At 38.6% G+C, this 144,179-nt stretch overlaps 2 protein-coding genes across 5 annotated transcripts; both read left to right on the top strand.

The window, feature by feature from the left end:
* The first annotated feature begins 23,906 nt into the window (after nucleotides 1-23,906).
* Nucleotides 23,907-42,658, top strand: PRRG4 (proline rich and Gla domain 4). 2 transcript variants are annotated; one of them, XM_046016235.1, is made up of 6 exons: nucleotides 23,907-23,969; nucleotides 24,598-24,722; nucleotides 30,453-30,616; nucleotides 32,329-32,377; nucleotides 33,550-33,682; nucleotides 40,583-42,658. In XM_046016235.1, exons 2-6 carry the CDS (start codon nucleotides 24,620-24,622, stop codon nucleotides 40,815-40,817), a joined length of 684 nt encoding a protein of 227 aa, XP_045872191.1. In that variant the 5' UTR covers nucleotides 23,907-23,969; nucleotides 24,598-24,619; the 3' UTR covers nucleotides 40,818-42,658. The 2 variants fall into 2 exon arrangements, with proteins under 2 accessions (XP_045872191.1, XP_045872190.1); XM_046016234.1 differs by lacking the exon at nucleotides 23,907-23,969 and adding an exon at nucleotides 24,065-24,268.
* A 22,753-nt stretch (nucleotides 42,659-65,411) lies between these two features.
* QSER1 (glutamine and serine rich 1) lies at nucleotides 65,412-142,431 on the top strand. Of its 3 annotated transcripts, XM_046016105.1 has the most exons (14): nucleotides 65,842-65,932; nucleotides 67,669-67,767; nucleotides 97,745-97,857; nucleotides 98,232-98,393; nucleotides 101,964-105,644; nucleotides 117,515-117,843; nucleotides 118,808-118,924; nucleotides 119,465-119,598; nucleotides 120,815-121,032; nucleotides 128,414-128,551; nucleotides 130,994-131,091; nucleotides 135,316-135,468; nucleotides 137,700-137,795; nucleotides 138,802-142,431. In XM_046016105.1, exons 4-14 carry the CDS (start codon nucleotides 98,297-98,299, stop codon nucleotides 138,940-138,942), a joined length of 5,202 nt encoding a protein of 1,733 aa, XP_045872061.1. In that variant the 5' UTR covers nucleotides 65,842-65,932; nucleotides 67,669-67,767; nucleotides 97,745-97,857; nucleotides 98,232-98,296; the 3' UTR covers nucleotides 138,943-142,431. The 3 variants fall into 3 exon arrangements, with proteins under 3 accessions (XP_045872059.1, XP_045872060.1, XP_045872061.1); XM_046016103.1 differs by lacking the exon at nucleotides 67,669-67,767 and having other exon boundaries at nucleotides 65,412-65,932; XM_046016104.1 differs by lacking the exons at nucleotides 67,669-67,767; nucleotides 128,414-128,551 and having other exon boundaries at nucleotides 65,412-65,932.
* Nucleotides 142,432-144,179: the final 1,748 nt, after the last annotated feature.

Genomic DNA, 144,179 nt, shown 5'->3' with positions numbered 1-144,179 from the left:
AAAGCATAGATGATAATATTACCTACCTTTTTGGATGACTGTGAGAGTCAATTGAGATAATAAGCTTAAAGCAGTAGATGCATAGCAAATACCTAGTATCTCTAATCATATGTTAACCAGCATCTCTAATGACCCATTTGAACCACAGTAATACACAATAGTAAGATATTTTCCATTAGGCAGGCCTCCCAAATATCGCGGTTCACGGATGATTGCCTACTCTACCAACATTATTGCTCTCTCTTTCTCTGGTATGCTATGTGGAATATCTACCTGTTTCAATATTCTGCTTACAAAGAGTTACTAATATCATAAATGCACAACCAGTTTTCAAGCACAGTAAAACGTGTTTAATATCAGGACCATAATTTAATCTTGTTTAATGGCTCAAAACGTTTGTCATCCTCTTGATATCTCTTAGAGTCTTCATTAATATAACCTGTGATATTATTGGTATAACTGTGATGATATTGGTTAGTGTGACATGACATCATTATCACTACAAGGGGTGATAGAAGATCCAGGAGAAAGTTTCATACCAAAATATAAAAGCAAGTGACAAACATCAATAAGTACTTAACAGACTTACACATATACAGAATTCTTCCTAACAGCAGAAACTCACTCTACTTTAAAAAGTTTTCCTAGGGGCGCCTGGGTGGCTCAGTGGGTTAAAGCCTCTGCCTTTGGCTCAGGTCATGATCCCAGGGTCCTGGGATCGAGCCCCGCATCGGGCTCTCTGCTCAGCAGGGAGCCTACTTCCTCCTCTCTCTCTACCTGCCTCTCTGCCTAGCTGTGATTTCTGTCAAATAAATAAAATAAAATAAAAAATTTTAAAAAAGTTTTTCTAACAAACCATTCCTAGTGATTAGTATGCTAAAATTTGTGAACCACCTTGTAATAATTACTGCTGTAATAACTACTTTTATGCCTATCCCAGCTTCAGGTCATCCCTTTTTTCTGAAACTTTATTTATCATAACAATTTTTTTAAAGATTTTATTTATTTATTTGACAGATAGAGATCACAGTATGCAGAGAGGCAGGCAGAGACAGAGAGGAGGAAGCAGGCTCCCTGCCGAGCAGAGAGCCCGATGTGGGGCTCGATCCCAGGACCCTGAGATCATGACCTGAGCCAAAGGCAGAGGCTTAATCAACTGAGCCACCCAGACGCCCCTATCATAACAATTTTTGATTCTACTTTGTCTTCACCAGTTGCCTAATACACCAAACCACATGAATCTTTTATTGAATATTAATGATTAGTTATTAATTTGGCTCATATGATTCAATTCTTTAGTCAAATCAATTTCATGAGAGAACAGATAAAACTGAATTTTTACACCTTTACCTTAAGAACTAGACATTGAACTTTGTATGTTATCATTAGATGACAGCTATTCTGTGTTGCCTTGACCCAATAGTGACCATTAATTAATTCTACTACTGTTATGATGTGTCATAATGCTATAGATTTATCTTTATATTTGTAGATTAGCTTCTAGTTATGACTGACTCTCTTTAATTCAAGTATGACCTGAAAGTCCATTATGTGAGAATTTTTTTAAGTTTTTTTTAAATTTTTATTTATTTATTTGACAGACAGAGATCACAGATAGGCAGAGAGGCAGCCAGAGAGAGAGGAAGGGAAGCAGGCTCCCGGCTGAGCAGAGAGCCCGATGCGGGGCTCGATCCCAGGACCCTGAGATCATGACCTGAGCTGAAGGCAGAGGCTTTAACCCACTGAGCCACCCAGGTGCGCCTATGTGAGCATTTTTTAGGTAATTCACTAGATATGGTATTCTTTTCAAATTGAAGATGTCATTTCTAGTATCTCCCCTCTTCATGGTCATAAATTCACTTAACTAGAGCTGCTTAAACCACCAGAGAGAGCAAGGGGCTTGAATCAGCTTCATGTTCACATTGACAGTCAACTGACCCAGAATGGAGTTACCTTTTGCCTAGGGCTTCAATACTAAACTATTCCTCTCTTCTGTAAGCCAAGTATTTTCCCAGAAATGGTGTATATGAGTTTCTCTGAAACTTCCACACTTTTCTTCCCTCTTCTTTCATACTGTGGTTAAAGATTTAATCCATAACTCCGAAACAAAGGTTTACTTAAGCCCTATCTGTGTTGAATTTCTTTGATGAATGAAGTAGGGATATTTTTTTTTAAAGATTTTTTATTTTATATATTTGACAGAGAGAGATCACAAGTAGACAGAGAGGCAGGCAGAGAGAGAGAGAGAGAGGGAAGCAGGCTCCCTGCTGAGCAGAGAACCCGATGCGGGACTCGATCCCAGGACCCTGAGATCATGACCTGAGCCGAAGGCAGCGGCTTAACCCACTGAGCCACCCAGGCGCCCCGAAGTAGGGATATTCTTCACTGAGTTTTTACATTGAGATAAAAAAAAAAAAAAAGCTCCCCACTTTTGCTAAATAACGCTGGGGAATGTTAATCTCTGCCCACTGCCCTTCTTCCTCCAGAACTAATTGCAGAATATAGATAAGAGATTTACCTGTTTTTCCCTGACTCATACTGTGAGATAATGAAGTAGATGCAGAAACAAACTATCTTAAGAGGACAGGAAAAAAATTCTAAACAGGAACAAGTAGTTCTGTTTTTGCAACTCTGGATATACCAACTCAAACGTAAAGAAACTTTTTTCTGTAAGAAGGCATTTCCATCACCCAACCTGAATAGCAAGTTTCTCCTAATACTCTGTCCCAAACTTAAAGTGAAAAAATGAATGAGGTGGTTACCCAGATAATTAATCCAATTTTCCCTCCAGTTCTCTTCAGTTGCTAATGTAGACATACTTTCGACATCTTATTTTATTCTGTTCATGTTAATGCTGTTTAAAATTTTATATGATGGGGGTGCCTGGGTGGCTCAGTGGGTTAAGCCTCTGCCTGTGGCTCAGGTCATGATCCCAGGGTCATGGGATCATGCCCAGGGTCATGGCATCAGGCTCTCTGCTCAACCGGGAGCCTGCTTCCCCCTCTCTCTCTGCCTGCCTTTCTACCTACTTATGATCTCTGTCTGTCGAATAAATAAATAAAATCTTTTAAAAAAATTTATATGATGTTCATCATAGGTTAATACCATTTATACACCCATACACTGCTTATAGACTTTTCAAGGACACAGACTTCCTTCATTTCAATCACAGAAAATCTTCATGACATTATAGTAATTCCAGATAAGTAGGAAAAGGATGGAAGAGTTCCTAAAACACACACTACTAAAAAATATACTCAAATTCTTGTTGTGGCCCTTTATTCATAGAGTTCAGCAAATCAAATCAAGTGTATGAAACTGCACCCAAAACATGGATCTGAGTTAAATAAAAAAATAAAGCACAAGGCCAACTTGAAGTAATTTTCTGAAAAAAAAAATTTGCATAAAATTTATCTAACATAGAAATTCGTGTTCTGGCCAAGTGTGGTTTGAAACGTCCTTCTTAAGTCAGGTAGGAAAAATTTCACAAAACCTAGCAAGAGAGACCTGAACCAGTCCTGGTGGGAAAAAATTGTACTATTTTTCAGTTAATTTCTGCATCTTTATGCCTTTACCCCTCTACCTACCAATCCCCCTCCCCACTCATGAGTAGCCCCATGAGCCAGGGCAGGCTGCTCTGTGGAGACTCACGGAACTGACCACTATTACAGTCTCTAAGACTGCTCAAGAGTACCATGAAAGAATTTTAGGGCCAGAAGGAAAGAAAATCCCCAATTTCAGCTATAATTCTTTCTTTGTAAAGATTTTATTTGTTTATTTGACAGAGAGAGAGGCAGTGAGAGAGGAGACACAAGCAGGGGGAGTGGGAGAGGGAGAAGCAGTCTTCCCACTGAGCAGGGAGCCCGATGCGGGGCTTGAATCCAGGACCCTGAGAATCAAGACCCAAGTGGAAGGCAGACATTTGACAACTGAGCCACCCAGGCATCCCATTCTAATTCTGATGGTAAGGGCAGAAAATTCAAATACTTTTCCCAAAACCACATAATCTAATACTAATTCCAAATCTGTGGTTCATTCTGTGGCCTACTCAGAGTATAAGACTCATTTTTGAAAGTCTTCTTTTCTTGCTATGAAATAGTAAACTAATTTGACCCAAGATAATAATAATGTTTAACTCATATTGCCCTATGTGAACTTCCCATTATGTATATACTTGATGTTGGGAACAGAAAACCATTTAAAGGTCAAAACTTTTGTTTATTTCAGTTACCGATTGTAGCTATTTCTGTCAAGCCAGAAGAACTTCAGATAGCATTCTAATTCCTATCGGTTTATATTAACATAGAGGAGAAATCAGCAAAAGCACGGAAGAAAAAAGCTAGTCTTTCAAGTAGACTTTTTCTGGGTAGAAGCTATTGCCCACCCCCACTCCCCAGGTTCAAATCACAGAACTGGACATACAGGCCGAATGGTCAGGACATCTTCAGGACGATATGAACTGTAGAGCCAGAGCAGCATGAGGAAGAAAGGAGGCACAACAGAGAACTCTGGTTTGATTTGGTAGGTCTAACGTGGGGCTGAAAGCTGGTGAAATTTGAAAAGCCCCCACCCATCCCCGCCATTTGATTCTGGGACTAACCCTTTGTTCACCATACTTACGGATATGCAAATAAAGAAAAATCTTCGGACCTATGAAAATATTCTGAAATTCAGAAGTAAGAAACCACCTAGAAAAGGGTGTCACCTTTTTCCGTCAAGGGCCAAATAATAAATATCTTGGGTTTTTCAAGCCATGCAGTCTGTGGCAACAAGAGAGTGTTACACTGTAACAGGAAAGCAGGTACTATGACCTACATACTCCAAAAGCCCCCAGACTTGCTATGTAAATGAAAGAGTGTGGCTGTGTCACAGTAACATTTTATTTAGGAATACAGGCCTCTGAGAGCCTAGTTTGCCCACCTAGAGTAGTCAGAAAAACGGCTCCCTCTAAAATAAATTTGCATCAAAAACAGGGGAAAAGATTAGCAATTTTCTGATCCTCATTCCCAGTAAGGCCCAAGAATAAATTTCATTTATGAGATCAAAATAGGCATTCTTAAAAATAAAAGAATTTGAGAATAGAAAAGATCGAATTTAAAACATGATCACCAAGTTTAAAATTGCACTGAAAGCAGGACACAACAGAAGTTGGAAGTAGAATTCAGAAAGTAAGAAGCAAACTCAGAAATTTAACCAAAATAAAGAGATAAAGGATAAAGGAAAGATAAATATGAGAATAAGGAATACATACATGGAAGAAAGGGATATTGAATAAAAATTCCTAAAAGGAAAGGTAACATATGGCAGAGGAGGAATAATCAATGAAATGAAAAACATCTTTCTAACACATATCAGGTGAAACCAGATACGGGCTGATAAATTGTTGAAGTCGAGTAATGACTTTATTTCCTTCTTTTTCTTTTTCTTTTTTTAAAGATGGGTGGGGGGTGGGGGGCTGAGCAGGGAGCCAAATGGGGGGCAGTCCCAGGACCCTGAGATCATGACCACAGCCAAGGCAGACACCCAACCGACAGAGCCACCCAGACACCCAGACTACTGTTCTTTCTGTTTGTAAGATAAGAACCAATTTTTCCATTTTTGTAAATTTTGTAAATATCCATAAAAACAGAATTTTAAGTTATTATGAGCTTCTCATAATTATGAAAAATACAAGTTAATAAAAATACATGTTAATTGTCAAAATAAAGCACAGAGAAGAAATCTCACCATAATCCCACAACCCAGATGTTACCCTATTAATATTTTCATTGTCTATCCTTTTAGTGCTTTTTTTCTACCTAGATATATGTTTATAAAATTAAGATTATTTTATATATACTGCTTTGTATCTTGCCTTTCCTTGCTTGCTAGAATGGAAATATGTTCAATCTATGATCCCATTTTAATTTTATTGATTTGGTCCAGTAAAAATTAAATATGAGTTTGGCTTTATTCTTAAGGCCCTACACACAGAATTTTTATGATTTTGCAGCTAGGTTACAAGTAATATGGCAGAAAAAAATTTAAACTTAATGCAAAACTTAAGTATATAGGACTACTCGATGATTAAAATACAATGTCTTGGGCACCTGGGTGGCTCAGTTGGTTAAGCGACCGCTGTCAGGTCAGGTCATGATCCTGGAGTCCCGAGATCAAGTCCCACATCAGGCTCCCAGCTCCATGGGGAGTCTGCATCTCCCTCTGACCTTCTCCTTGCTCATGCTGTCTCTCCCTGTCTCTCTCTCAAACAAATAAATAAAATCTTAAAAAAAAATAAAATACAATGTCTTGGGGTGCCTGGGTGGCTCAGTGAGTTAAGCCTCTGCCTTTGGCTCAGGTCATGATCTCAGGGTCATGGGATTGAGCCCCACATCAGGCTCTCTGATCAGGGAGACTGCTTCTCCTTCTCTCTCTCTGCCTGCTGCTCTGCCTACTTGTGATCTCTCTCTCTCTGTCAAATAAATAAATAAAATCTTTTTTAAAAATAAAATTAATTAAATTATATTAAAAAAATAAAATTCCATGTCTTGAATAGAAGGAAGATTAAGGAAACCTATGTTCTTGTGTGCAAGCAATTGATATCAACTCTGGCTAACATAAGCAGGAAAAGAATTTGTTGGAAGGGAATTGAGCAGCTCACAAAATCGATAAGAAGCCTGGAGGAGATTCAAAAAAGGGGCAGATGCCAAGGAGGCCCAAACAGCAGGAGCCACAACCCAGACAAAACCAGAAGGGCAGTTTACTTAGGACAGATGCTGAGAAGAGTCACACCACAGACACAACTGACATCAGACGCTTGACACCATTACACTCTTGCTGCCTTTGCTATTACAAGTAATTCCTAAATTGTTTCTGCATCTACGTGTTACTCCCTCAGGATACAAACCCCTGAGCTGGAGTGCCAAATTCTGGATCCTAAATAAAGTGTCCTATGCTGGCTTCCCCAAGCTTAGGAAAGAGAGGATCATCCCTCTTTTTGGTTTTAGTAGTGGAAGACAGGCCCTTGCATCCCATTAGTGTTACACACAATAAGGAATTGCCCCTCAGTAGGAAGTGGATGGGGAGGAATATATAGGAGGAAGAGAATATAATATGCATGCATAATATATGAAATATTGTATATATATGTGTGTATATATATAGAGAGAGATCTAGCCTTAAAATTCATGACCAAAAAAATGGCTATATGATCATAACATACTCTTTGACTTTTAATATTCTCCTCTAAATTATGAAAGTAATATTTGTTCCTACTAGGTTCATTAATATGTTGTAAAGATAAATGATTTAATATATGCTAACTATCCTGAACACCTTAGGAAAAGATTGCATTATAGATACAAGTGATTTTAATTAGCAAAACTATAATTAGTAGAGTTCATAATATCTGCTGCACCTCTGACATAGGTAACACGTAATAAATGGTACAAAGTCAAAGACACTGGAAACTGCAGGCATTTCCCTCTAACTATACTACTATACATAAACTAAGTTTTAAAACTGCACTAATTTTTAGTTAACTTTTTAAACTTTGTTTATATAAAATACAGTTCTAGGGCTTGGACTTGGAGAAGGGAAGAAAGATGCATAGACTGTTCAGTTGGTTGGATCTGTTACATTAATTTCACAATCTGTGAAGGAGTGGATTGTCCCTTGAATGCTAATGGAAAATTAGTTTCTTTATTTCTTCATTAAGACTGTGGGAGGAAAATTAATACTCACTTCGGCTTTTCCAAATTAATAGAATATATCTTTATTAAAATGATGAATGTACATGCCCACTTTCTCTTTGGTTGAGAGGCTCTCTAACTCATAAAATGACTGAACTTCAAGCTAAGCCTTAGAAATCATCTTGTTAAGGAAACAGAGATCCAGTAAGACTGAATTAGTAACCCAAGGTCACACAAGTAATTGAGGACAGAGCAAAACTAGAAACTGGGGTCCCTGACTCTTAATCCAGTGCTCTTCCAAATTCATCAACCCACTTGAAGCAGGAGAAAAGAAAATTCCTTCATTATGCTTTTTCGCATTTTCCAATTTTCTTTTTGTAAGGTTCAGATGTAAGAAATACAACCCCTATCTTGGAAAAAGCCAACCTTGAGCAAAACTCTGAAGTGGGCTTTCTTTAATCCCTCCCTTCCCCGTTTGATACCCCTCTACACACCAGGTTCTCAATTTAACTCATTCCCATCCCCACTGTCTTTCTTCATGAAACCTCCTCCTAGATTTTATTTCACCATTTCATACATAAACAGTGTGTTTGATACACACACACATGCATCCAGCTGGGTGCACCCACTACTTCTTTTAGGAAATAAAACATACCATTGGTATATCACCTCTTCTTTTTTTTTTTTTTTAAGATTTTATTTATTTATTTGACAGACAGATATCACAGGTACACAGGCAGGCAGAGAGAGAGAGAGAAGCAGGCTCCCCGCTGAGCAGATGCGGGCCTCGATCCCAGGACCCTGAGATCATGACCTGAGCTGAAGGCAGAGGCTTTAACCCACTGAGCCACCCAGGTGCCCGGTATATCACCTCTTCTTTATCCTTCCTTAAATTCATCTTCTCACCCATGCACAGAAGTAACCAACCAGTCTCCCATCATTTCCTTCTTTTCTAGCATTTCTTTGATTTTCTTTACAGTTTTCCTACATGTGAATGTACCTCTATTCAATACATTGTCTAGTTTGTCTAGCTTTTAAACTTTATGTAATTTGCATAAACATAAATATGTTCCTAAGTTCCATAATATGTTTTTTTCATTCAACATTTCATTTGTTAAACATTGTTTTATGTTAGCTTAATGGACTATTGACCTTTGAAAAATAAGTGTTTGAACTGTGTAGGTCCTCTTACATGCAGATTTTTTCAATAAATATAGTACAGTACTATAAATGTATTTTCTTTTGTGATTTTTCTAAATAACACTTTTCCTTTCTCTAGCTTACTGTAGGTATGCAATACACACAACATACAAAATATGTATTAACTGACTATTTATGTATTGGTAAGGCTTCTGGTCAATAGTAGGCTATTAGTTACATTTTGGAGAGTCCATAGCTACATGCAGATTTTCAACAACAGGGGAGGGGGGTGTCACCCCAACTTTTGTGTTGTTCAAGGGTCAACTGTATTTGCTTTCGGTACTATACTCTATGGCCTTAGAAGAATATACCAAAATGTATTTATCCATTCTTTTATTGATGACCAACTCAACTTTTTCTACTATGACAAACAAAACTGCCAAGAATATTCTTGGACCTCTATCCTGTTGTCTGGGGACAAAAGTGCTCCAGTAGTGGAACCACTGAGTGGTAAGGTTATAGGCATCTTCAAATTTGAGATAATGCCAAATTGTCTTCTGGAGTTATTTTTACCAATTTTACTCTTCCTAACAGTGATCATAAGTTCCCATACATCTTGCATGGAACCTGGAAGTATATGATTTTTTTCATGTCTTTCAATCAGATGGTAGTTTTATTTTGTATTTCTCTGATTAATAATGATAATTGAGCATGTTTTCATATATTTGTTGGCCATTGTGACATTGGGTTGCCTGTCTTTGTCTTATTGATTTGAAAAAATTATTAGAGGGGCGCCTGGGTGGCTCAGTGGGTTAAAGTCTCTGCCTTCAGCTCAGGTCATGATCTCAGGATCCTGGGATGGAGCCCCGTGCCGGGCTCTCTGTTCAGCAGGGAGCCTGCTTCTTCCTCTCTCTCTCTCTGCCTGCCTCTCTGCCTATTTGTGATCTTTGTCTGTCAAATAAATAAATAAATCTTTAAAAAAAGTGAGAGAGAGAGAGACAGAGAGAGAGGAATGTAAATATATATTGGGCCTTCCTCCAAAGTTATAATCTGCCAACATAAAGCTGGTTCTGACTTGGAGATTAAATAAATTCATCCGTAACTAAACGTGAACATTTGTGTGTCTATTATTTCCCCTTTTCCAATCACTGTTTTTAATAGCAACATTTTTGATATTGTACCTTTAGCCAGACCTAGTCTTCCAGATGGGATGGAAAAGTTTTATAACATCTCCATATTTATTAAAAGTCTGTGACTTGTGCTGTTATGTTACCCTGTGTTGGTATGATTCTTTTGATCTTTACTAGTATTTCTAAAAAGAGCTGGCCCGGGGCACCTGAGTGGCTCCCTTGGTTAAGCAGTTAAGCGTCTGCCTTAGACTCAGGGCATGAATTCCAGATCCTGGGACTGACATATCTGGCTCTCTGCTCAGCCGGGAGCCTGCTTGTCCCTCTTCCTCTGCCACTCCTCTGCTTGTAATCACTCTCTCAAACAACTAAAATCTTTTACATTAATTAATTCATTTTTTAAGAGATGGTCTTTGTGTTTCCCTCAGGTCCCTGGTTAGGCTCCTAACAGAGCTTACTGCCTTTGCTCTGAACCCCATCATCTCCCACTTCCCCAACACCTCATCTTCTTAAAACACGTGGACCTACACATCCCCCACACACATCTGTAGTTTCCTTGGACAATCCAGCCCTCTACACCTCTACACTACAACTTCTACACATCAGGTGCTCTCTGTGTGGTAACCCTTCCAGAGTGGAGGTAGCAATGGATATGAAAAGGGATTGATGACCACATCTTGAAGGCAGTTCTAAACAGACTTGTTAATGAATTTGATAAGAGGTAGCAAAGAAGAAAAGAATCAAGGATGCCTACTGTCTGATTTTAATAACTTATCAGCTAGCACTATCATTTTTCAAGTGTGGGAAGATCGGGGTGGGGGAAAACCAAATTTAACATGGTAAACCTGAGCTATGCATGAGACATCAAGTGGAGATATCAAGTCTAGATATTAGTCTGGAATGAGATAATATGTATCTGGAGCACAAAGGAAAGATTTGTGTCAGACGTATAAATCTGAGGGTTGTCAACACATAAACAATATTTAAAACCATGGAAATGAACACAATCACTTAGGGAGGAACTATTTCCAAAGAGATAAGTATTAGTAACAGGTTGTACTACAATTTGTTTAACAAATCCCCTTTCTTTTTTTTAAAAACATTTGTTCCCAATGTTTTGTGTAACTTGTGAGTAATTTTTATATCCTCCACAAATATTTACAACAATTTTTTTCTAATAGAAACCAGCTTTCCAAAAAAGAGCCTAACTCAGAATGGGCTTTGAGACCCAAAATCAAAGCAGAAGAAATAAGTCTGAACAGTAAAAGAAGAAAGTGGGTGTCAAGGCTATGTGCTGTGTGGACAAGAGTTGGAGAGATGAGAATTCTTCCCCAGCACTGCAGAGAAAGTAGAAATGTCTAAAAGTAATCTACCAAGTTCACTGAGCACTTTTCAATTAAAAAAAAAACAAAACCCAAAACGAAAACAACACTCTCTTCCATCTTGCCTATATAATCTTCAGTAAATTCATCATTTCGCTAACTAAATGCGGTGAGTTCTGTACAATGAATTAAATGCTCAGTCCTGATGCGGGTGGGATGGTTTCAAGAGGAGAAACTGTACAGATAGTATCTGGGCTACATTTTTTTTTTTTAATAGCATTGCAATGAACCCCTTTAGAACCACATCTTTGACATGGTGAGTGCTGTGAAATGTGTAAGCCTGATGATTCACAGACCTGTACCCCTGGGGAAAATAATATATTATACGTTAATAAAAATAATAAATTAAAATAAAAATAAAAAAAGAACTACATCTTCGCATACACTCAGGATTACTTTTTTGGCATGAATTTCTAGATACTGGATTAAAAAGAATGGACCGTTGTAAGGTTTTTTTTTTAGGCTTTTTTTTTTTTAAGATTTTTATTTATTTATTTATTTGACAGACAGAGACCACAAGTAGACAGAGACACAAGCAAAGAGAGAGGAGGAAGCAGGCTCCCCGCTGAGTAGAGAGCCCGGCATGGGGCTCTATCCCAGGACGCTGAGATCATGGCATGAGCTGAAGGCAAAGACTTTAACTCACTGAGCCACTCAGGCGCCCCCTTTTTTTAAGGCTTTTTTATACATGTTCCCTGGCTGTCCTCCAGAAAAGTTGAACTAATGTATCACCAACATCTTAGAGTGTTCATTTCCTCTCTTCTATTTTAATCTTTCTCAAATTAATCAGAAAACACAGTAGCTCCTTGTTTTAATATAGCATCACCCATTACATTTTTTAATATGATTCTAAGTGGTCTCCTTTTTTTAAATTTTTTTCCACTTCAGTTCATTCTCTATGTCACTGCCAGATTATTCTTCTTCTAGGGCTCCTATGACTCTAGTCCCTGTTCAAAAATCTTCAATGACTCCTTACTATCTACTGAAGTAAATACAAACTCTTCAGTCTGTCATTTGAGACACCCTGCAATATGGCCTCATCACATATTTCCAACCTTATTTTATCCTCCATTCTCCTGCACATACCCTACAATCCAGTTAAAATCATATAGTAGTCATTGTTCTCCAGAACATGACCCATAATTTCTCATCTCCATGTCGTAATAGTCCAGTGATGAAAACTCATATCATGAGTGCTTCAAATCTCCCCTCCCCTGCCTTTAGCAGATCCTGCTAATTAATCATCATACTCTTTCCCACTGAGCGGGGACACAACATCTCAATACAGTGCTGCAGACAACCGGATTGGCATGTGAGGTACAGCTAAACTGCCATCCCTCTAATGGTCCTTTCACCCAGTTGGCCTTCACCACAGGTCTTCTTGAATTCGTTGCCATATATTAAAGTTCACTTCAAAGGTTTCCTCTCCTACAAAGCCTTTCTTTATTCTACTCTCCGCCTCCAATTCTCTAGGCACATTACATGGCTCTTGTATGTCTTCATTTCGTCTTATTTTGTTACTCGTGTGCTGTTTTCTACCTATTTTGAACCATCTGTGTCTTAAGACAAAAAGTAAAGTTCAGGTTCTGGAGTCAGACTGTCTTAGTTCAAATCCTGGGTCTGTCCCAACAAGCTTGAACACTTGAGCAAGTTGTTTAACATCTCCAAGTTGCCGTGCCCTCATCTGAAAAATGGACATAATATTTGGACCTACTGAAGAAAGCCGTGAGAATTCAAGGAAACAGTGTAAGTCACATGCTTAGCTGAGTGGCACACCATATGAAGATTTCAGAAATGTTACATACTTCTCAAAAAGTTAAACATAGAGTTAACATATGACTTAGTAATTCTACTCCTAGATGTAGACCCAAGAGAACTGGAAACGTGTTCACACATGAACACAGGTACATGAAAGTTCATAGCAGCATTATTCTTTGCAGTCAAAAAATAGAAGGCACCCAAATATCCATCAACTGATGAAAAAACAAAATGTGGTATATCCGTATAATGGGATATTGCTCAGCCATAAGTAAGAGTGAAGTGCAGATACATGAAAACACAATGCTAAGTGAAAAGTCAGTCACAAAAGACCATATATTGGGGCATTTGAGTGTTGGTTTCAGGTCAGGTTGTGATCTCGGGTCATTAGACGGAGCCCCAGGTTGGGCTTCGCACTCAGCATGGAGTCTGCTTGAGATTCTCTCTCCCTCCCCCACTGCCTCAGCCCTCTCTCCAGCTCACATGCACGTATGCACTCTCTCTCTCTCTCAAATAAATTATTTTTTTAAACCATATATTGTATGGTTCCATTTATATTAAAAGTCCAGAAGAAACAAATCTATAAAGAAAGAAGTAGATTAGTGGTTGCCATGGGTGAGGGAAGGGGAAATAGGGAATAACAGCTAGTGGGTACCGGGCTGCTTTTTGGAATGATGGAAACGGTCTACAATCAGATAATGGTGATGGTTTGTTTGCACAATATTGTAAATATACTCAAACTCATTGAATTGTAAATGTGTAAAAATAACTCATTTTGTATAATTTTTTAAATTTTACATTTATATAAATTTTCTCATTAAAAACTCTTATTTATAGGGGGCGCCTGGGTGGCTCGGTGGTTTGGGCCGCTGCCTTCGGCTCGGGTCGTGATCTCGGGGTCCTAGGATCGAGTCCCGCGTCGGGCTCTCTGCTCGGCGGGGAGCCTGCTTCCCTCTCACTCTCTCTGCTTGCCTCTCTGCCTACTTGTGATCTCTCTCTGTCAAATAAATAAATAAAATCTTAAAAAAAAAAAACAACTCTTATTTATATAACTACTCAACTTTGTATCCCGTAGAATGCCTAAGAAGATATCATTAAGAAAATTATTTTCTTAGGGGCGCCTGGGTGGCTCAGTGGATTAAGTCGCTGCCTTCGGCTCAGGTCATGATCTCAGGGTCCTGGGATCGAGCCCCGCATCAGGCTCTCTGTTCCGCAGGGAGCCTGCTTCCTCCTCTCTCTCTGCCTGCCTCTCTGCCTACTTGTGATCTCTCTCTGTCAAATAAATAAATAAAATCTTTAAAAAAAAAAAAGAAAATTATTTTCTTAAAAAAAATCATTTTCTTTTAAAGGAGAAGATATTTAATATGGCCTTAAATGCAAAGGTGAAATGATACAAGAAACTTCTATAAATTATAGTGACTATAATTTGCATGCAGAACAAGCTGTAGGTAAATAGTAATTTATTGCTCTGTAGAAATTCCAGTAGACTAGGTCAAACTAAAGTAAAACAGTTCTAACAATCTTGGGATTACACTTGGCTAAAACACAATCTAGTAAAACAGTATTAATAGGGAACTCAAAAAAAGAAGAACTGTCAAAAACCATTAAGTATGTTTAAAAAAAAGTTAATTAAAACAAGAGGCTATTTTAAGCCATTTTTTAAATGTTAATATCCACTATCCACAATGGGAAATTAAGACTTGGCTTGTCATTTCCCATTATATGTGGATGAGCATATACATTTAAAACCCTTTCTAGAAGTTAATTTGACAGCATGTATAATACAGACTTATATTTACAGCTAGTAAAAGGCCTGGAATGATGTATTCCAAGTACTATACTTGGAAGTAAAATTAGGGATTTTTTCCCCTTGCCCTTATCCCCTACATTCTTTTACAATAAACATTAAGTATTGCTTTTGTAAAAGAAAATAACAAAAGCATTTCTTAGCTGGTTTATTTTGTTGAAGTCAGCTTAATTTTTTTTAAACTTTCCTGAGTAAACTCGAACTTTAATGAACTTGTTAGTGATATATCTAGAAAAAGATAAATAAGTAAAATATAGAAATCACTGAGGAGACATTAGATCTGCAATTAGAGAATGATTCATGGGGTATCATCTTTACAAATCAGTAACGCAAAAGTGCAATAGTTTAGTCGATGAAAATGGATGAGTCAATAATCTCTTATAATGTTTAAGGACAGAATCTCTATGTTTATTGAAATGAATTGCTAAATTGCCTTCTAAAATGGTTATTCCAGGGGCGCCTGGGTGGCTCAGTGGATTAAGCCGCTGCCTTCGGGTCAGGTCATGATCTCAGGGTCCTGGGATCGAGCCCCGCATCGGGCTCTCTGCTCTGCAGGGAGCCTGCTTCCTCCTCTCTCTCTGCCTGCCTCTCTGCCTACTTGTGATCTCTCTCTGTCAAATAAATAAATAAATAAATAAATAAATAAATCTTTAAAAAAATAATAAAAATAAAAATAAAAAATAAAATGGTTATTCCACTAGTGAGCAGAGAATGCCCTGTTTACCACACCCTTCTCTGTACTGATGTAACCAGCAAAAGAAATGAGTCTCGTTTTAGTTCTCATCTCATTACTAGTGAAACTGAATGTTTTCTAAGGCCTATTTATTGGCTTTTCATATTTTTTCTTAGGAATATTGTCTGTTCATGCGCTGCATGTTTTTTAAGTAATCTTTTCCCTTGCTGATTTGTTACAGTATTTTAAAAACTAAAGATCTTAACTCTTTATCTGACATGTATGTTTTAAGTAATTTTCCCAGTTTGTCATTTCTTTTCAACTTTAATAATGTCTTATAATGTGTAAAAATACTTGATTTTATGGGGTCAGCTATATTATTATTTTTTCTTTCTTATTTTTGCTTTGCTTTTATTCTTAAAGGGTCCTTCTCAGGGGCAGCGGGGTGGCTCAGCTGGTTAAGGGTCTGGCTTCAGCTCAGGTCATGATCTCAGGGTCCTGGGATTGAGTTCCAAATCAGGGCTCCCTGCTTAGCAGGGAGTCTGCATCTCCCTCTCTTTCTGTCCCTTCCCCCCAACTCATACTCTTTCTCTCTCTCAAATAAGTAAATAAAATCTTTAAAAAAGAGAGAGAGTCCTTCTCAACTCTAGAAGTAGATGTTATCCACCTACATGTTCTTCTAATTCTTTTATGGGGCATTTTTTTTTTCCATTTTAGTATTAAAGCCATCTGGAGTTTATTTCGGAGTAAGTCAGAAACTCTTAAACACATATTTTTAATACAACAAAATTTCCTCTGACATAGCCATTTAAACAGTTTTTCAGAGTTCATTTAAAAAGGACCAGGTTCTGTGGAAACTTATTTATTTTTAAGATTTTATTTACTTATTTGAGAGAGAGAGAGCACAAAGAGAGAGGGAAAGAGAGAAGCAGACTCTCCGCTGAGCAGGGAGCCAGATGCTGGCTGAGATCAGGGCCTGAGCAAAAGGCAGACACTCAACCAACTGAGCCACCCAGGCGTACCTGTGGAAACTTCTTTTAACAGTGTTCTTTGGAAAAGGTCTTTTTGCTAATTAACTCTATATTACTTGGATGTCTTACAAAGGGCATGCATTGCTTTACTGTTAAATATATGAAAATTTATTTTTTGAAAAAGAAACAAAAAGTATGCTCTTCATTGCATGAGAGGTTGATGTCATATGTCAGAGTCAGATCTTCACCTTTTTGTGACTAAAAGAACAAAAGAAACTCCCATGATTCACAGGGCGTGAATCATAAGTGCTAGATGATTAAGTGAAATTCTAATACCAGTGGGGTGAAGTGGAAATCCTACTGGGTAGAAACCAGAAATCCTAGTTTCAATGTTCCGCCGGATTCACTTACTGAATTCCTTTAAACAAATTTCTTAAAATTTCTGAACCTGTTTTTCAGCTTATTAAACAAAGATCTTAGTTGTTGGGAAAGATGAGCTTACGTGTTAACATAGTAAAGTACTAAAGGCAACTTGAAGTAAAAATCTTCGTGGACAGTGTTAACAATTCTAGTCATCCAGGAACTCAGGAAGCCTAAAATGTTTCCTCAATTAATAAGTCTCCTCTCAAGGGCTCAGCTATTATTTCAGAGGCCCTGTGAAGGGGATGGATTATCAGAGCTGAGCATTTGGGGAATAACAGACATTTCATGTTACTGCTGATAAGATTGAAATAATATTGTATTTTAAGAAACGTAACCTTCCTTTTAATTTCTGCTACTGCTCTGCTCTTTCAACATATTTCAGCTTTTTGAGATGCCAATCTTATATATATATATATGCTCATAAATAGAGGCATACTCCAAAAATTTATGTTTACTAACATTCATGCAATTTGTGTATAATAATAGAGACATAGGTAACCACATGCTTGCTCACAAGCATATCTTCAAGTTTATCTTCAGCATGTTGATTAAAAGAACTAATAAAATCAGACAATAAGCAAATCTGGTAAGATGATTAAAGACTTCGGAGTCCACAATTTGTAAAGAGATCTCTGTCTAATGTTATCTAGGCCCCCAGAGAAACCGATGAAATGGAGGATTTATTTATTACTTCATTCAAAAATATTAATTGAACATCTGCCAGGCACTGTACTAGGCACTGAGGAAAACTATCAGGTCGAACGCATATTTTTTATTTACAACAATAGCAATTTCATATAGTTCAACCTAAGAAAGTTACAGAAATTCCTTAGAGAGGGGAAAAAAGTAAGAAGGAAAGTTGAAAATGAGAAAAACAATTTTTTCCCCACAATAACAACTTAGAAGAAAGAAGAGAGAATGAAAGGAAAAACACCACTGGGGAATGGGAAAGAGAACATATAGACAAAAATAGAAGAGAATGGTAAAAAAAGTACAACAATAAAAACTAATATAAATTCTTTTTTATTTTTTTACCAAGGTAAAATTGACATACAACATTATATTGTTTCAGACTACAAATAACGATTCAGTATTTGTATACATTGTAAAATAACTACCACAATAAGTCTAGTTAACATCCATCATGATACATAGGTACAAAAAAATTCTTTGTCTTCTGATGAGGACTCCTAAAAACCTACTCTCTTAGCAAGTTTCAAATAGGCAATACAGTATTCACTATAGTCACTGTCCTGTACGGAACATCGCCATGATATAATGCGGATGTCTGTACTTTCTGACTCCCTTTACCCACTCAACCCACCTCTCACCCCTTGCCTCTAGCCACCACCAATCTCTTCTGTCTATGAGCCTGGGGAGGGGGAGTTGTTTGTTTGAAAAATGAGTACATTCTTAATAATTAATTTAATTCATCCAGTATGTATTGAGCATCCAACACTATAAAGATAACTTCATGAAAGGCACAGTATGTGCCAAAAAAAAGAGAGAGAGAGAGAGAAAATATGGTTCTCCTTTAAAAGGAATTATAGAGGGTGCCCGGGTGGCTCAGTGGGTTAAGCCTCTGCCTTCAGCTCAGATCACGATATCATGATCTCAGGGTCCTGGGATCAAGTCCCGCATCAGGCTCTCTGCTCAGCAGGGAGCCTGCTTTCCCCCTCTCTCTGCCTGCCTCTCTGCCTACTTGTGATCTCTCTCTGCCAAATAAATAAATAAAATCTTAAAAAGAAAAAAGGAAAGGAAAGGTAAACCAGTGTTCCATGTTTTTTAAATCCTAAATTCTGAGGAGGAAAAAAAACATTGAGGTGGTAAGAGAGCTGTAAGAGTGGAAACCATAGTAGAAATATAAAACCATATACAAATTCAGTACAAATTGGAGGAAAAGATAGTAAAGTTGGAAAGAAAGAAAACAGGAGTTCTGATACTAGAAAAAAGGCTTAGCAGCAATGTCACCTGATAACACAAAATAAAAAGCATAAATCAAGTTATCAGAGCAGAGAGGCCAATAAAAGTAAATCTAAAAATGGGGTAGTATCTCTTTTGCCACATAGAAAATCATATTAATTTCGCATTTTGTAAAAGTATGGGTGAACAAATTATAAAAGACATAATTTGGGTATACAGCCAAATTCTAAAATTTATAGTTTAATGTGATTACTTTTCTTTTAAGTATCATAGGTTATATAAGAGCAAGTCATGCATGACTATTTAGAATGGGAAAGAATCATTAGAAAATTATTTAAATAAAGACGCATAGCTGACTCAGTCAGGGCAGCATGCCACTCTTGGTCTCTGCATTATGGATTTGAGCCCCATGTTGGGTGTAGAGATTACTTAAAAATAAAATCTTTTGGGGGCGCCTAGGTGGCTCAGTGGGTTAAAGCCTCTGCCTTCAGCTCAGGTCATGATCCCAGGGTCCTGGGATCGAGCCCCGCGTCGGGCTCTCTGCTCTGCGGGGAGCCTGTTTCCTCTTCTCTCTCTGCCTGCCTCTCTGCCTGCTTGTGGATCTCTGTCTGTCAAATAAATAAATAAAATCTTAAAAAAAATAAAAATAAATAAAATCTTTTTTAAAAATTGCCTAAAGGCCCCTTTACCCTTCTATTGTTAAAGATGTTCAAAGAACCATAGGACTTCAGCCTAGGAAGAAATCCTAAGAGTTCACTCAGCCCAAACTTTCAATGTCTCAGAAGAGGCAGAGAGAGTTTCAGAGAAGTGATTTGTCCATAGTGATCAAGCGAGAAAAGAACGACTTATTCATTCTTGCATTCACTCAGCAGTCAAGAAAGCCTGCTTTGTGTCAGGTGAGATAGAGAGATCAGTGAATTTTGTTCCTGGCTCTAAAAGACCTGTCAAAGTGGCAGTGGTCAGGGTGGATAAAGGAAAGCCATAAGCTTTACGAAAGCCATTAGTGTGCATCAGTAAATGAAAAAATACTTTAAAATCCACATTTTGTATGTCAAAACCCGGTTATTGAGAAATCTCATTTGAAAGCTTCAAGCCGGGGTGGTACATAAAATAACAAAGGAGAATCCTTCACCAAAGAAGGATAAATGGGATCCTGGTTTCTAGATTTCCGAAGAGCTCCTCCATATGATGCGTGTCTTTCATCTGTACCAGCAACATCAACACTGTGTTACTATCTTCTTTGGGACAGAATAAATGAAAGATACTTAAACATTACCAACTGTATAGCTAAAAATGCAGGATTTGTTTGAACTCCCTTTGCACATATGTGCATAGAACGTGTGATTCTCCCACCGATGTCACATAATCTTGTGTGTTTAGTGAGATCATGATTATTTTAACAGGGGTTTACAAAAAAGGATACAGAAAAAAAAAATTGTCTCTCAGTCAGAAAGCAAGATTAGGATGATGAACTGAATCCAATGAAGGAAAGAATTATAATTGTAAAAATGCTGAAGTCTGAACAAAGAGTGAGAGTTTTGTGACCAACTGTGACCCAGGTCCCTGTCACAGGCCCCTGAGGGCAGCTTGGAAGCATGCCGATTCAAGTTTGGATGTGCCCTGTTGGGACTGTAAGGATTACTAGTTCTTTAAAGCATGACATAGAGCTCTTATTACTACCCACAGCATGACGCAGAGCCAGGTGACCATGAAATTGGATTACCTTTCACATTGCTCTAGATTTTTATTTGGTTTTGCTATTAATCATTGTTCTTAAATGATAGAGTTAAATATGAGCTGTAGTCAAAAGTTCTTTTAGAGGGTTTTAAGCAAATGTTTAAAATTAAATCTTTAGTCCCTTTGCCTATTTGTTGAATCTGAACATACCTGCACTTGGACATATAATCAACTTTGAACAGGAGGAGTCTTTCATTTTCCACCTACTGGAACGAATTAAAAGAGCAAACAACTGCTGTTGAAATGTCAAGACTAAAATGTCACAGAAACATCAAGTTCAGTAAAGTTGCAGCTCCTGCTCCGAGTAGGCTAATGACACAGTCATCAGTGTGTCTTTAAGGATGGAGGTAACCTTACATTGCAAAGCTTCATGGCTGCGACCTTCACATTTCCTGTCACAGTCCTTGAGTCAATCCTCATGCCCACACAGTAAAGTGAGTTTCCATTTCATTCTTGAGTTCACACAGGTAAATGGGTGGGTATACGCTTAAATTCAGAGATGCATTATCACATTAATCCAAGTCCACTGGGTGTTATACTTAACTAATGAATCCTTGAACACTGCATCAATGATGTACTATAGAGTGGCTAACTGAACATAATATAAATAAATAGATAGATAAATAAATCAGAGTCCATTCAACTCATTGCTCTTTTTTTCTCATTTCTTTTGAAATCAAAATCATTGCTTGTTAATACTTCAAAAAAAGCACTGGGAAGAGTCAAGAGCCAGGCTACTATTTGGCCAATGACTGTTCAAGACCCTTTACTTCTTCACGCCTCAGTATCCCTCTTTGCAAAATGAGAATGATAATACCCGGCCTAATTCCACAGATGGCCAGAACAAAAGCACTTAAAATTCTTTGGAACAAAAGCATAAGAATATGGTGACTTTAAAAAGCAAATGGTACAAAATAAGAAAATGAACATAGCAAGTAAATAACAGAAGAAATTGTCAGTTGTGGACAATGTTGCTACTAGTATTCTCTTTTCTTTGTTATCTAATCTCAAAATATCTTGTAATTCTGTAATGGCTGAAGTTTGTAGGCATACTGCCAAGTACTATAATATTGTTTAGGACCCAATATTACAGGGAAACATGCAGGGATGTAATTCACCACTGAGAAACACTTTCATTTCTGTATCTGACTCCCCTCTCAGACTATAAACTCTGATATTTGATGAGAGCACAAAGCCTCATTTGTTTTGGTCCAAATATCCAGATATGTGGGTGGATGCATTCTACCAAGGAATGTCACCAAAGTTCACATCTGCTTATTCCCCAGCATGAGGCATCTGACCATTTGCCTCTCTCAATATAGTGTGAAGCACTTTTCCTACATGAAAATTAATTGCTTCCATCCAAAAAAAGAAAAAAATATATTGAGCATGAACAACATAAAAGGTGCTCTGCTGGGTACCATGGAGGGTATAAAGATGAATAAATCAGTCCTTGCCCTTATGAGAACTTTATAGGCCCACATTCTTAGATATAGATTTAAACTCTCCTCCAAAACAGAGACCGTGATGTTTATCTTTGTATCCATAGGGCTTAGTGATGTAGTTTGGCTAAATCAATGAAAATAAGCAGGAGAATGAGTGCTCTAATCAAGCTGTTTCCTGTTCTAGGATGTCAAACACAAGAAATCATTTCTGGTCTCTTCTTCTGATCCCATCGCTTAAAAACAACAGAAGGGTTGAAGAGGAGATTGCTTCTCCCTAACCTTCTGTCCCCTGTCTCGTGCACTCTCTATCTCAAATAAATAAATAAGCCCTAAAAAAAAAAGAAAGAAAGAAAGAAAACAAGTTAGAGACAAGGTGGACACATGGAAACCAAGAATGAAGAGATTGGGAGAAGGGAAAAGAAAGAGCACTATCTTGGAATCAATGAAGACAAAATTTCTGCAGAAAATTAGGAAGAATGAACTCAATTCTAAATAATTAGGATAAAATAGGCAATAGTCTTTACAGGGAGAAAAAAGGATTGGGTGGAAACTGAAGTAAAAACTAGAGGGGGGGGCACCTCAGTGACTCAGTTGTTATGCAACTGCCTTCAGCTCAAGTCATGATCCCAGGGTCCTGGGTTTGAGCCCCCCATGGGGCTCCTTGCTCAGTGTGAAGCCTGCTTCTTCCTCTCCCACTCCCCCTGTTTGTGTTCCCTCTCTCGTTGTGTCTCTGTCAAATAAATAAATAATAGCTTAAAAAAAAAAAAAAACTAGAAAGGGGGAAAAATGTTTCCTCTGATTTCCGGTAAGTTCCAAGCCACTTTGGTCAAAGCATGAAATCTCAAAGAATGTTTCAAAGAATGTTAACTTGTTATTTGGACAAGGAAGTATGTAAATGTTACCTGGCACAGGTCCTCTGTCTACCTGCTGCCTTTATTACTTGAGGCAGCAATTCCCGAACTCTTACCTTGGGACCTCCTTACACTCTTAAAGGCTATCAAGGGCCCTCAAGATACTTTACTTATTTGAATTCTACCTAATGGTATTTATCATATCACATATTGATACTGAGATATATTCAAAATATTATGTCAAATCAAGACAAAAGGTGTACTTTTTGGTTATATTTCCACGTAAACTCGAAGAAAAGTTCAAGATGTCAAGATAAATTTATTTGAAAATAGTGAGGTTATCACTATCCTGACAGGTGTGACCAAAGAGCTAATTACAGAAGTACCGAGAACATAAAAATTTTATTAATCTCTATAAAAATGTACATATTGATACTCAAGCCTACAACCATAGAACATACTAGAAAACACAGAATACCCATTCTGTTAGCAGAGTGATGACATCATTCACGTCGAATGGCCTCTGGAAATTTCCACTGTACAGTCATGACACACTGAAAGCAAAATAGGCAAATCATGTCTTATTACCGTCATGGAACTAGTTTTGACCTAGGAGACCTCTTCACAGGATCTTGGAGACATCCCAAGGCCTGGGGTCCACAATTTAAGAACCAATGTAATCGATTAATTTTAAAGTCACTTCCCATTTCTTCTTACTAATAAAGTGTATTTTCTCTGATGAATATTTTGTTCCCATTCCCGAACCACCCTTTGAGAACCGCTGACCTGAGGTAACCACAAGACAGACCTTCCACCCCCAGCCCAGTGAGAAACCCAAAGCGAAAAGCCCGCGGGATGGGCGGCGGGCGCTCTGCTTAACACAGAGAACTGAAAATGCCCCCTGAATTCTCCAGCAGCGCCGGGTCGGGAGACCAGTCCGAAACCCGCCACCCGCGCACAGGGCGGGGCCAGAACTGGCTGCAGGCGGCCGGACTCGCTCCAGGCTCAGGGCAGAAGCCGCGGCTGCTCTGGAAGCACCTGCCGACTGCCCGCCCGCCGCAGGTAGGCCGGCCCCCGGGGGGAGGAGCGCGGGCAGGTGCTCCCCAGGTAGCGGCCTCCGCCCTCTCCCACCGCTGTGGGCCGCCGCCTCCCCGGAGCCCCGCAGGAACTTACGGCCGCGGCCTCGCGTGGACCCGGCGCCCCTGCGCGGACCCCAGGCGCCTCCTCCGCCCCAACGCGGGAGGCCGGGACTGTCCCTGAGATTTGGGGGGCGCCGAGACGGAGGGTCTGGCGGCCGCAGGGACTAGCCAAGGACGGGGCTCCGGCCCGGGAGCTGCTGGAACATGCGCCCAGAGCCGCAGGTGCGGGGCCTGGCCGCTTGGCTCGGGCGGGGAATGGGTCTCTCGGAGGGGCCACCTCGGCGCACCCGGCCCGATTGGAACGGAAGGCAGAGGGTCCGCCCGCGGCCACAGGTGCCCGCTCAGCCGTCGGCAGAGTCCCGGGGCGCGGCATTTGTCCCTTAGGCACTCTCGGGTTTTCCGGGCGCGGGTCGGGCCGGGCGACCGAAACCCGCGGGCCGGGCGCAGTCGCGCGGTTTTTTGGAGCGCAGCAAGTCGGTGACTCAACCCTCGAGGAGCTCAAAGTGCTGAGCCAGGGACTTTTTTGACTTTTTCTTGTTATTTTGTTTCAGTTTGTTTGACAGTTACCAGACTATGTTTACACTTCTGGTTCTACTCAGCCAACTGCCCGTAGTTACCCTCGCGTTTCCTCATTGCACAAGGAGTCCGAAGGAGTCCGGGCATGCTGGAGAAGAAGGTAAGCACGGCTCGCGTCTCCGAGCAACCCCCTGGAATGTCGAGCCAGGTATTAGAGATCGCAAAGGAGAAAGTGTAGTCTTTGAAATGACATGCCCACATCAATCACAGAAACCCTTAAAATCTCCTCTAGTTTAATTTGCGGTCTGTTTGGCAATGTTGTGGTTATGTTAGGTACAATTTATACAAATTTATTTCTATGAGTTACTTTTGATAAATATATATTTAAGACCTGGTTTGTGGTTCGCTGAATGGAAATTTCTGAAAAGCAGTGAGTGCCGTTTTTCTAGATGAGGCTATGTGGTAATTATAATGAGCGTAATTACTTGTGTTACCTGGAAAAATGGACAGGGAATCCAGGATCTAGTCTGGACTCGTTATGAGACCCCGGGGTAAGTTGCTTAACCCCTTTCTGCTTGAATTTCTTCCTCTGTAAAATGATGGGGGTGAGGAGTGGAATGATCACTGATTTTGACATCAACTTGTCTGGTTATCTGGGTAAAGTCAGATGCTCGTGGAAGATTAGGTTTGGGTCTTGCTAACCTAGAATTTCATACCTTGTGGGTTTCAGGTCATAAACACACTGGCTCCTGTCCACATTTTAAAAGTCTAACCTAGAAACCAGAACCAAAAAAAGGGGGGGGGGGATGGCTTTGGCTTCAGCATCCTTCCCTTGCCTGGTCATTGTGCTTCCCTAACCCCACACATTCCTGTCCCTTAATCCTTTTCATCAGATCTACTCTCAGCTCATTTCCATTTGGGGAGGATCTGTTACACTAATACTCCTGGATAACTCATTAATGACTAATACAGCTTGGTGTATTAAACCTTCCAGGAGGGTGTGTGTGTGTGCATATGTGTGTGTTTTAAGATAGGACATCTTAACCCAAAGGAACCAAACCCTGATGGCAGAATTCTAGGGAATTGGATAAGCTAGTTATGAAACAAGGGAGAGATTTTGGAAGGAGATCCTTCTTGTTACCTCCCAAGTTCCACCACATATGGAAGTCCACTCATACATAAGACTGAAGGTCCATACTCAGTGGGAGCAGATGCTGATCCCCAGTATACTGGTGAGTATATTCATCAATACACATAATGCAGACGTAAAAGACATTCTCTGGGACATCACAAACTATGGAAGGAATTCAGAGATCATATTTGAGAGCAGATGGCTGGAAATATGTAAATGAGAAATCCTATCTATTTTAAAAGTTAATTTGTTCAGTTAGTAATCACTTTATTAATGCATACTACGTGCTAGGCCCTAATGTAAGTACTGGAGATAGAGCAATGAAAGACTATAATCCCTGCCCTAGAGAACCTCTTCATCTGATAAGGGGGCGAGAGGCAAAGAGATCATCTCTGTAAGCTCTGTGACAGAGGTAGGAACAGAGAGCTCAGGAGCAAAGAGTAAGTGCAGTCACTCTGTCTCCAGAAAGTTGTATGGCACAGAAGCCGATAGTAAGTGGTGATATGAAAAGTAACCAGGAAAATAAGGGACCTCCAGCTAAACTCTGATAAAGCCCAAGGATGGAGTTCAAATGACTCAAAAGGAATTTATGTAGAAAACATGGAGGGTCAAGAGAGAAGAAGAGAATGGAATATCTGGGTTGGTGGGCTTGAAAGAGTGGAATGCACAGACAGCATCTTAGGATGGCCTAAAATGGCAGAAATAGAAATGGGAAGAGAAGGGGCGCCTGGGTGGCTCAGTGGGTTAAAGCCTCTGCCTTCAGCTCAGGTCATGATCTCAGGGTCCTGAGATCAAACCCCACATCGGGCTCTCTGCTCAGCAGGGAGCCTGCTTCCTCCTCTCTCTCTGCCTGCTTCTCTGCCTGCTTCTCTGCCTACTTGAGATCTCGGTCTGTCAAATAAATAAATAAAATCTTAAAAAAAAAAAAAAGAAAGAAAGAAAGAAATGGGAAGAGAACCTGAGGAGGCAAATACAAAAGGATTGAGGACTGTGTCTTCTCCATCAGGGGCCAAAGGGAAAATAGGCTTCTCACTGGAAGTTCTGGGTGCTCCCAGGACAAGGAGGTTTGCTTCTTTGGAAAACAAACAAATTCAGAGTTACTTGGGATCCCAGTAACAAAGAAAGGACAATAGTCCTCCTAGGATCAAAAGAGAGACAGGGAAAAATTTAATAAAGCATTGAAGGTCTAAAAGTTAATCCCTGACTGAGTCAGAACTTTCACACTCAGGGAAATGACACACAGCAGCCCCTGGAGGGCACATTTAATTTAGGGGTGAAGACTTTAACTGGCGTAGGTATCATTGCAGGAATAATAAAAATGTTTATGATTCTCTCCTTCTTTCTAGTTGAAAATAGTTCTATTGAGTCCCATCTGGAGGACAATGAGTATTTTTATTATTTTTTTTTAAAGATTTTATTTATTTACTTGACAGACAGAGATCACAAGTAGGCAGAGAGGCAGGCAGAGAGAGAGGAGGAAGCAGGCTCACTGCTGAGCAGAGAGCCCGATGTGGGGTTTGATCTCAGGACCCTGAGACCATGACCTGAGCCGAAGGCAGAGGCTTTAACCCACTGAGCCACCTAGGTGCCCCTGAGTATTTTTTTAATTCAGATAACTTACTTGAAGGGAAGACCGATCATGAGAAATTTGGCACTACTTTCTTAGCCAATAAAATGTAAAGATCTGGCCATATCTGAGATATACCTTTACAGAAGCAGCTTTCTAATTCTCCATTCTGAAATTAGATTCCATGTAGTAAGTTCAGCTAACTTAGGCAGGCCATGAGTTACTGCCATCACTGGTTTAGTATTTTAAGCCTTCTACAAGCTGAGTAGTCCCAGACTATATCTAGGAATTGCTTTCACTGGTAGAATTTAGGTCTGAGAATTTCTTCCCAATGTAGAAAAGTTGAGTTCATTCATTCATTTAGTAAATCTTTTTTTTTTTTTTTGAGTACTTCATAAATGTCAGGTACCACGTGCATGCATACTTTAGTGGAATTTTTCTTCTAGTAAGGGGAACAGTGGTAACAAGCCAGTGGTAACACACGCAGAACACACCAGAGGCTGGTGCATGCTGTGGAGAGAAGCCGAGTGTAATAGGGACAGGGAGCGCCAGAGGTGGGTGGGTGGGGATGAGGTTTCAAGCTAACATTGAACAAAATCCAAAAGGAGGTGGAAGAAGAAAGTTCTGTTCAGGGAAAACAGCCAGTACAAAGGCAGGAGAGAACCAGGCGCACTGGAAGCCAGGTAGCTACAGCACAATGTTAGAAACAGACTGGAGGGGAGTAAGGTGACCCCTTAGAGGGCCATGATGAGACCCCCAAGGAGAGGTGATGGTGACTTGGAAAATTCTTCATTTTGTCTCCATCAAATCTATAAGAAGACAAGGGAGAAGAAAGAATAGAAAGAGTTTACCACACTGGTTAATCACACTGTTCTTAAAACAGCTAACACCAATGATCGCATTCTAGCTTCGCCTTTGGCTCAGATAGCCCATATATGTTATTTATAACTCAGAAATGTATATGCTGGAATAGTGCAGGCCAATAGAAATATAATGTAAACCCCATAACAAGTTTAAAATTTTCTAATAGCCACATTAAAAATGCAAAAAGAGGGATCCCTGGGTGGTACAGTTCATTGAACATCCAACTCTTGGTTTCAGCTCAGGTCCTGATCTCAGGGTCATGGGATCAAAACCCACACGAGGCTTGCGCTCAGCACAGAGTCTGTTTGAGACTATCTCTCCATCTCCCTCTGTTCTGCACCCTGTGCGCACGCTCTCTCTTTCTCCCTCTCTCGAAAAATAAATAAATAAATCCTTTAATAAAAGGTAAAAAGAATTGGTAATATTATATATATATATACACATATGTATATCTTTGATCTAACACATTATATCCAAAATACCCTTTCCAAATATAAGCAATATGAAACATTGTGATATTTTAGTTTTTAATTAAGTCTTCCAAATCCAGTGTATATCTTACATACATATACATAGTATATGTATGAATTCATACTAGAGACATATGCCTCAATTCATACTAGCCATAGTTCAAGTGCTCAATAACCATATGTGCCTAGTAGCTACTGTACTGAGCAAAACAGCTCTATAAGATTCAGACCTGTTTGGAAAAATGATTGACTAGTGGAAAAAAAAAATATCTTGGACAACGTGTGACTGTTCTCACAAGGCTAAGAATAAATGGCGAAGCAGAGGTCATTCACAAATCAGAATTAGTCTTTCAGCCCCTGCTCTGTCATCAGTCCTGAGCTGTCTCTCGGTTGCCCACTTTAATATATTCTTCTTCCATAGCAATGGTTAGCAGTGCAAAACACCAAGTTCTTTTAAGCACTTGATGCAGTTTTCAGCGAGTTTCTGAATTCCAGTCTTGGTAATGTGATCTGCGGCAAGATTTCTTTTTTTTTTTTTTTTTTTAAAGATTTCATTTATTTATTTGACAGACAGAGATCACAAGTAGGCAGAGAGGCAGGCAGAGAGAGGAGGGGAAGCAGGCTCCCTGCTGAGCAGAGAGCCCCATGTGGGGCTCGATCCCAGGACCCTGGGATCATGACCTGAGCTGAAGGCAGAGGCTTTAACCCACTGAGCCACCCAGGCGCCCCATAAGTGTTGTATTCCTTTCAGATGAGTGATCAGATGGCTTTTTTTTTTTTAAGATTTTATTTATTTATTTGACAGACAGAGATCACAGTAGGCAGAGAGGCAGAGAGGAGGAAGCAGGCTCCCCGCAGAGCAGAAAACCCGATGCGGGGCTCGATCCCAGGACCCTGGGCTCATGACCTGAGCCGAAGGCAGAGGCTTCAACCCACTGAGCCACCCAGGCGCCCCCACTGAGCCACCCAGGCGCCCTGCGGCAAGATTTCTTAAGTGTTCTTTGTGCGATACCAGAATGAGTTTAAAGTTTGTGGGTTTTGAAAATGCTGCCATGGCAGGATATTTTGGTTTTGTGTTACCCTGTGCTTAATGCTGTCATGTTTACCATTTACCTTCCCAGAAAAGGTAGAGGGAATCTTATGAAACATTGTGGGCCCATCTCTGGGGGATGGGGAGAGAGAGCCAGCTACTTGTTTAGGAATGTCTGAATGTCTGCTAATTAACCTTATAATTGCCTTATAATTTTATTAACTTAGAAGTTTAAAATTTTGTAAGTTTCTGGTACAATACTCTGTCCATCTTTTTCTCAGTCAAGATAATAGAGAGCCATCCCTTTAGAAGTAGAAGAGTCTGACCTGTCATTTCTTGAAAATGTAATTGTCTAGAGGGAAGAGTGATATTTAGATAATTTTCATTTATGCAAATAATTTTGGACATAACCAACTCAGGTGTTTTCTGGGCTTATGCTAATATTTAACAGACATTATTTTTACTGCTGCCATTTCTTTTTTGTCAGAATTTAAAATCATACAGGGACACCTGGGTGGCTCAGTCCATTAAGCAGCTACCGGCTCAAGTCATGATCTCAGGGATCCTGGGACTGAGCCCCGTAGCCTGCTCACTGCTCAGCCAGGAGACAGCTTCTCCCTCTGCTTGTGTTCCCCCAACTTGTGCTCTGTCTCTCTCTCTGTCTCTCAAGTAAATAAATAAAATCTTAAAAAAAAAAATTTTTAAACCATACCAAAAAAGTTTGGTATAATTTTACATCATGAGAATTATTCAGTTTTTCCACAATTGAAACAGGAATGTTCTGCCCTATTTATATCAACTTTGAAATCTTTCTATTTCTTTATTAGTCTTCACAGCAAAAGAAGAAGCAAATCTTTTCATACATAGACGCCTGCTGTATAATAGATTTGATTTGGAGCTCTTCACGCCCGGTGACCTAGAAAGAGAATGCATAGAAGAACTTTGTAATTATGAAGAAGCCAGAGAAATTTTTGTGGATGAAGATAAAACGGTAATTTGGCTGACAATGTTAATTGGCTGGAAATTTATTAAATCATACCTAAGAAAATGTCACTTTCAGTCATCAGAGATTTTATGCTTTAAATAAAATTGAGATTTTATACCTGTTATCCCTTTCTCCTTCCTTAAAATGCTAATTAACCTATTTAGACTTGGCTTTATACTTAATTAAATTGAACTTACAGCAATCGGCAAATTATCAGTTGTGTTGTGATTTTGTGTATGTAGATGTTTCTTATATCTAAAAACAATCATGAAGTGGAGTGAATTACATTTTAGAATATTATTTGATTTAGTTCTGTGACTCAGGCTTCAATCATTCTAGACTCAAAGCAATTTTTCCTACCAGTGACCTTATCTTTTCTGATTACTGTATTTATTAACAATTTACTATGTGCCAAGTGCTCTGCCAGAGACTGAGGATATAAAATATATTGTCTCTGCATTCAGGAGTTTATTGTTTGATCTAGCTGTGTAATTTAAGGGAGAAGATTTTAGAAGTTCTCCTTTGAAATGTAATTAATCTGTCTATTAATCTTGGAACAGTACAAAACAAACAAACAGCATGATCCCTGTTATAATCTGGCATATTCTTAAAGAATATTAAGTGAGGGGCACCTGGGTGGCTCAGTGGGTTAAGCCTCTGCCTTAAGAGGGGCGCCTGAGTGGCTCAGTGGGTTAAAGCCTCTGCCTTAGGCTCAGGTCATGATCTCAAGGTCCTGGGATGGAGCCCCACATTGGGCTCTCTGCTCGACGGGGAGCCTGCTTCCTCCTCTCTCTCTGCCTGCCTCTCTGCCTACTTGTGCTCTCTTTCTGTCAAATAAATAAATAAAATCTTAAAAAAAAAGAATATTAAGTGACTCAATATTCTTTACTTAATAAAGAATATTAAGTATTCTTAAAGAATGTTAAGGGACTCAAATTCTTTACTTTTATAAATTAAATAAGCACAGCTCCTTTTCCCCTTCCTCAAGAATTCCACTGTACGCTTTGGTCAATAAGAACAAGGAACCCTAGGTATTCTTCAAATGCAGACATTAATGGAACTTAGTTCTTTTTTCTCCCAATATTGTACCAGGCCCTCAATCTCTGCTAATATCCGTCACATCTGCTGGAGAGGGAAAACAAAGTCTATACTGTGTAGTTGTGTTGGTTGAAATTTTATTCTTTTTTTTAAGTCATTTTATGGTTTTTATTATGGTTCCTTACAATCTCCCTTGTTCTCTCAGATGACACTGAAAGAATCTCAGGGATGTCTTTCCCCAAATCAATCCCTTTCAATAAAATCTCCTAGCAAACCCAGGGTACACCGAGCACAGAGAGATTCACACTCCTTTTCAAACTTGGTAATGGGTCCACTCCTTCAGCCCCCACCTTTGGTGCTGTCACCAACTAATGTGATAGTTTTGGGGGATGCCAGCGGGGACTCTGAACAGGGACTCTGAGCAGGTGAAGGGAGAGCGGCAGGGGACAGTAGTAGAGAGCTAGCATGGGCAGTCATCCCCTGACCAATTCCAGAGTCAGGAGAAACAGCGGTGGGTCGCAATGCTTTAATTAGAGTGAGTAATGCCCTCCAGCTTGAATAAACTAATATCCTATCTGTGGCACATGCCAAGAATTTACCACCCCAGTCCAGGTCATTGGGATCTCATGAAATGATAATAGAACAATGAAATAAACTTGGAAATTTTACCTTTCTCTTAGACGGCATTCTGGAAAGAATATTCCGTCAAAGGACCAGCCACAAAATCAGGTAAGGCAAGAACTGATGAAATTTAATGTTCTTCCCACCCTTTCTCTATTATAATACATTTTCGTTTCATTGTTTGAGTTTGGCTATTGCTCAACATACATGCCTTGTAATCCAGGGATGATTTCTCAATTATACATTGGGCTATCTAAGACGGAGGAAGCCACATTCATCTTTACACACTGAAAATCAAGTTTGGTGAGATACTAGGGAAATGAGATAATAGGCTTAAAGGTGTTTTAAACAACTCAGCTAAGTCAAGACTTGCACAGAATAAAAGTAGGACTCCATTAGTTGCAAGTAGTAAGCTTAATTTTTTTTTCTTTTTTACCATTACAAGTAAATGGAATACTTCTGCTACTGGGTAAATTAAGAGTATTAGAATTAAATAAGTTCTATAGAGGGGAGATCGTTATTTTATCTGTATTATCATCTCTAGCTGCTTTTTAGTCAGGTCTTTTTTTGCCAGATCTTCCTTCATTCCCCTCAGGTGGAGCCCCAGCTATGAGGAGGACTTTATTACATTGCTATGCTAGTGTTGTTTAGTATAGTTATCTCTGTAATTGATACCAAAATGTGCCGAGTTGAAAAAGAATATGTCGAATCTTTTTTTTTTTTTTTAAGTTTATTTTTTTAGTATCTCTACACCCATCATGGGACTCAAACTCATGACCCTGAGATCAAGGCTGCATGCCCTTCTGACTAAGCCAACCAGGGACCCCAGAATATGTTTGGTCTTGAATGCTATCCATTTAATATGACCTCTTTAAAGTAGAAACTTGGGGGCAACTGGGTGGCTCAGTTGGTTAAACGCCTTTGGCTCAGGTCATGATCCCAGGGTCCTGGGATTGAGCCCTGTATGGGGTTTCCTGCTCAGCAGGAGACCCTGTTTCTCCCTCGTCTCCCCTGCCTACAACTCCCCTCACTCATGCTCTCCCTCTCTCACTCTCTCAAATAAATAAATAAAATCTTAAAAAATAAAATAAGTGAAACTATAATTAGGGTTTTTAGGAAGAGTCATTTACAAATTTTTATCGCTAACACAAAGACTTTTTAAAGAAATCAGTATTAATAGATTCTTAATAGTATGCTTAGATCCAGTGTTAAATTTATTGAAACCATAGGCAGTGCTTTTCAGTTGATACACCTACATTATTTTATTGATTTCTCTTAAGATGCTAACAGAGAGAAAGTTGATGTCATGGGCCTTCTGACTGGATTAATTGCTGCTGGCGTGTTTTTGGTTATTTTTGGATTACTTGGTTACTATCTTTGTATCACCAAGTGTAACAGGCAACAATATCCCAGGTAAGTACCAAATAAAAATATTGAATTCACTATTATACATTCTATATTGTTATTTTTAAATGGATGAAAATGGCTGCCTATATTTTTTTGAAGATTTTATTTATTTATTTATTTGGCACAGAGATCACAAGTAGGCAGAGAGGCAGGCAGAGAGGGGGAGAGAGTCTCCCTGCTGAGCAGAGAGCCTGATGCAGGGCTTGATCCCATGACCCTGGGATCATGACCTGAGCCAAAGGTAGAGGATTTTACCCACTGAGCCACCCAGGCACCCCTATGGCTGCCTATTTTTTAAATAAACATTTTACTCCGGAATAATTTTAGATATACAGGAAAGTTGTAAAGATCACACAGAGAGTTCCCATCCTTCACCTATTTTCCCTCATTGTGAACATCTCACATTCCTTCAGTACATTTGTAAAACAAACCAGGCAACACTGGTACGTTATTACTAACTAAACTCCAGACCTTGGGGTGCCTGGGTGGCTCAGTGGGTTAAAGCCTCTGCCTTCGGCTGAGGTCGTGATCCCAAGGTCCTGGGATCAAGCCCTGCATCGGGCTCTCTGCTCAGCAGGGAGCCTGCTTCCTCCTCTCTCTCTCTGCCTGCCTCTCTGCCTACTTGTGATCTCTGTCTGTCAAATAAATAAATAAAATCTTTTTTAAAAATAAAAAGAAAAATAAATAAATAAATAAACTCCAGACCTTACTCAGACTTCACCAGTTTTGCCATTCCTGTCGTCCTTCTGCTCCAGGACCCGGTTAAGATACCGCACTGCATTTAGTTGTCATTGTCTCTCCAGTCCCCTCTGGTCTGTGACTGTCGTTTGGTTGCCTAATTTAACACTTACCTATACAACAAAATGATGCTATTCCTAAGATCCTTCAAAAGAATACAAGAGGATTCACAAGTGTCAGGTTGATTTTTTAATATTTCCTTCTTAAGCAGGAAGTAGATATGTGTCCCCGCGTTGTTTCCAGAGGTAAGAAGTCCCATCATTTACTCTAAGTAGCAGGGTTAGCTGATCTAACCGTGTGGCAATCCAAATAGAAACAGTGTAACTAGCTTTTAAATCCCAACTATTTTTATTGAGACTTTAAATTAAATAAAAAGGAATGAAATAAAATGGTTGCCACATGAAGATAATAGCCCATTAATAAAGCTTGATAAAAATTCATAAAAGTCATAATTGTTCGGACAATAGAACCTCAACATCCTCATTAAAATAAAAAGTGATTCTCTATCATCTCTTTTATCTTCTCAGTAAGTGTAGATGAGTAAATGTAAAAATAACCTTATTCAAAAAAAAAAAGTGCCTGGTGCTAAACAGCCTATTTGAAATTGATGCCTACATATCCCTAGTTATACTTTCAAATTCTGAGAAAAGCTCATGATTGTGACCAGGTGATGAAAGGGTTAGAGAGACAGTGGTGATGGTGGCCCAACATTGTGAATTTAATTAATATTACTGAGTCACACACTTAAAAATGGTTAAAATGTTATATGTACTTTACCACTATAAAATTTTTTTCTTTATGGTAAGGTAAGACTTTGGGGCAGTGGACATGGAATTAGGATTCATCTGTTAGAGGATAAAACTAAAACCATGCGGCACCTGGCTGGCTCATCAGTAGATTATGTGACTCTTGATCTCAGGGTCATGAGTTCAAACCCCACACTGGGTATAAAGATTACTTTAAAAACAAAAACAAAAATGGAAGCCACGAGAGTAAGCAAGTTCTCTGAGTGTGATGAAAGGAAAGATGGAAAAGGACAGAGCCTTAAAGGGTACCCATAGCAAAAGTGCAGAAAGAAGACAGAGGACAGGGGCAACATAATTGTAATTCTAGTCCCAAGCTGAAATTCCTGAACAGCTCCATGAGGCATTAATATGACCTGTAGGCATGGACAAAGGAGTTCATCAGAGACCTCTGTCAATCCTATAAAAATCTGAGAAATGAGAGAAAGTAAAGATGAACGTGCTTAATTGTTCTTAAGCCACCATCTTTTAAGCTGAGAGACTTTTTATTAACTTCTCTTATTTAACACGTAGGAAATGAGTAAGGCTTTTCCATTTTCTAGGACCTTTGAAATTTTATTCAGTGTGGCTTTCTCTACAAGTTGGGGAGGAAGTCCTGGAAACCTTCAGACTCATGAAGATCAGGCAAAATTTGTCTTCCAAGACTCTTCTTGCCTTTTATCTTTCTTTTCCTACCCATTCATAAGTCTCGCCAAAAAAGTTCATGTGTAGCCTCATGCTTAAGAACTGGGCTCAAGGGCGCCTGGGTGGCTCAGTGGGTTAAGCCACTGCCTTCAGCTCAGGTCATGATCTCAGGGTCCTGGGATCGAGTCCCGCATCTGGCTCTCTGCTCAGCAGGGAGCCTGCTTCCCTCTCTCTCTCTCTCTGCCAACTTGTGATCTCTCTCTGCCAAATAAATAAAATCTTTAAAAAAAAAAAAAAGAACTGGGCTCAAGGTCTGTGATAGCACAGCCATCATTCAGTGTCCCTCATGCATGGTATTTTCTTCTCTCTTCTCTGTGCTTTGCTTCATTTTTCTACTTTTCTACACCACTACATCTTCTTACCATAGGCCTTTTTTCTCTGAAACGTAGCTTCTTTCCTGCTGTAGGTTAGAAGCAGAATTCAAAGGTACAGGGAGTAAAGTAGTGCCATTATTACATATGTTTTCTGTGTATGTTATTATAAAATTTAAAAACCCTGAATATCTCTTATTTTGTTTTGAGACTTTATTTATTTATTTTAGGGGGAGTGTAAAGAGAGAGGGAGAGAGAGAATCTTAACCAGACTCCATGCTGAGTGCAGAGCCTGATGCAGAGGTTGATCTCATGACCCTGAGATCATGACCTGAGTCCAAACCAAGAGTGGGACACTTAACTGATTGAGCTACCCAGTCACCCTTAAGTATCTTTTTTTTTTTTAAATATTTTCTTCCCCCAGATCTTATCTGTTTATTATTTAATATATATTTTTTAATTTCTTTTCAGTGTAACAGAATTCATTGTTTTTGCACCACACCCAGTGCTCCATGCAATACGTGCCCTCCCTATTACCCACCACCTGGTTCCCCAACCTCCCACCCCCCCACCCCCCCCCCCGTCCCTGCAAAACCCTCAGGTTGTTTTTCAGAGTCCATAGTCTCTCATGGTTCATCTCCCCTTCCAATTTCCCTCAACTCCCTTCTCCTCTCCATCTCCCCATGTCCTCCAAGTTATTTGTTATGCTCCACAAATAAGTGAGACCATATGATACTTGACTCTCTCTGCTTGACTTATTTCACTCAGCATAATCTCTTCCAGTCCCATCCATATTGCTACAAAAGTTGGGTGTTCATCCTTTCTGATGGAGGCATAATACTCCATCGTGTATATGGACCACATCTTCCTTATCCATTCATACATTGAAGGGCATCTTGGTTCTTTCCACAGTTTGGCGACTGTGGCCATTGCTGCTATAAACATTGGGGTACAGATGGCCCTTCTTTTCACTACATCTGTATCTTTGGGGTAAATACCCAGTAGTGCAATTGCAGGGTCATAGGGAAGCTCTATTTTTAATTTCTTGAGGAATCTCCACACTGTTCTCCAAAGTGGCTGCACCAACTTGCATTCCCACCAACAGTGTAAGAGGGTTCCCCTTTTTCCACATCCTCTCCAACACATATTGTTTCCTGTCTTGCTAATTTTGGCCATTCTAACTGGTGTAAGGTGGTATCTCAATGTGGTTTTAATTTGAATCTCCCTGATGGCTAGTGATGATGAGCATTTTTTCATGTGTCTGATAGCCATTTGTATGTCTTCATTGGAGAAGTGTCTGTTCATATCTTCTGCCCATTTTTAAATATGATTTTCTGTTTTGTGTGTGTTGAGTTTGAAGAGTTCTTTACAGATCCTGGATATCAACCTTTTGTCTGTACTGTCATTTGCAAATATCTTCTCCCATTCCGTGGGTTGCCTCTTTGTTTTGTTGACTGTTTCCTTTGCTGTGCAGAAGCTTTTGATCTTGATGAAGTCCCAAAAGTTCATTTTTGCTTTTGTTTCCTTTGGAGACATATCTTGAAAGAAGTTGCTGTGGCTGATATCGAAGAGGTTACTGCCTATGTTCTCCTCTAGGATTCTGATGGATTCCTGTCTCACGTTGAGGCCTAAATATCTCTTATTTTAAAAGCAAGATTAGTTATACTTAATGTTGGTACAGCATAATGCTATACAAATCACAGATTATTTTTACATCTATTGTCTCAGTGTGATCCTCAGAGCAATCTTTGATTTTGGGGACAATGAAAACTAGGTTTGTAAGACATTTTCTTATTTTGGGATTAACTTTTAACACGTACTAATACTTTTCATCTATTATACCAAGTTCTTCCGCAGAGTTTTTTGTTCTCTTTTTGTATTTTGCAAGTCTGGAGATGGGGGAAGTGTGAGGAAATATTTGAGAAAGAAAAGAGTAAAAAATAAGATCCTTGTCAGAAAAGTTTTTCTCATTGCTCTGTCAAAACATGCCAAGAAATGGAAAACAAGATCTTTTCATTTCTTTGTTTCTATATGTTATGGAGGGAAATGGGCATACTATGACGTTTATTTGAGTTGTTATTAGTGCATACTTTCTGGTATCAATCATTTAAGATGTGTGTAAGAAATCACCATGGTGATTATTTAACAACTTCAATGTAATTATGGTATTGCTTCTATATCTTACATTTGGAAGTTGACATGGAAGAGTTTATTGGTTCAACTACAACATTTGTCTCTCCTATTCCATATAAGCAAATAAAGAGAACTTTTCGTCGTAAGTTAATGAATGTGGCAAGTGACTACCCTACGAGGGATCTGTTCCAGATTTCTGACAGAGGAGGAATTGCGTTGACCCCCTCTAAGTAAACTTTTTTTTTAAAAGATTTTATTTATTTATTTATTTGACAGAGAGAAATCACAGGTAGGCAGAGAGGCAGCCAGAGAGAGAGGAAGGGAAGCAGGCTCCCCGCTGAGCAGAGAGCCAGATGCGGGGCTTGATCCCAGGACCCTGGGATCATGACCTGAGCCGAAAGCAGAGGCTTTAACCCACTGAGCCACCCAGGTGCCCCATCAAGTAAACTTTTGATGGATACTCTCAGTCACCTCCCAACCAATGAAGGGCTGACTATTCAGTTCCTAGATTTACACAGATCTTCTTCATTTCTCTCTCTCTGCAGTCACCCTCTCTTCCTTTCCTCCAGTTTCATACCTCCAAGAGAGAGGTGTTCTAAGGTGCAAATGGGCTGCCTTAGTTTGGGAAGTTTACAGTATTTTGAATCTGCTTAACTGTCTCTTGCCAGAAAGAATATTGTAAATATTGGGGCGCCTGGGTGGCTCAGTGGGTTAAGCCGCTGCCTTCGGCTCAGGTCATGATCTCAGGGTCCTGGGATGGAGTCCCGCATCAGGCTCTCCGCTCAGCGGGGAGCCTGCTTCCCTCTCTCTCTCTCTCTCTGCCTGCCTCTCTGCCTACTTGTGATCTCTCTCTGTCAAATAAATAAATAAAATCTTTAAAAAAAAAGAATATTGTAAATATTAACAAGAAGTTGGGGATTACCTATGAATTTTAATTATCTTAATTAGCCATAGTTCTAGGAACTTAATCTATGCATAAGTGCTTCATAGACAGCCACCTTTCCAGTCTAAACAGAATGATTTACTACTGTATAAGTTATGATTTATAATTCAATAGTGAGAAGGGAAAACACAGGCTCAAAACACCAGACCCTATGGCATTTCAATTTTCATTGGCTAATGTAGCTGACAGAGTTTTGTGAAAACGGTGGGATTTGAACTAGGCCATGTATATATATATATATATATTTTTTTTTTTTTTTAATTATTGGCCTTGGATCAGTGGAGTGGGGAAAAGACAATAATCTGAGAAAGAAAGGACAGAGACAGGACAGAGAGTTCATTGCATATATAGAGGAGTGTAAAGAGGGAACCTTGCAAGAGCAGAGAGCTGTGAAAAATAAGGTGAGACCAGAATGAGGGAGACTTTAAAAAGGAGGCATGGGAGTTAAACTTGACTCAGTGGAAAGTAGGCTGCAGGTTAGACTTTTGCAGAGAAGAGGGACACGAAAGAAGTGCTGTTTAGAAGGGATGGACCAGGCATCAGGACTGCAGAGGAGAGAGACACGTCCCCTGTCGTGATTATCTCTGTGACATCAGTCTCCTTGGCTTGGAGTAATGCTGCCTCTCAACAAGAAAGGATTCAGTTTCACACCATTATTTTGAGAAAGTTCTCATTTAGGAATGGGAGGAAAAGGGAATTAGCATGTTTTGAGTCCTTGTTACATTGTTCCAGACACTGCTTAGATGCTTTTTGTACAACATTTTTCTGAATCCACACAAAACAACTCTGTCGAGGTAGCTATCATTGTCCCCATTTTACTTCGAGGGAGACAGATAACTTGCCTTTGGTCACATAACTATGAAATGAAGTACGGTTTCATATCCATGTCTAACTCCAAAGCTCTCAATCTTTCCCCTATACTAAGACCCTTTCAGAGTTTATGGATAAAATAAAACTATTGTTATATTAATAAATTGGGTTCAGGGGCACCTAGGTGGCTCAGTTGGTTAAGCGTCTGCCTTCGGCTCAGGTCACAAACCCAGGGTTCTACGATGGAGCCCCGAGTCGAGCTACCTGCTCTGCTGGGAGTCTGCTTCTCCTTCTCCCTCTGCCCTGCTGGTCCTCTCTCTCTCTTTCTCTCTCTCTCTCTCAAATAAATAAAAACTTTAAAAAAATAAGTAAATAAAACAAATAAATTGGTTCAACTTTTATCAAAATAGTTGGGTTCTCTAAAATGGACATTTTAACTTAAAAATGCTGCCTTTCTGGACCTAAATGCTGTCGCTCTGTTTAGTTCTTCAGCAGCCTATGTAAGAACGGGCCGGCACACTCCCTCCATCATTTTCAGGAGACCCGAAGAGACTGCCTTGACTCTGTCACCCCCCGCAATGGAGGACACAGGATTACCTTCTTATGAACAGGCAGTGGCACTGACCAGAAAACACAGTATTTCCCCGCCACCACCATACCCTGGGCCAGCAAGAGGGTTTCGAGTATTTAAAAAGTCTATGTCGCTCCCATCTCACTAAGCCCACCATGGTAGTATAGGAGATTCCCATTATTTGAACGGTTCGTTTTCCCCGAACCAAAGAGACATGAAGAGACTTCAGCCCTTAATGACAAACTGCAAGGAGCAAAGGAAGATCCTACCTGTGTAGGATGCCACAGGAGTTCTGTTGGCATCTCGGACCTGAACTTGATCATTATCAGCTCGATAAGAATCTTACCATTACCAATTTGATAAGAAACTCGGACTCCATCTCCTTGCAGTAAAGAAGAGAGCACTTTTTTTATTATTATTTTAATGATTCAGAAAGTCTGTGTTATGGATGTCATCACTAGAACTCATGAACTATCTTTTGTACAGATAAAGGTTGTAGATTTCTTGTATTGATTATAAAAAAAAAGAATTTCCGATCATTAGATAATCCGAAGCCAGAATATTGGACCCACTCTTTATTAGGATTTCTTTTTGGTTGGAAATACGTCCTAAAACCAGACACTTCGATAATAACTGGTGACCTCTGTATAATCACTTCGTTTCACATTTTAAATTATTGCATAGCCTTCACCATTTTGTGTAGGTTTCAGTTGTTAACAGTTGCTGCCAGTCATGTTTTTTTATGGGAGTGGATGGAAAAGTCACTTGCTAGGGAGTTAGTTCTTCAGAGGGTACAGAGTTACAATGACAAGGATTTGCAAAGGTTGTTATACTATCAAATCTATAGGCTTCAAATCTAGGAGTCACTAGAACTTGATAAAACTGTGCATACTATTGACGAGTATGCACATCCATTTTCATGGCTAAATTATCTGTATATAGCTACATATAATTATTTATCTTGACAATGTGTTGAAGTTTATAAATAATAGTTCAAGAACCTAGAAAAATTAATTTACTCATCTCCTATTAAAATAATACTGACTAAAGTTTCCAGCAATCCCCTATATCTCTTAATGTCTGGACCTAAAACCCCGTAAGTAATCATTTCAACCTAAACTGTCTCTTCTAATTGTATATATGACCAGTCTTCCTTAAGAATGTAGTAGAATATAAGCTATAAACCTCTGGAGTGAGTGTGTTTGCACACATTTATGTGAGTGGGTGTGGATGTAGATGTGAATTGTTTTCTCTTTGCAGGAACTCAAATATATACTATACTCCTGAGAAATAAAATAGAATATTCTGTTCTTGTTGTTTTGCTAGACATTGCATTTTCCTATTATTTAAGACCATTTTTTAAATTGTATTTGTTTTCTAATTTTTACAGACGTGAGACTAAAACCCACATGTATTTGGTAATTCCTTCCAATTAAATGTTTAGAAAGTGTAAATTGTTACAATGTATATATATATATATATATATATATATATATATATATATATGAGTGTTCATGTCTCTCTTTTAAGACATCATGATCTTAAGGCAGATATAAGCAAGACCTTAATCCTTATAGACTGCCAAACACTTTATCCTTCTAGATTTTGGAGTCTCTTCAGTTGCTTATCACAAAGAAATCATCTAGCTACATTTAGATATAATTAGGAAAAGCGGTCTTTTACTTTTTTTAAAGATATTTAAACATGGAGCTTGAATTCAAAACCCTGAGATCATGAGTCACATGTTCCACTGGCTGAGCCAGCCAGGTGCCCCAGGAAAAGTAGTCTTTTTAAAGCCACCTACATTACCTATAAAAATTTTGCCACTGTGGGTCACCTGGCTGGCTCTGTTGATGGAGCATACAGCTCTTGATCTTGAGGTCATGAGTTCAAGCCCAACTTTGGGTTCTTTTTTTTTTTTTTTTTTTTTAATTTACCATTAGTCATACCTTCACTTTACCTAAGGACTATTTTCTCATGTAACTTTGCACTCTGCCCTTATTTTAATTCTCTTTAAAGGTCAGAGGCAGGGGTGCCTGGGTGGCTCAGATAGTTAAGCATTTGCGTTTGGCTCAGGTCATGATCCCAGGTCCTGGGATGAAGCTCCACTTCAGGCTCCCTGCTCAGTGGAGAGCCTGATACTTCCTCTCCCTCTACCCCCAACCCCCGCCCTGACTCGTGCTCTCTCTCTGGCTCTGTTCTCTCTTTCAAGTAAATAAATAAAATCTTTAAAAAAAAAAAATTGGTCAGAGGCAAACTTTACTTTTCTCACTTTGTAGCAATCAGACTGAGGCATAGAAGGTTAACTTGCCCTAAATCTTACATGTTGGTGAGAGCTAGGTTTAGAAGGAGCAAGCACACTTTTCCAGGCCCATCTCAGAATTATGCTATCTCAAATGAAGAACAGGGATCTTGTTACTTAATTCTAGGTCTGTATGAGAAATTTATGACTTTCATAGATATGTAAATGTATTGGGGTTCATCATATATATATATATGTATTCTCACACACATGTATTTCTTAGGATGAGTAGAAATATAGACAAGGGCACCTGACTGGTTCAGTGACTCATGACTCATAGTCATAAGTTCAAGCCCCACATTGGATGTACAGGTTACTTAAGTAAATAAACTTTTAAAAAAAGGGAAAAAAAGAAAAAAAAAGACAGGATGTGTCAGGGCATCTGAGTGGCTCAGTCGGTTAAAAATTTTTCTCTTAATAACAATTATGATGGGGAAGAACTATTTAGGGTGTTGAAACTGTTCTCTCGGGGTGTCTGGGTGGCTCAGTCCGTGGGGCGTCTGCCTTTAGCTCAGGTCATGATCACAGTGTCCTGGGACTGAGCCCTGAATCAGGTTCCCTGCTCAGAGGGGAGCCTGCTTCTCCCTCTGCCCCTACTGCTCCTTCTGCTTGTAATCTCTCTCTCTCTGTCAAATAAATAAATGAAATCTTTAAAAAAAAAAAAAAGACAGGATGTATCTCTTATTGAATCATAATTCAAATATTCCTTGAACTTGTTTACTACCACTGACTCACAAGAGCCTAATTATAAAGCTATCTTTAGAACCTATGACCACCCCTTTCTCCCAGCAGTAGCCTAGATTTGTTATAGGCCATCGCTTAGTGTAGAACTGTTGCTCTAACTTGAATTAATCCAGAATTCATCATAAAGACTGTGAAGTCACTGGTATTTGTAGAACATCCAACGTTGAGCTCAAAATACTTTATACAAAGGAAAATATGATATGGGACTACACCAAAAAGCTGCTGCACAACAAAGGAAACCATCAACAAAACGAAGAAGCAACCTACAGAATGGGAGGTGTTTGTAAATGATACCTTCAATAAGGAGTTGATATCCAAAATACATAAAGAGCTTATACAACTCAACACTGAACAGTAGAATTTAAAAACGGGCAAAGGAGTTGAATAGACATTTTTCCCGAGGACATGCAGAGGGCCAGCAGACACATGAAAAGAAGCTCAGCATCATTAATCATCAGGGAAAGGCAAATCAAAACTGCAATGAGATATCACCTTATACTTGTCTCAATGGCCAGTATCAAAAGGACAAGAAATAACAGGTATTAGCAAGGCTGTGGAGCAAAAGGGACCTCGTGCACTGTTGGTGGGAGTGTAAAATTAGTGTAGTCATTGTGGAAGAGTATGGAGGTTCTCAAAAAATGAAAAGTAGAAATACCAAATGATCCAGTAATTCCACTACTGGGTGTTTACCCAGGAAAATGAAAACACTAGATACAGTTGAAAAGATATATGCACCTCTGCGTGTATTGCAGCAGTTTATCACAGCCAAGACATAAGTGCAACACAGGTGTCAACAGATGGTTATAGAAGATGTGGTATATATAGTGGAATATCACTCAGCCATAAAAAAGGATGATATCTTACCGTTTATGACAACATGGATGGACCTATTCTGTATTATGCTCATTGAAATAAGTCAGACAGAGAAAAACAAATACCAAATTATTTCACTTCAAGGTAGAATCTAAGAAACAGACTCTTAAATGCAGAGAACAAATTGATGGTTGCCAGAGGGGACGAGGGTGTAGGAGGATGAGTGAGATAGGTAAAAAAGATTAAAAGGGATAAACTTCTAGTTATAAAATAAGTCACAAGGATGAAAAGTACACCATAGGAAATATAATCAGTAATATTTAATAACGTTGTTTTGAGACAGATGGTGACTACACTTATCACAGCGAGCAGTGAGTAATGTGTAGAATTGTTGAACCAACATGTTGTACATCTGAAACTAATATAACTTAGTTAATTCCACGACTGGTAAATGCTTATAATGATTGAAAGAAAACTATCCGAATATAAAATTATTGACATGTATTTATTTCTGTCTCATTCACCATTTTGCATTCCTGTTGTAATTTTGGTAGGTTGTTGTTTTTTTTTTTAATATTTGTTTTGTTATTTCTTCCCCCAAGCAACTGATAGTGTTAACCATTAAATCTATTTTGATATAAACTTTGTATTTAATCAGATCGTTACAACCACCCCATTACAATCAGGAGATAGTGGAACATGGGTATGAAAAGGGAATTGAACCGGAAAAAAAGACAAATACACATTTATAAGGTTATACTTTCAATAAAGTATATAATTCTATACAGAATATTCTTTTTTTTTCAAGCAAAAAAAAAAAATCAAAGAGAGCACCAACTGTGTCAAAGTTTTGCATCTAGTTAATAACATGCTTTCTGAGTGAATACAGGATGGGGTAAAAACTCTTGGAACCATTAAAACTCTTGGAGCAACAGTGTTCTCTGTGTCTTTGGTTTCCCATTGACCTGTCAAATTCTAACCGATTTTTTCCATTTCTCAGATAATTTATGTGTGTGTACTTTTCCTCTATGCACAAGAGAATTTTTTGATAAGAAAAGTTTTGTTAGTGTTGCTCAAAAGTTCAGTTTTATATTATTCCCATTGCTTTTGTTCTAGTTGAATGTGAATTACATTTTTATTAGTTATTAGTTTGCTTTGAAACATTATGTATGGCACTTATACTATTAGAGGAGTGTCCAGAATTTCTGTAATTTTTAAAAACTACCAATTTTTAAATTTTTAAAAACACGATTGTATAGATCGTGCCTATGTGGGATTTAGGATCATGTATGACATATACTGATGCCTTCAATCTTCTGTACCATGTGTTTCCACCAACAGTTTTTTTGTTGTTTAAAAATGTTTACCTAACAGTTTAAGAGTGTAAGGCAATCCAATACAAATATATCAGTATTTTCATTATCTGGGAAAAGCAACCCGTTTTTTTGAATGCACATTTTCCTACAGCCTTGATTATATTTTGGTTTTAATGGATTTCATATTACAGATACTTTTATACATGTGAATAAAGTTTATACTAAATAACTATCTGTTGCTTGTTTCTTTTTTCCTTAAAGATTTTATTTATTTATTTATTTGTTTGTTTATTTATTTATTTATTGAGAGAAAGAGTTCCAACAGGGGAAAAGGTAGAAGGAGGAAGAGAAATAGGCTCCCCATCGAGCAGGGAACCCGACGTAGGGCTCAATCCCGAGATGCTGGGATCACGACCTGAGCTAAAGGCAGACACTTAACTCACTGAGCCAACCAGGCGCCCCTCTCTTGCTTGTTTCAGTTAAACATTCTTCTTATATACATACAAGTTCCTGAGATCAAGTCCCCTTATTGGGTTCTTTGCTCAGCAGGGAGCCTGCTTCTCTGTCCATTGCTCCCCCTGCTTGTGCTCACTCACTCATTCTCTGTCTCTCTGACAAATAAATGAATAAAACCTTTTAAAAAAATAAAATCTTTTAAAAAAGTAATACTAAGTATCATACACATAAATAAACTCTGGTTATTATTAAATATTACTTCATGTTAAACATTTAAACCGCCTTACGTTGTTTTGGACTCAATTGAGTTATACACGAGTGTTAATATTTATACTCCTTAAATTACATAAATCAGGGGAATGGGAAAACAAGCTAGTTACTAGGAGAAAATATTTGCAAAAGATACATCTGATAAAGGACTATTGTCCAGAGGCCCCCTGGCTGGCTCAGTCAGTTAAATGTGTGACTCTTGATTTTGGCTCAAGACATGATCCCAGAGTCATGGGATCCAGCCCTGGGTCAGGCTCCTCGCTCAGTGTGGAGTCTGCTTGTGTGTCTCCCTCTGTTCCTCCCCCCACTCCCTCTCTCCTTCTCTCTCTCTCTCAAATAAAGAAAACCTTAAAAAAAAAAAAAAGACTTGTCCAAATTATACAAAGAACTCTTAAAACTCAACAATAAGGAAACTAACAACCAGATTTTTTTAATGGGCAAAAGACTAGAAGAGATACCTTACCAAAGAAGATGTATAGAGGACACATAAGGAGATCAAAATCATATGTCATTAGAGAATTGGAAATTAAGTCAATACCGAGTTACCCCTACACATCTGCTAGAATGGTCAAAATCTATAGCACAAATACTAAATGTTGGTGTGGATGTGGAGCAGCAGGAACTTTCATTTATTGCTGGTTGAAATACAAGATGGTACACTTTCAAAGACAGTTGGCAGTTTCTTTTTTTTTTTTTCTTAAGATTTTATTTATTTATTTGACAGACAGAGACAGCAAGTGGGCAGAGAGGCAGGCAGAGGGCGGGGGTTGTGGGGCGGTGGGGTGGGAAGCAGGCTCCCTGCTGAGCAGAGAACGGCATGCTGGGCTCGATTCCAGGACCCTGAGATCATGACCTGAGCCGAAGGCAGAGGCTTAACCCACTGAGTCACCCAGGTGCTCCAACAGTTGGCAGTTTCTTACAAAACTAAGTATTCTTACCATTTGATCCAGCCATTCTGCTCCCCATTGAGCTGAAAACTAATATCCACACAAAAGCCTGCACATAGATGTTTATGACAGCTTTACTTATAACTTTCAAAACTTGGAAGCAACAAAGATGTACTTCAGTAGGCGAATAAACCAGTAGGTACATTAAGATAATGGACTGTTAGGGGCGCCTGGGTGGCTCAGTGGGTTAAAGCCTCTGCCTATGGCTCAGGTCATGATCCCAGGGTCCTGGGATCGAGCCCCACATTGGGCTCTCTGCTCAGTGGGGAGCCTGCTTCCTCCTCTCTCTGTCTCTGCCTGCCTCTCAGCCTACTTGTCTGTCAAATAAATGAATAAAATCTTAAAAAAAAAAGATAATGGAATATTATTCAATGCTAAAAAAGGCAATGAACTACCAACTTTCAATACATGTTACTAAGTGAAAGAAGACAATCTGAAAAGTCTACACGTTGTCAATTCCAATTATACGACATTCTGGAAAGGCAAGACTACAGGAATGTAAAAAGATCAGCAGTTGTCAGGGATGGGGTTTGAATATTTGGAGCAGAGGGCATTTTTAGGACAGTGAAACTACTCTGTATGACACTCTAATGGATACATTTCATTGCATGTTTGTCCACATCCGTAAATTGCACAACACCAAGCGTGAACTGTAAGGTAAACTATGGACTTTGGGTGATAATGATGTCAGTGTAGGTTCATCTATTAAAACAAATGTACCACTGTGGTGTGGGATGTTGTAGGGAATGTTGTTCATGGGAGGGGGACACAGGATATTGGGAACTCTCTCTATTTTCCAACTGATTTTGCTCTGAACATGAAACTGCTCTAAAAAGTAAAATTTATTAATAGAAAAAAAGTAACTTTTTTTTAAAAGATTTTATTTATTTATTTGACAGAGAGAGATCACAAGTAAGCAGAGAGAGGGAGGGGGAGAAGCAGGCTCCCCACCAAGCGGAGAGTCTGATGTGGGCCTCGATCCCAGGACCCTGAGATCATGACCTGAGCCGAAGGCAGAGGCTTAACCCACTGAGCCACCCAGGTGCCCCCAAAAAAAGTAACTTTAAGACAAGTTTCCCTAGGGCCAATTGAAAGGTTTTTTAAATACTTCTTTATATGCTCTTGAAAAAAGAATGTTTTGGGGCGGGGAATGAATTGGTTTAGTAGTTATTTTTGTGTAATATTTTACTAGGCAAAGCCCGTAAGTGAAATTTCAAGGGGTTTGAAAAAATATCGTAGATTTTTATTACTGTGAAAAGACTGTGAAAGAAACCCAGATACAAATTTTAAAAACCACTTGGAACAGCCACATCATCCAAAGGAAGAACCTGTCCTAACAGTTCAGTGAATACGTTTCCAACAGAGACACTAATCTGGGGAAGAAGTTTGAGGACTAAAACCATAAAGATTTAGGAGGTGGGGTTGATTAGAGACACGCTTACAAAGTTAGTGTTGTATTATCTACCATGCATTGCTGACTCTATGTATATTTTTCTCACTCAGGGACTGGAAGAAATGATGTAGGAGTCCCTGTTAGAGTGGTTAGGAGGAAGGTGTAAAAGATAGAAGCCTGGGGTGCCTGGGTGGCTTAGTTCGTTAAGTATCTGACTTTGGCTCAGGTCATGATCCGGGGTCCTGAGATCAAGTCCCGTCAGGCTCCCTGCTCTGTAGGGAGTCTGCTTGTCCCTCTCCGTCTGTCTCTGCCCCCACTCCGCTTGTACTCTTTCTCTATTTCTCTCTCTATCTCTCACAAATAAATAAAGTCTTTAAAAGATAGAAGCCTAAACTCTAGTTGAAAGTCACAAAAATTTGGGGCACCTGGCTGACTTAGTAGCATGTAGTCTCTCAATCATGAGGTTGTGAGTTCGAGCCCCATGTTGGGCATTGAGTTACTTAAAAAAAGAAAAAGAAGAAAAAAGAAAGTCACAAAAACTTGATTCAATTTGGCCTATAGAACTGGGAAGTCTGGGGGTTAGGAACAGTCCTCAGGGACTTGATATCTCAAGTTCTTCTAAACTAAGCTTGTCTGTGTTAACACTTTGCTACTGCACACAGACTTTCTCCATATCAAGGGAAGGGTAGAGCGACAGGCTTACATCATACCTACTCCTTGACTGCAGAGAAGAGATCCTCTGTAACCCAAAGCCCACGCATTAAAACCCAGATTCTAACTGGCCAAGTGTGGGTCATAGGGCCTCTCCTGGTCCAATTCATGAGCAGGCCTGGTTCATGTGCCCATCTTGGATCCAGAGTGCAGCATATTACGACTGGAAGTTAGGGAGAGACAGTTCCCCAAAAGACACTGATGCTCTTACTATACAATAGATGTTGAGCAAGAAAATCAGCAGATCTCTACATCACACTGAAAATCATCCTAAGACAAAAAGCAAGACCAATCAGAACTTCTTATACCAAACCAGAGGAGGTGGGGCAGGGGCTAAAAAGTCCAGAACCAAGAGGACAGTCAGAAAGAAGGCTATTAGACAGTAGCCCTAACCTCATTTACATTTCAAGCCCATTAACACTTGTTGAACACTGTAGTAGTTTTCTTTTGCTGTATAACAAATTGCCATGAATTTAGTGCTTTCGAGCTACACACATTTATTATCCCACAAGTAACTTGACTAACCTCAGTAACTCTGAGTCAAGAGTGTAGGCACAGTTTACCAAGGTCCTCTTCTCTGGGTCTGACAAGATGGCAGTCAGGGCATTGAGCATGCTGTGTTCTCATCAGCAGGCTTCAGTGTGGAAGAATCCACTTTCAGGCTCACTCAGGTTGTTGGCAGAATTCGTTTCCTTGCCTCTGTAGGAACGAAAGCCCTTATAAGTTAGAAGCAAAAGGCCAGCCTCAGCTCCAGAGGCTACCTGCAGTTTCTAGAAGCTGCCTGCAACTCCCTGCACATAGGATTCATCAACACGGCCACTTCATCAAGCCAGCAAAGACATCTCTGGTGTGAGCCTGCTAGCAAAACGAAGCCTTATGTCATGCAACACAATCCCAACAGTGATATCCCATTTCCTCTGCTACTTTCTATGGGTTAGAAAAAAGTCACAACTTCCACCAGCACACAAGGGGAGGAGAGTTACCAAAGTGTGAGTAACCAGAAGTGAGGGATCACTGGAGATCACCTTAGGGTCTTATACCATTAACATCTATCATGTGCCAGTTCCTAGGCCAAATACTTTCGCTATGATCTTTCAGTTCATACGAGCATGTTAAATGTCTTTCAATTATAAAGTGTTATATAAATGCAGATTAACACATAATAGTAATATCGTTATTGTTTCTTGAAAACTTTGTAATGTCTCATTATTTACCATTTTCATTCATCTTTTTCATTTTCCTATAATTCCTAACATTAATTAGTCTTGAACAGGTTAAAATGGTTATATCAAAAATAATCACACTGAGAATAATTTCAGGAAATTGGTCCTATTCCTCAGCTACCAAGGCATACCCAAAGGAAAAGGAACTTCAGAAGAGTAGGTCAAACCCTAGTCCTTGCATGCCTCTGAATGTCTTCATTCCTTTCACATTTGATTCGTAATTTGGCTGTGTGTGGTGTTCTAGGTTAAAAATAATTTTCCTTGGAAGATTGCAGATTTTGCTCTAATATCTTCCAGCACCTGATTGCCATTAAGATTTCTAATAGCATTCTTGGCCTGTCTGGCTGGCTCAGTCCATGGAGCATGGAACTCTTGATCTCGGGGTTATGATTTTGAGCCCCACATTGGGTGTAGAGAAAACTTAAATAAAATCTAAAAAAAAGAAAAAGAAAAAAGAATTCTAATAGCATTCTGATTCAATTCTTTTGCATATGACCTTTTATTTCCAATAGAATCTTCTTTTTCCCCTTAAACAATGAAAATTTGTTTTCCTACAATTCTGGAGGATAGAAGCCTTGAGAACAAGATCAGCAAGTTGATTTCTTCTGAGGCCTCCCTCTCTACTTGTAGATGGCCCTCTTCTCTCCACATTTTTGTATGGCCTTCCCTTAATATATATTTATAATATATATAAATCTCCTCTTCTTAGAAGGACACCAGTCATATTGGATTAGACCCAACCTGCCCTCATGTTTCCTTAACTAACTCTTTAAGACCCTATCTTCAAATCTAGTCATATTCTTAGGTAGTGAGGGTTAGGGCTTCAACATCTAATTTTTGGGAGGATACAATCAAGCCCATAACATTGGTGTCCCTGCTTTTGTTCTTGTCCCTATTTTTGTTGTCTCCTAAAGTCTAGTTTCTATCCTTTGGAGACTTTTCAACCTTTTTTTACCCCTGGTGATCTCCAATTCACAATTCTGAGGCTTGATGTAAGTTTTTATTTATTGTTCATGTCATCTAATGACTCCTTTCAACATAGAGATCTGTGTCCCACCCCCACTCCCTAAATCTAGAAATTCTCCATGTATAATTTTTGGTGACTTTCTTCTACTTGACCCTTCTACTTTTTACTGGATTCCTAATGGCTGAATATTGGACTTCCTGAATTGATCCACTTTTCCCCATTTACTTCTCCATTTATTCTACTTTCTGCATATATTCCTATACTTTAATTTTTAACTCTTAAATTTTAACTTAAAAAAATTTTTTTAAGATATTTATTTATTTTGAGAGAGAGAATGAGTGGGGCAGGGCAGACAGAGGGAAAGGGAAAGAGAATCTCAAGCAGACTCCAGCTGAGTGTGGAACCCCACAAAGGGCTCAATCCCACAACCCTGAGATCAGGACCTTGGCTAAACCAAGAGTTGGACACTTAACCGACTGCACCACCCAAATGCACTTAACTTTTTTTTTTTAAAGATTTTATTTATTTATTTGACAGACAGAGATCACAAGTAGGCAGAGAGGCAGGCAGAGAGAGAGAGGAAGAGAAGCAGGCTCCCCACCAAGCAGAGAGCCCGATGTGGGGCTCGATCCCAGGAACCCGGGATCATGACCTGAGCCGAAGGCAGAGGCTTTAACCCACTGAGCCACCCAGGCGCCCCTGCACTTAACTTTTTTAAGATATTATTTTTCTATGTAATCTCTATTCCCAATGTGGGTCTCAAACTCATGACCCTGAGATTGAGTCACATGTTCTACTGACTGAGCCAGCCAGACACCCCAAATTCCAACTTTTTTAGATCATCATTTTTTCAGTTTCTAAGAGTGTCCTTTTATTCTCTGATTATTTTTTACATTTATAACAACTTTACTGGTGTGTAATTTACATGCCATAAAATGAAGCCATCTTCAGTGACCAGTTCCACAAATTTTAACAAATGTGGACAGCAACACAACAATCATCCCAACTGCAGAAATCTCCCATCTGTCCCTTTACTGACTTTCCAGCCACAGGCTACCTCTGATCTACTTTCTATTACTAAAGATTTGTTTCACCTATACTAGAATTTTACATAAATCAAATCATATGACATGTGTTCTCTAGGATCCAATTTCTTTCATTTAGCAGCATATCATTGCATATATTAGTAGTTTGTTTCTATTTATTGCTGGATAGTATTTCCTTGCATTGTATTTATTTATTCACTTGCTGATAAGCCTTTATGAATAAAACTACTATGAACATGCATATATGAGTCTTGGTGCAGCCTTAAACTTTCAGTTCTTTCAGGTAAATAGCCAGGAGTAGAATTGCTAGTAATAGGCAGGGGGGTGTTCAACTTTGTGAGAAACTGCCAATTGTTTTTCAAAGTGGTGGAAACATTTTACACTCCCAGCAGGAGTGTAAACCAATGGAATGGTTCCAATGGCTCCACGTCCTTTCTAATGCTTGTTATTACCAGTCCTTTAATTTTATGCACTCTGTTGGGTGTGTAGTGGTATTTCATTGTAGTTTTAATTTGCGTTTCCCTGATGACCAATGATATTGAGTATCTTGTTATATGCTTATTAGTCATTCAGGTAACTTCTTTTATTAAGTATTTATTCAAATCTGTGGCCATTTTTTAAATTGACTTGTTTATCTTACTTTTGAGTTAAAGGGTTCGTTATATATACCAGATGTAAATCCTTTATCAGGTATGTGCTTAACAAATATTTTCTTCCAGGTCATTGCTTGCCTTTTCATTTTTCTTAACAGTGTCTTTCAAAGAGCAGAAGAATCCAATTATCGCTTTTCTTTTAATGTTCGTTGTGTGTGTGTGTGTGTGTGTATCTTGCCAAGAAATTGTTATCTGCCCCACCATTGGAAAGATTTCCTGCTATGTTTTCTTCTAGACATTTTATAATTTCAGCTTTTACATGTAAGTTTAATTATTGTGTGTATATGAAATTAGGATCAAGATTTCCTTTTCCTGGGATGCCTGGGTGGCTCAGTTGGTTAAGCCTCTGCCTTCAGCTCAGGTCATGATCCCAGGGTCCTGGGATTGAGTCCCACATCGGGCTCCTTGTCCAGCAGGGAGCCTGATTCTCTCTCTGCCTCTGCCTACCACTCTGCCTGCTTGTGCGCTCTCTGACAAATAAATAAAATAAAATCTTAAAAAAAAAAAAAGTTTCTTTTTCTCCCTGCATTGAAATATGCAGTTATTTTAACAGGATTTATTTAAAAGGCTATCTTTCTTTTCCCCCACCAAATAATCTAAATTATCTTGGAGACTTTGTTGAAAATCAATTGATGATATATTTGGGGTTCGCTGTTCTGTTCCTTTGGTCTCTGTCTACTCTAATGCCAGTACCATACTGTTTTGCTCACTGTAGCTTTGTAGTAAGTCTTGAAAATAAGTAGTATAAGTCCTCCAACTTTATCCTTTCCCTGAATAATCTGGGCTATTCAAGGTACTTTACATATCCATATATATTTTAGAATCAGCTTGTCAACTTCTAAATCAAAATACTTCTGGGAATTTTACTGGGATTGTATTTAATTTATAGAAAAGTTTAAAGAGAATTGACCTCTTAACAATGGTGAGTCCTCCAGTTCGCAATATATTTTTCAAGATATTGAGGCCTTTTAAATTTCTCTTAGCAATATTCATAGGTCCCAGTGTATAAGTGTTGCATATATTTTGTTAAATTCATCTTTAAGTAGTTCATGTATTTGTATACTATTCCAAGTATTATTTTAAAAATTTAATTTCCAATTCTTTGGTATATACAGAAGAGAACTAAAAATATACACTCACACAAAAACTTGTGTACAGGGCGCCTGGGTGGCTAAGTGGGTTATGCCTCTGCCTTTGGCTCGGGTCATGATCTCGGGGTCCTGTGATCGAGTCCTGCATCAGGCTCTCTGCTCAGTGGGGAGCCTGCTTCCCCTCTTCTCTCTGCCTGCCTCTCTGCCTACTCTTTAAAATAAAATAAAATGGTGAATTCTATGGTTGTGAATTATGTTTCAATTTTTAAAAATCTCTTTTTCTAATTGTTCATTGTTACTATATAGATAAATAATTTTTAAATTTGTTGGTCTTGTATCTTGTGATCTTGCCAAATTCAATTGTCTATTTTTTACAGAAAATTCCATAGGATTTTCTATGATGTAATCATGACATTCCCAAACAAAGAGAATCTTACTTTTCTATATTTCCCTCACCTTATTGCACCAGCTAAACCTCTAGTGCAAGTTTAGATAAAATGGTGTGTGGGAGAAAGAGAGACTTAAAGAAAATGTGGCAAATGTCAACATTTATGTAATGTTAATGCATGATATAAAGGTATTCTTCATACTATTCTTTGACCTTTTTTAAAAAAAATTTTAAGGAATTTATTTGTTTATTTGACATACAGAGATCACAAGTAGACAGAGAGGCAGGCGCAGAGAGAGAGGGGTAAGCAGGCTCCCTGCTGAGCAGAGAGCCCGATGCGGGGCTCGATCCCAGGACCCTGAGATCATGACCTGAGCTGAAGGCAGAGGCTTAACCCACTGAGCCACCCAGGTGCCCCTTCTTTGACCTTCTTTATGTAAAAAAAAAAAGTTTAAAGGAAAACCCAAAACTATGTGCCTAGCACTGTTCTAAGTATATATGAAATTATTTCATTTTCTCAGCACTTCTGTGAAGCAGCTATTAATACCCAGTTTTATAAAAGAGGGAACTGAGAACCAGAAAGGTTAGGTAGATTATCCAAGGTCACACAGTAAGCAGCAGAAGCAGTATTCAAGTCAAAGAAGCTTAGCTCTTAACCTCTATGCTGTTCTTTCTCTCCAAAGAGTACCTCTTTAGTTTTTGTTTTATTTACGAGGACATTCATAGGTACTCTCATAATGTCAGCCCCTCTCACATATTTCATTTCTATTAGGTTAAGTTTCTTAACCGCAATTCCTCTTAATCTCAGATATTTGTTTTGTTTATTCATTGTAAATTGGGACAGCTGGAAAAGACCCATTGAACTTTACTGACTTTGATAGATAAGTGTCTGAAAAAATTGGTAGGCAATATTTGGTAGTTGGTAGGCATCTCTATTCAAGATGGCAGAGAAGGTGGGGCACCTGGGTGGCTCAGTGGGTTAAGCCTCTGCCTTCAACTCAGGTCATGATCTCAGGGTCCTGGGATCGAGCCCCGCATCGGGCTCTCTGCTCAGCGGGGAGCCTGCTTCCCTCTCTCTCTGCCTACTTGTGATCTCTGTCTGTCAAATAAGTAAAATCTTTAAAAAAAAAAAAAAAAAGATGGCAGAGAAGGTGAGGATGCCCAGGTCACAAAGATGCCTCAGACAGAGCTTGGGGCAAAGGGACTTGGTCTAAAACTAACTGTAAAGAGAAAAGGGCCCAGTTGTGATTCGAAGCTCCTCAATACTATAAACCAATTCACACGAGTGTGGCTGCTGTGACCTTATTTTCACAAGGTGAGTCTAAAAGGATCCATGCATTTGTGCTTATGTGGATACACACAACATAGTGTTCTCATGGACTGTGGGTGGAAGACAAATCGATACACTTTTTCTGGAAAATAATTTGACAATATTCATGAAGGTCATGAAAGAGCGTTGAGGAGCATTTGTGTTCCATAACAAAGAAAGTCCACTTCTAGGAATGTCCCTTAAAGCATCAAAGGGGGGACGCCTGGGTGGCTCAGTTGGTCAAGCCACTGCCTTCGGCTCAAGTCATGATCCTGGGGTCCTGGGATCGAGTCCCGCATTGGGCTCCTTGCTCGACAGGGAGCCTGCTTCCTCCTCTCTCTCTGCCTGCCTCTCTGCCTGCTTGTGTGTACTCTCTCTGACAAATAAATAAAATCTTTAAAAAAAAAAAGCATCAAAGGGATTACATATTTTTAGAAAGTTGTTCATTGTAGTGTTAAAACTAAAAAATTGGAAATGAATGTCCAACAATAGGTGAAGACTTGGTTGAATTATGGCATTTCAATACAGTAGACTAAGATGTAGTATTGGAATTTGAACAAAATGAGAAAAATATCATAGATAAAATTTTAGCACCAAGACTTAACCGGCCACCTGCCCATTTCTTCAATATCAGCAACTCTTATTTTTCAGTCCTTTTTTTTTTTTTTAAATATTTTATTTATTTGACAGAGAGAAATCACAACTAGGCAGAGAGGCAGGCAAAGAGAGAGGAGGAAGCAGGCTCCCTGCGGAGCAGAGAGCCGGACGTGGGGCTCGATCCCAGGACCCTGGGATCATGACCTGAGCCGAAGGCAGAGGCTTTAACCCACTGAGCCACCCAGGCGCCCCTATTTTTCAGTCCTTTTTTTGCTTTCTCCCTGGGCTCTACTTGTCTAGCCCCAGAGTTTTGGAACCATCTTCCTAGAGGCCTCTGAGTTTCATAAGATGTGTTGGTAGTTGGGCATGGGGAGCAAGGTAGAGGGCCAGCAAGACTTAGGATTCCACTTTTATCAGTATTATATACGAAGTGGGCATATATGCTTTTATCTGGAAGAACTATAGTGTTTTTTAAAAAGGACCTAAGCTCACTTGTTTCAAACTTTATATTGATAACCTCTTTGGGATTATTTGTCCCAGTTCTGACCTGAAGATGCTTTTAGAATGTAGCTTTTAGCACTTTTTGCAACACTCCTTCACTCTGCCTTGTCCCCAAGCCTGACAGGAGAAGATTCAATAACTACTTTGACTTGGGGACAGATACTTATGAAAAGACATACATCAAAATTGAAAGCACTAAGTAGTTATATCCAATAGTAGTATAAGACATGTTTCCCCAAAAGCAGAACCTGAGACAATGATTTGAATGTAGGTAGTTAATCGGAAGGCAGGAAGAATGACAGAGCAGAGAGAGAGACTGGACTGAAGGACAAGCCAAAGGGTCTTATTATCAAAGTTGCTGTTCCTAGTTAACAAGAGCTTCCCTTCCATGAGGACCACTGAGAAGGGCACAAAATGGCTCCCATGGAGCCCACCTAGAAGCCAGGAGGTTGACTTATCCATTGGCTTCCATTCTTCACGGAGTCAGGGTTTCTCCTAATGGGGAGGTGCAAACTTCTCTACACTCCGGAGAGCTCCAGTGGTGTCATACAAAGCAGAATACAGAAAGACACAGGACGTGGTCTTGGGATAGGAGGCTGTGATCATGAGGTAGGTCAGAATTGTCTCAGAGGTGAGCCAGGACATGCGACGTGGGCACCAGAGGGGTCTGCTACAACATGTCATAAGCAATGCTTCCTCTGAATTTTTAAAGTTGTAAGCAAGCAGCCATATTAATGAGCAGTGGAAAAATGAGTACATACACAAAAATAACAGAAATGTAAAATCGGTATCATGAACAATCCAGTGCTTACTTTCTTTCATAAATGTTCCCATGAGTGGATTCGTGTGTGTGCACAACCGTGCTAGTGTAACTATGAAGAGACTTTTTCAGTTTCTACCTTGAACAGAGCAGTCAGTCAATGGAAGTAGAAGAAACTTGAAGACATGTTGAGCTAGAGATTCTAAGTTTCCTCAGAATTTGCAGAAATTTGGGAGAGGCTTTGGACTTCCACAAGATATTTGAGCCTACCATATCTGAATTTTAAGTAACTGAACAATTCCATACGACAAAATTAAATCTGATACCAAGTAATGACCGGCTAGTGGTTAGTATCTATACACTAACATTAACAGGCATGATGACTTGGTGACATCTAAACCACTCCCAGTAAGCTTCCTTTACCACCACTATATCTAGGGCTTTGGGACAAAGGGAACAGAAAAGGAACAAGAGAAGGGAGAGTGTATAAAGCAGTTTTGCAGGTGGTTTTCTGCTCAGGCAGAGTGTGTTTTAGTGTTTCATGCTTAGGCTCTAGCTGAAGAATCTGGAGACATGAGAATACATGCTCTACCACTGCTGGTTGAAATTCAGTCCTTCAGCAGCAAAACCCCTGGAAAGTAGGTGCCTCGAGTTGTATTTGCAAACCACTAGGACAATAGGAGGATAGTGGGACTGTCCTAAGTAGTGACATGTTTTTTTCTTTTCTTGTTGTTGTTGTTGGTGGTGGTGGTGGTAGCGGGTGTGTGTTTGCATGTAAATCTTTGAAGGGACTGTGCTTGTTGTGTTGGCACACCAGTGTTCCATCTAGCCTGAAGATGTAGACCAGAGTGGGACATCAGGAAGGGAAAGGGAGTGTTTTCCATGGTTTTGATCATGTCATTCCCAGCTTAAAATGTTCTCATGGGTCCTTAACGTGAGGAAGTACACTAAAGTAATTAAATGTTTGGGTATTGGGCCAAATATGCGATTATTTGACTATAAAAATAAATATGGTGATAGATTCTAATCATGTGTTCAAGGACCCCCAAGGCCACCTTCATATGAAAAATAAATAAGTATGGCAAGAGATTATAAATCCTGTGTTTTAAATAAATATGGTAACATCTTAATCTCACAAAACAAACTGAGGGTTGCGGGGGGTAGAGGGATAGGGACAGGGTGGTTGGGTTATGGACACTCAGGAAGGTATGTGCTATGGTGAGAGCTGTGAGGTATGTAAACCTGACAATTCACAGACCTGTACCCCTGGGGCTAATAATACATTATATGTTAATAAAAAGATAAAAAAAAATTTAAAAAGACACTGAAACACTTTAAAAAATAATAAATAAATAAATGTGGTAATAGATTATGACTTCACCAAGAACACCCTCATGTTCAATGATTTATTACAAGAATTCAGAAGTTAGGGAAGTTGTTATACTGATGGTTAGAGTTTATTATAGTGAAAGGATACAGATTAAAATCAGCAATGGCACAAGCCACCCAGTGCAGGGATTAAGGGAGACCAGGTACAAGTTTGCAGTGTCCTGGCCAGTGGAGTCCTGTGGGCATTAAGCAGTAAAGTACTGCCAACCAGGGAAGCTCATCTGAGCCTTGGTGTACAGGGTTTTTATTGAGAGCAGGTCACATAAGCATGGCTGACTGCCCTGGTGGCTGACCTTAATTTTCCAGTCCCTCCAGAGGTCAGACTGACACTGTGTGGTCTGAAGACCCCACTGTAAGTCACATCATTAGCATATCTTTTACAGCCCAAGGCCTCAGGTAAATGAAGATACTCTTTTTTTTTTTTTAAGATTTTATTTATTTGAAAAAAAAAAAAAAGATTTTGTCAGAGAGAGAAAGAGAAAGCACAAGCAGAGGCAGCAGACAGAGGAAAAAGCAGGCTCCCCATGGAGCAAGAAGCCCTCTGCGGGACTAGATCCCAGAACCCTGGGATCATGACCTGAGCCGGAGGCAACCTCTTAACTCAACTGAGCCACCCACACGTCCCTAAACAAAGATACTCTTAGGAGGATTTTCCAAGTGCTTAAAAGTTATGGCTCTGGAGCCTGGCAAGGGCCAAATCTTTCTTTGCTCTGTACAGTGTTTGGACAGCATGGAGACCTGCTTTGTTAATCCTTTACTGCACAAATCCATTGACTAAAGTAAGAAATCATGAGTCTGTACTGAAATAAATAGATAGATAGATAGATAGATAGATAGATGGAAAATTCCTTCCGGTAGAGGAACAGAGACCAATGATTAAGGAATGAATTATGGAGGGGCGCCTCGGTGGCTCAGTGGGTTAAATCCTCTGCCTTCAGCTCAGGTCATGATCCCAGGGTCCTGGGATCGAGCCCCACGTTGGGCTCTCTGCTCAGCGGGGGAGCCTGCTTAACCCTCTCTCTCTCTGCCTGCCTCTATGCCTACTTGTGATCTCTCTTTTTGTAGAATGAATAAATAAAATCTTAAAAAAAAAAAGGAATGAATTATGGAGTTAGGAAAATTATTATCTGGTAACCATAATAACAGTTGTTTCAAACAAGAATAATTAGTGGATGCCTCAGTGAGTTGATTGGTGGCCCCTCAAAAATGTGTCCATAAGGTCACATATGAATGTGACCACCCAAGTGGGCCACCAATCCAATGACAGGTGCTTTTATAAAAGACATAAGAGAAACGGTGCCTGGCTGGCTCAGTCAGAAGAGCATGAGACGCTTGGTCTCCGGGGCACAGTTCGAGCCCCACACTGGATGTAGAGATTACTAAAAAAAAGCCAAAAAACAAAACCCCCAAGCCTAAAAGAAGACAGATGTACAGAGAAGGCCTTATAAAGACTGAGGCAGAGATTGGAGTGCTGTGGCCACAAACCAAGGAATAAGTCCAGAAACTGGAAGAGGAAGGGTTCTCCCCTAGAGCCTTCCCAGGGAGCACACAGCCCTGTAGACATCTTGATTTCTGATTTCAAATTGTGAGGCAATGAATTTCTGTTGTTTTAAGCCGCTTTGTTTGTGATAATTTGTTGCAGCAGCCACAGGAAACTAATTCAGATGTTAAAATCAGTGGTGAAAAAATGATGCCTCAAGAATTTACATGGTCTTAAAGTACCCACAAAATATGCATTAATTATAAAGGAAAATATAGTTAACACTTCAGTGGAGAAACCTGGCAGGAGCTCTTTAACCAACCTTATTAAGTTTGGGAGCCGAACTTAGCTGGACTTCACTTGCACCATCATCAATTTGTAGGGGCTTGCATGCTTTGGAGACTTACTTAACTTCATTACACCTCAATTTCCTATAAAATGGAAATAATAAAAGCCAATATCCGCATGTTAAGGACATTTTGAGGATTAAATGAGACAATCCATGGAAAGCCCAAAGCACAGAACCTAGGACATACATATTCGGTATTTATTGGTTATTCTTTTTTCTAAAGATTTAAAAAAATTTTTTTTTTAAGATTCTATTTATTTATTTGAGAGAGGGAGAGAGAGAGAATGAGCAGGCGGGAGCGGCAGAGGGAGAGGGAGAAGCCGACTCCTGGATGATCAGGGAGCCCAATGACGTGGGTCTCGATCCTAAGACCCTGAGATCATGACCCGAGCTAAAGCTACCTTTAGCTTAGCCAAGTGAGCCACCCAGGCACCTCCAAGATTTTATTTATTTATTTATTTTCTTTTAAATATTTTATTTATTTGACAGAGAGAAACCACAAGTAGGCAGAGAGGCAGGCAGAGAGAGAGGAGGAAGCAGGCTCCCTGTGGAGCAGAGAGCCCGATGTGGGGCTCCATCCCAGGACCCTGGGATCATGACCTGAGCCAAAGGCAGAGGCTTTAACCCACTGAGCCACCCAGGTGCCCTAAGATTTTATTTTTAACTAATCTCTACACCCAACGTGGGGCTCAAACTCACAATCCTGAAATAAAGAGTCACATGCTCTACCGACTCGGCCAGGCAGGTGGTTATTGGTTATTCTGATGAGAAAGCTATCATCTACAGAAGGAGGTTTAAATTTCCTGTAATCTATTCAGGGAGATAAAAGATACACTCAATGAAAGACTTCATAATCAGGCTGCACCACTATCTTTCTTCATCTCCAGAACTCCTGGTCTCCAATCATTCAACCTTCATCTTGCAGACTCCTGATCAGCTAAGTCATTGACCAGAACCTGAGTCCATCCACATCTATAGCTCAAACCACTTTCTACACATACAAAATTTGATGATCAAGTATGCTTCTTGAAGTTCTGCTCACCGGGAGGAATGTGCCCCATCACCGTCTTTCAGTGACACCTGAGTGAGGCTGTGGCTTCAAAGAAGCAAGCTCTTCTGACTCCAGAGCTATTTCCCTGGGTGGAATGCCAAGCAATGGGGATTGGTAAAAGATGACTGTGATAGGGTCAAGCCCCTGAGACAGAGAAAAATCATAGTGGGACTTAACTGCATTTCTGATGTTTTAATTTCTGATGCTGGCTCAATGGACTGAAATCAGGGCTCCCCTGGCAAAGACGGGGTTTATAGTTCTCCTCAATGCCAGAAGAGAAAGGAAACATGGAAAACTAAGCCCCCTCCCCTCCTCAACCCACTTCCCACAAACATACTCCTGATATTCTAAGTAAAACCACAAATTTGGGGTCACCTGGGTGGCTCAGTCGTTTAGGTGTCTGGCTTAAGCTCAGGTCATGATCCCAGGGTCCTGGGATAGAGCCCTGTGTCTACCTAGCAGGGAGTCTGCTTCCTCTCTCTGCCTGGGCCCCATGTGCTTGCATGCTCTCTCTCTCAAATAAATAAATAAAAATTCAAAAAACCCCACCCCCCCCACCACATATTTGACCTTCTTGAATCTTTCCAATTAATAGCTGGTCTCTTTGTAACACTGGAATATATGAACTTATTGACTACATTTCCAGTCAGGCAAGCCCAAATTCTGCCATTCCCAACAAACAAATAAGGTTGCCTCAGTGGAGATAGGGTTCCACCCATCCCTCCTCCAAGTGATAGCCTCCATCACCTTAAAGCAAGTTGCTGAACGCTGGGCTTCCGTTTTCTCAACAAAATAAGGGTGATGAACTACTCATCTCACTCCAAGCTTCCTACCAGTTGAAATACTTGGTGATTTTCTAATGGGATGGGAGGAAAGCCAGGAAATGTGCAGAGATGGTTCATGGATATATTCTGAGGCATTACTAACTCCTGGGTAATAAACTCAGAAGGAAGTGAAGACGGGGGTGGGGACGAGGAAAGATTCCTTAAAGTGTAAGATTTCAATTCACCTTGCAATCAAACTGCCTTTGATGTCATTGATTTTCAAAACTTGTCCCCAATTTTAGAATTGAGATAGAAATAGCGGGCAAAGGAACATCGCACATGGTGACAGAGTAATATTATTTTTTAAATACTCACTCAAAATTTCCCTTAATATCTTTTCTCTGATTTATGTGACATAAATAAACTACATTATGGTGTGAGGGACTATAAAGGCTTTATTGCTACTTGTTTGGTATTGCCTGCATAACTCACTCTGAGTACCAGTTGTGGGTAACTCCAACGAAGGGCCATAAAACATTTATAGCCTGACACTCCACTTTCTACACTTTCTATAAAGACCGAACTTTGGTGCTCACAAAAATACTTACAAGTGTAATAGTTAGTAGTGAAAACTTCTTTCTTTTATTTAGATTACAGATTTCTAGTCTGCAGTAAGAAAAATAAAGTTTACAAGGGAGATTTACTTCTCTCTGCAGGATCTCAAATTATCTGGCAAATTCCTTCCCCAAGGAAAACTACTTTTCAAAGATATCCAGGGTAAATGCATACTGAAATTAGCATAAAATTGGCAAGATCACTTGTGTCTACACGTTTGAATTCATTTGTAAATAACGACTACTCACCTCCTCGCTTCCCCACCCCGGGACCAGACTCTTCAGCATCACAGGTGCCGAAAGACTTACAAAAAGGAAGGAATAGGAACAAAAGGATGTTGGCGCCAGGAGAAAAACAGAATCTCCTAGAACAAAAATAATCTCGTACGGAATAGCAGATTCAGTATTAGGTATTACCGAAATTTAAACTGGCTTTTAAAATGGTGATCAGGGATAGTGTATAAAATTTATTAGGTCGTCTACAGTGCCTGTCTGGTTTGTTTAAACTTTTTTCAGCTTATCTTGAGGGGCAGATTTCTGTGCTAAGCACATAATGGGTGTTAAACCAGTATTGATTTTTTTTTAAGGGGAATGGTCAATAAATACAAACTTTGCTGTTTAACTTTTACTTTATGCCTTACGGACCAAATGATGATTTCCATGAACCCTAAGTTTCACTACTCATGATTATAGAAGAAACGCAGCTCTGATATACAACAAAAGATCCTCAAAATAATCACTAAATTAACCCCCGCCGAACTGCGTGGAAGTCACACGGGAAATGTTTGGGTAAAGTCCTGCTTAAGTCCCAAGTCTCAAACGAAAAACTCCAACACCAAGTGTGCATAGTGAGTTTAAATGTCTTGTAATTAAAGTCATCCAGATGGTAGTTGGATTAATCAATGAAGAGGCAGTATTTACCTTCGGATAGAAGATTCTGAAATCCAGAATGAGAAAATTCCCAAGGTGGGGGCGGGGACAGTTAATAAGAGCCCCTGGGAAAGGTCCTTTCAACGAGGATTGGAAAATAATACGTTTGAATTTGAATCTCTTTGAATATAAATCTCCCCTAACAACAGGAAAAGGGTCCTCTCGCACAGCAAGCTTTGTGCAGGAAGGGAGTAAACGGAACTGTGAAACAGCCCGCTCAGCTGCTTCTGGTTTGGGACTGGGCTCCGAGAAAGAAATCGCGATGTGGGAACTGAGTATTTGAGACACTCAAAATAACTCGAAGGGTCAAATAACGAACTCCAGGCAAAGCGTTGACAAGCCTCCCCCTTTGCAGCACCTAGGCTGGGTTTCCGCTCAATTTCCCCTCCCGCGCGCGGGGCGGACTGCAGGCGCGGCCCCTTCCCACGCGGGGCGCGGCGAGCGTGGACAGCTCCCCCTGGAGCAGCCGAGGGCGGGAAGTCCGCGGCCCGTTGGCTACCGCCGGCGGGCACCGCTCGGGGTTCCCGGAGCCCGCTGGGCGGGCAGGCCTCGAGCCTTCTCCGCCCGGCTGGCCCGAGAGAGGCGATCGGCAGCGGCGGAGGCCTCGCGGGCCGCCCGCCTGGCCCGCGAGCCGCGAGCGCGGGGCGCCGAGGGGAGGCGGGGCGAGGCCGCGGGGCGGAGGGGGGCGGGAGGTGCATCCTGGGAAATCCACCAACATGGGGCGAAGCGGCCGCCGCCGCCGCCGTGAGTCCCGGCCGCGGATGCCGCCGCTTCCCTGACGCCCGGCTGGGGCCTCGCCGCGCGCCGCGGCCTGGGTTCCCCCGGCAGAGACCGGCCAGCGCGCCCTCCGCCCGTCCGCCCGCCGGGGCCATGTGAGGGGGCAGCTCCCTCCGCCGCCGCCTCCTCCTCCTCTTCCTCCCCCCGCCCCCTCCCTCCCCTCCCGCCCCCCATACACAGGGCCCTGGAGGAGCCCCCACTGCAGCCCGCCCTCCCTACGCAACCCCCACGATGGACAGGAACTACGCGACCTCCGGCTTCGCCGACCCGCCGCCGCCGCCGCCCGCGCCCCCCGCCGCCCCCGCCACCGCCAGCGCCGCCGCACCACCCCCCGCCCCCGCCTGGGCCTACGAACCCCGAGCCGCGGCGGCCGCCGCCAGCAGCAGCTGCAGCAGCGGCAGCAGCCCCAGCCTCAAGGCCAGGTAGGGAGGGTGGGCGGCGGGGTCGTGGTGGGCCAGGAAAGGCCGGGGATGCGTTTGGGGCCTTCGCCCCTGTGCAGCGCCGCCCAGGGGTCCGGGCCGGGCGGGGAGCCCTCCACTCTTCTCGCCCTTGCCCGCGCGGGGAGAGGCGGATGATGACTCCTATGAGGTGGTCTTGGGGTGGGTGGGGGCGCCCAGTGCAGGATTCGCGCCTAGGGCTGGTAGGGGACTGTGAGTAAAAGGGAGGGCTAGGCGGGAGTCGTGGGTCTCCGTCACCTCGCGGGTCTTGGGCTCTCTCACATGGTGAAGTTTGGGTTCGTGCCTGAACTGGGCGACCAGGGAGACCGGGGACTGGCTTCGGGGGGTGAGGGGGGCCCCTGAGGAGTTCCGGGCAGTGACATTCCATTGTACTAGAACGGACAATGTGGTCTTGGGGACCCCGGCAGTGTGAGGGTGGGGGAGGCGCGAGAGGAAGAGGCGCCGAGCCGCGTCCCTGGCATTGGGGGGGACCCGGGAGGGCTGGGCTGCGGGAGAACCCCTGGGGCGTGGGGCCCGGGAGGGGGCCTGGAGGGGCGCGAAAGCTGCGACGGAGCTGGGTGACATATGTTTGCAGTGGTAGCCAAGATTAAGCTATTTCTCTTCCACGCGTTCAAAGTTACTCTTGGGTTTCCTCCCCTTTTAACAACAGCAGGAAGTAAGGAATCTTTTTTTTGCCTTCTGTGTCTTGGGGTGACTAAGAATTGGGAAGATATTGGACGGGGGTGGTCAGTGAAGGCCCTCAAGGTTGAAGAACAGAAGCATGCTTCTCCATCTCGGCTTCTGAAACCCTGATTGATTATGTAGCGCGGGGTTCAAGAGTTCATCTTTGCTCCATCATGACCAAGGGAACCTAAAATGTTGACTCTTACAAGATATTTAAGCTCGCGGGAAATGTGTAGTAGTGCCACACTGTGAAATGGTCCATTTGAATGATAACTGGAAGGCGTGGTCTGCTTTGGACGATTTGGGAGCGGGGTGTTTTAAAGCCACCTCTGCCGAACAATGCAGAATCTGGTAGGTGCAGCTTCTGATTACAAGGACCAGGGAATCCTGGGTTGCTAATGACTTCATCCTCAGCTACCAACAGGAAGCTTCGTGGCTTTATGATCTCATCAGATTTCTTCACTATTGTCACGACAGAAGTGAACTTTTTTTTTTTACTTTATACATTACAGTTATCTTCTTTGTTTTTGTGAAAGTTCCACCTTTATGATTTGGAAAATAATGTGTGAAGAGTAGTTGGTCTTTGTCTTAATACCTTGGGATGATTGAGAGAGAATGAGAAAAATTTGATTCAAGAAAAGGGAAATAAGCTTTCTCAGAAAATTTTAGATCCTTTGTTTAAAAGAGCTGTGATTAAAAAAAAAGAATAATAATATGATGTGCCAATTTGGAGCTAAATAATTGCTGAAACTTTTCAGAAATAGCCATAACTTTGTATTATATGCTCTTAAGACATTTTAAGGAGTTTTATGAAAGATGTTTGGCACTTTTCCCATTATTAATTTTTTTTTTTTGGTGCTGATTTTTCAAATAGCTTTTGCATTGAGTGCGATAATTTACAAATTAAAATTGCTTTCTCTTTAGTGAACGATAATGATAGGTATTTGTGCAGCACTTTCAATGTTTTAAATAAAAAGTATTTTATTAGGTAAATGGAACAAATTCTACTTAGTTATTTCTGTTATTTCTTTTAGCAGAATACTTCTGAGGCAAGAAACTAAAATCTGCTTGTCATATTTTCCAAATGTTATTTATCAAAGTAACAAAGAATGACTTCCCAAACACATTTGAAAACAGTAAGTAGATTCATTTGGAACACGTAATCTAAAAGAGGTTTATTTTCTGTTTTTTGGAAGTTATTGATTCTTAAATGCTAAGCCCCCCCCTTAAAAAATATGTATTTTGGGGGTGGAGTTAACTAAATTTTAGCATCGAAAATGCAGGCTTTTCCCCTCCCCCACCAACTTGCTTTGTTAACATCTTGTGTTAGGATCAGGCCATCTGTACAGGGCTACGCACACTTCTTAACTGTACCTCATTTTATTCTTCAAATTGTGAAATGTCCTCTTTCATTTCAGTTGTATAGAAAATACTGAATCAGAAATATGGCCTGTAAATCTTTAAGTATTCTGCATTTTTAGAAGCCCATTCATATTTTTATAACATTTTAGAAAGCTTTTTCATAATTCATATATCAGTTGAATGTTTTTGTTCTCCTTTGTGGCAGTTTCTTCTTGAAGGTGCAAATGAGTACTAGTTGTGATGATGTGATATGGATACTTATCCATAAAGAATTAGCCTGTCTGTCACCTTGTTTCCAGTAACCTATTCAGAAGCTAACAGATGGTAATGACATTCTGTTGTTACTGACATGTCCCTACTTTGTGTCTTTGCTTGGTCCTGAAATGGAGTATTTTCATTAGTTGATGGGGAAAGAACATGGCAAACAATTTCTCATTACTTTGAAATTAATACTTTTTTGGTATAACAGCTCCATCAGGTATTAGGTATTTCTGTTGTATTAACAATTAAAAAATTAAGAGCTAAGGGGAAATTCCCAGCATCTTACCATAGGGTGTATAGAGTTTTCTGAATATTTCTGAAATAGTACTCATTAGATCAACAGGAAATTCAGGGATAAAAATTGGTCTCATAAATATCAATTTATTTGTGTTCTTCTCAGTTAATTTTAGGGACTGAATGGGCATATCTTTGCCTATCACCATGCAGTTGGAAATACTTTTGATGGGGCTCTCTGAGATACTATTAATACCTTTGCATACTTCTGGAAATAAGATGATCATCAAGAAGCTGCAGATCTTCCTTTTCTCTACCTGTTATTTATATCTTGCACAGAACATCGAGAGGCTGTTTCATCATGGTGATGATAGATGTGTTTGTATTTGACTATGCACCAAAAAGTGACTAAATAATACTTTGTTTAAAGTAGATTTTTATCTGTTTTTGTAACTTTGTCACTTGAAATAGTCCATTTTTTCCATGCCAGATTTTCAAATTTCCTAATAGATAAGTTCTTTCTGATCATAGTATGAATGTGTAATGAGTGGGATAGGTACCCCTCCAAAAAACAACCAAAAAATTAGTAGCTTCTCTAAAACTGGTCAGCTACTGGGGCGCCTGGGTGACTTAGTCAGTTAAGCCTCCAACTCCTGATTTCAGCTCAGGTCATGAACTCAGAATCATGAAATGGAGCCCCAAGTTGGGCTCAAACTGGGTGAGTAGCCTGTTTAAGATTCTCCCCTCCGCCTATTGCCCCCAACCCAGGTGCATTCTCTTTCTTAAAAGAAAAACAAAAACAAACTGGTCAGCTACTACATTAAGGCCTTTTTGAGTGAGTTTTAAGTCTAGTTTCCTTCAAGGCTTTTGGAAAAAGACCTTGTAAGATCACAATTTATGGGGAATAGAGACAGTCCCAAATTAGTGAAAGGTTATTTCAAACAAACTTCTTTCGTTCAGAAAATATTTTCCCATAGAAGCAGTGTTGTGAGTAATAAAAACTATCATTTACTGAACTAATTTGTGCTAGCCACTATTTTAATTGATGAGTATATGCACACGCACACACAATGTTAACAATTCTTTGAGGTAGGTATTATTTTTACTTTATGAATGAGGAAACTAAGGCACAGAGACATTAAGTATATACTAATTACAAGTATAATCAAGTCTAGTATACTTAACAGCCATTTAGCTAGTAAGTAGTGGAACCAGGATTTAAACCTGGATGTTGTGGATCTGGAGCCTGCACATTTAATTACTGCACTGCACTATTTCATAGTAAAATAGTCTGAAAATACAATCTATGTTATAGGTTAAATGAGCTTTTATGGCTGACCAGGTGTCATCAGTATCCTTATTTCAATATTCTTGTCACTTTGACGATTTTTTCCCGATGGAAATGTGCCTTCTTTCACTTTCATGGCAGTCTACTTTGCTGGTTTTCCTTGTACCTTCCTGGCTCACTGCTTTTCCCTCTTCAATAGTTCTTACTCTTCTGATCTCTACATATTTTCATTTTTTCCAGTGCTTTGAATTGATAGAATTTCTTGTTCTTTCTCCAAAGGATAATTACATCCATGCCTATGATTTTAAATGTCATCTCTGGAGATGCCTATGTATATGTCTAAGGCCTAAACATGTTCTGATCACCTAATTACATAACCTCTTTGAGCTTTTAATTGGGAATATAACGGCCATTTAGTGATGAGCTCATGCTCTCCATACCTGCTCCACCTCTGCTTGTCTAAGGAAGCCTGCCTCAGTAAGTCACACGTCTGTCCATCTGGTTGCTCAGGTCAGAACTTGGGAGTTGTGTGTGCTCAGTCTCCAAGCCCTACTGCTTTTTTATCTCTTAAGTATATCTTGAAATTGTCTACTTCTTTGTTTCTACTGCCACCCTGACCCAAGCCACCATGATTTTTCACTGCAGTAGCCTCCAAAGTAAATAATCTTGAACCTTTTCTTTCCTTCCCTCAATTAATTCTTTCCATAGTTGGGCCGTTCTTAGTCCCTTCCTACCTTAAAACTTTCATTCATGGGGCACCTGGGTGGCTCAGTGCGTTAAGCCTCTGCCTTCTGCTCAGGTCGTGATCACAGGGTCCTGGGATCAAGCCCCGCATCAGGCTCTCTGCTCAGCAGGGAGCCTGCTTCCTCCTCTCTGCCTGCCTCTTGCCTACTTGTGATCTCTCTCAGTCTGTCAGATAAATAAAAAAATCTTAAAAAAAAAAAAAACACAAAAAACAAACTTTCATTCATGCTGTTAACCTCCACCTAGGTAACTCACCCTTTCCCCACCTCTTACCCTGACTTCTTAAGGTGTCTCACGTTGGAACCCCACTGCCTTCCACCCTCTGCCCTGTATTGTTTTATGCAGTGGTATGGATATTAGAAATGTGAAGATGGGGTCTCCTGTGTGGCTCAGTCCGTTAAGGGTCTGCTTTTGGCTCAGGTCATAATCCCAGGATCCTGGGATCAAGCCCAGCGTTGGGTTCTCTGCTCAGTGGGAAGCCTGCTTCTACCTCTCCCACTCCCTCTGCCCCTCCTCCAGCTTGTGCTCTCTGGCTCACTCACTGTCTTTCAAATAAACAAATAAAATCTTTTAAAAAAAATGGTTTGAGGATGTAGGCTGCTGCTTGCTTTCTACAGAACTTTCCTTGCTGTGCTCTCTGGAACAATGAATACAAAAATGTATCCAGCAAAACCTGTCCACGTTTTTTTTTCCCCCATTCATTAAACAAATATTTGAGTGCCCATAATATGTGAGACATGGTTGCCTTTATCCTCAAGTATTCTATTTCTGTAGTGAAAGCTTGAGAAACCAAATGATGTGCAGTTGTTCATTAGCACATACTGAGCATCTTTGAGTTTCTGTTACTGAGCTAAATTCTGTGGAGTACCAAAAGAATGAAAAAGACACCGTCCTGCCTTTCAAAGAACTTGTGATCCAGAGGGGTGACAGGGTAAACACTTACTGCCTCTCTGCTTCTAAATGTGGGAGTGCCCAGGGGCTTGGAGTTCTTTGGTTTTTCCTTCTCTCCTCACCCTAGCTGAAGTTGCCATTTATATCAAACAACTTTCAAACTGATCTCTCTACATTTGTATCTGCCTCGCTGCCTCCCTCTCATCTCCAGTTGGATATTGGATAGATATTTCAAACATAATATGTTCAAAACATGATTATCACCTTAATCTCCCCAACCTGGTCCACCTTTAACCTTCCCTGACCTCAGTAAATAATACCACCATTTGCTTAGTAGGGCATTCCCGAAGATTGGCGCCATCTGTGATCGTTTCTTTTGTCCAGCATTCATCCCCTCAGTAAATCCTGCTGGTTTGAGCTCCATATCCATAATTTCCCACATGGACTGTTACAGTTGCCTCCTGTTGATTTCCTTGCTTCTATTTTAGCCCTTCTAGAGTTTATTAAATATGCAACAGCCATCAGCATTGCAAAATATAAATCAGGTAATGTTACTCTGCTTAAAACCTTCCAGTGTTACTCAGGAAAATCCAAAGTCTTTATCATGGCCTACAAGGCCTTACATGATCTGAGCCTCAGCTTATTCTCTAACCTCATCATTCCACTCCTTCTACCATCCCTCAGCCACACTGACTTTATGTGTGTTCCTAAAACATGCTAAGATTAAGATTATTTGTGTCCTAGGACTTTTGCACTGGCTATTCTCTTAGTACTGTCTTCGTAGGCCTTTGCCACTCTGACTGCCCTATCTACAGTAACTTCTCATCAGTGCATCATATCATAAAGCATTATTTTCTTGATAGCACTATCACTTTCTGAAGTAGTTTTGTAGATTTATATGTATTCTTTATCACTACTCTTTCCTCATCTCACTGCCACGATAGAATGCCTGTTCCATGAGAACTGGGATCCTGTCTGTCTTGTTCACATCTGTAGAAGGCAGTGTCAAGTAGGGGTTGATAGTGTAAACTCTGAAGTCAGAATTTTGCGGATTATATTTCGATTCCACTTGCAGTATGATCTTAAATAAGTTTCTTAGTCTCTCTGTGCCTGAGTTTCTTTGTATTAAATGAGGGTACTTTTTAGAATTCTTGAGAAAAGTGTTTAGAATGGTATCCATGTTCTGTATTACAGAGACTAGCATATAGAACATTAGCTTTGTTGTCAGCACTTTGACATTGTCAGAACAATGTCTGGCACATTGTAAGTGCCTGTTAAACTTTCAGCAAATGAATTGAATAAATGTACTACTATGTTTCTTTTTAAGAGTTACAAAAATGCTTTGGAAACTTAGAAGAAAAAATTATATAAAGTTCAAGGAGATCATGGAAGCGTGTGCCAGGTATCCTGCACACAACTGATCTGGATTACTGTCAGAGCTGCAGGAGTGGAATAAGGGAATAGCATGAAGAGGGAGCTTCCAAGAGCAAATGTTACAAAGAGGGAGGAAATGGAATCTGCTAGACCAGTTAAGGGCTGATCTTTGAACTGGCATAGCCTCACTTTTGCCACAGTCTGCTGGTCCTGGGCCTGATGCAGAGTTACGGGGGAGAGACTGTACACAGGTGTGTCTCAGTGGGGAGGTCATCAGGGTAACACTCTACTATAGTGTGTTACTGCTAGATTTTAGAGGGCTTTGATGACAGGCCATGGAGTGTAGCCTCTGCATCTCAATAGGAAGCTTTGAAAAGTTTTTGGGAAGGATAATGATGATGATATGAGCAAAAAAAAAAAAAAAGTGTTGTATTAAGATTATTTTGGCAGTTAAGTACATAATGCATTAGAATTGGCAGAGGGAGAGAACAGGACACCAAATGAGAGGCAATTCATCAGAGGAGACAGAGGGAGGTTGTATTAGTCAAGGTTCTCCAGAGAAATACATGATTTTTTATGGGGATGGATGGAGATATGTATATATGATAACTATGATATCTATCTATCTATTTATCTATGATTTATTATGAGGAATTGGCTCGCACAGTTATGGAGGCTGAGAAGTTCCATGCTCTGCTCTATGCAGTCTGGAGACCAGGAAAGCCTGTTGTGTAATTCGGTCCGGTCCTAAAGCTTGAGAACAAGGGAAGCCCATGATGTAAATTAGAGGGCAGGAGAAAATGAGATGTCCCAGCTCAGACAGTGAGGCAGGGAACAGGGGTGGATTCCTTTTGGGGAAAAGGAGGCAGAAACAGTGCTTAATTTGGGTATCCTGTGGCCAGTGAAGGTGACAATAAAATGAATCATCAGACATCCACCCCTTATCAACTTTATACCTATAGACATCTTTATTTGGGGTGGGGGGAGAGGGCGGGGGGATGGGCAGAGGGAGAGAGACTCTTAAGCAGACTCTGCTGAGCATGGAACCCCATGTGGGGCTTAATCTCACAACCCTAATACCATGACCTGAGCTGAAACCAAGAGTCGGATGCTCTACTGACTGCACTACCCAGGTTCCCCTATACCTATAGGCATCTCTTTAAACTGTACTTAATCTTCAAAGAAAGATAACAAGATCATAATTTCTTCTAATATGATTCAACTATCTGTGTACAACTGAGAACATGTCCATCCTTTCCCCAGGAGAGGGGATTAAGTCCTGTGATGTTTACTCTTCTCGTTATTCCGTAACTTAAATATTAGGATTTAAAAGTAGCAGTACTTTAAGTACTGTGTTAGAAAATCAGTACATCTTATGTCACATAATAAGGAACTAAGAGAAAAAAAGACAAATATATATCTGTATATATACACAGATGTCTGCATAACACAGATGTACAAAAAAATAAGCAAAATAAGGAGGAACTACTCAAGACAATTCCAGTTCTTGTTTCTTTAACTGGTTTCGTGCTCATAGCTGGTATTATAACTGCCTCTTCCACTACCCATTCTGTTGGCCTTCAGCAAGTATCACAGCTGGTTGTGGTTCTTTACCTGGTAGCGTGACCCAACCTTCACTTCTAAAGGGTCTGTGCCATTATTAGTCCTGCTTGGATTTAGTTGTAGTTTTCCGTTGACTTTAATGACAGGGCGTGGTAACACTTGAGAGTCACCTTAAGGGATGCCCTGTATTCCAGACACACTCACCCTCATTTCCATTGTGGAGTATTTCAGTTTCCCCCGATAGTCAGATCATTCACCCAATCCAGTACTGTAACATCCTTCTTTGCCTGTTGGTTCAGTGGCATGAGGATCTCAAAGTAGTCAGATGGCAGTCTTAACTTCTAGTCCAATAGAATCATTGTTGGTCTCCTAATGAAGCAGTCCTCCTGTTGGACCTTAGACCTGTAGACCAGCGGACCATAAAGTCACTGGCACAGGAAGTAAAAATTTGGCTAGTGGTTCATAAGGGATATTAATGAGTGGTGACAGTCCCAATCTACCCCTTGATTCCCAGGCCCATGAAGCATAGGTATAAGAGAAACAGCCCCAGGCAACCGGATGCTGATTCAGAGCATATACAGCCTTTTGGAGAACCTTGTCCTAGCCCTCAAGGTTTTGCCACCTACCTGGTACTAAAAAAAAAGTCTTTAAAAGGCCATCCCACCATTCTGTCAAGCCACTGCTTCAGGTTGTTAGCGAACATGGTAAGACGAGTGAATTCCATAAGAATGGGCCTGCTGTTAACTTCTGTTGCTGTGAAGTGAATTCCTTGATCAGAAGCAATGCTGTGCTGGAATACCAAATTGGTGGGTCAGGTGTTGGCCCACAGATGATAGTTTTGGTCAAATCACTGAAAACAGGGAAGTCCATATCCAGACTATCCCCAGTAGGAACAAAGTGTTGCTCCCTCCATAAGGGAAGCTGTTCAGTGTAGTCAACCTGTCACCAGGTAGCTGTCTGATCACTCTGGGAAATGGTGCCTAATCAGGGGCTCAGTGTTGGTATCTGTGGCTGGCAGATTGGGTACTCAATGTACTCAGTACTCAGTGGCCATAAGCAAGTCAGCCTTAGCGTGGGGAAGTGCATGTTGCAGAGCCCCTGCATGACATCCATTTCTGCCACCACAGCCACTTTGTTCATTAGCCCAGGGGCAGCTGGGGAAGGAGGCTCTCTGTTGTCCACAGACCAGGTCATTCTATCCATCCTCTGCTGAGGTCACTCTTTGGTAAGCATTCACATGGAAAACAAATATCCAGTTTTTTTTGCCCATTCAGACATGTATCCACATACCTTCCTTTGTTACCAGTTTTCCAGTTATGTTCCTACCAGATCCCCAGCCATCCAGCCAAACCATTGGCTGCGGCACATGGATCAGTATATAATTGCTCTTCTGGCCGTTTCTCTTTTCAAGCAAAATAGACCTCCAGGTACACTGCTTGATGTCCTGCCCACTGGGAGGGTTTCCCTTTTTTACCACTCTCCTTTGGAGATATACCAGGAAGGGGCTTTGGGGCTACAGCTATCTATGTTAGGTGGTCCTTACGGATCTTGCGGGACTACTTATAAACCAGGTCCCAGTCTTTTCTTCCTCTGTCAATTGATTGTAAGGGTCCAGGCTGGGAGAAAAAGGCAGTGAAGCAGGAATGGGGACCATAGGCATTTGGGCCACTTTTTTTTTTTTTTTTAAAGATTTTAGTTTTTAGTGATCCCTGCACACAATGTGGGGCTTGAGTCTACAACTCTGAGATCAAGAGTAGCATGCTTTCTGGATTGAGGTAGCCAGGTGCCCCTGGGCCATATCTTAATGTAACTTGTGCCTCCCGGACCTGGTTGGGCCCAGTCATATATATGCCACTCCCGTTTGATGATGGAGTATTACTGTGCATGCCCATCTTTGTAGCTTGTTGGATCAGATAACACCCAGTTGATGATGGGTATCTTGAGTCCCGTGGTAACTTGGGGGCCCATGGTTAAACATTCAGTTTCTATTGAGGCTCAGGGTGGGTTTTTCAAAAAGAGAGTAGTTAAACATCATCCCTATCTGTTATTGACACTTTAAGGACTGGTAGATCTTTGGACCTTACGGGCACAGCAGCCCGGACCTATTATACAGCCTTTGTTGTCACCCAGAACTAACAGTTTTTCGGGTTACTTGGTATATAGGGCAGAGTAGCACACCCAAGTGGGGAATATGTTGCCTCCAAACCCCAAAATGTCCCGTTAGGTGTATCTCGGATGTCTTTCTTGGTTGTACAAAGGCCAGAGACAACAGCTTATCTATCTTTCCCCTTAGTAAGGATAGCTCAACATATCCTCTACCACTGGACCCCTAGAATTTCACTGAAGTAGAATGCCCCTGAATTTTAGTCTGATTTATTTCCCACTCTGTGATATGCAAATGTCCTACCAATAAGTCTAGAGTAGTTGCTAGTTCTTGCTCATTATGTCCAATCAGCATTAATATTTATCAGTGTAATAGGCCTGTGTGATAACTTGTGGAAGGGAAAGGTGATCAAGATCTTTGTGAACTAAATTATGACTTAGGCGTGGAGAGTCAACATGACCCTGAGGTAAGATAGTAAAGGTGTATTGGTGGCTTTGCCAGCTGAAAGCAAACTCCTTATGGGCAGGTATGGAGAAAAAGGAATTTGCCAGATCCATAGCTGCATACCAGGTACTGGGGAATGTGTTATAATTTGTTCAAGCAATGAAACCATATCTGGTTACAGAAGCTACAATCGGATTCACTATTCAGTCAAATATATGGTAATCTGCTGTCATTTTCCGAGACCCACCCCTCTCCTGCATAGGCCAAATAGAGAATGCATAGGCCAAATAGATTCATCTCTGTTTGAAGGACTGCATCCTTCAAGTCCTTGATGGTGGCAGCAATCTCTGCAGTCCTTCTTCTAAGAATTTGTTATTGTTTGGGGTTTAGTTTTTTTTTTTTTAATTTTTTTTTAATTTATTTTGTTTAACAGACAGAGATTACAAGTAGGCAGAGAGGCAGGCAGAGAGAGAGAGGAGGAAGCAGGCTCCCCGCTGAGCAGAGAGCCCGATGCGGGGCTCGATCCTAGGATGCTGGGATCATGACCAGAGCCAAAGGCAGAGGCTTTAACCCACTGAGCCACCCAGGTGCTCCGGGGTTTAATATTTTTTGAGGTAAAGGGAGTTCTACTGGCATCCACTTGGCCTTACCCTCCATAATAACCCTCACTCTACAGGACAGGGAATCAGTATAGGGATTCTAAGTTTGTCATTCCAATTATGCATTCCCAAACTAGGGAGATAACTAGAGAACAGGTTCAAGGACCCACTAGACCCACTGTGAGATGGACTTGAGCCTAACGTCCATAAGCCCCAACCCTTGACTGGTGCGCTACAGTGATGTTTTGGGTCTCCTGAAATCAGTGTCAGGTTATAACCCTATCCATTAGTTCCTGAAAGGTCTGATATTGTTTCCTTTTCTCTGAGTACAGTTACCCTGGTAAAAGACCATACATAGGTCCCTTTGGGGAAGGCTAGGAGAAAGATTAACACTGTACATTTTCAGTAATGTACTGTGGTTCTCCCTCAAGGGGACCTGGCTTCCCCTTTATTCAGAGGGTTCTGAGTCTGCATTCTGGGCCAAGTCTGGGAATTGACTTAAGGACTGTTTTTATTATTTGAATTAGGCTTTTGTTCACTTGACCTAAAATATTATGCTTATACAGATTAGGAATTTGGTAGGCTTCCTATCTATTTCACTTTTAGGGAACACCGTAATCAACATTATAGGTCTGTGTGATTCAGTCTGTTCTGATTTCTACTTTTCTCTGCTGTCCATTACAATAATCATGTCTACCTTCCTTTGGTGGTTGAGTGACCCAACAACCCTTGGGAAGGGTCTTCTGCTTTTACTGAGTCAGTTGATTCAAATGCTAATCTTACCCTGAAATAATCTTACAGGCACACCCAGAAATAATGTTTAATTTGGATACCCTATGGCCAGTCCAGTTGACTATAAGATTAACCCTCACACAGGAAATAGGGGATTGGTAGTAATATTGGTATAGAAAGGGTGAAATGGGTATAAGAAACCTTAAACATAAAATTGACTGAGATTGTTGAAAAGGTACATGTTAAAAGGTAAGAAAAAGGGAAATACTGACCTTATTCTGGTGACTGGAAAAAGAATGGTACAGTAAAGAAAAGTAGAAATGTTAATTCATTTTGGTCAACAGATATGCCATGTACTTCTTCTAGGCATTGGCAGTTCGGTGGCAATTAAGACAAAAATCTAGGCGCGCCTCCGTGGCTCAGTCGGTTAAGCGTCTGCCTTCGGCTCAGGTTATGATCCCAGGGTTCTGGTATTGAGCTCTGCATCGGGCTCCCTGCTCAGTGGGGAGACTGCTTCTCCCTTTTCTCCCCACTTTTGCTGTCTCTCGATAGCTCTGTCATTATCTCTCTCTCTCTCTCTCAAATCTTTTTTTAAAAAAAGACAAAGTCTATTCTACAGCTTACATTCTTGGGGTGGGATAGATCAGGCAAGCAAATAAGAAAATTTTCTGCTTATGGAATTAGCATTTCCCTGAGATCTGAGTAAAGAGCATGTACAAATGTCCTAAGGCAGAAACAGGTCTAGTAATTCCCTTCCCTGACAGGATCTTACCCTAGATCAGTGCTGCCCAATTTAAGAGTCCTTCAGATCACCTGTAAGGCTTGTTGAAACATAGGTTGCTGGGCCTACACCCAGAATTTCTGAATTAGTATGTTTGGGATAAAGGCCAGTAATTTTCATTTTTTTTTTTTTTTGAAAATTTTTTTTTTTTAAAGATTTTATTTATTTATTTGACAGAGAGAGAGGTCACAAGTAGGCAGAAGGCAGGCAGAGAGAGAGGAGGAAGCAGGCTCCCTGCAGAGCAGAGAGCCCGATGCGGGGCTCGATCCCAGGACCCTGAGATCATGACCTGAGCCGAAGGCAGCGGCTTAATCCACTGAGCCACCCAGGCGCAGTAATTTTCATTTTTAATGTGATGCTAATGCTGTTATCTTATCATCCTTGCCTTCTTGACATTCTTATCTCTGCTTAAAAATAAAGTATTTATCCTCATTTGACAAGACCAGAAAGGTGAATATGGATGAAATGAATAGACATTTGTATAGAAGACAAGAGTAGAATCTCAGAGATTAAGGTTTCTAAGGAGGAAGAGTAACAGAAGCTAATAGAAACTCTTCAGCTAACTGAAGTCAGCTGTTGGTGATAACTAGCATTTATTGAATACCTACCATGTGCCAGGCACTGTTCTGATACTTAGGTTACCTCGTTTAATTCTCAAGTCTGTGAGATAGGTACTGTTGTTAGCCCATTTTACAGAAACTAAAGCAATGAGCAGTTAATTAACTTGTTCAAGTTCACACAGCTAGTCAGTGGCAGAGGCAGGATTTAAACCATGAAGTATGACTTCAGAGACATGCTCTAAATCACGAGGTATTCGAAGCTCTCAGGGAAAACTTTTGAGAAGGGTGGGAGTTTAAAATTGAGTAGAGTTGGCAAATGAAAAGAAATCAGAACCATTAGTGATGAGAGACTTTTAAGAAGAATGTTGAGTCTCTTGGTTGGGAGTTAACATGTATGTTAGGTTATACTTTCTCGTTACTTCAAAAATTAGAACTATTTTCCTACAACATTCTTTTATGAAGTTTTTGAAGAAGTTTGGATGTATGAGTTTATATCAGATTGAATGGTTGCAGTAAGGTAAGGGAATTTTCAAGATGTTTACCAAGCATCTCTCATATATTAAATACTCAGGAGTTTTGGATACATCAGTGAATAAAACCAAAATCCCTGTCCTGTAATTTCACTGGGGTATGTGAAATGAGACAGATGATAAGTAGTAAATACAACTGTAAATTATCTAGTGTGTTTGGAGGTGATGGGGAAAAAGAAAACAGGGTAAGGAGGAATGGAAGGTGGGTTGAGGGGGCAGGCTAATTGAACTAGTGATATGTGAACAAGGACTTGAAGGCGGTAATCTTCTGAAAAGAGAAGAAATATTTTACAGCGAAAAGCAGGGTACTTCAGTAAGGGTGTTTTTGTTTTGCTTTTGAGCCACCAATTCAAATGAGACTACAAGTTTTGTTTTTTAAAAAATTGCCTATTCCTTTGCTAAACTTGCTTACAAAAAAAAATCTTAATTCTTTGTTACATATTTATCCTTTGTTGCTGCTACTGCTGTTTTCAATTTTAGCAGTGCGCTAGATGACTTCATGTGACTGGCTACTGCGATCAACTTCCTAACTTTTACTCAGGCCCATTTAGGTAGGCCTTTCCAGTCTAGGCCTTTGCAATTGCAATCAGTACTCTTTTCGCTTGGTCAGTAGTAAGCATTTGTTCACCAGTGTGCTAGCTGTATGCTATGTGTGGACATACTGCATAATATGAAGAGGTAAATGGGAGGACATGGGCTTGTTTTCCTTTCATTTTTTGTAGAACATGACCACAGATTGTCCCTTGCCCTGAGTTTTTTAATCTCTGAATGAAACACACATTTTTCATTGTTCCTTAGACAGCTACAGTAGGAACGCTCTTATCTTGGGGTGTTTGGGCTGTTTCCTCAGCTAAGAGCTGATAATCCCTCTGATAATCTGCATGGCTTTCTCTTGTCTTTTCATTCAGCTCAAAATGTCACATTGTTAGAAAGGTCTATCCTTAGGGGGTGCCTGGGTGGCTCAGTGGTTTAAGCCTCTGCCTTTGGCTCATGTCATGATCTCAGGGTCCTGGGATGGAGCCCACCATTGGGCTCTCTGCTCAGCAGGGAGCCTGCTTCCTCCCGCCCCCCCCCCCCCCCCACTCTGCCTGCCTCCACTCTCTCTCTCTCTCTCTGCTGGCTTGTGGTCTTGTCTGTCAAATAAATAAAATCTTTTTAAAAAATTATTAAAAAAAAAAAAAGGTCTGTCCTTCGTACCCTCAATGGAAAGGGTTTATACCCTCCCCCATCACTGTAGCCTCATACCCTGCTTGAAGTTTCTTCATAGCACTTCATATTTCTCTGTGCTTGTTTATTATGGGTCCATCTTCACTAACTTGGGTGTTTCTTGACAGTCTCCCTTGAGCAGTTGGGTTTTTTCTGCCATGTATCCATCATATAATAACTAACGTAAATAATGATTTACTAAAGACTATTTAATTCTGGGGTACCTGGGTGCCTCAGTCAGTTAAACACCCAACTCTTGGAAGTCGGTAATCTTTTGAAAGGAGAAGAAATATTTTATAGTGAGAAGCAGGGTGCTTCATGAAGTCTCGGTTCAGGTCATGATCTCATGGGTAGTGAGATCTGGCCCTTTGCTTTGAGCTTTGCACTCAGCAGAGAATCTGCTTGAGATTCTCTCCCTCTGTCCCTCCCCCAACTTGTGCACATGCACAGTTTCCCTCTCTCTAAAGTAAATTAATCTTTTTTCAAAAAAGAATATACTTAATGCTGGCATATATCCTGCTTTGACTTGTTATCTCATATTCAGAGTTTAAATTTGGCCTCCGTAAGTTTAAAGGTTCCTTGGGGGTTCTGACCATGTAGCTTGTCCTATGTTGATAGGCCTGTAGGCATTTATGGGGTATAACTAAGCATAAAATAATGAAATCTTCAATGACTTCATCATTCTCATTACTGTGTGATCACTGATCCTATTTAAATAACTTGAGACCAGATTTGTCTGACCCAGTGAAGCATGACAAACACAAAAATGTGGATAAGCTAAAATACTTTTGCTCGGATCTGCTTAAATTAGATGGCTTAACATTTTTTTTTTTAAGATTTTATTTATTTGACAGACAGAGATCACAAGTAGGCAGAGAGGCAGGCAGAGAGAGAGGAGGAAGCAGGCTCCCTGCTGAGCAGAGAGCCCAATGCAGGGCTCGATCCCAGGACCCTGGGATCATGACCTGAGCCGAAGGCAGAGGCTTTAACCCACTGAGCCACCCAGGTGCCCCATAGATGGCTTAACATTTTAAAACATTTCTCATATTGAGCAAACTGGAAAATGACTATTACTCTGGTAAAGCAACTAATAGTATTCTCACATAAATAGACATTAGACTGAGTCAAAGTTTGATTTGCCCAAAGCCACAAAGGGTCTAGTAGAATAATGCCAAAAATAAAAGTGTGAACAATTTGGAAGGATAGGATATAAGTAGAACTGTGGCTATACAAAAAAACAAAACCAGAGATGGTGTTTTTTGTCATTGGTAAATATCTCTGTATTCCTTTTTTTTTAAAGAAGAGCAAGTTTGGGCTCAATCTGACCCTTTATAACATGCTAATAATGAATTGCTTCTAAGACTTATAAATTGTGTTTTAATATAACATAGGAGATGATGGTTTGAAATGTGCTGTTAAAGGCTAATATGGTATATCAGCTAATTAACCTTGATTTGTTGTGCACCTTCTGGTCATCTTAGCATCATCCTCATAAAGTGTGTTTTTGAGTGAGTATGAATATTATTCACACTTAATAGACATGTTTATAAAAATTTTTAGCATGGGTGGCTCCGTCATTGAGTGTTTGCCTTGAGCTCAGGCCATGATCCCAGGGTTCTGGGATCCAGCCCCACATCGGCCTCCCTGCTCAGCGGGAGTCCTGCTTCTCCCTCTCCCACTCTTTCTGCCTATGTTCCCTCTTCTCTTTCTCTGTCAAATAAGTAAATAAAATCTTTTTTTTTTTTTAAGATTTTATTTATTTATTTGAGAGAAAGAGAGAGAGAGCATGAAAGGGGCAGGGTCAGTCCAGAGCCTGATGTGGGACTCGATCCCAGGACTCCAGGATCATGACCTGAACCGAAGGCTGTTGCATAACCAACTGAGCCAACCAGGTACCCAAAAAATAAAATCTTTTAAAAAAAAAAAAGATAGTAAGCTTGTAAATTATAAAATTGTTTTTACCTGTTGTTTCAAAATATGGTATATGCCTTTCCTTTACTGTTATAATTTCTTCCTTTGCATTAATCGTTTCTGTGAACCAGAAATTCAGAATGTGAATTAGCCACTTGGAAATTTATTTTCTCTACTACAGACAATAACATTTTTATTAAGGAAAATTTCCAACCAAACACATTTAGAGAGAATGATACAATGATCCCTACATATTCATTAGCCAACTTTAAAAACTTCAACACATGGTTAATCTTGTTTCATATATACCCCTACCTACCTTCTCTTCCTACTTTGTATTTATTTTGTGGTATTTCAAAGCAAATTTCAGACTATGTGTCTCTTTCAACCATAGTACGTCTCTGAAAGATACATATACTTAAAAATTTTTTTAACATAACTATAATATGTAGGATATTTTAAGGCAGGCTAAGCATTCTACCATCTTTGGTATCTTAAGTCAGTCTTATGATAGTATAAATAACATAATGCAATTACAGTGATATAAAATAGTAATGGTTTTATAAGTCTTTGATTAGTTGGCTTACAAATTTCTGGAAATATCCTTAAGAAAACAGAAATAACAAACCTTTTGAACTTGTAGAAAATTTGCGGTTAATTTTTATTAAAATTTGTAGAGAAAGAAAAAACCGTATATTGCGTATCAAAGTGAATATTATAACTTTGGATTGGGACTCAACTGAAAATCTTTTTCTCTACTCTATAAAATGTTATTAGGTTCTTATATTAAATCAAAGGTATATAAATGTTTGCATAGCAAACTAGTGCATAAATGTGAATTGTTGGGCAACCCCTTCGGGTCCCCTCCCTCCTTGGGAGCTTTGTACTCTCACTTTGCTATCACACAATAAACCTTACTTTGGTGCCCATCAAAAAAAAAATGTGAATCGTTATGATAAATGTGTATCTTTAGACAGACTTGACTTACCTAATGCCAGAAATCCTAGACCATATTAATAGTGAACAAAATTGTGATACAGTAAAAATTCAGCTTACTAGTTTCTCATAAAAGGAAGAAATTTAATTTGGTAAGGGAACTAGGCCACAAACAATAAGATATAATGAAGAAGCTAAAATAAAAGCATTTCATGACACCTATACATTCAAATCCTAGAAATTTGAACTATGCTGTGTGTTTTGAGAAATAACCAGCTGTCTACTTGTTCATTTCTAATAAGTGCTTCAGAACCTGAAATGAGATATAATCATTCAGGGCCCAACATGACCATTTTTGTCTACCTCTTAAATGAATATGTTAATGTCTGGACATTAGAGATAGTTAATACGTTGCAACAATTTGAATCACAAAATAATTTGCTTTGACAGATATATTTGGGGTTTTTTCCACGTGGTTTTCTTTTTAAAAATGTTTTAATTCCAATGTAGTTGACATACAGTATTATATGTGTTTCAGGTGCACAACATAGTGATTAGACATTTATGTACCTTATGAAATGTTTACCATGACAAGTGTAGTTACCATCCGTCCCTATACAAAGTTATTGCAGTATTACTGACTATATTCCCTATGCTGTTCCAGTCATCCCTGAGACTTAGTTATTTGTTTTATGTATTTTATTTTTTGAGAGAGAAGGAGTGTGTGTGTGTTTGAGGGGCAGGGCAGAGGGAGTGGGAGAGAGAATCCCAAGTAGGCTCCACACCCAGCGCAAGCACATTCTGGGGCTCAGTCCCAGGACCCTGAGACCATGACCTGAGCCCACATCAAGAGTGGGTTGTCTCACCAACTGAGCCGCCCAGTGCCTGTGGAAGTTTGTGCTTCTTAATACCTATTTTACCCCTTTGCCAACCCCCCCTTCAACAGCTACCAGTTCTCTATGGCCTATTTCTGTTTTTTGATTGGTTTGTTTTTAGATGTCACATATAAGTAAAATACGGTATTTGTCTTTCTCTTATTTCACTTAGCATAATATCCTCTTGGTCCACCCATGTTGTTGCAAATGGGAAGATATCATTTTTATGGCTGAATATTTTGTGTAAATATACATACACATCTTTTTCCATTTATCTGTGGATAGACATTTAGGTTACTTCCATATCTTGACTTTTGTAAATAACGCTGCAATAAATATAGGGGTGCATATCTCTTTTTGAATTAGTGTTTTAGTTTTCTTTGGGTAAATACCCATAAGTAGAATTACTATATTGTATGATATTTGTTGTCATAGATAGCCATTACGAGCTTAGACTAGAAACTGTCATTACTAGATTGTATAATATTTTTAATTTCTTGAGGAACCTCCGTACTGTTTTCCACAGTGGCTGTACTGTGCATGAGGGTTCCCTTTTCTTCACGTCCTTGCCAACACTGGTTATTTCTTGTCTTTTTAATTCTAGCCATCTTGACTGGTGTGAGGTGACAATCTCATTGTGATTTTGGTATGCATTTCCCTGATGATTAGTGATGTGGAACATCTTTGGCCATTATATGTCTTCTTTGGGAAAGTGTCTATTCAGGTCCTCTGTTCATTGATTTTTTTTGGTGTTGAGTTTATGAGTTCTTTATATATTTTGGGTAATAACCCCTTATTGGATATGTCATTTGCAGATATCTTCTAAGTCAGTAAGTTGCCCTTTTGTTTTGTTGATCATTTCCTTTGCTATGCAAAAGCTTACTAGTTTGATACAGTCCCAGTTGTTTATTTTTGCTTTTATTTCCATTGCCTAAGGAGACAGATCCAGAAAAATATTGCTAAGGCTGATATCCAGAAGTTTACTGCCTTTATTTTCTTTCAGGAGTTTTATGGTTTCGTGTCTTAGTATTTAGGTTGTTAATATATTTGAGTTTATTTTTATGTATGACCTAAGAAAGTGGTCCAGTTTCACTCTTTTGCATGTAGCTATACAGATATATTTCTTCTAAAAGAAAAATGTTCCAGGAAAATACTGGAGATGGGAAAAGTTGGATCTGAAAATTTGTCTTTGTTCAAAGGAAAGAAAGGTCAGTAATGCAGGTGATGACAGAAATAAAAAAGGAAAATGATGAAATGGAATTTTGGAATTGTGTCCAACCCAGGCATTGGTGTCTCTTGTTATGAACATAGCCAAGCATATGCCACATCACCATTACATTTCATTTATTTCCTGACAGAACAACAGACGGAAACTCTTCATGGCCTTGACTTTGGCATCGTTTTTCTTGGGCATCTGTTACAAATGCCAAAATCTGTCTCTTTTTGTGTGAATAATGTTTGGAACTGATAGACTGATTTTGAATATGCTCTACCACACCACTGGGCAGGAAATACCATACTAGTCTTCATTTCATCTTCTTGGTGAAAAGAAAAACACTTGTTTAACCAACTTTAGTGTATCATTTGTATAAAATAGGATTGTTTTGGTAAAGATCATTAAAGCTATATGGAACAATTAAAACAAATTTACTTATCTCAAGAAATCATACTTGTTTTAACAATAACTTGTTGGTACAAAGTACCAATTGTACTTCCTTTACACTAATTATAAGTTAAGGGCTCTGCTCGAAACATAATTTCATTCCTTTGATTTACTTGATTCATTTTAACGAGGGGCTTAGTTTTATAGCTGGGGGCAGGGTTAAGGGAACCAAAAAAGGATAATGAGACTTCAAATGAGTCGTAACTGTGTGAAGCCACATCCAGGCCCAAGAAGGGGTAGGGCTTGCAAGTTACTGGAGCCCAGAAGAAGCTATGGTTGTAGAGGGATGAGGCTTGGCTGCAATCATGGTTGTGATGGAGAGATTGGACAAATAATACTTGGGCTCTTCTGCCTTCTGATGTTCTGCAGAACCCACTTCTAGTGGCCCTAAAGAGCCTACGTGACACAGTGAATAGCAGTTACCTGTGCTCATTTACAGATGAGCAAATGAAGTTTCAAAGAAGCTATGTGGTGCCCAAGGTTTCCTTAGAGATAAGCCCTTTGATTCTTCCAGCTTTTTTTTTTAAATAACTGCTTTATTGAGATTTAATTTACACACCATAAAATTCTCCTGTATTGTGTACAGTGATTTTTAGCACATTTACGTCATCACAGTATCCTCACCATCTAATCTTCAAACCTTGTTACCTCAGAAAGAAACCTTGTGCCCATTTATAATCACTTCTCATTCTCACCCTTAGCCCTGGGCATTCATCTGTTTTCTGTCTCTTTAGAGTTGCTTTTCTGGGCATTTCCTGTAAGTGGAATACTAGAATGCCTGTTCTTTTGTGTTTGGATTTTGTGACTAAGCATGATGTTTCAGAGAATCATCCATGTTGTAGTGTGTATCAGCGCTGTAAGTGCTTGTAGTGGAGTAATATTCCTCTGCACAGATGGACTCATTTTGTTTATCCATACACTAGTTGGTATATATTTGGTTGTTTTCACTTTTTGGCTTTTGCAGATAATGCTGCTGTGAACATTTGCATAAAAGTATTTGAACATATGTTTCATTTTCCTTGGGCAGATACCTAGTAGTGGAATTATTGAGTCTTTATGGTAATTCTGTGTTTAACATTTTGAAGAACTGCTAAATTGTTTTCCAAAGTGGCTGCACCATTTTACATTCCCACCAACAACATATGAGGGTTCTAGTTTCTCCACATCCTTGTCCACCCCCTCTGCACGCATGTGCATGCTCTCTCTCTCTAAGAAAAGACCTGAGCTGAGAATAAGAGTCAGACGCCTAACCAACTGAGCCACTCAGGGGCTGATTATTCTTGTACTTCATGTTTTTGTTTTTAATTCTCAGACTATGATTAGCTAAAATAAAGTATTTATAAAATACTTGACATTAGATATGAGTGGGACAGGCATGCTAGAGTTCCACAAAGTTAATTATATGAATTCCATGTGATTTATCTCTGTACTCAATTTTGAAAACAGATTTTATGCTAAAGAATACTGTATGATGAGGTAAAAATATTAACTTTACTCAGAATATAAATTAATACAAAGAACATTACACTTCATAAATAGGAAAATGCAGACTCTGCAAGATTACATGCTTTACTGAAAGTCTTCTAATGTTGTTTGCAGAATCAGAACTGAAATTGGGGCCTCCTAACTTCCAATCCAGGGTTTTTATGTTTCTCAACTATGAGAAGTTTAAAACCATATTTTTAAAGCTTAAAGAGAATTTTTTTTTATTATACCAGCATATCTATATCTTCAGTGGCCACATTCTTTTAACACAGATAAGAGAGTAATAAGACTACTCAAGGTGGGGGTGCCTGGTGGTACAGTCCATTGAGCATCTGACTCTTGGTTTGGCTCTGCTCCTGATCTCAGGTCCTGGGATCAAGTCCTGTGTTGGGCTCCCTGCTCAGTGCAGACTCTCCACCTCTTCCTCTGCCCCTCCCCACCATGCTCTCTCTCTAAAGTAAATAAATAAATCTTTAAAAAATAAATAGGACTACATAAGGCAAAACCATTCATTCAGTGCTTAAGTAACTTATTACTTGTATGCAAGTACTGGCTTGTCTCCCTGGGATTTAACATATTTCATGGAACTTTTGCTAATTGATTTTAAAACTTGGAATGTGTTTCTTAACTACCATGGACATAGAGTATGCTACCCAAGGAGTAGATTTGTATGTTATGACTATCAGGATATAAACCATAAGATAACTTATTCTCAGTAATATATTCAAAAACATTTTTTTTCTTATGATCGTATACCATCACTGCACAAAGTGTACTTTCGATGAGATTTTTTTGTTTCTGGTTTCTCATTTGCCTTACAACTTAATTTTCTTTGCTAAACATATTAGATTAAAATTAAGAAGTGTAGGGGCACATGGTGGCTTAGTCAGTTAAGCGTCTGACTCTTGATTTTGGCTTGGGTCATGGTCTCAGGGTCACAAGATGGAGGCCTGCATGGGACTGGACGCTGGGAGTGGAGCCTACTTGAGATTCTCTCTCCCTCTTCCCTGCTCCTCTCTGTGTCTATCTCCCCCTCACAAAAAAATAAAAATTAAAAATCAAATTAAGAAGCTTAGGGAGAAAATGTTCAGACTTCAGGTAGAGGGTAGTAACTGAATAATTAATCTTTTGGTTCGTTTTAATTTTTAGGAGAATATCCGTTTTTTAATTTGGCATTTAAGTGACAGCAACTGAAGGAAGATGATACTACCCCCTGCAAAATCCTGATCCTTCTTATCTTCAGTATAGAATCTACGCTACTTTGAGTGTGTGGAGAGGGGATAAAGGATTACAGTTTTATGCTAAGCTGGGAATATGAAGATTAAAACAATTTTGACTCTTATCTCTTGGCTCCTTCCTCTTCTCTAGGCCTTTAGCTCCTGTAATTTTTGGAGTATGTTGTGGGGATAGTATAAGTTCTCCGTCCTCTTCCCTACTACCACCCATCCAGGCCTTTGGGGGCTAGGATAGATTATAGCAGGGTAGGTCCTATATTAGATAAATGAACATTTATTCAAAGGAGATCTTACATTGGCTCAAATATAGGAATTTGTTGACCATGTTTTGATTTTTTTTTTTTTCTTTTTTTTAAGTTGGCTTTTGTGGGACTCTGGCTGGTTGAGTCAGTAGAGCATGTGACTCTTGATCTTAGAGTTGGAGTCGTGAATTCAAGCCCCACATTAGGAATAGAGATTACTTTAAAAATCTCAAAAAAAAATTGTTTTTTTTTTTTTAAATCTGGGGTGCCTGCGTGGCTCAGTCGTTGGGCATCTGCCTTTGGCTCAGGTAATGGTCCTGGCTTCCTGGGATCGAGCCCCGCATCAGGCTCCCTGCTCGGCGAGAGGCCTGCTGTTTCCCTCTCCCACTCCCCCTGCTTGTATTCCCTTTCTCCCTGTGTCTCTGTCTGTCAAATAAATAAATAAGATCTTTAAAAATAAATAAATAAACTTTAAAAATTTGGCTTTTGTTTAAAAAAATAAACAATGTCATGGCACCTGGCTGGCTCAGTTGGAAGAGTGTGACTTTTTTTTTTTTTTTAAATAATTCATTTTTTAGAGAGAGAGAGTGTGTGAGCATAGAATGGAGGAGGGTCAAAAGGAGAGATTCCATAAGCAGACTCCCTGCCAAGGCGCAGAGTACACCACTGGGCTCAATCCCGGATCCTGAGGCCATGACTTGAGCCAAAATCAGGACTTGGACACTCAACCAACTGAGCCACTCAGGCACCCAAGCAAGTGACTTAATCTTGGGGTCATGAGTTCTAGGCCCCATGTTGGGTATAGAGATTAGTATTGAAAAAAACAAACAAAACCCCCCAAAACCATAAAGTAGACTTAAAAAAAAATTTTTTTTAAATAATGTCAACAAACCAGTGACTATCAGATTTTTATAAGGGTTAAAATTTTCCAGCTTTGACCATTAGGAGCCCTTCCAGTTGGCTTCTCTGTCCCCTTGACATGCCATTGTTGTTTTTATTTATTTTTTTATTTTATACTCCTTGACATGCCCTTGTAAATGTAGGGGTTTTCCCCATCTGTCTGTCTGTCTGTCTGTTGTTTTTTTTTTTTTTTCCCTGAGCACTTTCTTACTTTCTGGTACTATAGGATGCTTCAGATTCATTTCTTCTGTATCTCCAGCCCCAGTACTAGCATGACCCGTTTCTTCCAGGAACACTGCTTCCTTTTTCTTGAAGTATGGTATTAGGAATCCTTATCTGGGAAAGAAGTATGCTCTTGGCATCTGGGGAGTCTTCATTTCAAGGTCTGTCAGCTGACAGAACAAGGAAATATATGTGTGTGGATTGTTTTACTTTTTAAATTTTTAAAAGGATTTTATTTGTTTGAGAGAAAGAGCACACAAACGGGGAGGGGCAGAGGGAGAGAGAGAGGCAGACTACCTGCTGAGCCCAAAGCCCAACACGGGGCTCTATCCCAGGACCCCAGGATCACAACCTGAGCCAAAGGCAGATGCTTAACCCATCTGAGCCACACAGGCATCCCTAAAATGTTTTAATATAAAGCATGATTGCTATGATTATTTGAAAAGTAGATAAAATGGTAGGAATATATATATTTTTAAAGATTTTATTTATTTATTTGACAGACGGAGATCACTTGTAGGCAGAGAAGGAAGCAGAGAGAGGAGGAAGCAGGCTTCCTGCCGAGCAGAGAGCCCAATAGGAATATTTTAAAAGTAAAATCTGGGTATTTGGTTTTTTATTAAAGAATTTCAAATTATATTCAAATGAGTAGCAAAAGAATAAAGTTAGACTCCTACCTTACACTATGTACAACAATTAATTCAAAATGTGGGTGTCTGGGTGACTCAGTCAGGTCAAGTGTCCCAACTGTTTATTTCACTCAGGTCATGATCTCGGGGTCATGATATTGAGCCCTCCATTGGGCTCCCTATTTGGCAGGGGTCTGCTTGAGGATTTTCTCCTCCTGTCCCTTGCATATTCTCTCTCTCTCAATTAAATAAATCTTTTTTTTTTTTTAAGATTGTATTTATTTGACAGAGAGAGTGTACAAGTAGGCTGCGGGAGAGAAGCAGGAAGGCTGATGGGGGACTCTATGGCAGGATCTTGGGATCATGATCTGAGCCAAAGATAGATTCTTAACCAACTAAACCACCCAGGCACCCCAACAAACAAATAAATCTTTAAAAAAAAAAAATGTTCAACATCATTAGGTAAATGCAAATCAAAGCCAAAATGAGGTACCATTTCATACCTACTAGGATGGCTGTTTATAATGAAAACACAGGCTATAAGAAGTATGAGTGAAGTTGTTGGGAAATTGAAACCCTTAACCATTGCTTGTGGGAACAGTCATTTTGTTGACCATTCTTTAAAATGTTGAACAAGTTTGAGTTGTCATATGATAAAGAATTACACTCCTAGGTATCTACCCAAGAGAAAACATGCATCCACAGAAAAACTTGTTCACTTCTGTTCTAGCGGCATAATTCATAATAGCCAAACAGTGGAAACAACCCAAATGTCCATCAACTTATAAATGACTAAACAATGTATGTATATCTATCTATACAGTGGGATATTGTTCAGCCATAAGATGGAATGAAGTAGTGTTACATCCATTTTGTAACATGGATGAACCTTGCAAATGTTAAACTAAGTGAACACAGTCACAAAAGGCCCATATAATATGATTCCATTTTTGTGAAATGTTTTGAGTTGGCAAATACAGAGACAGAAAGTAGATTAGTGATTGCCTGGGGCTAGATGGAGGGGGCTATGCAGAGTGATATTAATGGGTACAGGTTTATTTTTGAGGCAGTGAGAATGTTCTAAAATTAAGTTATGGTTCTGGTTGCATAACTCTGACTATTCTAAAAATGCACTGATCTGTACACTTTAAAAGGATGACCTTTAAGGTATGTGAATTACATATCAATAAAGCTGTAATTAAAAAAAACATATAGAACAAAATAAGAAAAATGAGAAACTTAGCGATAAATTTAACAAAATAAATTTAGGGATAAAGTTTAAACTAAACTTTACAAAAGACTGCTGAGAGAAATTAAAGACCTAAATACTCATGGATTAGAACACTCAGTACTGTAAAAGTGGTGGTTTTCCCTAAATTGATGTATAGATTCAGTGCAACGTTTTTTTGTAGAAATTGACAAACTGTCTGTAAAATTTGTATGAGAATACCTGGCATAGCCAAAATAATTTTGAAGAACAAACTTGGAAGTTTTGTACAACCTGAATGAGTCATTTATCAGGCTGTGTGTTACTGGCCTAAGAACAGACATATTAATGTAGCAAGGTAGTTAAGAGAACCACAAATATATGGCTAGTTGATTTTTTTAAAAGATGCCATGGCAATTTTATAGGTAAAAAATAGTTTTTTCAAAATATAGTACTGGGACAATTGCATACCCAAATTTTAAAAAATGAATCCCAAGCCTTACCAGACACCATGTACAAAAAATTAATTCCAAATGAATCATAGACCTAAATGGAAAAAGTAATACTCTAAAACTTCCAGAAGGAATCAGAAGAGAAAATCTTTGAGCTGTTAGAGTGACAAAGATCTCTCACCAACAACAGCAAAAATTCAATTCATAGGAGTGCCTGGCTGGCTCAGTCAGTGGAGCATGCAACTTTTGATCTTGAGGTTGTAAATTGGAGCCCCGGGTTAGGTGTAGAGGTTTCTTAAAAATAAAATCTTTTAAAAAATGGTTCTGTTCTTCTAACTACCTTTTTTTTTTTTTTTTTTTAAGATTTTATTTATTTATTTATTTAACAGACAGATCACAAGCAGGCAGAAAGGGAGGAAAGGAAGCAGGCACCCCACTGAGCTGAGAGCCCAATGCGGGGCTCAATCCCAGGACCCTGAGATCATGACCTGAGCCAAAGCAGAGGCTTTAATCCACTGAGCCACCCAGGTGCCCCTAACTACATTGTTATAAGGATAAAAGCCACAGAGTGGGAGAAAATATTTGCAAAACATATATTTCACACGGATTTGATTCTAGAATATATAGGCAAAACCTAAAACTCAATAAAAAGGAAACTAATACCCCCCAAAATAGGCAAAAGATTTGAGTATTTCACCAAAGAAGATTTCTGCATGGTAGATAAGCAAATGATGCTCGCCATTGTTATTTCTTAAGGAAATCCAGATTAAAACCACAGTGAAGGAGGCACCTGGGGAGCACAGTCACTTGAGCAGCTGACTCTTGGTTTTGGCTCAGGTCATGATCTCAGGGTTGTGAGATTGAGCCATGGAGTCTGCCTAGGATTCTCTCTCTTTCTGTCCCCTCCCCTCAAATAAATGTTGGAAAAAAACATAACGAGATACCACTACACACTAATTAGAGTGGTTAAAAATTTTAAAAAGGAAAGAAACAACTTACAAATTGGGAATACTTAGTACCAGTGAGGATGCAGTCACTAGACCACACTGGGTGAATGCAAAAGGGATAGCCACTTTGGAAAATAGGCAGTTTCTCTAAAGTTCAACATTACCAAGTAACTCAGCCATCCCCCTCATATATTTAGTCAAGTGAAATGAAACCTTATGTTCACACAGAAACTTATGCACAGGTTTATGGCACCTTGATTCATCATTGCTAAAAAACAGGAAAGAACCAAAAAAATCCTTAAACTGTTAATGGATTTAAAACAAGCACTAACCTCTGATGGGTCCATATAACAGAATGCTGCTCAGCTATAAAATGTAATAAATTACTGATATAAATAAAAAATGGATGAATCTCAGACATTAAGCTAATTGAAAGTAGCCAGACACAAAGGCTACATATTAAATGATTATATTCATATGACATTTTGGAAAAGGCAGAACTGTAAGGACAGAGAATAGATCCTTGGGAGATGGTAGGAAGAGTTCACTACCAAGGGCATGGGGGGAATCTTTTGTAATGATGGGACTGTTCTCTCTCTTAGTTTTTGTAGTGTTTATGTACTTGGCCAAACTAGAAACAGTGAATTTTATTGTATACAAATTATGCCTTAATTTTTGAAGTTTAAAAAATTGAATCTTGGGGCACCTGCGTGGCTCAGTGGGTTAAATCCTCTGCCTTCAGCTCAGGTAATGATCCCAGGGTCCTGGGATCAAGCCCCGCATCGGGCTCTCTGCTTGGCTGGGAGCCTGCTTCCTCCTCTCTCTGCCTGCCTCTCTGCCTACTTGTGATCTCTGTCTGTCAAATAAATAAATAAAATCTTTTTAAAAAATAAATAAATAAAAGTACTGACTTTATAGGAAAAAATATAATCAGGTTGATCAAAAATTAAAACCTTGTTAGTCAACTCAGAAGCAGAGAGTGGGATGGTGGTCCAGAGGCTAGGGGAAGGGGGGGATGGGGAGTTGCTCAAAGGATACAAAGTTTTAGTTATTTAACATGAGTAATCTCTAGAAATTGGCGGTAGGACATCTTGCCTGTGACACAGTAATGTATCCCATGCTTTGTTAAGTGGGGAGATCTCATCTTAAATGCTCTTACTGCAATAAAATTGATGAAAGCTTTTTATTTAAGGACACTAAAAAATAAAAAAGCAACCCATTAGATTGGAAGGAAATATTCACAGTACATATATCTGACAAAAAATATGGATCCAGAATATAAGAAAAACTCTTACATTCCAATAGGAGAGCTAACTAAACCTGCTTTTTTTAAAGACAAAAAATTGGCAAACTTCACCAAAGGAGCTGAAAGAATAGCCTGTTGGCAGATAAAAACATGCAAATTAAACCACAATGAGATACCACTGTATCTACCTAAAATCACTAAAATTAAAAAGACTGATGGGGCGCCTGGGTGACGCAGTCAGTTAAGTGGCTGACTCTTAGTGTTGGCTCAGATCGTGATCTCAGGGTCGTGGGATTGAACCCTGTATCGGACTCCATGCTGAGTGCAGAGTCAGCTTGAGATTCTCCCTCTCTCTCTGCTCTCCCATTCAGTCTCTCTCTCTCTAATAAAAGAATAAATCTTTTTTAAAAAGGAAGACTGAAAACATGTCACAACAAGGATGTAAAGCAAAAATGAAATGTTGATTCATTATTGATGGTAATGTAAAATGGTACATGCACCTATTTTATGACCCTGTAATTCCACTCTTAGATATCAGTGGGTTAAGCCGCTGCCTTCGGCTCAGGTCATGATCTCAGGGTCCTGGGATCAAGCCCCGCATCGGGTTCTCTGCTCAGCGGGGAGCCTGCTTCCCTCTCTCTCTGCCTGCTTCTCTGCCTACTTGTGATCTCTGTCTGTCAAATAAATAAATAAAATCTTAAAAAAAAAAATAAATAAAAAATAATAATATTGTAATAACATTGTATGGTGACAGAAGGTAACTACATGTGTCGTGGTAAGCATTTCATAATGTTTATAATTGTTGAAACATTGTGTTGTATACCTGAAACTAATATTATATGTCAACTCTATGTCAGTTTTCAAGTCTACAGTAGTATATTTTTGAAGTGTAAGATCTATGCATTTTTGAAAAATATGAAAATTTAAGTGTATCATGTATATGAGAGGGAGAAAAGGGGGAAAGCTCATTCTTATTTTATAGAAGAAGACTACCTTTTAAATATTAAAAGAATGATGTAATTAGAAAGCTACCATTTCCAGGGGCGCCTGGGTGGCTCAGTGGGTTAAAGCCTCTGCCTTCGGCTCAGGTCATGCGAGCCCCGCATCAGGCTCTCTGCTCAGCAGGGAGCCTGCTTCCTCCTCTCTCTCTGCCTGCCTCTCTGCCTCATTGTGATTTCTCTCTGTCAAATAAAAAAAAAAAGAAAAGAAAGCTACCATTTCCATTCTCCAGTGTGATAATTAGTAGATGATGTCTGAAACCTTTGGCTGTTGGGCATAAGATATTTACAGTCTTAAAGTAACACCTCACAATTGCATTTCAAAGGATAAAGAATAACAACATGGAGAGATCTGACAGATGTGCCTTATCCCCTTCAAGTTTAGCATCACCTGTCATGAGGCAGGCAGGGAGATGTGTGCAGCCTCTCACGGTGCAGTAAGAAGTATAAAGTCTCACTCATGTACTTCAAATGAGGAATCAGTCAGACAGACCCAGAATCTGGGATAGTCTACATCCAACTAACTTGGATTCCTCAACAACAAGAAGTCTGTGCCATGAAATCAAGACAAAATGGACCTGGGAATAGAGGCACTGTTCTCAATTTAGAGACATAACCAAGTGCAGTTCTTGAATTTTTATTGGATTCTATATAGAAGGAGCTTTAAAATCCCACACATTTTGGCAACAACTGGGAAATTGGAATATGACGTCATGTCTATTAACGATTATTGGCTGTATAGAAGAATGCTGAATTCCTAGGAGATATAGCTGAAGTGTTTAAGGACGCAGTGTCATGTCTGCAAGTTATTTTCAAGTGGTTTAATAAAAAAGGGTGTGTTTATATCTGTTTATAAAGAAAAATAAAACGCAGATAACACAATGTTAACTAAGATTATTGAGTCTTAAGTAATAGATGTAAGACTTTTAATTTTTCTGTGGCTTTAAAATATTCAAAGTAAATATCAAGGGCAGAAAAAATATCTTGTTTGAAATTACTCTCAAAATGTCTAACTTTGAATTTTCTAGGTGAGTTATTTTGTCAGTTCAAGTTATCTGATACTCTAGAATTAGAGGGACTTAAGAGATTATCTTGTCTAGTCCTTCATTCATACAGATAAGAAATTTAGTTTGTCATTAATTAAATCTCTTACTGAAATCACACGGGAAGCCCATGGTAGAGCTCCGACAATGAAGTCAGCTACCCTGTTTTCCACGATACTGCTCTTCACACTATACCCTGTCACTGCTCTCCCAGTTAAAGGAGGTGAAGCTGAATTGAGGAAAATACTATGCATCATTTCTCTTCCTAGTATATCATCAATATATTTTCCTCATTTCGACAGTGTTGTCACTCTGTTTGCTCTATTGATGTGTAAGTCAGAATTTAGTCAAAGTCTTCCGCTACTTTTGATAATTGCCCTCCTAGAGATATTTTGATACTGTTGTTCGAGCTCTGTGTTTTCAGTCACTTATTTTTTGTTATCCTTTAGTTTAAGCTATGAAGAAGGACATCCCTCACACTCTGAAGCTGATCTCCTTCAGAGACAGACTTTTGCGGCCCCTCATCAGCTTCCTGGATATGCTACCACACCTCAGCCAACTGGTAAAAATGCTCTCATAAAATGAATCTGGCTACATTTAGTGATTAAGAAGAAAAATCAGTTTTCACATATTGGGTTAGGAATGTGAGCTGGGCATAACGGAGCTGTGGGAAAAGTGAAAATGAAAATGAAATCAAAAGCTTTGTCTTTTACTGATAGAGAGTATTTATATAATTGGTGGGGAGATCTTTTTTCATAGATCTTTGTGGATTTTAAATTATGACTGTAGTTGGTCAAATTAGTATCTGTTTGCTATTTCAAAACAGTTTAGGATTGTAGAGCTTTTGGCCTCAGAGTTCTGTGATTCTTTTTAAAATTAATAATTTGATATTAATACACATTTTTACTTGATGACATATTTTATCTTCAAATGTAGGTCTTTCTGGAATATTTGATACTAGTGTGAACAGTGCCAGCACTAACACTAAAGAATCTTCAGTGATGAATTTTCTCTCTGCTGTTGAATCCCGAACTGCTCAGGCTGCTTCTTCAGGAACTACTCTTTTACCACAATTCAGGGCTCCATCCTGGCAGACAGGTGATTCTTTGTTTTCAGAATTTTTAAATCCAGAAGAAATACTGATAAAAATATACTTCTTATGGCCTTGTCACTGTATAGTGGCTGAGAAGTGAACTTTAAAACCTAGAATTTGTCACAATTTTGTACTGGACAGAATTCCAGTTTATCACTCTGATGAAAACTAACAAGTTGAAGAAGGTAATAATTAAATATAAACCCTAGATATAAAGTTCTTATCTGGTCATTTAAGTGGTTACTTGGCTACTTAATAGAAGCGAGCGTTCAGTTTCTTTTATTTTTCCATTTCAGCTCTATTGAGGTCTAATTGACATAAAATTGTAAGATGTTTCAAGTGTGCATTGCGGTGATTTGTTATGCATTACATTGTGAAAGAAGTCCGCCTCCATCTGGTGAATTAACACAACGATCACCTCACATATTCATCTTTTTGGCTTTTGGTGAACAAATTCATTTATCTTTGTGACTTTAGGCTGAGTAGGAAGTATAGTAAAAAACAATCTTGGGACTGATCATTAGAGTTTTGTACAGTTATCCAGAATTGAATGGATAATGTCACTATTTAGTAAAGGCCATTATAGGCTGATATTATTGTAAGATGTTTTTGTAAGATGTTTTGTAATATTGTAAAATGTAAGATTTTCCCTATTTATATATACATTCCATTTTTCAACTATTTCTCCCCCAAAATTATTTGTATATATTTTTACTTTTCTCAAAGAATGAGAAATATCATAACATATTTGAGGAGCTATTTTATAGTTTTAGTGATAGGAAATAATACTTTATCATTGTTATAAATTCCATTAATAGAGCTTTTCGGTATGCTTTAGCAAAGTTTTTTCCTGCTTCCAAGGAGGTCATTAATGTTTTAGTGTGACATAAAAGAGAAAATTATAAAACAAAGTTTCATTTTTTGCTTCCTGGAATAATTGCACATTATATATATTTAGTTAGATTTCTACTCCAATTTTTATGATAATATTATTTTATTTCATTTTATTTTATTTTAAAGATTTTATTTATTTATTTATTTGACAGACCGAGATCACAAGCAGGCAGAGAGGCAGACAGAGAGAGAGAGGAGGAAACAGGCTCCCTGCAGAGGAGAGATCCCAATGCAGGGCTCGATCCCAGGATCCTGAGATCATGACCTGAGCAGAAGGCAGAGGCTTTAACCCACTGAGCCACACAGGCGCCCTGATAATATTATTTTAAACATATATTTTAAATGTTATTCATTCTTTCAAGTTTAATTATATTATTTTCTGTCTTCATAGTACTAATACTTTTTTGACATTTAATGGGAAAAAGTGAGAGAAGAAGGTTTTTGAAAGGGCCAGAGAATCTTTTTTTTCCCTATTTTTCTAAATAAAAAGATTTTAATAACAGTTCACTAAAAAAACATGTAAATAATAAAAAGGCCTACGAAAGGGAAGGTGATAATTCCTTATAATAGTTCCACTTTTGTAGAGAAGAGTTAACAATTGTTATTTACTCTTCTTTGATATCTTTGTATATTAAAATATACATATCCACTTAATCAGTATTTGTAGAAATAGTATTAATCAGTTATGCCATAATTATTTGGTCAGTCTTGTGCTGATGGACATACGGGTTTCTACGTACTAGCACACATAATAACTACAAATATCTTTGTGTTCACTTATTTCCACAGAATAAATTTCTAGAAGTAGAACTTTTAGATCATAAGGGTAAATGTTAGCTTTTGCTACATGTGGCTAAAATATTTTCCTGAAATGCTAATAAATCTCTTCTTGACAATACTAATTTCTGACCAGCCTTTTATGATAAGTGTATATCTATTATCATTGGAATTTATTCCTAGGGAGCCAAAACTTGAAATCCAAGGTATTTTTAAGTGTGTGTGTGTGTATGTGTGTATTTAAGAGTTTTATTTATTAGAGAGAGAGTGCATGGGGTGAGGGGGGAGGCAGAGAAAGCGGGCGAGAGAGAATATCCAGCAGACTTACTTCTGATCAAGGAGCCCGTCACAAGGCTCAGTTCCACGACCCTGAGATCATGACCTGAGCCAAAATCAAGTTGGACGCCTAACTGAGCCACCTGGGGCCTCCAAAATGTATATATACTTGTATATATTTTGATAAAAGAAACTTCACAGTGTTCACCTCACTTAATTTTTAGATTTATTTATCATGTTAAATGTAAGCAGTTTGGATTTGTTTGTTGTTGTTTTTTTAAGATTTTATTTATTTATTTATTAGAGAGAGAGAGAGATCACAGGTTGGGGGGGAAGCAGGCTTCCCTCTGAGCAGGGAGCCTGATGCAGGGCTCAATCCCCGCACCTTGAGATCATGACCTGAGCCAAAGGCAGAGGTTTAACCCACTGAGCCACCCAGGCGCCCCAAGCAGTTTGGGTTTTAATTTTAATGTTATGGACATTTCTGCTTGTCTATTGCTATTGCATTGAGATTTTAAGGTAAATTATCACTAGAGATTATGTACATTTTTATTGTTTCCTAAATTTTCAGATGACCTTATCTAACATATAAACTCATTTATAGAACAACTATAGATAAGAATTGCTAATAGCTTTGTAATTTTGTTTTTGCTTTAAGAAAGCTACCTGTTTTGAGCAAGTGGGTGGCTCAGTCAGTTAAGCAACCACCTCTTGGTTTCTGCTCAGGTTGTGATTTCAGGGTCATGAGATTGAGACCCACGTTGTATTCCATGCTTAGGGCAGAGTCTGCTTGGGGCTCGCTCTCTCTCTCTCTGGCCCTCCCCCACTGCACTTGCACGGTTTCTCTCTCTCAAATAAATAAATCTTTTTTTTTTTTAACATTTTATTTATTTATTTGACAGAGACAGACAGACAGACAGCAAGAGAGGGAACTCAAGCAGGAGGAGTGGGAGAGGGAGCCCGAAGCAGGGCTTGTTCCCAGGACCCTGGGACCATGACCTGAGCCGAAGGCTGACGCTTAATGACTGAGCCACCCAGGCGCCTCTAAAATAAATAAATCTTTAATAAAAAAGGAGAGATTCTCTCCCTCTGCACCTCTTTCGTGCTCGCGCACACACACACACATACTCTCTCTCTCTCAAAAATAAAAATAAAAAAAGAAAACTAGCTGTTTTTGAAATAGAGACTTACATGCAGAACTAATTTGTCAGGCTTTTCAGTCTTAGAGATTTTTTTTTTAAGATTTTATTTATTTAGGGGGCGCCTGGGTGGCTCAGTGGGTTGGGCCGCTGCCTTCGGCTCAGGTCATGATCTCAGGGTCCTGGGATTGAGTCCCACATCGGGCTCTCTGCTCGGCAGGGAGCCTGCTTCCTCCTCTCTCTCTGCCTGCCTCTCTGCCTGCTTGTGATCTCTCTCTGTCAAATAAATAAATATTTAAAAAAAAAAAAAAGATTTTATTTATTTGACGGAGAGAGGTAGTCTTAGAGATTTTAATGTGTTAAAATCTCTAATCTTTAATGGGTTATGTAAGTCTCTACTATGAAGACTGTGTGTGTGTGTGTGTGTGTGTGTGTGTGTGTGTATTTGTGTTGTAATTGCTTAAGGTTTTTTATGTCTTCTCTTCCTAGGTATGCATTCCTCAGCAGCAACTGAGCTGTTTGTTACTGGATCTTTGCCAACCACTGGAACACTTCCACCCTCTGCCCTCTCTGCTTATCAGCATCCCACCACCTTTAGCAATAGGAACTTTGCTACCACCTCACCTTTGGTGCTTCAGGATTCATCTTTTAACACTACATCAAATGGAATTTTAAATCCTCATGACCCTTTGCTACAAATCAAGACTTCCCAGGGAACTGTTCCGACTGCTTTGGCATTTGAGCGCCTGGGCAGTTCTGCGTTAAGTAACAGTATACCACCTCAGTCTTCAACATATCGCTCAGCTCAAGAGTCTGCACCCCATCTTTTACAACCTCAATTTAGTTTATTGCCTTCAGCACTTGGGGGAGCCCAGCAAACTCCTCAAGCCTACAGCTCAGCTCTCTTTACTAGTTCTACTGCTGCCATTGAAAGAGCTCTTCTTCGAGAATGTAGTGTTATTAAACACCATCAGCGGCCTTCAGGTACCCAGTCTATTCAGGCACAACTGACTGGTTCACAGCATTCCTTACATAGCTATCTATCAAATGCAAGCATCGTTAATTTTCAGGAAACAAGCAGGCAGTCATCCTTATCCTGTAGCCCAATTGGAGATTCTACTCAGGTGAGCAACGGAGGATTACAGCAGAAGACCTCCCAGGTGTCAGTGGAACTTGCGCAGTCGTACTCATCTGCAATTCCATCATCAGGGTTTCCTCCTTCTACGAAAGGAAAAAGCTGTTCTACAAAACAACCACTAACATCAACTAAGACCCCCAAACCTCAAAGTATAATTCCTCCTGTGCAAACATTAAGCTATTCCAAACCTTTACATAATCAGAGTTCGGTAGTATCGGGCCAAGCGCAGATTTATTCTACAGCGCAGCTACCAAGCCTTTTATCAGTCAGTCAGTCCCAGAATTACGGTTTAGGACAGCCCCACAATGTGCCATCTATTGTTCATTCACAGGTTTATAGGTCCAACAAGGTGGAGAAGTTGCCAGCCTTATATAAAACATTGACTTTTTCTGGATCATCTCAGACTATAACTTCTGAAAATCAGACCCTCAACTATTCTTCTAATCAACAGGAAGTATTATCTTCAGTTACAAATGAGAACTACCCTGCTCAAACGAGAGATCTATCTTCAGTTAGTCAGTCTCAAAGTTATTCATCTAGTCATTCTCAGGGTTTGTCACCAGTCAGCCAGACACAGGTTAGTTATTCATCTCAGTCACAAGTCTTGTCAGTTGTTAGCCCCACAGAAAGCTACGCTTCAGGGCAGTCCCTAACATTAACAGCCCCTTCTCTTTCTTATTCTTCCACCTCTCGGGCTCAAAATTTGTCAGATTCTAGCCCAACCCAGAATTATATTTCTATGCACTCTTCCCAAAATGCTCAGACTCAAGGGTCATCCTCTCCCCAGTCCCAAAAGTTTTTGCCTGCTGTCCAGTCATCATCTTTTGCGTCCTCCACTCACTGTCAGACATTACAGAACAACATACCTTCCCCTGATCCAAAGTCTTATGCCGAAAGAAAACTTGACTCAAATGTGTATACATCTTCAAAGCAAGAAGAGGATTTTCCAATGCAGGAGTTACAGGTATTACAGCCACAAGTATCTCTTGAGTCATCGACCCAAAGGCTATCTGATGGAGAAATTAATGTTCAAGAATCAGCTTATAAGGTGTCAAAGGCAGAGGACAGATATTCTCAGAGTGTAATCAGAAGTAATTCTCGTCTTGAGGATCAGGTTGTTGGGATTGCCCTACAAGGGTCAAAAAAAGAAGAAAGCATGGTTGGTTCAGTGACACAGCTTACCCAACAAATTGGCCAGGTCAGTGCAGCAGCCCTTGATATTAAGAAGGCAACTAATTTAATGCAAACTCCACAAATAAGATTGAATGCTAAAGACCTCAACCAGCAGCATCCTCTTATACACAAGGTACATGAAGCCAAGGTCCAGGAGCAACATGATCAAATAATTAATGCTTCATCTCAGATTCAAATTCCAAATCATTCTTTAGGGCATGGCCATCAGGCATCTCTTCCCAATACACAGGTTCTTTTAGATTCTACCTGTGATCTACAGATTCTTCAGCAGTCAATACTGCAGGCAGGTTTAGGGCAAGTAAAGGCATCTTTACAAGTACAGCGTGTTCAGAGTCCTCAACAGATAGTACATCCTTTCCTTCAGATGGATGGCCATATTATTCAGAGCAATGGTGATCATTCTCAGCAGCAACTCCATCCTCAGACTTCTGAAATCATGAAAATGGACCTCTCTGAGTCTTCAAAACCATTACAACAGCACCTAACAACAAAGGGCCATTTTAGTGAAACAAATCAACATGATTCAAAGAATCATTTTGTTTCTCTTGGATCAATATGTTTCCCAGAGGCAATGCTTCTCAGTGATGAGAGAAATATTTTATCAAATGTAGATGATATCTTAGCAGCTACAGCAGCAGCTTGTGGGGTTACTCCTTCTGATTTTTCCAAGTCAACTTCAAATGAAACCATTCCAGCAGTTGAAGATGGTGATTCTAAATCTCATTTTCAACAGTCGTTAGATGTCGGGCATGTGACTTCGGATTTTAACTCCGTAACAGCTGCTGTAGGAAAGCCACAGAATATAAATGATATTTCCTTAAATGGAAATCAGGTTGCCGTAAACCTTTCACCAGTACCCGCCCTCCAATCAAAAATGACTCTTGATCAACAGCATATTGAGACTGTTCAAAATAAAACATCTAAAGTAATTTCACCAGCGGTCGGACCAAGTCATGAAGCCCAGGAGCAAAGTTCTGGCTCATTCAAGAAACAGTCTGCTACCAATCATGAATCCGAAGAGGATAGCGAAGTTCCTATCGATAATACATTAACTAATAACAGAAGCCAAGAGTTTGTTTCTAGTAGGAGTATAAGTGGAGAGAGTGCTGCGTCAGAGAATGAACTCACCGTAGCAGGTGATGATAGTGGTGGGTCGGTGAACCCAGCCAGAAGTGCACTCGCACTGTTGGCCGTCGCCCCACCTGGGGAGGTCGTCGGTGTCAAGATTGAAGAAGAAAACCAAGACTTAATGCATTTTCACCTGCAGAAGAAAAAACCCGGAAAGGGGCAAACGAAAGAGGAAGACAACAGTAATCAGAAACAGCCGAAAAGAACTGCCCAGGGCAAACGCCAGAATCCAAGAGGAACAGATGTGTATTTGCCCTACACCCCTCCTTCCTCAGAAAGCTGTCACGATGGTTATCAGCACCAAGAAAAAATGAGACAGAAGATCAAAGAAGTAGAGGAAAGACAGCCAGAAGTCAAAACAGGATTCATTGCCTCTTTCTTAGATTTTCTGAAATCCGGGCCCAAGCAGCAGTTTTCCACTCTTGCCGTCCGAATGCCCAACAGGACTAGACGACCAGGGACCCAGACTGTTCGTACACTGTGTCCCCCGCCGCCTCCAAAGACTTCTTCTACGACACCCACACCTTTGGTGTCTGAAACTGTGGGTAACAATCCGTCGGAAAAAGTTGATAATGAACACAAACACTTGGACCATTTATCTTCATTTTCTTCTGATGAAGAAGATCCCGGAGCATGCAGCCATGATATTTATAAAAATGCCTCTACTACCTTAGCCACGGATGCTACTTCTGACAAAAAGAAGAAAACAGGTAAAGTTTTAAATTTTAGGTTCATTATTAGGAATTTCCACTATTTTTATGCTAATAGACTGAGTTTAAAGCTTTCTTACCTTGAAACAGGTGTGTAAGATTTTCAGGACAAAATGCATAGGTGGGTATTTCAGGTACTTATTTTTTTTAAATGCTCTTTCCCTATAGGAAAGCTTTGGGTGTTAGGTTGAAAACTTCTGGGTTTTTTTGAACTTCTACCGCATGACACGTAAGTTACATAGTTTGTACCCAGACTTCTCTAATCTGAGACTTCTCGTGGTGGTTAATGGATGTGAGGCATTGTACTGGGGACCCTGGCATATTTTCTCGGTATGTCAGTTTTACCTGAACATTAGCATTTTACTTTTAAACCTGGTTATCTTATGTGTAGCATGCACATGAGTATAATTAAGATAAAATTTTAAAGTTTTGTGTAGGCTCCCGACTGTGTCTCCAGATCTTTGGGTGCGTGTTTCACTTTACCCTGTAGTTAAGGGAACACTTGCGGAACTGTTTAAAGAAGCACTGCCTCAGGTCAGCTCTTTTAAGGAACATTCTAAAGGAAAAGATTTATGACGATAGCCATGACCTCTGTGTGAGGACCCAGTAGCAATGTTAGGAGATATGCACTGTTATCTCCAATACATAGATGGGAGAGCCAAGAGTACATGAACTGTGCAGGTCCACACAGCTAGTAAGTGACGGAGCTGGTGTCCGCACTCGGGTTTGTGTGGTTGTAGAGCCTGTATTCCTGCCTCGCTCTTTTGTGTAAGTCAAGTGGGGCTTTAAAAGTTAAATCTCATTTTGTGATGTACTTCTAACTTCTCTCTGGACTCAGGACTACCCTTAACTACTGAGGTGATCGGAAACAACTGGTATTCCAAATAATCTATTAGCATAAACGTCTGCTAATACATTTCTAAAGAATTCTCATTTTGATACACAGGGAAATTAGTATAATGGAAAGTCAGTGTCAGAGTCAAAGACATTATGGCTGTGGCTGATCCTGGTAAGGTTTTATACTCCTCTTTCCCCAGTGCAGGGCGCTTTGCAATCACTCTTCTACTCTTCTATTTGTAGAACAAAGCTTTTGTAATTTCTGTTTTAAAATATGAATCTAAGACTATTTTCTTCCCAACAAGTGTTATTGCTTCATCTGTAGTTAAAATCATTACTGTCAACCCCGTTCTTACTCTGAGGTCTTTGAAGTTCTCTTGCTGCCATCCCCACTGCTGCCTTCTGTGGAAGAACTCATCTCTTGCTTCTCGTTAGAATCCTACACATCACACTCAGTGCTTCTGGGGAAAAACATTAAAATGATATGTAAAACTTCTCCCTTTCCATATTTTATTTTCTGGTTCCACTTTCCACTTTTCCTCTTCTGTAACAACTGAATTTCTCATTGTTCCTGGGACCTGTAAGTCTGATTTCACAGTTGTCTTTAGGCAGGTTTTTCTCTAGCTAGAATGCCCTCTCCATTTTCTTCAGCCCAGCAGATACTGTTATCTATGAAGACCATCTTCAAAGTCACTTTGTGGAAGTTACCCCAGGCAGAATTAGTGCTCATATCCCCTAAACACAGCCCTCAAATATCTCTGAAAGGCAAATTTAAATTTTAATTGCCACAAGGTCTAATTTACCCATTTTTCCTTTTTTGATTTGTGCTTGTGTCCTGAGAAATCTTTGCCTAACCGTTACATGGTTACAAAAATGTTCCGTTTTCTAGAGGATTTTAACTTTTGCATTTTACATTTAGGTCTATGATCTCCACCACTTTTACTTTTTTAAAGTAAGCTCTGCACCAAACATGGGGCTCAAACGCACAACCCCGAGATCAAGAGTCCCATGCTCTTGATCCCTTTTGATTTTATTTTTGTGTAAGGTGAGGTATGGGTTGAAGTTAATTTTTTGGCATGTAGAAGTCTAGCTTTTCCAGCACCATTTGTTGAAAAGAGTCCTTTCTCCTTTTATTGTCTTTGCATCTTTGTCAAAAATCAGTTGGCCATATTTGTATGAATTGGTTTCTGGATTCTCAGTTCTGTTACATTGGACTTTGTGTTTATGCTTTCAGAAATACCACACTGTTTTAATTGCTGTAGCTTTACACTATGTCTTGCGACAGGGTAGTTGTGAGTCCTCCAAGTCTGTTCTTTTTCAGAATTGTTTTGCCTATTCTAATTCCTTTCCTTTTCCATATAAGTTTTCAAATCAGCTATCAGTATTTACCAAAAAGGAAAAAAAAAAAATCCTGCTGGAATTATTACTTTGATTTCCTTGAATCTGTAGCAATTTGAGGAAAACTGAACTGTTTACAATGTACTGCGTTTTAATAATTCATGAACATATTTGATTTCTTTCATTAGTCTTTTATAGTTTGGGACAAACAGATCCTACATGTGGTCTGTAGTTAGGGAAATAGATCCTAAATATTTTTGGTGTTATTTATTGTGAATTATACTTTTAAAAGTTGTCAAATTCCAGTTACTTATTGGTAGTTTATAAAAATACAGTTGATTTTTTTTTTTTTTTGATATGTTGACCTTGCAAATCTGTACAATTCATTTATTCTAGGGGGCTTTTTTTAGATTCCTAAGAATTTTTTAATGTAGGAAATTATATCATCTGCAAATAAGGACAGTTTTATTCTTTTCCAGTCTTACATCTTTTTCATTCCTATCTTGAAACACAGAAATTAACACTCCTATACAGTTGTTTATGAAAGTGTTGAGTGCTGACTTCCTGAACATGTTCTTGATCTTTGGAGGAAAGAAATCACCCTTTTGCCATTGAGTATGATCTTAACTGTAGGTGTTTTGTAGATTTCTTATCACATTAAAGAAATTCTTTACATTTCCTCGTTTGCTTACAGTTTTTATAATGAACAGAGGTTGAATTTTGCCAAATGCTTTTTCTTCATCTGTTGAAATGATTGTGTAGTTTTCTTATTTAGTCTTATAATTTGGTGAATTACATTGACTGATTTTCAAATATATTCATGGCCTTGTATTCCCAGGATCAACCCCAACAGCTGTGATATATTGTCCTTTTTTTTTAATACATTGATGAATTCAGTTTTCTAATTTTTGCATCCATCTTTGCAGTGGATATTGGTCTGTAGCTTTCCTTTTGTAATGCCTTTGTCAGATTTTGGTGTATGGTTATTGTTGACCTCATAAATAAATTGGGGACTGTCCCCTTCTTTTCTCTTTTCTGCAAGAGATTAGGTAGTACGATTTCTTCCCACAGATCTTTTTTTTTTTTTTTAAAGATTTTATTTATTTATTTGACAGAGAGAGAGATCACAAGTAGGCAGAGAGGCAGGCAGAGAGAAAGGGAAGCAGGCTCCCTGCGGAGCAGAGAGCCCGATGCAGGGCTCGATCCCAGGACCCTGAGATCATGACCTGAGCCGAAGGCAGCGGCCTAATCCACTGAGCCACCCAGGCGCCCCTTCCCACAGATCTTTGATTGAATTTGTTGGTGAAACCATCTGGACCTGGAGTTTTCTTTGTCAGAAAGTTTTTTGTTATGGATTCAGTTTCTTTGATAATGGAACTATTCACCTTGTCTGTTTCTTCTTGACTGTATTTTGGTAGTTTGTATCTTTGAAGAAATTGGTCTATTTTATCAGAGTTGTTTAATTTATGGGTATAGAGTTGGTAGCATTTCCTCATGTTGGTAATTTGTGTCTTCTCTGTTGTGGTCAGCCTGGATAGACATTAATTGATTTTATTGATTCTTTTTCTCCTTTGTTGACAATTTCATTGATTTTTGCTGTTCTCATTATTTCTTTTTTTCCTGTTTGATTTAGGTTTGTTATGCTCTATTTTTCTAGTTTCTTGTGGTAGAAGCCTAACTTGTTAATTTGAAACCCTCTTTTCTGCTATAAGCATTTAATGTTAAAAAGCTTTCTCTAAACCCTTCCTCAGCTGTGTCCCACAAATTTTATTTTTATTATTTATTATTTTTATTTTCTTTCGGTACTCTCTTTGGTCCATGAGTTATTATATTTTCGAATATTTGGGTATTTTCCAGATATCTTTCCTTAATTGATTTCTTCTTTGTGTAATTTCAGTTCTCTTACATTTGTTAGGGTTAGCTTTATGACCCAGAAAATGCTTGATCTTGATTAATGTTCCATGTGTACTTTAAAAGAACATATATTCTGCTGGTTTTAATTACATTTAATGTGTAATTATTGATATAGCTAGATCTTCCATTTTATTGTTTTCTGGTTTCCCCCTTTTCTTTGTTTCCTCTTTCCTATTTTTCTAAAACACATTATTTAAACTTCAGGTTATTTCATTTTTAAATTTATCTCTATCTTTTCTGACTGTATCTTTTTGTATTATTCTTCTAGCAATTGACCTAATGATTACCATCCACTTAAAATCAGTATTTTTATGATTTCAAGTAAAATGCCAAAACCTAACAACCATACACGTCCATTTACCCTGGCCCTTATGTTACACATATTTGTCCGTATATTACATCTACATATACTGAAAACCCTAAAGAAGGAATGATTTTGCTTTCAATAGTCAAATATACTTTAAATAACTTAGGAGGAAAACAGCCTATTATATTTAGGTGGGTTTCTATAATTTCTGTTGTAGTTCCTTTATTCCTGATGTTCCAGGTTTCCCTCTGGTATCATTTCCCATCAGCCCGAAAAACTTTTCCTTTTCCAAGGCTTTTCTTTTTCTTTGGTTTTCAGTAATGTAATTGTTTGTCTCTAGGGTTTCTCCTGTCTGGAGTTCACTGAGCTTCTTGGATCTATAAAATGCATGTCTTTTACCAGGTTTGAAGTTCCAGGGACATTATTTTTTCTGTACCACCCTTTCTCTCCTTATGGGACTCCAGTGACATAAATGTAAAACTTTTTGATAGTGTTCCTCAGGTTCTGTTCATTTTTTTCAATCTTCTTTACCCCTCTGTTCTTCAGATTGTATAACTTTTATTGGCTTACCTTAAAGTTCATTGGTTTTTCAACCTTCTCAGATCTGTTATTGGTCCTGTCCAGTGAATTTTTTATTTCAGGTATTTTTTCAATTATAGAATTTGTCTGTGGTTCTTTTTTCTAGTTTCTCTTTCTCTACAGAGAACTTACATACTTCCACTCATTTTAAAAGTGTCGACCCAACTTCATGGAACATATTTATAACAGCTGCTTTCAAGACCTTGATAATTCCAACATCAGAGTCATGTTAAGAGTGGCTCTGGTTTCCCTTTAAGAATTGGTTGCATTTTTTCTGGTTCTTTGTATATTGAGCAATTTTGAATTGTATCCTGGACATTTTGAGTACTATATTGTGAGACTCTGGGTTCTGTTAAAATCCTCTGGAGAATGTTGATTTGTGTTGTTTTAGCAGGCAGTCAGACTACAAATTCTGTCTCATTTTTGAGTGGTCATTCCATTGTTGGTTCAGTTTTCAAAGCCTTTGCTCTGCTGCTTTGGATCTATCTCAGCAGTTAGTCTGGAACCTGGGTGATGGGTAGACTTTGTTACAGTTTAGATCGCAAACCCTTCGTTACGCTAGTTTGGATCTACTCTACATAAGTGCAGTTTAAGCATGAAACTGAGATTTGTAGGTGTTCATATACAGAATTAGCAGATACTGCTCTCCAGCTCTTTCCTCCCTGGGAATTTTCCACACTATCCAGCTCCCTGGGTTCCCTTTCCTTAGGCATTTGGCTAGAAAGCTGGCATTTTTCTTGGAGTTTTAGCTTCTGGTGCTTTGACACAGTTTTTGCAAGTGGGGCTTAAGGCGAGACAGCCGTAGAAGACAAAAAATAGGGAGTCCCCCTAGATCCTCCCCCAGCTTTATTGAGATATAATTGACTATATATTTATAAACTCTTCATGCCATAGTGGCCTCGTTTCCAGGTTCCTCTGGAATGCCAAAAAGACAGGCATTCTGTCAGGGTTTATGATGTCTGGTGCACCGCCATGGCAGTGCAGCTTTGTGACTTGGGTTGCTGGTGGGGTAGGTCTGGGAGAGAGAAAAGAGAAGAAAGAAATGGCATTTGCCCCCCACATTCTTCACCTTGAATGGGGCTCTTCTCTGTAGTCTTCTGTCTAGAAAAACAGATTTTCTTAGAGTTTTTGTTGTTTGTGCCCTGTGTAGTTCTAAATCAGGGGTCACCCTCTGGTCAATGCTAGGTGATAAGAGAGGAAAGAAGTAAGAAACATCTCCATATAAAGGTTGCTATTTAAATTTGTGCTTACCTCTCCAATCTATCTGCTTTATTAACTTTCCAGACTCTTCAGGTAGTCACATTTTTTATTTTGTTCAGAGTGTTTATTTGTAGTACATGGGTGATAATGGGCTCTAGAGGGCTGACTTCATCTTGCTTGGCACAGAAGCCATGAATTTTTAAAAATTCATTGTTTTATCAATTTACTGTCTTGATTTCTGATGCTGAAATTGTCCTGTAATGGGCAAGTAGGAGTCTCTTCAATGTTTTGGTATTTTTATTGTGATACATTGAATTCATTAATTTTAAGAGAAAATCTATCTTTACAGTATTGTCTTCTCATCCACTTACAGAATATATTGTTTTTTTACTTATTCAGATCTTATACTATGTATTCTCATATTATATCATTTTTCTCTACATAGATGTTACAGTTTCTGCAGTTTTTTAACTACAGTTTTCCCCACATTGCCTTCTTAGCAATTACTGATGATGGTGTATGGCAATTACTGATTTTTATATCTCCATTTTGGTTGTGGCATTTTTTGGGGGGTTTTTATTTTAACAGGGTTTCCACCTGCATTTCTTGCATTTTTAGGTAGACATTTATGGCTTGTAAAAATAATGTGAGTTTTGGGGGCCCTGGGTGGCTCAGTGGGTTAAGCCTCTGCCTTCAGCTCAGGTCATAATCTCAGGGTCCTGGGATCGAGCCCCACATCTCTGCTTAGCAGGGAGCCTGCTTCCCCCCACCCCACCTGCCTCTGCCTATTGGTGATCTCTGTCAAATCAATAAAAATCTTTAAAAAAAAAAAAATAACGTGAGTTTTATCTTTCTCTTTTTCTCTCTCTCTTTTTTCTTTTCTTTTTTTTTTTTTTTTAATTATTTTACTTGGGCTCAGCCTCTGCTTTAACCCACTGAGCCACCCAGGTGCCTCAGCCTCTGCGTAATAGTAGCAGTGAGAGCAAGCGTCCTGATGTCCTCCTTGGTATGAAACAGAATATGCAGTGTTTGACTATGAATTATATTTGTTGTCAGTTTCTAGTACCATATACTCTTTAAGAAAAGTTCCTTCTGTTTTGAGGTTCTTACTTTTTTTAATTAAAAGTGGATACTGAATTTTCTCAGATGCTTTTTTGAGCTTCTGATAAATCTCCTTTTCCACATTAATCTATTATTTGATTTTTTTTTAATTTACGTATTTATTTTAGAGAAAGAGAGCCTGCATGCAAGCTGGGGAGGGGCAGAGGGAGAGAGAGACTCTCAAGCTGACTCCACATGGAGTGCAGAGCCCGTGGAGGGGCGCGATCTCATAACCTTGAGATAAGGACCTGAGCCAAAACCAAGAGTCTTTCTTAAGCTATTGAACTACCCAGGCACCCCAATCTTTTATTTGACTTCTTAATGTTGAACCTTTCTAAGAAAAGTCTACCATGAACTCTCCTTGGTCATGATTAATTATTTTAATCCATTGCAAGATTTAAATTGCTACTGTTTTATTTGGGATTTTTACACCTAGATTCATAAATGAGATTATTGCTTATAACGATTTTTGTCTTGATCCTTTGTTGTTGTTTTTTTTGGTTTTGGTTTTGTCTTAATCTTGTTTACTTTTATATTCAGGAATATGCTGGTTTTATACACTGAATTGGGAAAATTTCTATATTTGTCTAAGCTATGAAAAAGTTGACCACATAAAATAAGGATTTAGTAGAACTTTCTAAGAATATATCTGGGACTTTCCAGTTTTTTCCTGAGGTAGTTTAATCTATCTGAATCAATTTTTTAAAAGGTATATTTTCTAGTAAAATCATCCCTTTCACTTAAATTTTTTAATCTGTTGTTATAAAGTTGTACATAGCATTCTAAGTTTTTAGTCTCCCCTTTTTCTGTAGTTATGTTCTCTTTCTTGCTCCAAATGTGTTTGAATCTTTTTCCTTACCATTCTGTGAAAAGTTTGCCTATTTAATGGTTCTTTTCAAAGAACCAGTGTACTTTTCCTTTTTAACTCCTATTTTCATTTTTTTACTCAATTTTTCTTGATTTCTCTAATCAGTTCTTTTTCCCTATCTTCCTAGGTTCAATTTAATGTTTTCTCTCTGGTTTCTTGAGTTTAATACTTAAGTTTATTTTTATATATCCTTGCTTTTTAATGAATGGCATTAAAGTATAAGTTTTCTTCATTGTACCTGGGCTTTATCTATGCCTCTAGTTTTAATTTGTAATGCTCTTAACTGTCCTTTCTAAATGGTTTGTCATTTCAGTTTTGATTTCCTTTTTAACCCAAGAGTTATTAAGAAAAAGTAGGGTTTTGCCTGTTTCCTGGTAGGTTTCTGGTTTTGATGGTGGTGGTAGTGGTATTCTTTTATTACTAATTTATGACCCTACTGTATTTTGGTCAAGGGAATGCTTAAATAATGCCTGCTTTTGGAAATCTATGAAAAATTTTTAGTGCCTTGGTAAATGGTCAATTTGTATAAATAGTCCATGAATACCAAGTGCTAGCAGATTTTATTTGGTAATGCTGTTCAAATCCTTTGTATCTCTTTGGTTTTTCTTTAATGTAATAAATGACATTAGGTTATATAAGAAAATGTATATGTGTATGTTGGAAGTAAATGACAGGTCTAGAATTTGCCTTAAACTATCCCAGCAAATATAAAAGGGGTTGATGGACAGCTAAAAGTATACCAAATGTTTGTAGTTGTTATAGCTGGGTTATGGTATTTGAGGGTTTGTATTCTCTACTTTTATGTATATTTGAAATTATTAATAATAAACAGTTTTTAAAATCCTCCCTATCCTTATTTGTTTTTAGATTGCTTGATCTGTTGATTCCTGAAAAAGGTGTGTTAAAGTTTTGAAATATGTTTGATTGTTTTTCTAATACTGTTTACTTGATATGTTATGAACCCACATGATTAGGTACATAAAATTTTACTAAGTACATAAAATTTTACTAAGTTCAATTGCCTTTCTGTAAAATCTCTTCTTACTAATTTAATTTCCCACTTCTGTTTTTTAATATTACCATACTAATTTTATTGTTAACTGTTTTGGTATATTTTTCCATATCTCTGCTTGCTTTCTTTCAGAATATTTTTTTCTTGTGAATTATCACTCCTATATAGAAATATAGAACATGTAAGAAAAACACATAAAATTCCCGTAAAATGTGAAAATGCAGACATTACTTAAGCCGTATACCTTGACCACCAAAATAGAGCAATTTTATAAGATAATAGTTGAAAGAAAAAAAAGGGACAAAGAAATAAAAATAAGTTTTTATTTTTAAAACTTCTAAATAACTCAAGGATTTAAAAGAAAACCAAAACTGAAATGATAAGCCACTTGGAAAGGACAGTGGAAAATTTACATTTCAAAACCAATGGGATGCTCCAAAAGTGTAGAACAAAGAAGAGAATTTATAGTGTTAAATGCTACTCCTTAGAGAACAAGAAAGTACAAAAATAAATTGAATATTAAATTAACCCAACTTAAAACCTTTAGAACTAACCATATGAGTTGCTTTTCTTTTATAATTGTACCACCCATATATACATCCCTAAGCACTAGCTATACTTTTTTTTTGAAGTATAGTTGACATTCAAGGTTATGTTAGTTTCCAGGGTGCAACTTACTGATTCAACAACATACACTTCTTGATCTTTCACTGTATGACTTTGTTAAAATATTGACTGTATTCCCTCTGCAGTACTTTTTGTCTCTGTTACTTATAACTGAAATTTATACCTCTTAATAACCCCTATTCTATGCTATATTATACTATACTGTGCTATACTATACCAGAACACTGTACTTTTGTTTGGCTTGTTTTAAAGCTTCATAAAAAGGGCATTGCACAATATTGATACATTTTTCCTCTACTAATTTGGAAGTTATACTTTCTTTTTAAAAATATATTTGGTTAGCTTTTTATTATGAGCATTTTCAAATATGAACAAAAAGATTCTTATAATTAAACCGATTTATGTATCACTCAGTTTTAATAATCATTGATACCTGGTCAGTTTTGTTTCATTCCTGTCTTTATCTATTCTCCCAACCCCTGATTATTTTGATAAAATATTTATTTTCTTTTCCTGGTTATAATAGGAATTGCAGTGTTTTCTGCTTCCCAAATCTGTTAATAATCTTAACTCTCCTCCTGGATATTAAGACTTTTGAACACTAGAACTTTTTCAAAAATGTAGTTTTCAGAATATAAGTTTTGTACTTCTTTTCTAAAATATTTTCTTCTTTTTGATGCTGTTATTAATGGAATTGTGTTCCTAAATTAATTTCTGGATGGTTCATTGTAAGTATATAGAAATGCAATTGGGGGCATCTGGCTGACTCAGTACGTAGAACATGCGACTCTTCATCCTGGCGTTGTAAGTTCAAGCCAGGTTGTATGTACAGCTTGCTTAAAAAAAAAAATACAATTGATTTTTATATATTCATCTTGTATCCTGAAAACTTGTTGAATTTACTTAGTAATTCTAGTAGGTTTTTTTAGGGATTCCTTAGGCTTTTCTGTATACAAGATCATGTCATCTGCAAATATTGTTTTATTTCTTCAGACGCCTTTCTGAGGGAAAAATTAGTTTTTTAACCTTTAAGTATGATGTCAGGTTTTTTTTTTTGTAGATGCCCTTTATCAGGTTGAAGAAGTTCCGTTCTGTTTTTAGCTTGTTGAGTGTTTTTATCACAAGTGTTTAAATTCATGATGTTGAATTTTGCCAAATGCTTTTTCTTTTCATCTAGTAAGATGATCCTGTGGTTTTTGTCTTTTGTTCATAACATGGTGATTGATTGCTGTTTAAGTACGCATTTCTAGGATAAAACCCACTTGGTCATGATGTGTAGTTCTTTTTATATGTTGTTTGATTTGCTTATATTTTTGAAGATTTTTGTGTTTGTATTCATGAGGGATAATGGTCCTACGGTTTTTCATGGTGTTTTTGTCTGGTTTATCTATTGGAATAATATTTTGTCCTATAAAATGAGTGTTTACTCTTATTTTTTTTAAGCTTATGACGGATTGGTATTCATTCTTAACTCTTGGTAGAATCTACTGATGAACTCATGTGGGCCTGTGCTTATCTTTGTGGGATACTTTTTAATTCCTTTTATTCTCTGTACTTATTGGTCTATTCAGATGTTCTATTTCTTCTGGAGATTTTTTCAGTGGTTTTCATCTTTCTAGGAATTTGTCCATGTCATCTAAGTTGTTTGTTAGCATACAGTTTTTCATATTATTTTCTAATCCTTTTTATTTCCATAGCTCTTAAGGCTTTTTCAAAGTATGTTGGGGTGTTGTTTTCCCTTCCTGCATCAGATTGGCTTTTCTTCTATGAATTCTTCGCAGCTTTGGTCAGCTGACCCTTAATTATCTTGCATCACTTTTGTGTTTCTACTTAAAATAACTTTGTGGTACTTAATGGACTTAGGGGAAAGTGTAGCTTGATGGAGGCTCAGTCTGATTGTCATCCAGATGTAATTCCGTCACTTTGATTCTTGGAAATTAACAGCCATTCTTTAATTTCTTACTGTAGTATTCATTGTTTCAATTTGATGGTAAAAGCAATCAAGTCTTTCTTTTTAAACTGTTCAGATTTTACTCAGAACAAATGAATGTTTATTTGTATTACTGATATGCATTTGCTTGGTCTAGTTTCAGAAGCCCTGCGGGTGGCATCTACTAGCCCAACTGCCAATACTACTGGTACTTCAACTACTTCCTCCACCACTGTGGGTGCAGTTAAGCAAGAACCTCCCTGCTCTACTTCATCCGCAGCAAATACCCTGGAAAATGTAAACTCTACAGAACCCCCAAAGCCCTGCGAACCTGATTGTCTTCCTTCAGACCAGTTTGCAAAAGGACAGGACACTGTTGCCATAGAAGGTTTTACAGATGAGGAAAACACAGAAAGTGGAGGGGAAGGCCAGTACAGAGAGCGTGATGAATTTGTGGTGAAGATAGAAGACATAGAGACTTTTAAGGTGATTTGAATGTTCACAGGTATATTCAAGGTCATAGTTTAGTGGGTATGTCCTTATGTAATAACCCCTCATAATGACTTTAGTAGTAAGATCTAGCTTGAATTGCAAAAAGTTATATTTTGATGGTTATTCTAAGTTATAATTGTTAAATAATAAAATCAAACTAGCAGATATTTTGAAAAAGAAAGCCATTTAAAATAATTTTGACTTCTATCTGAGTGTTAGGTATTTCTGACTAGTCACTATACTGCATTTAAGTACTAGTAATTAGGGCTGTTTTGAAATGTTAATTTTGTTCAAGGCTCCCAACTCATTGTATTGTTAGGAGTTTGGAGAAAATGAATTTTTCATTTAACAGTTTAAAGAAAATAAGAGAAATATGATGTAAACATAGAATTGACATATTTTCATAATTGCAAATTATAGAATCATAGGTAGAATGTCAAATTTCATACTGGAAAACTTTAGCCATTTAAAAAAAAAATAGGTTTCAGAAACCTATTTGGGGGGGATTGGGGTTTTGTTTGCTTTTTGATTTTTTTAATTGGGGCAGAGAGGAATGGCATTAAAAAGTATAAATGAGGAACATAACCTTCAAATTATCTATATGCCTTCCATTCACAATTAACTACTGTTAATATTTTAGCATATTTGTTTCTGGTCTTTTTGAATACATACATACTCTAAAAATTGTGTCAATTTATGTATGACTATCATTAGAAAACTTTCCAACAGTTACACAAAAGAGTAATTGGCTACTGTGCTGTTGGTGTCCTCCCTATTTTTGGAAGAATTTTAGCAGAGACTGAATAGCAAGCTTATAAGAATTGTTACAAAAGTTCAGGTAGGTAAAAAACAAAAGTTTAGCTAGATAGGTCTTTAATTTTCCTTTCAGCTCTAAGATTCTATAAATCTAGAATTTGTTGTCAGTTTATATAAATATGATGAATTCTGCATATTACAGGAGGCTTTAAAAACAGGAAAAGAACCCCCAGCTATTTGGAAAGTACAAAAAGCTTTATTACAGAAATTTGTTCCTGAAATTCGAGATGGACAAAGAGAATTTGCTGCTACCAATAGTGTAAGTGGAGTGCTTCTTTATATTCGTCTTCCTGGGTTTTTTGACAGCATCGTGATCCTAGGGAAAATACAGAATGATTTAAATTTAAATGTAATTTATATTGAACATTTCTGATAATAGCATAAAATTTGGTATATGATACTCTGATAGCCTGATGTGAGTATGTAAATCCTGGCTTTTTAAATTATTATTATTAGTCTATGAAGAGTTCATATGGACTCAGAGGCTATTATATTGATTTTTCTGCCAGTCAAACATCCTGATTTTACCAGAAGACTTCCAGAAATGATTCTTTTGTACTTAATGTAGTTACTTAATAGCATCGAGTAAGTAAGCATCTGGTAATTAGCCAAATGAGATTGCTTCTGTGTATGGGTTTACAGCTAAGAATAAGCCTGAAGTCATTTTTATTGAGGGTGAAAAGTAGCCTGGCCAGAGCTGCATTTGAAAAACTTAGAGGATAGCAATGTAATAGTGAAGCCAACAAATAATTATGTACAGAATGTTTAAGTATGTAATTCAGAGTGTTTCTTTCCTTAGTACCTTGGGTATTTTGGAGAGGCAAAGAGCAAATACAAAAAGATATATGTGAAGTTCATTGAAAACACAAACAAAAAGGAATATGTCAGAGTGTGTTCCAAAAAGCCACGAAGTAAACCTTCACAAACTATCAGGTATTTATTTTTGTATGTAATATATTTATGTAGCAATTATTTTTGGCAATGTAATTTTGTTAAGTTTATCTTCTTTTTAGTAATCTCTATACCTAATATGGAACTTGAACCCATGACCTGGAGATCAAGAGTCCCACACTCCTCTAACCAAGCCAGCCAGGCACCCTGGCAATGTTTTATATAGAGAATTACATCAATTAAAGAGTCTGAATTATTTTTAATCATATACAAGTCTGAAAATTCAGTGTCTGCTGTAATAAGTGATTCCTTTTGGTGTAATGAAAGAGGGGCTATAAATCTCATGACTGTCTTTGGTGGGATGGGCACTCTTTTCTTTCTCAGAGTCTTCTTGGTGTCACCCTAATATAGTGGGGGAAAAAATGGATGAGTCAAAAGATTTTAGTCCAGCTCTTTGTGATCTAGAGTAGCACAACCTTTTTTGAAGCCCCCCTTTTTATCCATAAAATGATGAAGTGTCCAGTTTTAAATGAAAAAAAAATTTTGAGAAAAAATTTTAAGACTTCCACACTCCTAAGCAAGTATACAATAGAATTAGAATTATCATCATATATTAATTATTGTGATTCTGGGTTATCTGGAACATGAATCTGGAAGACAGATAACCTAGCCACATTCCTGTGATCTGCAAGGAAAGAGGGCCATGACCCTAGACAGTCTCAATCTAGCGCTAGGAAGGTCTAGCTTGTTAAGATTCCAACTTACTGGAAGCAGCGTACCTTATTTTTATGATGAGATTTTATCCATTCAACTCTCCAAAGCTAATACAGCAAATCTTGAGGGGCTCTAGGACAAGTATAGTTGGGTCTCCACATCCAAACATCCTGGTTCCACCTAAGGGTTTCAGATGGTCAGGGCTGGCTATGGCTATCCAGGGTGTATCCTGCGTTACTTCCCAAAGCCTTTGATCACTTTATACGGCCTCATCCACAGGGAAAGGAGTGAAAAGAGAGAAATCAAAGTTGAATTAATAGTTCCTTAGTGACTGAATATTGAATGTCAGTGGTTAGAATGTATTTCAAGAGGATTTGGCGGTGGGAGGGCGGTCATCATTGGCGATATATAGGACTTGGACTTCACTTTGGAGCTGTTAGTAATTAAATATACTTTTCTAAACAGTGTTACTCATTTTTGGTCTCATTTATTTTAATCTGACAAGATTTCAGTGTGTTGATGAAGTATGTCTGTAACATTGCAGAACTGTTCAGGCTAAGCCAAGTAGTAGCAACAAATCTTCCGATCCTCCAACACCAAAAACTACAACTACAAAAGCCCCTTCCGTGAAACCCAAAGTTAAACAGCTGAAAGTAAAGGCTGAGCCACCGCCAAAGAAACGGAAGAAATGGAAAGAAGAGTTTTCGTCATCCCAGTCTGACTCCTCTCCTGAGATCCATTCTAGTAGTAGTGATGAGGAGGGTAAGTTCTCCATGAAATGAATACCTCGATAACTTGAGACTGTCAGCATGAACAGAGAGAAGCAGTGATGCTCACAACTCAAAATTGTTTTGTTTTTTGGGGGATTTACCTACCTAATTAAGTTCGGGTTAGGCTTTTATAAAAATAAATTCAAAAAATAAATACATCCATACCTGTATACCTGCATACAAACCAAATGCACATTGCCTGAGCACTAATTGAAAGCACGGCTTGCCCACGCATGCAACCTTGTAAAGTAGAAGAAGCAGTGAACTGAAAGACTGTTGTGAGTTCTGACCACAGTAATGCTGGTTATCTCACCTCTCTGGGTGGGATGGGGATTATTAGATCACACAGTTTATACTAAGTCCTGTCGTTCTAAACTTCTTATTTTATTTACTTATTTGACAGACAGAAATCACAAATAGGCAGAGAGCCCAACGCGGGGCTCGATCCCAGGACTCTGGGATCATGACCCAAGCCGAAGGCAGATCTTCAACCCACTGAGCCACCCAGGTGCCCCTGTCATTCTAAACTTCTGAGTCTATGTTTATGCTAGAAGAAACTATTACTCTGATACTGTAATTAATAAGGTATTAATAGGGCATGTAATTATTACTCTGAAACTAATTAATACAGTATAGAAATATATATATAATATATACTTAGGTGTATATGGAATAAGTTTATTAATTATATAATATCATGCATACTGCTCTGTATCTGCCCCTAGCCAACCAGCTGCCCTTGACTAAGCGAGGTACCCTATCTGTGCCTTAGTTTTCTCTTTTATAAAATGAAAAGGTTGAAATAGATCAGCAGTTACCAAACTTTTCATTTGTTTGTTTGTTTTTAATTTTTTTTTTTTAGTTTTTTATTTTTATTAACATATAATGTATTATTATCCCCAGGGGTACAGGTCTGTGAATCGCCAGGGTTACACACTTCATAGCACTCACCATAGCACATACCCTCCCCAATGTCCATAACCCCACCACCCTCTCCCGACCCCGCGACCCCCAGCACCCCTCAGTTTGTTTTGCGAGATTAAGAGTCTAGCAGTTACCAAAATTTTTGATCTTAGAACACTTTTTTTACTCTTAAAACTGTTGAAGATACCAAGGAGCATTTTTGTAGGCTAGGTGTAGATATAGATGTAGGTAATAGTTGTATTTACTTTATTAGAAAGTGAACCTGAGGGGTGCCTGGGTGGCTCAGTCAGTTAAAGGTCTGCCTTCGGCTCAGGTCATGATCCCAGGGTCCTGGGATTGAGCCCCACATCAGGCTCCCTGCTTAGCAGGGGAGTCTGCTTCTCCCCCTACCCCTGCTCATGCTCTCTTTCAAATAAATAAATAAAATCTTAAAAAAGAACAAAACTAAACTAAATTTGAGATAGTTTTAAAACACGACAGTACACCAGCACACATTCCATTAGCCATCAAACTTGTTGTGTAATATATACAAGAAAGATAAAGCAGTTCAGTCTAGGGCAGAGGTTGGCAAACTATGGCCAGTGGGCCAAATCTGACCAATAGTCTATTCTTGTAAATAAAGATTTAACTGAAACACGAATTCATTTACATATTTTCAGATAGTTGCCTTTCTACTAGGTGGCAGATTTTGAATCATTGCTGCAGAGAACATATGACCATTAAAGCCTAGAATGTTTGCTCCTGGCCCTTCCAGAAAAAAAATTGGTGACTTTTCTTCTGGAGCATAAAGTTGGAGGTAGGCAGAAAAAGATGAAAGGATGACGGAAGGCCACATATACCGAGTTAAAGCTGAAAAGCCTGGGATCCTGTAAGCTCAGAAGAGACCGTTGGAGGGATTTAAGTAAGGAGCAAACATGGTGAAATTGGAATTTGAATTATAAGACCTCATAGTTCAGGTATAATTGAAAGTCTGAACCTTAGTTGTGGCAGGAGGGGTGGAAGAGGGGGACACATAAGATATTCAGACTGATGGCGCACCTGGGTGGCTCAGTGGGTTAAAGCCTCTGCCTTCGGCTCAGGTCATGATCTCAGGGTCGTGGGATTGAGCCCCGTGTCAGGCTCTCTGTTCAGCAGGGAGTCTGCTTCCCTCTCTCTCTCTGCCTGCCTCTCTCCCTACTTGTGATCTCTGTCTTTCAAATAAATAAATAAAATCTTTAAAAAAAATTTTCAGACTGAACGTGAATGATGAATTGGGCATTGGGGGTGCTACTGAGGTTGATGGCCAGGTTGGCCTCTGACATTACAAGTGTCATTGCTTGGGAGCTCATCTCAAAGCTTATTGGAATAGAAATTGAATTGTAACAAAAAGTCTTCTTCAGGGCAACAGTCTACTAGAAATGTGTTGTTTTTAAAAGCTACTTAGAAACTATGCACATCAGAATTTATAAAGAAGATACCAAAGAGCATTTTTTTTTTCCCCGAGAGCATTTCTGTAGGCTAGGTGAAATTTAGTGCTTTGAGTATGTGTAGAAGGCAATATACGGAATCTTTGCAGTTAGCATTCCTGCCTACTGTTTAGAATGGAGTGGTTTGAATTCTGAATGTGCACACCACTGTACTGCTTCCTCAGATGACTCTCAAAGAGTTTTTCTTTATTGGTAACTCGAGTTGGTGCCACTAGGTGTCAGTAATAGGTAAGCATTTTTAGTGTTTAAAAAGTCAAATATTGATGATAAACATAGATTTATAGGCTGGTGGTTTGCAAAACTATCTGTTTCAAGACTTTTATAGTCTTCAGATTTATTGACGATTCCAAAACACTTGTGGGTTTTTTTTTAGGCTTTATCTATTGATGTTTACCAAATATTAATTAAAATAACTTTGTAAAATATTTATTTAAAATAAACCCATTCCAGGGGCGCCTGGGTGGCTCAGTGGGTTGAGCCTCTACTTTCAGCTCAGGTCATGACCTCAGGGTCCTGGGATCGAGCGCCGCATCAGGCTCTCTGCTCAGCAGGGAACCTGCTTCCTCCTCTCTCTCTGTCAAATAAATAAATAAATAAATCTTTAAATAAAATAAAATAAACCCATTCCATATTAATATTTTTTAACAACTGTATTTTCCTAAAATAACACTAGTTAGAAGAGTAGCATTTTCATATTTGCTTCTACATCTATATTATTTCGGCTAAAGTATATAAAGAAAACCCAGCCTTGGAGCACCTGGGTGGCTTAGTCAGTTAAGCATCTGCCTTTGGCTCGGGTCATGATCCTGGCGTCCTGGGATGGAGCCCCACATTGGGCTCCCTGCTCAGCAGAGAGCCTGCTTCTTCCTCTCTCTCTGCCTCTCCCCCTGCTCATGTTCTCTCACATTCTCTATCTCAAATAAATATAAAGTCTTAAAAAAAAAAAAGGAAAGAAAGAAGAAAACCCAGCTTTATGTAGAGTTGTAGTTGGGAAAGGGAGGAGTATTTTAATTAAAATATTTTAATTTTCAGACAATTATGGATATTTTTCTTTGATACTCAGAAGTTTTTTAATTTATGAACTTGACAAGAAGTAGCTTTTTCAGCTTTTCATGCTTGTTACTTTAAAATGTATTGGTTTGTCTTACCCCCTCAATGTATCTTTAATCCATGAATGATTTTATAACATTATCCATTGGTCATGTGAAAATATCTGTTAGCTCATTATTGTACATATTCTATTTCACTTTTTCCCACATTTTAAGAAATTGTGCTAAAATATATATATAACATAAAATTTGCTGTTACAGCCATTTTTAAGTGTAGTGTTGTGCAACTATCACAGCTGTCTATTTCCAGGACATTTTCATCACACCAAATGGAAACTTTGTAACCATTAAGCAATAACTCCCCATACCCTTTTCCCCAGTTGCTGGTGATCTTTAATATGTTTTTTGTTTCCATGAATTTGCCTACTCTAAATATCTCATATCAATATGCTTGTCTTATTTCACTTAACATGATGTTTTCAAGGTTCATCCATGTTACGGCACATTTTCACATTTCACATTTATTACTAATTACTTTTTATGGCTGAATACATTGTAAGTTTAGCCCTTGTATGTTCACTTTGTTTATCTTTTCATCTATTGATGGACATGGGTTGTTTCTACCTTTTGGCTATTGTAAATAATGCTGCAGTGAACATTGGCATACAAATATCTGTTTGTATCTTTTTTTCAATACATCTAGGAGTAGAATTTCTGAGTCATATAATAATTGTATGTTTAGCTTTTTGAGGAACCACCAAATGATTTTCCAAAGCGGTTGCACCGCTTTACATTCCCACCAGCAATGTAGGAGATTCCAGTTTCTTCACATCTTCACCAATACTTGTTATATTTTGGTTTTAGTATGTTGTTGTGGTTTATTGTAGCTATCCTAGTAGGTGTAAAGTGTTACATTGAAATTTTTATTTGTATTTCCCTAACAACTAATGATGTTGAGCATCTTTTCAAGTGCTTATTAGCCATTTCCTTATTTTCTTTGGAGAAATATCTGAGATCTTTTGCCCATTTTTTAATTGGTACATTTCTCCTTTTGTTGAGTTGTGGGAGTTCTTTATATTTTATCCTGTTCTGTAGGTTGACATTTCATTTTTTATAATGTCCACTGGTGTACAAAAATTTGAAATTCTAATGAAGCCAAATTTATCTGGTTTTTTTCTCTGTTGCTCAGACTTTTGGTGTCATATTTAGAATCCATTGCCAAATGTAAGGTCATGAAGATCTACCCCTGTATTTTCTTCTAAGAGTTTCATGATTTTAACTCTTACATTTAGGTCATACATTTTTACAGCATCAAAAAAATAACACTCATTAATACTACCACTGATCTCATCAGTAAACTCCTTAAGTATTGATTGGGATGTTGTCAGCCTCATAGTGGTAGATACACATTTTCCAAAATTCTTATTTTCATTTGAAACCTCAAATTTTCTCATTGGCAGCAAATGCTGTCAGTTGTTTTTGTTGAATGACAGGTCCACTTCTTTAATTTTTAAGAATACCATGTCTGGGGGTGCCTGGGTGGCTCAGTCGTTAAGCGTTGGCCTTTGGCTCACGTCATGATCCCAGGATCCAGGGATCAAGCCCTGCATTGGGCTCCCTGCTCCATGGGAAGCCTGCTTCTCCCTCTCCTACTCCCCCTGCTTGTGTTCCCTCTCTCACTATGTGCCTCTCTCTGTCAAATATTAAATAAAATCTAAAAAGAAAAATAAAGAATACCATGTCTACCAAATGCCCAAGTCTGAATAGGCGTAATGTGTGTGTGTGTCAGTCGTCCTTTCAAATGAAAATGGTGTCCCATGAGGAGAAAATGACTAGTTCATCTTGTAACTCAAACAATTACATAGATGTTCTTCCTAGAGATAACCATCATAGTTCATAACAGAAGTGCTTATGTACCTCTGATTTCATCACACAGAATATTAACACATTTACTCAATAGTAATGATTTAATACAAATAAAAATTTTTACTGCTTCACCAAGAACTATCCCTTTTTTTTTTAATTTTTAAATTTTTTTATAAGTAATCTTTCCCCAACACGGGGTCAAACTCACAACCTCAACCTCAAGAGTTGCATGCCCCGCCAAATGAGCCAGCCAGGCACCCCAAGGACTATTAAGTGAAATTGGCTCCCCGCCCTCCCCTTAAAGGCACGGCAGTGAGATGGCAGAGTATATGGCTGCTAGTACAGTTCGGTGTCACTGCCTCGATCCATGCTAAGGCACCAGCAGTTGTACCCATCATTTTTAGGAATATGAACAGTTATGGGGCGCCTGGGTGGCTCAGTGGGTTAAAGCCTCTGCCTTCAGCTCAGGTCATGATCCCAGGGTCCTGGGATCGAGCCCCGCATCGGGCTCTCTGCTCTGCTTCCTCCTCTCTCTCTCTCTCTCTGCCTGCCTCTCTGCCTACTTGTGATCTCTCTCTGTCAAATAAATAAATAAAATCTTTAAAAAAAAATATGAACAGTTAAAAAGATAACATTTAATACTTTTATGAAAACAGTTTTGAAATCAGAAACAGGATCTTGGAGGAAACCCGAAAACCCAAAAGGTCCTTAGACCATACTATAAGAACTGCTACTAAAGGCTGTGATAATAGTTTGTTAATAACAAAAATTGCAACTGAGTAAATTTTAAAGATTAATTGGCTTTATTCTTCAATTCATGGATCAGGCAACATCCCATCTAGCAAGTAGAGGGAGGTCAAAAAGGCTACAGAAAAGGAAGGGTTTTTAAGAGTAGAGAGTAATTGGGCGCCTGGGTGGCTCAGTGGGTTAAAGCCTCTGCCTTTGGCTCGGGTCATGATCCCAGGGTCCGGGGATTGAGCCCGGCATCAGGCTGTCTGCTCAGCAGGGAGCCTGCTTCCCTTCCTCTCTCTCTGCCTACTACTTGTGATCTCTGTCTGTCAAATAAGTAAATAAAATCTTAAAAAAGAAAAAAGTAGGCAGTAGAAAAAAATTATTAACAAAGAATCCATTGTTTCAGGCAAGGTCACCCTACTAAGCTGGATTGAAAGGGATCTATCAGTAAATTTCCTAGTGCTGACCAGGAAATTCCCAACTTGACTGGTTAAAGATTACATTTTTGGGGTCTTAAAACTACAGTCAGATTAGGTGTTATTAAGTCTTGGTGGTTTACTGACTTAGGGCCTTAATTAAGTGACACCATTTTGGACCTGTGGTTCTTTTTTTTAAGTTATGTGTTTGAATGAAAGTAAAAATTGACACATTTCTAATCTTGCAGTTTTTGCCATTGAATTTCAGTGAAATTTTCTCTCTGCATGGACCATTTTATATACATATATATATTTTTTTAATTTTGAATAAGCCTTGGCTCTAGACCAGAATTCTACATAATTTAAGTGTAGAAGTAAAAAAGAAAATATGGCTGTAGATTAAATTGTTAGATGTTTTGGGGTCTCTTTAATCTAGGGAAACCATGAGTTCTGGAGTAGCACAAGCTGACGGCAGATGTCTATGGTGGAGCCAGAGGAGAAGAAACAGATCCCTCCGGGGCTGATTTACAAATGCTGGGCTGTTCTTGGGCGTCAGAGTCCCCTAGAAACCCCTAGAAGTATATTTAAGCTTCGTTACTACTGCTACCATCCCCTACCAACCTATCCCCCCCCACCCAATAAAAAAAGATTCTATTTTAGTAAGTCCAGCAGTCTGGGTTCCTGGTTTGGTTTGGTTTGGTTTGGTCTGGTTTTAAAAGCTCTCTAGTGATTATGATATACAAACCAGCTTTGGGAATCTCTACCCCAGAGTGTTTTTAAAAGCCAAATGGGCAGAACTGGAAATCTGAAGAAATTTTATCTACAAAGATTTTTCTGTTTATAGGCTCTTGTTATAAATAAAAGTGTTTTTAAAGTTATCAGGAAGGATATTTAATATTTTGTCTTTTTTACTCTCCCAGAATTTGATCCTCCAGCTCCCTTTGTCACTCGTTTTTTGAATACAAGAGCAATGAAGGAAACCTTTAAGAGCTACATGGAATTGCTTGTTAGCATTGCTTTGGACCCTGACACAATGCAAGCCTTAGAGAAGAGCAATGGTACAGTCTGCTAAGTAGTGCCTTCTTGGTAGCGCTTCCTGGATCATCTTTATTCTTGTCTATTAGCTGTGCACTTAATATATGGATTTTATAATAGATACCTGTACATTGTCAGTTCACAAATCGGTGATATGGATTCTATAAAGTAGTTCTATAATTCATGAATTGTCAATACTTGAACAGCTTTATATAACTATTCTCCAGTCTCCACTAAGTGTCTGTCTTACATGCAAGGTCCGGATGTCAATATATTCGTTTTCTAACAATTGGAAAGATGAACTGGATAATAGTGGCAGAAGGATTAAAATTTTATATTGGTGTCTGGTAAAAGATACATCACAGAATAATTATTTTCTAATCAGTTAATAGTAAATCCATGTATTGTGTTATATTCATTAATATTATTCCTTTGTACTCTTCCTTTAGTAAATTTTTCTTACAGTAAAATAGAGATGAAATTAATATCTGAAATAAACTGGTGACCTGTGTATGCTCACTAACATTTACCCCTCAGCTACTATGGCATTCTCCAATGACAATTGAAAAAAGGGAATGAAGTGATTAATGAGCCAGTTTCCATTATCCTTCTATCAAAATGAATTGTGTGCATGTATGATCAAAAGATAGTAACAAAAATCACTAACAATATACTTCAACCACAATGTCTAATAATACATATTATTTCCACATACTTTGATATACATTGTTCTGTTTGATCCCAGAACAATTCACATAGCCATTTTGTAGATGACAGCAGTGAGGCTCATAGAAGTTAAGTGACTTGCTTTTAAGAGCCCACAATTTCTAAGTAGCCGAGAAATGATTAAAATCCAGGGTCTAATTTCTGGTCCATCATTTTTTTGACCATATAATCAGAGGCAGTAATCTGTACGTCAGTCATTTTAAAATCATGTGGAGGTGGAAGAGATGTTAGAGATTACCTAGTCTAAAACATTTATTTTGTAGACTAAGGTTCAAAGAGATTAAATATATTTCATAGAGTTATAGAACAAGTTAATGGTAGAATAATCACAATTAAAATCCAATACTTAATTCCCCATGTCGGCATTTTTGCCATTAAATGTTTTTTTCACTCAATCAAAACTCCTTGCATCATAGAATTACATGTCTTAGTACTTTTGATTCTGGAGTAGTTGTATTTTAATTGATTTTTTTTTCTATTGCTTATCATAGTTTTATGATTTTTCTCCATTTGCTGTTGTTTGCAATTGTTCTATTTTTAAAATAATCCATAAACTTTCTTTTGTGAAATGTAAACTCTTACAGTTTTTGAAAAGGTTTAATCACTACTAGAAAGATGTAACTATCAAGGTCTGGTATAGTGATCTTAGAACTCATTCCTCACTAAGGACTCGTTCTTCAATTAGAAGTGTTCATTTTGTGCTTATGTTTGTATTCCAAATATAAAGAATCATTTTATTCAGCTACAAAATTAGTAACCAGAGTCTGAGGGTTATATTTTCAGAATATTTTCAGAAAGGTTATTAAAGGTGATTAGTGTTATGAAATATATTATTATGCTGATAAATTAAGAAGTAATCGAGTAACCTAAAATATTTAGTACAGCACCAAAAATAAGTCTGATGAAAATGCTTTTCTTAAAGGAGCTTAAAGTTTTTCTAAAGTCTCTTTAGAAAAAGAAAGTGAAAAGTTTTAGTTAGGATCTTTATCATACGTTTATTCTCCCCGTTTCTGAAATAACTATTTGGCTCTTCTGTTTTTGAAACTGGATTTTGATCATTTTTCTTCCCGTACTTTTTCTTTGGCCCAAACTAAATTAAGAATTTCATACTTGGGGTGTGCCTGCAAGGCTTAGGTGGTTAAATGTCTGCCTTCAGCTCAGGCCGTGATCCCAGGGTCCTGGGATTGAGCCCCTCATTGGGCTCCCTACTCAGTGGAGAGCCTGCTTCTCTCTCTCCCTCTGCTGCTCCCCCTGCTTATGCACTCAAGCTCTCTCTCTCTCTCTCTCTGTGTCAAATAAAATATAATATAAAATATAAATATTTTATAAATAATATAAAATATTAAAAGAATATCATGTAGTATTTTATAGAATTTTATAATGTCAGACAAATCTATATTTTATAATATTATTATTTGGATGATAAATGAGGTCTAGAGAAATTAGGCAATGTACTTACTGGTCACTTAGCTGTCATCAGTCAGTTCTAGTGGCAGAGGCAGGGGTAAAACCCAGGGCTTCTGATCCTGTCATCCTGCTATGCTGCTGCTTGCTTTGCTTGGCTACTGCAGACCTATTTTTTCAAGTTAGCTTTTGTTCAGAAAGCTACATGTCCAATATTTTTAAAGTAATATTTATATATACCAGTGAATTTGATGTCATACCTTTGAGAAAAAGTTGAATTTTCAGCAAGTTTTTGTGTTGATAGTTTATCCTGCTAAACTTTTATCTTGTTTTAGATGAGCTACTTTTGCCTCATATGAAAAAAATAGACAGCATGCTGAATGATAACCGAAAGAGACTTCTTTTGAATCTTCATTTGGATCAGTCATTCAAGGTATTTCCTTCAGATTATTTATTAGCAAACTCCCTGACAATCAAACCCTTAAGTGTAATAGGCAGGAAATTTATGAAAGTGCTTCTCAGCTTTGTTCAGTTTTTCACCCAATGAAAATTTGATTTTTATTCATTACGAGTCTGGTTTGCTTCTCTTTTTATTTTATTAAGTCCTTTCTTAGTGTTAATCATTTGCTTTTCTCTGCTTAAATTCATTTTTTAGACTTTATATTCATCTAGAATTCATTCTACATAATTTCCAAATGCTTTCAAAAGTACTTTAAACTATCAAATTTTAGTTATTTTTCTTTTAAACCTTTCAAAATTTTCTTATTTCATCTATAATTATAATTGGCCTTTCCTTAGCATAGTTATCAAAATTCCCTTACATGCCTGACTTACTCAGTATCTGAGGAAAAACTGATCTTAACATAATGGCAGATATATATTGGAACTCTAAAGTGGTTTTGGTGTTATCAGAAATAGAGAACAACAAAAAGCTAATCTAAAGACAGAAAATTTATCACAGAAGCTACTTTGTAGTCAAAAAATTCCTAGCTTTTCTTATTGAAAGTATAACATATACCGTTTAGAATCATTTGATCATATCTACCTTGGGAGAAGTTTTTTTATACATTTGTGTAGCTTTTTATTTTTATCAAGAGACTATTTTTACAGCAGTTTTAGGTTCACAGCAAAACTGAACAGAAAGTACAGAGAGTTCCCATCTACCACACATGAACAGCTGCCCCCATTATCAACATGTCCCACCAGAGTGGTACATTTGTCATAACTGATGAACCTACATTGACTCATCCTTCTAACCTCAAGCCCATAGTTTGCATGCCTCACTCATGATGTTGTACATTCTGTTGGTCTGGAGAAAAGTATAATGACGTTACCAACTGTTGAAGTGTCCTACTTTTTAGTTTCACTGCCCTGAACTTCATCTGTGCTCTATTCATCCCTCCCTTCGTCCCCACCTAACCTCTGGCAACCACTGATCTTTTTACTATCGCTGTAGTTTCATCTTTTCCAGGACGTCCTGTAGTTGAAAACCATATTATATGTAGCCTTTTCAGATTGGCTTCTTTCATATACTAATAAGAATTTAAGGTTCTGGATGTGAGGGCGATCTGGCTGCGACATCTGTCACCCCACTGATCGCCAGGGTTGATTCAGCTGATCTGGCTGGCTAGGCGGGTGTCGCCTTCCTCCCTCACAGCTCCATGTGTGTCCCTCCGAAAGCTGCACACTCTGTCATAGAGGACGACCTTCCCCGATAAAGGAGAGGACAGTTCTTCCATCCAGGCTATACGAGTAGCTGCGCTCCCCTGCTAGAACCTGCAAACAAGCTCTCAAGAATTTGAGGTTCTGGGGCACCTGGCTGACTCAATCAGTAGAGCATGTGATTCTTGATCTCAGGGTTGTGAGTTCAAGCCCCACGTTGGTCATAGAGCTTACTTCTAACAATAAAAAATAAAGATCTAAAAAATCACTTGTTTAAAAAAAAAGAATTTTTTCCACCATGTCTTTTTATGGCTTGACAGCTCATTTCTATCAGTGAATAATCTTCCATGGCCTGACTATAGCACAGTTTATTCATGTACTGAAGGACTTCCTGGTTGCTTCCTAACTTGGCAGTTATCAGTAAAGCTACTACATAAACATTTGTGTGCAGGTTTTTATGTGCATATAAGTTATCAACTCATTTGGGTAATTTGTATACCTTTTTCACATCCCTGTTTTATCTGAACTCCACATAAAAATGAAAATTGACTTCCTTTTAGCTAGGTGGAAATGAAAGCTCTGAGATTGAGTTCAAAATTAAGTGACACCAGGGGTGCCCTGGCGGGCTCTGAGATTGAGTTCAAAATTAAGTGACACCAGGGGTGCCCTGGCGGGCTCTGTCAACAGACCATATGACTCTTGGTCTTGGGTTGTAAGCTTGAGCCCCACATTGGGCACAGAGATTACTTTAAAAAAAAAAAAATCAGGGGCACCTGGGTGGCTCAGTGGGTTAAGCCGCTGCCTTCGGCTCAGGTCATGATCTCAGGGTCCTGGGATCGAGTCCCGCATCGGGCTCTCTGCTCAGCAGGGAGCCTGCTTCCCTCTCTCTCTGTCTGCCTCTCTGCCTACTTGTGATCTCTCTCTGTCAAATAAATAAATAAAATCTTAAAAAAAAAAATCAAAGTTCAATGGCATCAGACTACTAATAGTCCTATATTCTTCACTGACATGCATTTGCAGAGAAAAAAAAGTGAAAAGGTAGTATGAAACACAGTTCTAAGAATCTGGTCTACTGACTCCTAGTCCAGTATTTTTTTTTTTTTAAGATTTTATTTATTTATTTGACAGACAGAGATCACAAGTAGGCAGAGAGGCAGGCAGAGAGAGAGGGGGAAGCAGGCTCCCTGCCGAGCAGAGAGCCCGATGCGGGACTCGATCCCAGGACCCTGAGATCATGACCTGAGCCGAAGGCAGCGGCTTAACCCACTGAGCCACCCAGGCACCCCACCTAGTTCAGTATTTTCTGCAGAAAAGAGAATGCTATTGTATGTGTGTTTTCTAAAAATTTACTGAATCTTAAAAATGGCCAGTTTTGGCTACCCATTTTATTTTTAAAGATTTTTTTTTTTTAAAGTAATCTCTACACCCAACATGGAGCTCAAATTTACAACCCCAAAACCAAAAGTCACATGTTCCACTGGCTAAGCTAGCCAGGCACGCATTGGCTAACCATTTAGAAATGTTAAACTGATTCTCTAATAACTTGTATTAAAATAAAGCCCCATTTGGAATTTAATAGATTCAGTAGATATTTAAAGCTTATGCAATAGTTTATGATGAAAAACTGAAAAATTAGTTTTCATATTCTTCTTTTCAAAGAAAACAGTTTCTCATTTTGAAATTACAGTTATTAAATTTGATTCTTTTCATTTATAGCAATTTGCATTTCAAAGCCAAGATACATGCACAGTGTTTACAATAATAAAATATTACAAATAGTAGATTATAAAAGATTAAAAGATTTTCTGTTCTTTAGAAATAACACCATTACACATGAATTCAGTAATTTAAGGAATCCTAAAGCCTTTTGAGGTTAATCGCGTTCTGTTTTCCTCTGAAATCCATGTGCTTCCAGTCATCTTTAGTGTCTTGTCACAAAAGGTGCTTGAGAACTCATAGTCTGGAAGAGAGTTGGCCCTAAAGGTTGTAACTATTTATAAAACTGTATCTTATCAAATGGGGACTTCATTCTGAATAATAAATATACTGTGAGCACTTGAGCCCTTTTAGTGTCAAAGTACTAAATGACAGTAGTAACGCAGTTTAATCTTTTAAAATAACATTGTTTTTTTTTTTTTTAGGTAAACCCTGTCCCCAGCTGAGCCAGCCAGGTGCCCTTAAAACAATACTTAAACTAGTTAAATTTAGCTACAAATATCATTCAGTTATTTGTAGTTTTTCATGTCCAGATGATTTGCCAAATGGATAAGGACAAAATATGCCAGTGACCTTTTTTTTTTTTTTTTTTTTTTTTTTTTTTTTGCCAGTGACTTTTTAAAGAGTGGCCTGGAGTTGGTTTGGTTTCGTGGCCACTAAGTCATCAGTGAGTAACTACCATGTCATTGTGGCCAGAAAATGCATCAAAGTCTGTTTTAGACTCTTTTTATACGACTGAGGTCAAAAGAAGCAGAGAGGAGTGAAGCCAGAGAAATATTGTAATGCAGCTTGTTTTCACTGTTCTCATCAGGGAGAGATCCATCCCGTTCATCTGGGATCAGATGCCTTCTTTATAGCAGGGTGTGGCCAAGAGGCAGGGTGTTGACAGTGGTTGAATTGGTAGAGCTTTGAAGAAACTTGTGTCCTTCTTTCTCCTACTTTGAAGCCACAGAGAGCATTTCTAGAACTCCCTGGCTTGTTAAGGAGTCCCTACAGTGCCATGCACTATTGGCATAGAGCAGGTCATAAGGTAAGGTTCGTCCAGATTCGAGGGATGAGGAAATAGATTCCATATTTTGATGGAGGAGCTACAAAGAATTTATGGCTCTGTGTAATACCCATGTGTATTTCTATATTGTGTATACTTACCATACCCCATCTATATACATGTGTGTACTATTTATGAATGTATGTATATGTTTCTGTATTTTTTAAATAAGTTTTGAATAGCAGGAAGTTAGTTTTCTTCTGATGTCAGTTATTTTTCTTTATTTTAAAGAATGCTTTGGAAAGCTTTCCCGAACTAACGATAATTACTCGAGACTCTAAAGCAAAGAGTGGGGGTTCTACTATCTCTAAAATCAAAATGAACGGCAAAACTTATAATAAGAAAACTCTAAGGACTTCTAAAACAACCACCAAATCTGCACAAGTAAGTGTGTATGGATTGTTACAATTATACCTTTTCCAGTTAATATAATTCCTCTTTAAAATATTGAAACAGGGGCGCCTGGGTGGCTCAGTGGGTTAGGCCTCTGCCTTCTGCTCAGGTCATGATCTCAGGATCCTGGGATCAAGCCCCTCAACGGGCTCTGTGCTCAGCAGGGAGCCTGCTCCCCCCACCCCACCCCACCCCCCACCGCCTGTCTCTCTGCCTACTTGTGATCTCTGTCAAATAAATAAAATCTTTTAAAAATATAAAATAATAAAATGCTGAAACAAGGGGCGCCTGGGTGGCTCAGTCGTTAAGCGGGCTCAGGGCATCATCCTAGGGTCCTGGGATTGAGCCCCGCATTTGCGGGCTTCCCTGCTCAGCGGGAAGCCTGCTTCTCCCTCTCCCATTCCCCCTACTTGTGTTCCCTCTCTTGCTGTATCTCTCTCTGTCAAATAAATAAATAAAATCTTTTTTTAATAATAATATAAAATACTGAAACAAGCAAATACTTTATTATTTTTTTTAAGAAGTTACCTTTTTTTTTAAGATCTTATTTATTTATTTAACAGAAATCACAAGGAGGCAGAGAGGCAGGCAGAGAGAGGGGAGGGGAAGAAACAGGCTCCCTGCTGAGCAGAGAGCCCAATGCAAGGCTCCATCCCAGGACCCCGGGACCATGACCTGAGCCGAAGGCAGAGGTTTAACCCACTGAGCCACCCAGGCGCCCCTTTACTATATTATTATTAACTGTGAAGTCTTTTCAGGTAGGAAAGAGCAGCTTTAGCTCAAGGAACAGAGACTTGGTCTTATTTTGTTTTTCTCCATTGTCCAGCATAGTATCTGTATGTAGTTAGTGCTTGCAGATTTTTTTTTTTTTAAGATTTTATGTATTTTAGTTGAGAAAGATTGAGAGAATGAGTGGGAGGAGGGCCAGAGTGAAAAGCAGGGAACCAGATGCAGGACTCCATCCCAGGTCCTTGGGGTCATGATGAGCCACCCAGGCACCCAGTGCTTGCAAATTTTAAAAGTAGATGAATAGCCAAGGAATTACCTGAAGACTGTACTTACATTTTCTGTATTTTTTTTTGTCATTAGATACAAACGCATACAGATAAGTGAATTGCACATATTCCATAAGATTCAGTATTCCATATCTGTAAAATTATTGAAATTGGAATTCACTCATTCTCAAACATTGTCTAAATTATCGCCTTTTTAGAAATCAGTTTAGCAACATATCTATTTCACAACAAAAATATCCTCTGTAGAAACGCATTTACAAATGCATAAAAACGTATGCTTTTGCTCGTTGCACAATTGCAAGAGCAGTCCAGTTAAGCTTCACCAATGGGAAACTGGATAAATAAAGGGCCGTCCGGATGATGTAATACTATGTATTTTTTTTTTTTTAAGATTTTATTTATTTATTTGACAGAGAGAGATCACAAGTAGGCAGAGAGGCAGGCAGAGAGAGAGGAGGAAGCAGGCTCCCTGTGGAGCAGAGAGCCCGATGCGGGGCTCGATCCCAGGACCCTGAGATCATGACCTGAGCCGAAGGCAGCGGCTTAATCCACTGAGCCACCCAGGCGCCCCCTATGTACTTTTTAAAAAGAGACTCGTTCATTCTTTCAGTAAAATTTTGCCTGTTGTGTGCCAAATATGGTTCTAAGTACTAGGAATAGAACTGTGAAAAGTGGCCAAAATTCCCTGCCCTCATATAATTGATAGCAGTAGGGGTTATATGTAATAAGTAGAAAGATATACAAGTTTTAGTTAGGTTAAAAACAAGTTATTAAAAATAAAGTTGCAGAACAATATAGGTAGTAGGATTTCCTTCCCATTACAGAATTGGTGTCATTAATACATGTTATACATGGGGGGGAAATGGAAGGATATATATCATGCTTTAAACCATTATCTCGGAAGCAAGAGATTATAGGGTTCTTTTATAAGTCCTCTTGTGTGTCTACTGTTTAGATTTTTCTGTGTTTGAATTTTTTGAAATACTGTGTTTATATTCAGAAAAAAGGAATGAAGCTTCTAAAATACAATTTAAATTCTTATTTTGAATAAGCCTCTTATCCATATTTAAGCCTGTATCTAGCAATATCAGTCATTTCATTTTTAAAATTTCCATTCAGGCTTCTGGTCTAATATTTTTGTAAAAGTATTCAGAGCTCAAATATTCCATGAAATAAATATGTCTATAAACTCTTTTGTTTTTATAGGAGTTTGCTGTTGATCCAGAGAAAATACAGCTGTATTCTTTGTATCATTCACTCCATCATTATAAATATCATGTTTATCTGATATGTAAAGATGAGGTAATTTTTTTTCATTTATTTAAAAAAATATTTTTCTGAACTTTAAGGAGACTATAGCTGTAGTACTTTTTAGTGTCTTAAAGAGCACTGTTAAACACATGTGTCTGTATTGGCTTATAAATAACGTTCTCCTGGGTCTCTGTTATGTGTTGTGCTCATACTAATCTGAGGCTCTTCCAGAAGTTGTAAATGGTAATGTTTTTAAGCTGTTTTGCTTGCTTTACTTTGCCATAATAAATGGGACTTGATTTCATTTTCTTCACTCATAATACATAATGATCCTGCTTTAATTCACTTCAGTCAGTGCTTTGATACCCCGATGTCTTCCTTATCACTGGAATGGCCTTGTCCCACCTCATTGCTGAGAGAAAGGGGTTTTTGTGTGTTGGCAGGAAGAAATGATAGTTAAAATTTAATTGTAAGTTTTAAGTATCACAATTTAAGTTGCTCAGGATTTATATATGACAACAATACCATTTTGTGGCTGGAAAATAATGATCAATTTCCTCAAAGCTTAAACAGTTGTAGACTGTACTTTTTTGATCAGCGCTACCCCTTGTTTAACTGAGAGTTAAGTTGGATTGAGACTGCACTTGAAGCATTTGATGATAATCAGTGGAAAGATGTTCATAAATCTAACCTCTAGCAAAGGAGAAAATAAAGATGGTCGTGCAAAATATGATGACTATTTTTACAATGCCCTGAAATGCAGGACCCCAAAATCTGTCACTTAGCTTTTAACACAACTGGAAGGAATTCAGAAAGTTTGAACCATTTTTTTTTCTAGCCTTCCTCCTTGCCCTCATGGAGCTAGAAATGACAGGATTAGACTTCACCCAAATTTATGCAAAATAATCATTCTCCATGGATGAAATTTTTTTTTAAATCAGTATTTGTAGGTATAGTCATAGAATCCTTTTCATTCAAGATACAGAAACCATAATCCCGTATGAAGAGCTAATAAAGTGAGAAATATAAGCTAATGTGGTAATTCTCTTTATTTTAGATTTCTTCTGTGCAGAAAAGAAATGAAGACTTGGGACAGGAAGAAATTGTTCAACTTTGTATGAAAAATGTAAAATGGGTGGAAGACCTATTTGAAAAATTCGGAGAACTTCTAAATCATGTACAGCAGAAATGCTCCTAACATTTCCACAAAGGTTCCGTCTGTGTTATAGCACTAATGAACTGGCAGAGGCGGGGGGTCCAGGGGTGGGTAGGGCGCCAGATAAGTGAATGTCAGGCACACCTGCTTTGCTCATAGAACTTACTGATGACCTCTGCTCAAGGACAGTGGTGCTGCCCAGGAAGTCAGTCCTTTGGAAATGGACCTAAAATCCCACCACATTTTTATCCTAATGAATGATTTTTCTATTTTGTAAACCATTGGGTAACTGAGTTTTATTTTCAGAAATGTTTTTTGACAAATGATGAAGCATGCACTAAATATAATTTTTCTTTATTGCTAGAGAGATAACACTTAAGTAACTTGATTATTTTTTTCCTGACTCTGACTAAACACCAGAATGAAAGAGAGGTGGCACCAAATGCCTATGTTTATATTCGTGTCTGGCCACAAAACAGAAAGTATTGTACATTATGTAAACAGATCTGGTGTGATGTGACATTTTGTATGAGAATATCCTCATTTTAAAATATGAAATTCAGAAACTGCATTCTGCTTTACGAACTCCTTTTACTCTTAACATGTTCAGGAAACTGGATGTGGAATTGGTGCAATTCTAGGACTGCTTTTTGTGTCAAATTATATTGTAATGAAAACAATGACATACTATTTTCCCTATCTCAAAGAAAAGTATTTTCCTTTATACTGTTTTTTCCTTTGGAAAAATTTTCAATTGTACATTTTATTTCACTAATAGTTGTATTTTTCACAAGGAAAATGTTGTGGTTATAATTATGTTTGATGTATCTGTACTACACTTTTCATTATTTTCAGTAAATCTTATTTAGTTATATATTGAATTTCTATTGTGAATTCTATCTTAACGTAACCATTTTTGTTTATACGGATTTGCTTCAGTGTTATCCAGAATATGCATTCAGTACAAGAATTAGTGTAGCTTTATAAGTGGAGTTGTGTTAGACACTGCAGTCATTTTCTAATTCATGGAAATCAATTCCTTACTAAACTAGTACTTGAATAACCGATTTGTCAAAATCAAAATTAACCACTATTATACATTTGGAAGAATAAAATTTATAATTAGGCTACATGCAGTGTTAAACACAGCTTACCTAACTCTTAGAACTGGAAGTGGTAGAACTCTCCTTTTGGTGCCTTTCCAACCTTTATACATGCTGTTGTAGCTTCCTTTCGTTTGATAGCTAGTGTTTCCAGTAGTTTAGCTAAGACAGTGAATGTATTAGGTTCAACATGACCTTTTGTTTTATTTGTGTTTGCCAACAGGATGCCTTATTTGTTTGAGAAAAAAAATTTACTAGTGTCCTTCTTAAACGATCTCCTTTTTTAGGATTCTAAAGAAGTTGTTAATCATCATACTTTTTGTTTATTTTACCACCATTTAGTGCCTTAAGTCCTATCAAGAAAGCAGTGTTCCTGCTCATTGCCCAAATAAGACATGCTTATGTGGACATTGCTGTTGTCTTGATTTTGAGTTAACAGGCCAACTTCTTATACTTAAAACCTTGGTAAACTGGCAAAAAATTAAAGATAATATGTGACTTGATTTGAGAATAAGACATTGTAACATTGGGTAGGAAATGAGTTTTTGAGTTAAGCTTACATATTTATTTCTAATGGTTATCTTCTTAAAAGCAATAATCCTTAATCCAACAATCTTCATACCTGCCATTAGACAAGATAATAACAGAAGTTTCTTTCAATGGTTAAATACTCCATTTCTGAAAGTTTAAACAGTTTATTTTGAAAACAAAAGTAACCTAGATCCATTTTGCCTAACTCAAGTGAGATGTATCAGCAGTGAGAGCATCATAAAATTGATTTCGCCAAGTGGAGAAGAGTAGGAAGCAGCCATATTTCTTTCTGATATTGAGTCTGGACAGAATTGGTTTCTTTCATTTCCAAGGTGCAGAGTAGATAACTACATCTCTTAATGTAGGGTTATACGTACATGTCTTTACTCCCCCAGCTTACTTTCCTGAATCACTGATGGTTAAACATTTTTAAAAGCCATCGTGCATTTAGGTAACACTTGAAGTACATGTTTGAAATCACTAGCCATGTCTCCTTCGTAAGGCCCGTGGAAAACAGGAACATTTCCTTAAAGTTGATCTTATCTTTCCTATAGAAAATAATCCATTTCCTTTTCAACTGCAGTTGCCCTCAAAATGTTGGCAGTGTATTCATTTTAATAAAACAAGTATTTTCATAAAAATCCGAGGCCAAGTCTTTGATAACTGCCTGCAAGAGACCTAGTTGTTTTATACCATCTTCTCTCATTTGATCATACATTATAGACGACGACATCAAACTTGGACCTTAGCAAAAAGTGGAACTCTTATTATAATACCATTCATGAGTCCTTTCTTTGTATGAAATTGAATAAATACCTAGCTGATTAGTATTCACATTCCTTGCCAGGGAGTTTGAAATTTATTATCTAGAAATAATTTTAGGTTGTAGATAGAGTTAAAGAGGTAGAGCACATATTGCCACCATCCAGGAAAACATTTTTATGTAAGATTGGACTTTCCTCCCTACAAATACCTGGAAATAATTTAATATAAAAAAAATCACTTTGTGTTGGTGTTTATTTCTAGTTCAGATCAACAGTTATAGAAGGGGCTTCCTTGTTTCCATTTTCATGGTAACCCAGTTTCCACTTATTTGATCCTCTAATGAAGTCACAAATTTATCATGACTTACGAATTATCATGGTAAGTCAATAATAGAAACCATCCATTTTTCTATTATACTGTCAAATAGAAAACATTGGTGAGATGGAAAAATCCTAATTTAAAACAGCTTAGAAAATGTTCAGATTACCTTTACGTTTCTAAATTTCTTTAAATTTCTAAAACTTAAAAAGGAAAATTACAGGTGACTCATACCTTATTACTCTTTTCAGAGCTTTCCTCACTTTTTTTTTAATCTCACTTTCCTTTTAATATATATATTTATTTTTGTTGAAACAGCTGTTTTCCAATCTGTGATTTTGGAGATAAACCCATATAAAACCAATATAGCAGCAAGGTTATTGAATCAGCTTTGGGTCCCAAAAGTTGCTTCGGATGTGCAAATTGTGAATTTTTACTGTATTTGTACAATACAGCTTTTGTTTTAAACTGTAGTTCCATCTGCTTCTCAAAAATGCTTTTCAAGTAGAGTAAACTGTCCCAGGATAACTGCTTCTACCTGTCTACTGCATTTGACACTTAACTGCACAAATGAACAATGTACACTATTGGTTGTGCATTAACTTACATGTACAACTTTGGCATCTATGTTCCCAAATGCATGTTTTCGAAAATCACCTTTATTTATAAGTGACAATAATTGAAGTTAAGGATACAAAGAAACCTGCATTTGTAGCCCAGAGTTTTAAGTGGTCCATAATACAATGTATGGAAATGTGAAAGACAATTTTGTATATTTGTTTGTTACTAACTCAGATCATTAAAATGAAAACAATTTTTTAAACAACAAAATCAGAATGTTTTGAGGTTTTTTATTTTTTTAAGAACTGAAAACTGAGGTATTCTATTATCCAAAAGCATCATCACGTTATAAATTCTTCACACAACACAACACAGCGTGTTATAAAGTCCTAAACAAAGTTACTAGGAACAAGTCTGTATAAGCTATTGAGTAGATAAAAACCAGTGTATCCTGATTCCTTAATTTTCAGAATAAGATCCTGCCTTTATCTTCATATGATACTTAAAAACTTTATTTCAGGTAAACATATATTCAGCATATTTGCTGTGTTTTGATTAGTTTTTTTAAGTAATCTCTAAGGGCGCCTGGGTGGCTCAGTAAGTTAAGGATCTGCCTTGGGCTCAGGTCATGATCCCAGGGTCCTGGGATTGAGCCCCACATCGGGCTCCCTGCTTGGCCGGGAGTCTCCTCCCTCTCTCTCTGCCTCTCCCCCTGCTCTTGCTTTCTCTCTCTCTCTCAAACAAATCTCTTCTTAATAAATAAATAACGTAATCTCTACACCCCAGCATGGGGCTCAAACTCACAACCTGAGATCAAGAGTTGCATGCTCCACTAACTGAGCCAGCCAAGCACCCCAGTTAGTTTTGATTATAAAAGCATTTTCATTCCTTGACTTACTTTATATTGTTCAAAACTAAATCTAATCAATGATCTCTATCAAAAAAGATTTTAAAATTCTGTAACATTGCTGCTGCTTTATTTTCCATTCATTGCTAAAACTGTTCATTTTAGAAAATAGTCATTCAAATATCTTAGAAAATAGTCATTAAAATTATCCATATTGCAAACCTAAATGATAGCACTTCTACCCTGCTTTGTTAATGTCCTGTTACTTTCTGGTTCTTTTTATTATGCCCATCACCATAATATTATATTTTAAATATTTTAAATCATCACCATAATGCCCATCACCCAGTTACCCCATCCTGTCACCCACCTCCCCTCCAGCAATCTGGTGCGGCTTTCAGTAAATTCCTAGATTTCAGGGACACTTGTGTTTAAATGAAGATAAAGTCACATTCCAGAGTGAAATAGAAACCATCTGGATTATTGATCATTTTAGGTTATGTATATATATATCTATCCTTAAGATAGCATGAATAATTTAGAGCTGACTGGTTTCAAATAAAAGGAAGATACAATTACCCATTAGTCTATTGTTAAACCTTATCTATTTTGTGATGTTAATCGGGAGTCAAGAAATTGCTCCGCAGAATAACTTCTGTTTTACATGTAATTTACCTGTGACACATAGAGAGGTAATTTTCACCCAAGTCAAAGATTTAATTATTTATTTTAAAGATTTTATTAATTTGTTTGACACAGAGACAGCAAGAGAGGGAGCACAGGCAGGGGGAGCTGGAGAGGAGAAGTAGGCTTCCCACTCAGCAGGGAGCCCTCAGAGGGCTCATTCTAGGACGCTGGGATCATGACCTGGGCTGAAGGCAGACGCTTAACAAGTGAGCCACGCAGGTGCCCCTAAAGATTTTCTTTTAATTTAGCTCCTTTTACAATATTTAGAAAAGGCAACAGTGAAAATCACTTAAAATATGGAATAAAAAATAATGGACATGGTAGAAATGTTTTTCCTAAATTGCAGGGAGAATGAGTTTCTCTTGTCTGCTCTTCACCATCTTACCATGGCTTTTCTTTGCCTTTAACCCGGACTCTTAACACCGTTTAAAAGTTCCGTAGGGGGACACCTGGGTGGCTCAGTGGAT

This window comes from Meles meles, chromosome 8, assembly GCF_922984935.1.
Source record: "Meles meles chromosome 8, mMelMel3.1 paternal haplotype, whole genome shotgun sequence".
Taxonomy (NCBI): domain Eukaryota; kingdom Metazoa; phylum Chordata; class Mammalia; order Carnivora; family Mustelidae; genus Meles; species Meles meles.
Note: the sequence above shows the minus strand (reverse complement) of the source record. Positions and strands in the feature narration are given on the sequence as shown.

What these genes read in the sequence shown, in the direction of transcription:
- PRRG4 (XM_046016235.1), top strand. Translation starts at nt 24,620, where the DNA reads ATGTTTACACTTCTGGTTCTACTCAGCCAACTGCCCGTAGTTACCCTC. An exon ending in AGGACCAGCCACAAAATCAG is followed by an intron (nt 32,378 to 33,549) that starts GTAAGGCAAGAA and finishes ATTTCTCTTAAG; the next exon opens with ATGCTAACAGAGAGAAAGTT. An exon ending in AACAGGCAACAATATCCCAG is followed by an intron (nt 33,683 to 40,582) that starts GTAAGTACCAAA and finishes CGCTCTGTTTAG; the next exon opens with TTCTTCAGCAGCCTATGTAA.
- QSER1 (XM_046016103.1), top strand. Translation starts at nt 65,742, where the DNA reads ATGGACAGGAACTACGCGACCTCCGGCTTCGCCGACCCGCCGCCGCCG. An exon ending in TACCACACCTCAGCCAACTG is followed by an intron (nt 97,858 to 98,231) that starts GTAAAAATGCTC and finishes CTTCAAATGTAG; the next exon opens with GTCTTTCTGGAATATTTGAT. An exon ending in CAACCACCAAATCTGCACAA is followed by an intron (nt 135,469 to 137,699) that starts GTAAGTGTGTAT and finishes TTGTTTTTATAG; the next exon opens with GAGTTTGCTGTTGATCCAGA.